General features: G+C 45.6%; 10 protein-coding genes and 1 long non-coding RNA gene across 19 annotated transcripts; 4 read left to right on the forward strand and 7 right to left on the reverse strand.

Annotated features, from left to right (window-relative positions):
* Positions 1-6019: 6019 nt before the first annotated feature.
* LOC108931909 (mitochondrial dicarboxylate carrier) lies at positions 6020-15883 on the reverse strand. The gene is made up of 11 exons (XM_029252638.1): positions 15399-15883; positions 12356-12475; positions 11606-11720; positions 11070-11118; positions 10088-10129; positions 9861-9904; positions 9199-9269; positions 9007-9099; positions 8570-8647; positions 8222-8278; positions 6020-7867 (listed from the first exon to the last, which is right to left on the reverse strand). Exons 1-11 carry the CDS (start codon positions 15486-15488, stop codon positions 7766-7768), a joined length of 861 nt encoding a protein of 286 aa, XP_029108471.1. The 5' UTR covers positions 15489-15883; the 3' UTR covers positions 6020-7765.
* A 1347-nt stretch (positions 15884-17230) lies between these two features.
* LOC108931900 (39S ribosomal protein L12, mitochondrial-like) lies at positions 17231-20113 on the reverse strand. The gene is given in 6 exon segments (XM_029254054.1): positions 17231-17625; positions 18099-18236; positions 18325-18396; positions 19012-19123; positions 19125-19196; positions 20055-20113. Coding segments are annotated over 6 exon segments (570 nt in total). The 3' UTR covers positions 17231-17508.
* A 1061-nt stretch (positions 20114-21174) lies between these two features.
* On the forward strand, positions 21175-23981 carry LOC108931903 (methyltransferase-like 26 B). Its single transcript, XM_018747990.2, has 6 exons — positions 21175-21374; positions 22074-22236; positions 22361-22420; positions 22819-22886; positions 23294-23372; positions 23746-23981. Exons 1-6 carry the CDS (start codon positions 21175-21177, stop codon positions 23791-23793), a joined length of 618 nt encoding a protein of 205 aa, XP_018603506.1. The 3' UTR covers positions 23794-23981.
* A 2442-nt stretch (positions 23982-26423) lies between these two features.
* Positions 26424-35884, reverse strand: LOC108931880 (hepatocyte growth factor-regulated tyrosine kinase substrate-like). 5 transcript variants are annotated; one of them, XM_018747945.2, is made up of 21 exons: positions 35776-35884; positions 35059-35143; positions 34802-34877; positions 34638-34730; positions 33529-33649; positions 33399-33451; positions 33239-33307; positions 33025-33149; positions 32057-32141; positions 31879-31977; positions 31668-31763; positions 31523-31564; positions 31230-31400; positions 29639-29852; positions 28795-28967; positions 28454-28594; positions 28158-28341; positions 27934-28067; positions 27340-27456; positions 26860-26946; positions 26424-26770 (listed from the first exon to the last, which is right to left on the reverse strand). In XM_018747945.2, exons 1-21 carry the CDS (start codon positions 35810-35812, stop codon positions 26684-26686), a joined length of 2289 nt encoding a protein of 762 aa, XP_018603461.2. In that variant the 5' UTR covers positions 35813-35884; the 3' UTR covers positions 26424-26683. The 5 variants fall into 5 exon arrangements, with proteins under 5 accessions (XP_018603461.2, XP_018603463.2, XP_018603459.2 ...); XM_018747947.2 differs by having other exon boundaries at positions 29639-29849; positions 31523-31561; positions 33529-33652; XM_018747943.2 differs by having other exon boundaries at positions 31523-31561; positions 33529-33652.
* A 1493-nt stretch (positions 35885-37377) lies between these two features.
* On the reverse strand, positions 37378-40072 carry LOC108931886 (claudin-6-like). The gene is made up of 2 exons (XM_029252741.1): positions 39920-40072; positions 37378-38747 (listed from the first exon to the last, which is right to left on the reverse strand). The coding sequence occupies exon 2, from the start codon at positions 38521-38523 to the stop codon at positions 37870-37872; it is 654 nt and encodes a 217-aa protein (XP_029108574.1). The 5' UTR covers positions 38524-38747; positions 39920-40072; the 3' UTR covers positions 37378-37869.
* A 7524-nt stretch (positions 40073-47596) lies between these two features.
* On the reverse strand, positions 47597-53729 carry LOC108931901 (beta-1,3-galactosyltransferase 2-like). The gene is made up of 3 exons (XM_018747988.1): positions 53689-53729; positions 49685-49744; positions 47597-48752 (listed from the first exon to the last, which is right to left on the reverse strand). The coding sequence occupies exons 2-3, from the start codon at positions 49720-49722 to the stop codon at positions 47699-47701; spliced, it is 1092 nt and encodes a 363-aa protein (XP_018603504.1). The 5' UTR covers positions 49723-49744; positions 53689-53729; the 3' UTR covers positions 47597-47698.
* A 1450-nt stretch (positions 53730-55179) lies between these two features.
* LOC108931890 (zinc finger protein 436-like) lies at positions 55180-58446 on the forward strand. Its single transcript, XM_018747958.2, has 2 exons — positions 55180-55461; positions 56417-58446. Exons 1-2 carry the CDS (start codon positions 55276-55278, stop codon positions 58163-58165), a joined length of 1935 nt encoding a protein of 644 aa, XP_018603474.2. The 5' UTR covers positions 55180-55275; the 3' UTR covers positions 58166-58446.
* Positions 58447-61949: 3503 nt separating this feature from the next.
* LOC108931899 (uncharacterized) lies at positions 61950-66886 on the reverse strand. 2 transcript variants are annotated; one of them, XR_001965953.2, is made up of 5 exons: positions 66849-66886; positions 66605-66666; positions 66356-66394; positions 66115-66153; positions 61950-63960 (listed from the first exon to the last, which is right to left on the reverse strand). It is a non-coding gene; the product is annotated as an uncharacterized LOC108931899 (long non-coding RNA). The 2 variants fall into 2 exon arrangements; XR_001965952.2 differs by having other exon boundaries at positions 66605-66878.
* Positions 66887-74835: 7949 nt separating this feature from the next.
* LOC108931896 (globoside alpha-1,3-N-acetylgalactosaminyltransferase 1-like) lies at positions 74836-78997 on the reverse strand. Of its 2 annotated transcripts, none has more exons than XM_018747982.2 (7): positions 78920-78997; positions 77880-77944; positions 76944-76997; positions 76793-76846; positions 76324-76356; positions 75830-75964; positions 74836-75719 (listed from the first exon to the last, which is right to left on the reverse strand). In XM_018747982.2, the coding sequence occupies exons 2-7, from the start codon at positions 77927-77929 to the stop codon at positions 75029-75031; spliced, it is 1017 nt and encodes a 338-aa protein (XP_018603498.1). In that variant the 5' UTR covers positions 77930-77944; positions 78920-78997; the 3' UTR covers positions 74836-75028. The 2 variants fall into 2 exon arrangements, with proteins under 2 accessions (XP_018603498.1, XP_018603499.1); XM_018747983.2 differs by having other exon boundaries at positions 77880-77909; positions 78920-78963.
* Positions 78998-81338: 2341 nt separating this feature from the next.
* Positions 81339-97106, forward strand: LOC114909053 (zinc finger protein 420-like). The gene is made up of 4 exons (XM_018747965.2): positions 81339-81566; positions 82356-82898; positions 83128-84449; positions 93863-97106. The coding sequence occupies exons 2-4, from the start codon at positions 82883-82885 to the stop codon at positions 95318-95320; spliced, it is 2796 nt and encodes a 931-aa protein (XP_018603481.2). The 5' UTR covers positions 81339-81566; positions 82356-82882; the 3' UTR covers positions 95321-97106.
* LOC108931892 (zinc finger protein 85-like) lies at positions 87948-93863 on the forward strand. 3 transcript variants are annotated; one of them, XM_029252421.1, is made up of 3 exons: positions 87973-88032; positions 88998-90104; positions 93808-93863. In XM_029252421.1, the coding sequence occupies exons 2-3, from the start codon at positions 89198-89200 to the stop codon at positions 93810-93812; spliced, it is 912 nt and encodes a 303-aa protein (XP_029108254.1). In that variant the 5' UTR covers positions 87973-88032; positions 88998-89197; the 3' UTR covers positions 93813-93863. The 3 variants fall into 3 exon arrangements, with proteins under 3 accessions (XP_029108251.1, XP_029108254.1, XP_029108253.1); XM_029252418.1 differs by lacking the exon at positions 93808-93863 and having other exon boundaries at positions 87948-88032; positions 88998-91060; XM_029252420.1 differs by lacking the exon at positions 93808-93863 and having other exon boundaries at positions 88012-88032; positions 89003-91060.
* Positions 97107-112358: the final 15252 nt, after the last annotated feature.

The following is a 112358-nucleotide window of genomic DNA, read 5'->3' on the forward strand; positions in this document are numbered from 1 at the left end:
GCTCCTGGGTGGTGCGAGAGGACGTGCGTTCGATCCTTACTCAGTCTGTGTGGAGTTCGCATGTTCTCCCCGTGCCTGCGTGGGCTTCCTCCGGTTGCTCTGGTTTCCTCCCACAGTCCAAAGACATGCTGTTCAGGTTCCCCATAGTGTGTGAGTGACACAGAGAGAGAGAGAGAGAGAGAGAGAGAGAGAGAGAGAGAGAGCGTGTGTTCCACTGATGTATGGATGAGTGAGCCAGTGTAAGTAGCGTATCTACCAGTGTAAGTCACCGTGGTGAATAAGGTGTGTGGGCTCATAACACTACATGGAGTTCACTGGAATTTGCTTTGGAGAAAAGCATCTGCTAAATAAATAAATGTAAACGTAATGTAATACGTAAAGCACCTCCACCTGGGATACTGCAGTAGGTGGTGGGGACTTGAAGAACCGAAAGTGACCTGTACCTTGTACCTTTCAACACGCTGCCCTCTTGTCCTCGCAGACGATGAGCTAAGATGTTCCTCCTTCTCATTGCGCTCACGGTCTTGGAAAGAGATGCACCGACGTCCATGTCATTTTCTTTTTAAAGCAGGTACGTTTTCTTTATGCAGGAAGATGTTTGCTGCCCCTGGGGGCATAAATCAGGAACCAAAGTAAATTAAATAATGGCCTCCTAATGTGTCTGAATACAAACAACAGACATTCAGTTTACTGCTTGAATAGACCTTCAAGAGCAGCCTCTGTGTGTGTGTGTGTGTGTGTGTGTGTGTGTGTGTGTGTTTACTCTTAGAAAATTTCCCAGGTAATGGATAGTGTCAGACATCATAAATTGCAATACACTGAAAATATTTTAAACATTTTTTTCATTTATTATACTTATGTCTGAGATTTTTTGCAATAAATGAAGAGACTGTGTCCGTATTTTACTGATTGTGACTTACTGGCTAAATTGACTTTGGATTTATGAACAAATCAAGTTACAAACAGACTTCCGGTGCTTAATGTGTTTGTAGGCTGAGCTGTACGTTTTATAAAATTAATGCTGCATAAAATAAAACTTTCTGTTGGTGTTTTGTGATGCAAATCCAAAACTGACAATTCAGAAGAGAAGAAGTTAAATCTACATCATCAGAACACACACATCTCTGTTGAAGGAGGATTCCTTCTCACATACGGAGTGACACGTATGTGTGTAGCGTGAATGGAACGTGTTGTCCCACACACACACACACACACACACACACACACACACACACACACACACACACACACATTTGGAGGGTACCTTCACGTGTCTCATTACAGAAAGGCATCCACCATCTAACTTGTTGTTTACCACGGTTCACCGCAGCCTTCATCTCACTTAACATTTCCATCGAATTCATTTTTTTACTGCTCACAAGGAGAAATTGGCATGTTTTTACGCATTGCGCCAGTCTTTCACAGCCCTCCGCTCATTTGAATGGACGTCGGCATCACCGGGGAAATGAAAAATCCATTTCCTGAAAGAATGGCATTGGAAATATGCAAATACAGTACAATGCACGGCGATGAGTCGGTGAGTGAGAACGGCGCGGCTCTTAAAGGAAGGTCGCTTTGGTCCAAGCAGCATTTAGTGTCGAGGGTCGTATCTAGGTGATTTCGAACATGACGTGACAACTTATTTTGAGGACTATTTTCAAGTAGGACTGTTTCCAGAAGAAATTGGACTACATGCATCAGAAGCATCATCTGAACATTCACCCTGATTCTGTATGGCGGTGGAAGAGTGAAGAGAACACCCACAATCCCTTTTTACTTCATTTCAACTTGACGCTGATGCAGGAGCTGTGTGGGGCCCCCGCCGCACTCCTGCCTTGACCACATTACAGGTGTCTTGGGAAACGGCTGTGGAGCAAAGCGCGAGCCAACGCAACAGATGAAGAAACGCCAGTAAGCGTCGAACACGTCATTCTCCATTCTGGGATTGGCCACCTGTGTCAACTGGACGTGAGGGTCACTGTTAGGGAGCCAAGGTCCCTCAGTCCACCTGGGGAAGAGTCGTTGACCAAAATGCAACATTAATCATGTCAGGATGTCGGGAGATAAAGGTTTTAAGAACGCAGACGTTCCTTTGTAACGTTGTGTATTAATTAAATATGCCGAGATAATTAACAGCAGGGGTGTGGTGGCGCAGTGGGTTTGGCCGGGTCCTGGTCTTTGGCGGGTCTGGGGTTCGAGGCCCGCTTGGGGTACCTTGTGACAGACTGGCATCCCATCCCGTCCTGGGTGTGTCCCCTTCCCCTCCAGCCTTGCGCCCTGTGTTGTGGGGTTCAGCTCCGGTTTGCCGCGACCCAGTTCGGGACAAGAGGCTTTAGCCAGTGTGTGCGTGAGATAATTAACTCAGTTTCCACGGTTGGTGCTCTTGTCCCTTTTCGTCAGTATTTGTCAGACGTGTCTTATCCTCTATTCAAACAAGTGCTCTTTGGGTAAGAAACCAAGAACCTACCCCCATGACCTTGGCGTCATGCGTCCAGCCAAGGAAAGCAGGAGATAACGCCAGAGTCTTCCAGCGTCGCGCTTATTGAGACGCTCCTGGAGGACATACATCTTTTCAAGGGTTCTGCGATTTAAACCGATTAAGGATAAAGGATGCTTCAGTCACAAGCAAAGAGAAGGGCCAAGAGAGCCTTTCATTATTTCTCAATTATGGAGCAGACCGTGGTGAAGCGCGGTGACGTCTGTGCTGCGAGGCCGAAAGGATCGATCCCAGGCACATACCGTGCCGATGCGTCCGAGCTCCAGAACGTGGTCTCAAAGCCATCGCGTCGTACGTTTCCTTCATCTGCTAGACGTTCCCGAGCGAAATGCAGGGTGGATGTGGAACAGAGCCAACATTCGGTGCAGCGGAATCTGAGAAATACCCTCACTGCTTCACTGAACGCCTTCTGCGTGAGTAAGTGCCGAGATGCCTAACCTACACCGAGGAGGTGCAAATTACGAACACAGCTGGTCAACGGTGGAGCATGAGATACGACCCAAAGCACGGAGTCTTGCAGCTCCGGTTAGTGCCGGCACCTCGTTCCACAGTTAAGAGCCAGTCGGATTGGATTAGCAAGAAAGCAAGGAGCTCCTGCTGAAATGTGGGCCCTTGTAGTTTTCCACAGGTACCAAGGTAATGAGCCCATGGTTTCATCGGTCTAAAGCCCGTGATCGAGAGGAGTGATGTATACTTAAGAAGGTAACATGGGGAACTGAGGAGCCCTCCCTCCCACACCTGCATCTACTTACCACGCCTCCCACCTCTATGTCTATTTTCTATGAAGGACGATGATGGAAGGTTCAGCTAAATCTGTTTCCTTGGCCAACAGAAAGACTTTGGGGAGCCTGTGGCTTCACTTCAAGGTTCCCATAAACACCCGAGACATTCCCAAGACCTGTTCTGCTGGTGACCGGTTCTGCTATTTGCAATTTGGAACCACGATACTTGCAACAGGAGTCCTGTTTCCAAGGATCTCTGCTTTCAATAGGCACTGAATGTACGCTGCCTGCTGGCTTTTTAAACCACTTCCAGGAGACAATGTGTTCTGTCCTCGCGTTGCGCCACCAACAACAAACGTCCACCCCATCGCCCAAGGCTGTTTACATGACCTCGATATTTCCCGCTGCCCTTTTGTCCTCGTATTTATTGAAATAATCCCGGCAATAGTGCTCCGAAACGATCGCTTCCGTGCGGTAGTCGACTGAGGAGCGAGCAAAGGATGGGCACAAACTTGACACTCGGAGAGTCACTGGGTACCCGAACAGGAGACTCCGCTCCGTTACTGATGCAACGTCGTCCACCGTCGTACTATAACACCCCCCGTTGTTATTATATCTCATATACCTGCATATTCATGAGCTGTTTTATTTTACTGTGTTCTCATTATACACTAAATTCTTCTTTCTGACAATGAACATTCCAGTTTAGTAAAAGGTCATTTAAAAAAGACAAATCAATGATATGGAAGGTAATTAGACAATAATATAAATGCTTGTAGAGCATGATATTACTGGGCACTACAGTAATATTTAGTGGCAGGAGAGTCTGGGAGGGAGAGATGCAGGAGAGTGATGATCAACACAGTTTCCTCAAATGAAAAGTGTTACAAAAGTCCTTTGAGGGACTCTAGCTTCAGGGGAAAGATCTAGAAGAACCTGTGGCTTGTACAGTAATTGGCTATTTCTGCTAAATCCTTCCGCTGAAGGCCATTGGCTGTCATGACTGCGTACATCACTGGCGCTGGTTAAAATACCGCACGGCTTTTTCAGGAAAAGAGCAGAAGTTCTGAATCCAAGAACATTTTAGGGACCTGGTCCACCGTCACAGCCCATAAATCTGGTGCACGTCCAGCTTCTCATGTCAGCAGTGACCTTTCAACCGGGCCATCCGTCTCCACGGCAACAATGATTGACATCTGTGGCAGGACGAGATGAAAGGCTGGGAAGACTAGGTGTGTGTGTGTGTGTGTGTGTGAGAGTGAGAGAGAGAGAGACAGATCACGCTCTGGTCTGCTTCTCACCCTTGTTCTCACCTCCCACATGAGTCCATGTGTCACGTTTGTTCACAGACTGTGTGAGTGGTGCTCAGGTGTGGTGGTGAACATGGGACAGCCCAGGTGCATCGTGGGTGAGAGGAGATGCTACAGAACATGCAATGGAATTCAGAAATACATCATCATAAAGAAGTCCAATAATGGCTAAATTTGCACAATAAAAGTAAAGGTGTGTCTACATCTATAAACAAGCTGTCTTGAATCACTTTATGAGGTTTGCGTTCAATAATCTCTGATCAGATGCCAATAAATCCCAGCAGCTGTTTGGCAGCGCTTGTGTTTACTGCAGAGATGCAAATCAGTACTTTCTAGAAGCAAAGTGACCGCTGTGGATTTCTCAAACTGCAGACGCCCAGAACTGTTTTTCACTCAGCCAGCAGGTGGTGCGGCGGTTAGAGCCTCACACAAACCCCATCCTCAGGGATTTCTAAGAGTGAGAAGCTACTCATGCAGGAGGAGGAGGGTTACTGCGGTGAACAAACACTGTTGACCACACTGCTCTCTGCCGGGGGTGAAGGAATAAATGAGCACCCTCTGCGCACAGGCCGTTCCTATTAGCGCTCGGGACCCATTAGCCGCACAAGGGCTGTGGGGTGGGGGCCTGGATGTGGAGATATCCCCAGGCGGGGATCAGATCCAGCTCCAGTAAATCCTCTGCAGGGATGGGCCGGGGGCTTGTGGTATAACTGCGCAGCCGCTGTGTGTGTGTGTGTGTCTGTGTGTATCACACATAGACACAAATAAAATGTGGGGGATTCTGGAGAACACCCTGGTCCCTCTTCTCTCCTTGAAGGACGACTGGGAGGAGTGACACTGGTCCAGATATACTGCTCCAAGACTTGTGATGGCACTTCTCCCTCCATGATTGAGAGTCCTAATAAAGCTTTAAGAGCCGGTGTAAAACTGCCTGCGTGTCGGACAGTAAATCGATGGGAGAGAGTTTGTGAAACCCAGGAGACACACACATACACACAGTCCAATGTTCACATTCAAACTGTGCACACACAGAAGTTGGGTTTTGAAAACTTTCCTGAATGCTGGGAGAGACACAGCAGCTCTGAGGGACAGAGGAGGCTCATTCTACGTACCCTGACCTAAAGAAGCGCAGTTCAAATAGGAAACACAGATAATCACGGAACGTAGTGTTGGATTAATTTATGAAGATGCTGAGAAGTGTCTCTGCAAGAGATAGGTTCAAGACCCTTTTCAATGTAGGAGGGATTCAGCAACGCTGCGGGACAGAGGGAGCTCATTCCAGCACCATGGAGAGAACCAAAAACAGCTGCGCTTGCAAATTTGAACCATTGTGAGTAGAACCAGCAAGCCGTTAAGGAGCACAGTGCCCCCGCTGGGGTGCAGGGAAGGATCAGGATTTGTAACCTGTAAAGTTACACAGAGCATGTCCCCACACACACACACACACACACACACACACACACACACAGGAACTGCACTGGCCACACACCTTTTCCATTAGAACTTTATTCACCAAAGAAAAGGCCAAAGAGCCAACTGGACATCATCACATGTCTCTTGTTCCAGTGTCTCTCCCAGAGCATCTGCACACCTCCACCAGGGTCACGGGGGTCACCAAGGTTCGAGTGGCAACCTCTAGAGTGGCACTGACTCGCACTCAATGACACAGCGGGCAGCAAAACACACACAGACGCAGGGTGCGTGCTCCTCCTTAGTGAACAGAATCAATAGCGAGTGCACCCCTGGCACAGGTATGCAGGAGCGCGAGGCAAACGGGACACCTTAATTAAAATTTTATATGCAGTAATGGGGGATAATTTACTCCCCAGCAGGAATATGAGGGAGACACAGTGTAATGTGCAAATTAATGGAGCAGAAAATCCATCAAACGAGAGGGGCTGAGAAGAGGTGCACCTTTAGGGCGATGGTCCTGAGAAGTGCGCGGCCAACGTTAAAAGCGAAACAAATTCCACGAGAGCAGGGTGACGGCATCCCTCCAGTCAACAATTCGCCCAAATTCCAGCTGCCCTTTGCAAGGAGCGCAAAACACAGGAGCTGTGATGTGACACAAGAGAGTTTACACCATAAACTACAATCTTGTCATGTGTACAACAGTGTGTGAATGGCACTGTGTGTGCACGCTCAGTGTTGTAGGTGTGATGGGGGTGATTTAAAAATAAAGTGTGTGCATAATGTCTACATTGCACTTTATTACTAACCTGCATTCTACTAAAACTAACATCACTTTATTAAAACGAGTGTGTGTCTGAAAGCACCGCCAAGTGACCAAAGCCTCCAGTAGTGTTTAGACGCCGCCGCCCTCGTCCCCTGGACCGAGCAGGGTGTTAGTGCAGGGTGAGAGAACGCCACCACAGCGCTACCTAAACACGCACGCACGCACGCACACTCCAGATACAGTGTAAGACTGCCCCCTGCAGGCTGCTGGGAGAGAAGGCCATTTGAAAGGCACTACAGGGAATGCTAGACAATTTACAGCACAATTTACTTTTATCTTTATAGTTATAAAGTAATATCGCTTTAGATTTATTACTGTTAAGTGCCCTTTTCTCTAAATCTGTGCAGCAGCTACAATTATGATTATCATCTTTATTCTCTCCCAGTCCTACTGCATTATCACTATATATCACATTGTTCTGGGTTGGGGGACAAGGGGGTGCTGGGTGGAGCAGCAAACAAACAGCAGCACCTTAACCATTTACTACAGCGAACCCTTTTGCAGTGCAGCTCTCTAAACACAGCGGGTGCTGTTGCTTTACTTTTCCAACCCCCACCCCCAATATGCGTACACTTTAAGGGGCGAAGGTGGTGGAGATGCTGGAAAGCATTGGAGACAGAGGTAGGGAACAACAGCCCCCTGCCCCATTTTCCTAGTTTCCTGTGATGTCATTTCCTGCCAAGCAACAAGGGTTTAAAGGGGACTAGTGGCTCAGGAGAGAGGGGTGTGCTTTTTAAACTGGCGCTAGGAAAAGAAAAGTGGGGCCTGTGCACCACGTGTCGCTGGCAGAGTACGGGTTCTATGTGGTCTCACGTGGTCTACGGAGGGGTGGGGGTGTCACGGCTCAGCCGAACCAACAGCCACCGAAAAGGACCCAGAGCGTCAAGTTGTGATCCTGTTATGTGCGGCTGGTCCCACTGTCCATCCTGGGGTCCCGGTGGGTGGGTGGAGCTTGATTGGAAGTTTGATGACTGGCGTGACCACGGTGGGGGGGAGGTGCTCAGCTGACCACCACGATGCCGAAGTACTTGCGCAGCTGCTCCAGGAAGACGAAGGTGAGCACGGTGTGAGGGATCAGGCGGATCCCAGCAGGAACGAGGCCCTGCGGCAGGAACGGACCAATGAGAAGGCAGAAAACGAGGCTTTCGGTGGAATTTATTGCAATTGATTCATTGGACTTCTGACGGCAGATCCTGTCAGGTCTGTCTCACGATCCAACCGTAAATACGTCTGCAGTCATTTCAACCCTGTGACCTCGAACACGGTACCAGTGTTCAACACTGTTCTGAAGGTCATGACATGGACCCTTGAGCTACTGACAGGTGTCGCAGTAGACATGTGGCATCAAAATGTACCACTGAGGGTTTAAAGACAGCAGCACAGCAACGTCCACTGGGCTCCAGCGGTTCCTGCTGCTAACACGTATGAGCAGAGGGTGACGAGACAGCAGCCCTACCTTGTAGAACGCCAGGGGTCCCAGCTTGGCCGTTTCCTTCAGGCAGTGCATGACTCCCTGGAAGGGGGAGGGTGGGGGGCATTTGGTGAGTGGAGAGGGAGCAAGCGATGAAGGAAACCTGCAGGTTCCAGTCCCATGAACGTTCGCACTCTTAATTCCTCCGAGGAGGAATGTGATGTGTAAAGGAGAAAAAAAAAAAAAAAAAAAAAAAAAAAACCCTCCTGCACTGAGACTTACCACCAATTTACCCGTCAAAAGGCAGACGAGTAGAAGCAGAACCAGCATTACTGCACTGTCCTCACAGCACCCAGGGCGCCCTGCCCCTCACCACATAGCTCCGCCCCTTACCGTGTATTCCCCTTTCGAGTTCATGAGGCGGGTCTTGAGCACGTCCAGCGGCTGGCACAGGAAAGTGGCACAGCCTCCCTGCAGAGAAACGCGAGGCAAAGGTCACGCGTCGGCTCCTCGTTTTACAAACATCTTCTGGTTTATGCATTTATTTTTATTTGCATTTTCTTCGCTAAGGCACTTCCTTAAACATATCTGTACAGATTGAACGCGATCAATACGGAACACTGGGATCAGTCAATAAACTGGCACTTAATTATAGCCATAGCTGAAATGCTTAGAACTTAGTGATCAAAGTAACTCGAGAGCCAATTTCCACGATGGCCAATCAGATGCTTCCGGGAACAGATCCATCCAATTAACGTGAAGGTCACACTCCTGTCCTGCCCACCCTGTCGCATGGAACAAAGTTGACCAATGAGGAAGCGGCGACTCACAGCGATGAAGCTGGCCAGGAAGTGGGTGAAGATGTTGTCAGACAGGAAGCCGGTGCTCAGGACAATCTGCTTGGCCTGGTCATAGCAGGAGAGCTGGAGAGATACAACGTGTCCCCATCAAGTCCTCTTCAACACAGACCCACTCAATGTGTATGATGTCCCCATCCCAGCATGCACTGCTGCCTCCCTCACCTGCCCCACTGTGACCAGCGCCCCCCTGCTGGAAGCCATGGTGGCTCCTGAGAACAGCCTCCTCACACCCTCTGGGGACACAGCAGGAAGTCCACGGTTAGAGAGAGACTCACAGGAGCACGGGCTCCTTAGAGTTAATGAAAATACTACAGTAAACAATTTCCATTTAATTTCTTAGCACTAAAACAGACTTTCACTGAGCCTAACAAAATACATTTACTGAAAAATGTTGCACAGGATTACGGGACGTCGACCTGCACTGATGTTTGTGGAGTCTTGTTTTCACTCCGATCCGTTTACAAATATTTGAAACTATTAAAACGTTTCAGTATTTTGTTTATTATCACTAATGACTTATCAGCTGCAAACTGTCTTCTGCTCCCGACTTCTGTTGAGAAACTGAGGAGACAGACAGACAGAGACAGACAGACAGAGACAGACAGACAGAGAAACCCACCCATGCGAGCGAGATAGCAGGTTCCGGCCATTACCAGGGTAAACACTTATCAGGGTACAACAATCTGCTGTTTCATGCTACTGAAGCAAAAATTAAACACACCCACACGAGCTCTTCCGGGTTGGGTCGCAGCCCACACTCACCCTCATCGCACAAGCCCCGCCCACAACATTCAGGACACTATGCTGCAGGCAGGCAGCCTTACCTTCTCTCCACACGCGAAACAAGCCGTCCAGCGCGTGGGTGTAGCTGCGAGCCAAACAGAGCGTCCGGTTAGTGCGGCTCAGGTTCGACAAGTGCAATCGCTGTTTTAGTGTAGGGGAGCGGGGCTGCGTTGTGTGTGCGTGCACGCGCATGTCAGTCACACTCATCGGTGGGTGACGCACGGCAGGCAGTTCGAACACCACACAGGCATTTCGAAGAGAAACTCACTTCCTCCTGAGCTCGGGGGGCAACTTCACGTCATTCTGCATCCTGAGAAAGGGGAAGGAAACAGCTCAGTTTGCGTACAAACATACAAGACAAACAAACAGCCTCCCATCAGTCTGTAACCGCGGCTTCGTCCGTTACCTATTTGCCAAAGCGCGCAGTTGTAGACGTGCGAGTGCTGGGCTGCATTTCGCTGCCCTCACAGCGGTGTGGGACCGCCTTCGTTCAACTCACCGCAACAGTGAGTACAGCTCCCGTCTGGCACTTATGAGCGTTGTGCCCAACAACAACGTGAGTGTGGGATCATTAAGTCAACGGTAAACCCTGCATGGGACTTCTTGGAGAGATTATATTTTTGTTTTCAATCATTAGAAATATTTCAATGTATCAAAGTAGAAAATTAAAGTGTTTAGAGTATTTGTATGCAATAGCTGCATTTGAGATATTTACAGAACGCAGAGCTAGTAAATGAAGGTTAATAAAAGTAGTGTCCTTCACCTTTATTTCATCAAGCTTGAGTTATGAACAAAGCGAGTTAAGGACAGACTGCTGATCCAGCTCTGATAAGTGAAGGAGACGGTGTATTCTGCACAGGGGTGATAAGGGTTCGAGTAGCTGTCATGGTTATTCAGCACTTGCACCAGCTGCTCGCAGTGCCGGCGGCGAAACTAGAGTGGAATGTCAACTAATTCAACCGTTTCTCATCGTTCCCGGGGCTTTTCGTTGGGGATTATCTCCTGCGGTCAGGCAGCACAGGAGCTTAAAGGCTCATTTCATCAAACTCAATTGTACGTGAAGTTTAGGGTAAGACCTGGGGCTGTGTGTGTGGGGGGGGGGGGAGACTGACCACACTGTATCTCAGCAGCACGGTCACTTTTTTTTACTCACTGCTGACTGACCTCCACTTATTAGTTGTCGACTGACAGTATCAACCGGTTGAGGAGGAGGGGTCTTAATCCTGCTTTCAGAACGTGGGCTGTCCTACCTGACATTGACCATGTCTGCTGGTGTCCCCACAAAGCCGCCCGTGAAACCTTCAGGGGAAGAACTCAAGTTATGATCAGCCAGTTGGGATAACTGGGCATATTGACATTTTCAGATGTTTTTCTCCAAAGTGATGTACAACAGAGTAAACAAAAGTGCTTCAGCAACAAAGAGCTTTAGATACAGCATTACTGATGCACAGCTTGTGTGTCTGAAACCACCATGTTGCTGGCTCACTTCTAAAGGATCTGCTAGTGGGGATGTGACATTCAAATAGAAAATACATAGATGATCACAGCAGATGGTGTTGCTATGAAGGATTCAGCAGCTCTGAGGGACAGGGGAGGCTAATGACATACAGGTTTCAGGATGTTGACAACTTGACAGCAGAAACATGGAGGACTGTCACCAGCTGCCAATCTCGCTGAGGGTCGTCACCCATCTCTCCGATATTTGAGCTAAAGGCCACTAGATGGTTCGAAATGTCAGCAAGTATCAAAAGAAGTACCATCACCACCTCACTGCCAGTGCTCATACCTCCAAAAGCACCCAGCAGAACCTTCTGGTAGAAGGGCATAGGCCCTTGGTTGGCCCCGCCCATCATATCCCGCACAGTTTCGTAGATGGCAAACCGCGTCAGGGAGTAGGACATCTGGACAGGAAATGGAACAGGGTGAACAAGCACTACTCTACAGGCCTGGAAGCATCCACTAACCCTGCTGAAGTGAAGATGTCATGGGCAGAGAGTTGATGACCTCGCTGTCATGAACAGATTGTTGTTTGTCGCTATGGCACCGCACTCTGGTCTCAACCTGTTTGAGCACCAGAGGGGGCATAGTCCCAAAAACACAAAACCGGTTTCCGGGGGGGATAATTGCATAAAAACCTAAACCTGTTTCCAAGTGGTTTGCTGCAGACAATGACACGATTCAGCAGGTTTCCAAAGAGAAACGCAGACGCCCGACCTCGGCGTTTCCTGACAATTCTCCGCAAATGCGACTACTGTGTAACCGAGCCTCCGCTGGACTCTCTACCTCTGACCTTTGAACCAGCAGCACCAGTACAGAGCAACAGAGAGCAGTGGGTGTGGGGTAAACTAACAGCTCACACAACAAGCACAGCGCAGCTTCATTAAAATTCATCATTTACCGCATTCAGTCTGATTTACTCATTCTACCAGAGCAAAGCACAATAAAATATAGCCTGACCATGATAAGAGCGTGTACGTATACACAAATATTTTTACATGCACACACGAACACGGTTTAACGGTGTAATTACACCAACCTGCCTGCAGAGGGAGGCACTGAGTCCATTGTACAGGGCCAGGAAGCCATCATTCCGCACCACGTGCAGCGCCATTCCCGTCATCCTCATCTTCACCTCCTGCTGCGTCTGGAGGTGGACCTGTGGGGGGGTGGTATCCTTATTAGCATATAAATGGGGTAGGTTCACCATCCAGCAAAGATAGTTTCAAAATGCCACCCCTTAAAGGGACCCATGGAAATGTGTCCGTCTCCCTGCCGTCTTTGACCCCCCCCCCCCCCCCCCACTTGCCATAACAAAATGCAGTCCTCCAACATGCTTCACGTACACTTTTTACTCAACCAGCAGGTGGCATAGTGGTTAGAGCCGCTGTCACCTTCCAATCAGAAGGTCTTGGGTTTGAACCTCACCTCCTGCTGCAATGCCCTGTAAATGACCTCACTTCACCTCATGTGGCCATTGCTGCACCTGGTACAATGAACCAGAACGTGTGCGCCCAGGGTGTCAAAGTCATCACGTGGGGGGTGGAGGATGGCAATTTTAGCAACCAAACATTAACCGGGAACGATTACTCCCTCGCTCCATAGCCTCCGCGTCGCTACTACGGGCAGCGGTAACATAACAATTACACTTCTGCCACCATTAGGCGTCCTGGCTGCCCACCTCCATACGGCACTTCCTTCAGCTGACTGAGTCAAAGGGCGCCCCGAACACTAATATTGACACACACACACACACACACACACACACACACACACACACACACACACACACGTCTCAGGGCAAACACTCTGCTGGCAAACAGAGGTTCGACTAATTGTACCTGGTAAACAAGACTAACGATGGACAAGGGACTATCTTTCAGTGAAGGCGGGAGCACGGTGCACGTGAAGAGTGTGCGGTCCTTCGGAGAGCTGCCACCGCTAGGCTTTTTGGTGTTGATAGGCTAGGATCACTGCAGCACCCGTTATGCGTCTGTCTGGAAATTAAGGTGTACACGCACACGTAGTCTGTGATAGACAAGTTACCGGGAATATTTCAGACATGGGGTGGCGATACCTCATACCACAGTTGTGTAACATAAGGCAGAGGATCTAATTAATATTTAATAAAAGGTTTTTATTCTTTTTTGTGGCAAGACCACAGTTTATTTTTCAAGCTGAGTAACAAAATTTGGCAAGCCTGAATTTCAACAACCCTAGGAGATTGAGTTCTCCAAATTGTAAAACCACAGTCCCTCCTGTGAGCCAACCACACACACACACACACACACACACACACACACACCTCCGAGAAGCTCAACACCAGATGAGGTGCCACAAAGCACACAATCACACGTTCCAAAAATTTGAACTTTTCCACGTTTTGCACTTATGCCAAGTTTGCGGTTCCGATACCCCTTTATGTTTTTGCAGCATTTGAGATTTGGACATTTTTTCCTAGAGACATCTGTGTGTGTGAAACCATACACCGCGGTGTCGGGTTGTCCCACGCCGAGCTCTGGCCGGTCGCTCAAGAAGACACCAACTGCTCATTATTTCTAAAACAGTCGCCGCGTCCTCCTTGCACAGCCCATTATACTGGCAGGATAAACAAACCCTCTTTGGGCGCCGTCACGATCCCCGGGGGGGTGACGTGGTACCTCTATCCGAGGGCACCACCACACCGAATTCGCACACTGAAGCGAGCACTGAAAAACATGGGGGGGGAGACACAAACACAGAAGAGACTGCAGACACACCAACTGGTTCTGCATTTACCACCCTGTTGACCTCCACTTGGACCGTGTCTGCAGGGTTACTGTGGGGTATGGTACCTGCTTCACCATGATCCCAGAGGGCCACTCCCCCACGGTACCAGTCTTACTACTTGAACCTAACCCAAGAGGACCATGGAACCTTTAGGGCTACTCGGTTCCAGTCTGAAAGGACCACGATACCTTTGGGTTTCTCGCTGCTGAACCGGCCCCCTAGTCGAGTCCCACCCCCCGGCGGAGCAGGGACGTCCCGTCGCTCACCACACGGCACGTGTCCTTCGGACCCTCTTCACACTGACCGCATCCAACTTCCAAGGGTTGAGGACATTTCCGACATATGACCAAGCCTCACGAGAAGGCCTTCCCGGCATTCCCTCAAAAAAAGGCCACATAACCTAACCTTCGGTAAGGAACCAGGTACGAGCCATGAGTCTAAAACAAAAAAAAGCCATCGTTTCAGACGCATTTTCACTGTTGGTATTTACCATGGTAATATGGTGTAAGTACCTTGCTTAAGCGCACCAAAGCAGAAGTGCAGCAGGCGCAGCTTGAACCAACACCCTTGAGGTCACAAGTTCTTGTCCTTAATTGCGATGTTAACTGTTGAGGGAGCTGAATTACCAAGCGTGACCGGTAACACGTATGCGCTCCTGCGGAGTCTCGGCACCGTGCCGACACTCCGGCCCGGGGTGCTGTCCTAGCTACCCCGGCACCCAGCGCCACAGGTGTTGGTGTGGCGTGCGGAGGAAGGACAAGGCTCACAGTGTGCGTACACCTCCCTCGGTCCCTCCACACGGCCACAGCCATGTTTCAGCAAAGTGTTTGGCAACATCCCGCCGACACTTCAATCCTCAAGATGCACAAACACAGCACATTCAGAGCAGTCAGTGTGTGTTTAAATGCTACATACGGTGTGGCGTTTCACGTTCATACATCGCACCTGCCTGCGCTTCAACGCCTCAGACAGAGCTGACGCACGACATTCCCTCCATTTTCACCTGAAAGGGCTTCTGGGAGCGGAAACTTTCTGAGAGAATCCTCCTCCCGGATACCACAGAGCACACAAACTCGCACTGTCTGTAGTGTCGCTACACACACTCGGTGTGTTTCGGTAACACACCGTGCAGCAGTGTGTCCCTGCGTCCCTCCGCGTGCGACCCACCGTGAGCGAACACACTTTACCAGCACGGACGCGCGCGACACGGCCGTTCGGAGGAGCGTCGCCCCGCGGTGCCCTGGGAGGCCGGGAGCCCGTATTATGTCACGCGCTCTGTCCACCTGCGCGCGCCCCCGCAACCCCCCGCTTACCTTGAGCAGGTCCAGTGGGTGCGTGCAGCACGCGGCGCCGCACGAGGCGAGGCCGCCGAAGTACCAGCGCGAAATCCTTTTCTCCGTCATGTCGCGGCGCGTGCCGACCTGTAACGTGGCCGCGTTGTCTCGCGCGCTCGATGCCTATGTCCGTCCGTCTCTGTCTCCCCCAGCGCGCTGCTCACGCGTCCCGCAGACCCGGCGCCTCCTGGTTCCTGCTTTCGTACGTCAGCATTTTTTGTTCATTTAGATTTGGGACGGGGGAGCGCGCAGCTGCGCAGCTACACTCACACACACACACCGCTGTGCGAGCAGCCAATGGCGATCGACGCGCAGATCCTCCCCGAGCCGAAGGCCACGGTCGAAAAGAACCGCTGAGCGCACACGAGCCTATGTGCGCGGGACCGCGCGCTCCTTAAAGGCACAGAGCGCTGTTTAAGGGCCGGGCGGTGCTGAGGTCTCGTGCCTTTAACAATCGGAGCGCGACGCCCTCTCTCCTGCACTGTTTCTGTACAGCATGTTCCTCTCAGTAGGTGATGTGTTCCAAGCCCCGCCCTTGCAGAGTGTAAATACTGTCACTGCAGTAAAAGCAGGGTACGAGCTCATCTTGGCAAATGAGCGCCTGGAGGTGAGCAGCACTTCCGACTTTTGTACTCTTCTTCGTTTCATGGAAGGTGATACTAGACCGCAGAATGGGGCTAAACCACTGGGGGCCTCACGGAGAGCAGCACACCGAGACCTTCGCCCTCTGAGCTGCAGTCGGGAGGAAGTCTACGTGTGACTGACGGCGCAGGGGCAGCAGGGGGCGCAGTGGTTAGAGCTGCTGCCTTTACCCCTGTAAGTCATGTAAGGATAACAGTAAGAGGTCAGCAGGGGTGCCGGGTGCAAGAACCGTGCAGCGCAGAGGGACGGGATATCCATCAGCAGCAACACCCCTGCCCCCCCCGGTGCAGAGTCACAGTGGAGCGCAGAGGCAGAGCACTCGAACCTGTTGCACGTGCCACCTGCTTTGTGCGATGTAACAAATGAGCCGGAAAAACTACACGGGTGTTTCGGTCCCCTTTGCACATTTCAGGGTAAAAGGGGCGCTGAGGACCTCTCGGATGTAAGAGTGAATCCGGCTGTTGCCTTGCGTCCACACTCCTCTGTGCTTTAACCGCCTGCTGCCGCAGGGAATTGTGGGTCCGAGAGAAAGAAGAGACCGTTTCCCACAAGTCAAGATTTCACCTCCGCTGGTCCTTTACCCTCGCATTTATATTCAGACATTTGCCTTATTTACCTTCGGCACGTGTTCCTATGGATGGCATGATCTCCCTCTGGCCCTCAGCACTGCTGAATCCCCCTCGCCTTCCAGTAACGGTTTTAAAGACATGTCCAAGCATCGCTTATCTCTGCTCTCCAGTCTGCTCTACAAATGTGCAGTGTGAGTAAAAGAAAAAAAAAAAAAAAAATTCTTAATTCCACAGCAGCCCCTTGCGTACTGTGTGTTGCCCGAGACGGCGGTATTGGACACACTGACTGCACTTTGACATCACATGTCAATCGCGGTCTCTGGTTCTTGGCAAAATGCAGTTTCCATTAGTTGGAGGTGTGGAGAAAAGAGTAATTAAAAGTGCGGATGTGTGTGTACAGTCACTGAGCTTCCAGCGAGTGCTGCCCCCACGGGTCCAAGTTTGGTACTGCAGCCGTGCAGACTAACGCAGAGCGACCATTGCAACCGCAGTTGCCACAGCTAATGCGCACTGTACCGCTGTGAACACAAAAGTGATGGAGCCTGAGAGAGATGAGCCACAAGTGCTCCCACCCCCCACAAACACACCACAACTCTGACGTGTAATAAATGACATTTATTTGGCCACGGGAGACCAAGACCGCTCCCCTCATCCGGGACAGAGCTCGACTGTGAAGGAGACGACCGGACGAGGGGGGCGCATCCTCGTGTCTCGCCCACCGGGGACCTGCGGAGGCACCACGAGGTGGGCGGAACCGGTAGCGCCGAGCGTCGAACCTCAGCTCCCCGTGCCTTTCATCGGCACCATAAGAAAAAGAAAATATACAAACGAAATGAAACAAAAGAGAGACACAGAACAAAGACGCAGAGCACAGGGGTCTATTCCAGCACCACGGTGCCCCCCGCTGCCTCGAGCGCCGCCTTCAGCTTCTCCGCCTCCTCCTTGGACACGTTCGCCCGGATCTCCTGGGGCAGCGTCTCCACCAGCTTCTTGGCCTGTGACCGTGCGAGACCGGTTAGAGGTCACGAGCGGAAGACCGCAGCTCGGGGGAGCGCACCGTCATTTTTAAACATACCGCACAACTGGTAAAGAACCAAATATTACACACAGTTATACATAAGTCACCCAGTAACTACTTTCAGTTATTAATTTTGCTATTCAGCTATTACACAGATACCTTTTCATTAAAATATCTGTTCTTTGTCATATTGGTATATTTTAAAGAAACAGCACATTTACACATCACAACATTACTGTCACATGAAGTGAATTTTAAAAACATTAAAAATATTAAAAATCACTGTTTCACACTGGAACGACTGCACAGTTGACTGCTTTCGACACGAAATGCTCTCCTCCCCTGTATAATATACTGTTACCGCAGTTTCCTCAGTAAATATTTCTGGACACCAGGTAACAGCACGGTAACGAAGCCAGTGCGTGCACACACACGGACACACACACTTACCTGCACCAGATTAAGTCCCTGCATGCAGTTCTTCACCTCCTTGATGAGCTTCACCTTATCGGCGGCCTTCAGCTCCGTGAGCTTCACCGTGAAGTGAGTCTTCTCCTTCCTTTGGGGTGCGGCCTCCTCCTCAGCTGCCTGCGGGGGGCGCGCGCATGCACGCATCAGTACAGGAAAAAGGACATCCACACACACATGCTCCAAGCAGCGCAGCAGCCCGTCTTACCTGAACGACAGGTGCAGCGGCGGCCATTGCCCCCATGGGCATCATCCCCACATCCTGAATGTTGAGTGTTTTCTGCAGTGGAGGAGAGGTGAGAGGTGGGGGGTGGGGGGTGGGGGGGGCACAAGTCAGACAGCACTTCATACCGTCTTACAGTAATTACTGCTTCTAGCCCAAGATCACTATGTAACTTCCATATTTGACAGAGAAAATGCTCACAGGAAAAGAGAGAAGGGGGCTGGGGCCACCTGGGATATGCTGTCCTGAATCATTAAGCCCCACCTCTGAGAATTCAGCTCTCCGACAACTTTGACCAAGGCTGCAACAGCGGGATGTGGGATTCGAACCTGCGACCCGAGTACAAAAGCAACAGCTTCGCACCCCCACTGCCACGGCAACCTGAGCACACCACCTGTATGGGAGAGGGACCCTTAAGGGCCTAGAACCCTCTGCCCACATTCAATCGAAACCCCGCAGGCCTCCCGAGGGCACCGTCCAGCTGGCGCCAGAGCGGCCACTTCTGATTGGCTGCGGGGGCCTCGCTCACCCCAAAGTGCCCTCCCGCCGAGGAACAAACGGGCATCGCGGGATACGCAGCTGCTCCCGTGGCCTTTGTGAGCCGAAGTAGAGTATCGTAGAGTACGACGGCTATATTGCCGGCCCCAGCGTCGACGGGTGCGCGGCCCCCACCTTGAGCAGCTCGTTGAGGTCGGACACCTCGAGCAGCGTGAGGCCGGCGATGTCCTTCACCAGCTGCTCGATCTTGGGCGAGTAGCTCTTGGGCGAGCCGTCGAGGGGGGGGGGCGGCGGCGACGGCGTCCGACCGCGTGGAGGAAGTGGTCTGCAGCGCCCTCACTCCGCACAGCGGGGGCCTCCTGATGGGGGACGGGGGGACATAGTTGATACTTTTCCCGCCGAACGTGTTCCACGTACAGGTCGATAGAGTCGCCCGCGAACCCAACGGCAGGCAAAGTACCACAGCGCACCGCGGTACTACTCCCGCTATACTGCGTTGAGCCTCCGATGACATCGCACCCCTCCGCATCACCAGCCTGGTCCTAGAGGTGTCGGAAAGGACCCCTCGGGGGGGTATCCGCTGGGACGGGTTGTCCGGCCACTCCGGTCAGTCTCCGACGCAGGAAGAGAGGACGGGCCTCCTGCCCTGTCCACATACCCCCCGCAGAGCCCTGCTGCTGCACATGTCATGAGCGTGCGTGTGTGCGTGAGAGAGAAAGAGGCCACAGGGACTGAGGAGCAGGAGGACTGAGCTCTGCAGCAGATCAGAGTCTGTCCTCTATAATAGTGGACAAGTACATTTGCCTCGGTCTTCGGTCGGGACCCGATCGGATTGATTTTCAACGAGAGTTCATCATGTCACGGCATCTGACTCCTCCGCAGCTCAGTGTCTGGTGTATCAATCATGAATCCCTGCAGCTGCAATCATGAATCAATGCATCATTGATTGATTCAGACAGATTCTTTCTCTCTGCGCGCGCACGATCAGAGTGATCACACTAGTCTGGACACCTGACCGCACCGTCCGCAGTTAGTCAGTCAGTCTTACGTAGCTGCTGCTGTCTCTGTGTTTTATAAGTAAGCGTTACTAGTCTAGGGGTTCCGCGGCCCTCCGCGCTCGGCTCGCTGCCCTTGACAGAGTGTTCCCGCCGTAACCCTCCGAACCCCGCCGCCGGTGTCCCCGCCGGCCGAGCAGAGCAGGAGCCCCGCGGACTCACCGGAGCGCCCGCAACGCGGCCCGCAGCGCGCAGCACAACCGACTCCCGCTCCGGTACATGAGTGCGGCCTCCCGGCGAGTCCGGTCTCTGCCTGCGCTGCTCTGCTCTGCTTCGCTTCGCCGCACCGGCGCGCCGCTCTAAAGGCACATGGCGACCTCCATTCCACTTCCGTGACGTGACCTACCCACGGTGCACCGCGGCGAGCCGTAAAGACGCACGCACGTACGTTCGTACGACGTCATCAACGCGTAACTTTATTGACAGCGCATCATGAGGAGGCGGAAGTGCGGAGAGGCTCAATAGGTCGCGTGTTGGACTTTTCAGTAACGTGTAATGAGTTTTTTTTCGTGATTTTTAGTACATTATTGGCTGTAAATGTTTTTTTTTGTTGTTCATTTAAGGCTGCGTCCATAAAGGATTCATCCATGTGCTCACATCCCCCTTGTGTAACCCAGTCACTAAGAAAGTATAAATACAGCATTCAGGCCCTCACTTGACTGTCATGATATTGAATGTATTATAAGAAACATTTATGTAGCTTTGACACTTAGCCGAGTGTTTCGCAACGCAGTAGCTTGCTTTCCCGGATAAAAGGATCTTTTTTTCAGGTTTACAGATCATTTGATCATGTCCTTCATGTGCACAGATGGATTCCACAGGTGGGACTGTGTTCAGAACAGTCATCAGAGCCCAGAGAAACAGAAAGGAGGTGAAACAAAAATTGCCCTGCTGTGTAAATGAGTAAATCAGCTGCACAAACCTAACACTGAAAGTGACTCTGGCAAAAAGTGTCACATATATTAACGTTTGAAATATTAGTCGCAGCTGAGTCCCGTGAGGCCGACAGGTGGGACGTCCACCTTGTTCCGGTGTCTTTTCAGGCCAGACTCTGTTCCGCATCCCGTTCCAGCGGGGGAGGGGAGGCTCTTCCTTCGGGAATCCTCTTAGAGGAGTAATCTCAGGTACCGTATGGCGAGCGCCATGCCAGCAGCTCCGGAGCACATCCCCAGAAGGGCCCCCCAGGGACAGGAGAGGGGAGGAGCTCCTGTCGCTAGCGCGGTCTCTCTGAGTCGAGGGACCCCGCTCGGACCCCCGTGCTGACAGTTGTCTCCCCGGCAAGATGCTGCTCTCTCCGGCCGCCGAGCGGAACCAGGACAGCCTGCTGTCGGTGCTGTGGGAGTTGCTGGAGGACCAGTCGCACCGCGAGCTCTTCGCCCTCGAGCTCGGCTCGGGCACCGGGCAGCACGTTGTGCGCTTCGCTCGCGACCTGCCCTTCGTCACCTGGCAGCCGTCCGACATCAAGGAGGAGTCGCGGGAAAGGTCCCTTTCTACCGTCCATTTTACCACTTAGGCACCAATGTCCATAGCTCAGAGTTTTAGGGTAAATCGGTGTAAGCAGCTTAACACTGCAAGTCTCGCTAGAGAAAAGTGTCAGGCAGCTGAGTTGATGTAAATGTACAGAAAATACATGTATTCATATGACTGAAATAATGTTATAATGTTAGGTTTTCTAAACCAAGCTACTGACACCTCTTTTCCCGTCACTTCTTTTTACTGTATCAATTCGGGGTCATTACCTTGATCAGCAGCAGGGTTCCAACACAGTTTCATCAAGGCCATGCAAAGTCAGTACACGGTAAAAATACCACACCAGCAGGTGGGTTGAGGTGGAAGAAAGGAGCTGTTGCAAGCGGTTTGGTAAAATACTCTGCTCGTTCAGCCAACGACACCAAGACTGCGTCACGATCACAGCTGCTGGGTGCGAAAGGGGCCCCGGTATCCAGTGCAATAGTAGGAGGGGGAAGGACGGGGCCCCCGGCCAGCAGGCGGCGTGGTGGTGAGCGCCATCACCTTCTAATCAAAAGTCCGTCATTCAAATCCCCATTCTTGCTGCAGCACCATTGATCGAGGTAGTGAAGTGATACAGTAAAAATTACCCTGCTGTCTTAGTGGGTCAATCAGTGTAAGCGCCTGAGTGTACAAACCTCCCACTCTTGTGTGTATTTACACTGAGAGCAGCATCAGCTCCTACATCGCCGCCACCAAGGCAAAGACGGTCCTGCAGCCCGTGCACCTCGATGCCGGAGAACCCTGGGACAAGTGGGCGGGGCTTCCCAGGAGCTCCTGCGACATCATCCTGTCGATCAACATGCTCCACTACTGCTCCTTCCGCACCATCGAGGTACCGTCTCACCCAGCCGCTCCTCTCGTTCCTCGGTAACCGCTGCGGTTCTCCTCAACGCCGACCATGTGGAACACAGGAGCAGAGCAGAAACGCAAGTGTGTGTGTGTGTGTTTGCGCACAGGGTGTCTTCAGAGGCTCCGCCGAGGTTCTGAGGACAAGTGGCTTCCTGATGACATATGGGGTAAGGCTGAGCGTCAACTGAAAGTACACGGTCGGTCTCCGCAGACTCCCAATCAATCGGACACAAGGTGTAAACACCGTGGAAGTGAATTGCACTGAACTGTTCCCACACTCCTGCTGTGCGGGGTTGTGCGTTACCAGGTAAACACAGGCAGCGTTTCCTCCAAAAAAGACAAACCTTTTAGGAAACGGATAAGCGAAGAGGAGGCATCTTTGCAACCGTTTGTAACCGTTCATAAAACGTGGCTCTCCCACATGCCCTGGGTCCATCTGAAGGTCCATCTCCAGAGGGAAAGCACAGAACTTAGGGTCCGAGAACCAGTTGGATTTGGTTTAATACAGTACATTTGGGCCGCGTTGGAGCTGCTCAGCACTCATTTGCTCTCCTTTCTCCATCAGCCCTACGCCATCAATGGGGTCATCACCCCCAGCAGCAACGAGGAGCTGGATAAGACCCTGCGAGAAAAGTAACCGTTTTACTCTATGATTTTAGTCCTTATGATGATTCATCGGGTCTTTTACTTAGAACCATGAACTGCATGCAGTAGAAAGTTCTAGAATACAGAGTGCGTCCGTAACCTGGCGATCTTCCACAGACCAGGGATAAGAGTGTAGAAGGCCTTTACTATAATCCTGTGTTAAGAACATATCGGGGGGACAGGACACGCACGAGCATCGGTGTTTGCACACACCCTTGGCCAGTGTGTGTCCCTCAACGGCTGTTTAAATTCTGCGGTAAATGGCAGCAAAACCCTTTCTGAACCTCATCACTCAGAGAATGTTGAACCGCTTGAAAAAGATTAGCTATGACGATGAGGACGAAACCCAGGGAACTGTGGGTAAAAACCACGGACTGTGACTCCCCGTCCCGCAGGAACCCGGACTGGGGCCTCCCGGACATCGACGTCCTGAGACAGCTGGCGTTCGGCAACGGGCTGCGGCTGGAGAGGATAGTGAGTGTCACTCGGCGTCACCATGGTAACACCACGGTGGACAATTTCCACTGCGACATGGCCTCTGCGAACACCTGTGAGCACTGTGGCACCGCTGGGTGGGAACGTACCTGTGCTACATGGGAACTTCACATTCATAGCGTCCTTTACTACATTTTACTAGCCAGGGGCCGAAAAGCGTCTCTTACGGTGGACCCGTACACAGCTCATCCTGACGAGATGAGATGGGTCTAATGGGGGCGGTGGCGGGGACCCGTTTCTCAGACCAGGAGCCGGGTGGGAACACTGCAGGGACAGACTCGAGGCGGGTCACCCATCCAGAGGTGCCTTCAGCCCGTGGACCTTGAGACCTTCCTCTTCCCTCGTACCGTAGATCGAGATGCCGGAGAGCAACAAATGCCTCGTCTTCAGGAAGCTCTGAAGAGGCAGCAGGAGGAGCTTCTTTAGCTCTCCTTCCTCATCCTGCGCATGGTGAACGGACGTCATGAAGGCAGAACAACAACCGAGTGGCCCGTCATCCATCATGAAACACTAGTGTTACCGGGGTACCTGCTGCTCACGACCTCATTATATTCGGTACTCGGCACATTACTGAACTGAGGCAGCAGGTGGCGCTGTGGTTAGAGCACCTGCTCTTCCTCTCAATCCTACTACCTGCTGCTGTGCCCTTGAGCAAGTGGAGCTTGGAAGTGATGCAGTGAAACACAGTAGAAATTACCCTGCTGTGTAAAGGGGTAGACAGTTTTACCAGTTTATCAGCGTCAGTCACGCTGCAGGGAAGTGCCAGATAAATGTCACTGCTGTTTGAATGTGGAGAATATGAGACATTATGGTGTCATGTATGAAGTGTACATGTAGCATGAATTACGTTGAATGTGTCTGTTCTGTGTTTTCCTCTCTGACTTTACTATTACGAGTCAAAGCGAATTAAAAGCAGACCTCCCTGCTGTGGTGGACTTTTCAAAACACACTTTAGCTCACACAGTCCAGCATCGAGCTCCTTCTCCCTTTGCGCGCTCGCTCACTCGCTTTCTCGCGCTCTCTCTCTCTCTCTCACACACACACACACACACACACACACACACACACACACACACACACACAGCGCGTGTTATGAAATGGTAGAACTTGTACAGAAGAGGTGCTGGGGCCTGGAGTCGGAGAGGGTAAGGTAGGTTGGTTCACACTCCTGCAGCAACAGCAGTTTCAGGCTCGAGGAGCAGAAACTCTCACGCGCACAAAGCTGATAACCTTGAAGTTCTTTCACACGTGGGGGAACAACATATTAAGGACATAAACAGGTTGAAACCGTATTAAAATGTGTTTTAAAGTATTTTATGGGTTTCAGACCCAAAGTCCAAGAGCAGCTCAAGTGAGTGCGAAGCCAGTGGCTGGGAGAACAAACCCTTGGACAACGTTGGGTTTGCCGCCAACCATTTCCACCAAGTTCAGGAACATGAGCAGGAAATGAAGGCACTGTAAGTGCACAGTGGTGTAGGATGAAGCAGCGAGGACCTCCCCAGCGTGGAGGCCACGCGAACCCCAGGCGTTACCCCGGCAGAGGGGCCTGCTTCCTCTGCGGACAGACTGGCCGCTGGAAAAATCAGTGTCTGAACACTGGTATTCTGTCAGTCCCTAGGGGACAAATCATCGCGGTCCCCTACGCACCTGGGGCTTCGGGTATCTCTAGTAACCTCATTCCCCTCAGCGCTGCTTCAGGTCTGCAGAGAATCACACTTTCACACCATCTCATCGCTCTTACCATTTTTAAACTTTAATAGCCATTAAAAGTCACAAATGACATTAAAAGTCCACAGAAATCACAGTGTGCGCAGATTACATACATGCCAAGCGTGTGAACGTCACCTCCTGTCACCTCCACCTCGCTCCTACATTGTGCCGCACACAGCGCAGACCAGGTCACACACCGCTGGTCTGTGTCCGATACACAAAAGGTGCGGTGCTGGGGAAACGGTCAGAACTTGAACGATGTTCCGCTGACAGGTCATCATGCCAACACAACCCCTCCCCTCAGCAGAAGACACCCCAGTCATGTCATCCCTTCAGCACCCTGCATCTATGCTTTCATTACAGTATGAAAAATTTAGAGGCAAAGAATCACAAATTGCCAACTTCAGATCTTATGCATTCAATATAGTACACTGATTTTTAAGGACCCTGCTGATTTTTATCTATTACATATTAATATACGCCGTGTTGCCCCGCATGGGACGAGAGAGAGAGAGAGAGAGAGAGAGAGAGAGAGAGAGAGAGAGAGAGAGAGAGAGAGAGAGAGAGAGAGAGAGAGAGAGAGAGAGAGAGAGAGAGAGACACAGAGACACACTTGGGTCAACAGGAGGGTGTGGTGGCAAAGTGGGTTTGGTCAGGGCCTGCTCTCCGGTGGGTTTGGGGTTCGAGCCCTCCTTGGGGTGCCTTGCGGCAGACTGGCGTCCTGTCCTGGGTGTGTTCCCTCCCGCCTTGCGCCCTGGGTTGCCGGGTTCGGCCCCGGCTCACCACGACCCCGCTCGGGACAAGCAGTTTCTGACTGTGGGTGTGACTTGGGTCACTTGAACACCTGCATCAACACATGGTGGTACTCAGAGGTACAGTGTGAAGACCTGTATCTTCTCTCTGCTCATCTGAGACTGACTGAAAGGGTGAAGCCACAGACGTGAATGACGGGAGGGTTATTGCAAACCAATACCCGAAACATATTTGTATGTCTGATTAGTCAATAAGAGACATTAAATCAGAACTGATGCCCAGGGTCTGGCCTCAGCCCTTCTTGGTCCACAACAATGTCCAACAGAAAGTACCTGTAAAGGGTCCAGGTTGTCAGCAGTATGACCGACCACAGCCAATGCAGTTAATATTCAGATCAGAAAATATTTACATTTATTCATTTAGCTGATGCTTTTCTCCAAAGCAACTTATAATGTTAAGGCTACAATTACTTAACCATTTACACAGCTGGGAATTTTATTGGAGCAATTTAGGGTAAGTACCTTGCTGAAGGGCTCTACAGCCAGAAGTGGGGATCAAACATGCAACCTTTGGATCCTAAGGCAGTACCTCTAACCACTATGCTACCAGTTGTCCCCATATGTAAATGTTAAATAATTATTTAGTATTAATTAGTGTGACCAGTCATGTGAATTTTCTCATCCACGGAGGGTCACGCCAATAGATGGAGATGGAGCGGCTTTCTGACTAGGAGCAGCAAAGCGCTGGGGGTGTATTGGGTGTGGGACTGCAAGATGGGGACGGGGTGGGAATGGAAGTGGGGGTGCCATGGGGAGAGCAGTTGGCCCTCAGTCGAACGAGATGAGCTGAGCCTCGCTAGTGACTGGTGGAGCTTGTGGAGGCTGCTGCTGCTGCTGGCCACCAGGGGGTGCCATCTGTGTGCGAGAAGAGCCACTCGTCAGGCTGACTGACAGCAGTACCTCAGACTAGAAAGGGAGGGAGGTAGGGAGGGCGGCTCACACACCTGCTGGTACATGGGCTGCTGGGGGGGCAGGTAAGGCTGCTGGGGAGGCAGGTTGGGGTCCTGCCCGGGGAGCGTCGCCATCATGTTCTGGGACGGATGGGGCAAAGAGGGACAGGTAGTGAGCAACGAACCCAATCCAGTGTGATCGCTCTGTGTGTGCATGTGCGTGCGTGCGTGTCTCTCTATATAAAGGCTTCTTTACCTATGACGCTCGTCCCATTAACCTTATGATATTACTTTCCAGTCCCGGCGCTACCGAGACTCAACACGCTCCACCTATTGTATGGTAAAGTCGGCACACCCATATTTGTAAATGTTTCTGTCTCAGTCCCATTATTCCATTCCATCAACCCTATTAAGTCAAGGACCTCCTCTATGTGTACCTATACATACACCGTACACACACACACACACACACAGAGCGCGCTGGCTACACTGCCGACACGTGTTTGAAGTGTCAATGCATGATGCAGCACTGACCTGCATGTTGTAGGGCTGGTAGCCCATGGGCACCCCCTGTGGGCCCAGGTAGCCCATGCCATTGGTGGGCGGTGCCTGGGACATGGGAGGCAGGCTCTGGGCTTGGGACACGGCACTCTGCAGGGGGAACAGAATGGGCGGGACCAGGATGGGGACAGAGAACAGGAAGACGTCAGAGCTGAGCTAACGCAGCGGGAGAGCAGTGAAAACCATAACACCGTACACTAATAATTTAATCAATATAATCATATTAACAATTTTTTTCTATACTTTATTCAATACCATAAGAACAAAATAAAACTTCCAATATTCCACATCACGAATCACAAACATAAAACATCCTCATATTTCATTATAAAACCATCTCTCAACATAAACATGACAGGGCTTACTCACTTCTCCAAACATCTTGGATCACTAATACAAAAAGTAATAAACATCAGAATTCAAAAGCAAATATAAATATCCATTATGACAAAAAGAACCTGGGACTTTAAAACCCTTCATCAAAATTTAATATTAACAATTCATTCAATTTCAAGATTTTACAGGAGATGGAACAATGTGATGGTCCCTCCCTTCGTTGACTGTTACCTGATAGCCCTGTGTGGCCGTGGCCTGGTAGCTGGAGTAGGCGGGGCTAGTGGTGGGTGGAGCCTGGGCAGGAGGGGCGGGCTGACTGCTGGAGCCAGGAGTCTGATACATGTAAGCGTTAACCATGCCGGGTTCTGGAGTGTGGAGAGAGACGTTAGAACCCGTTCGCAGCACCGTGTCCTTCTGAAAACAGGAAGATAAGTAGGAACAAGATGCGTCCTCACCAGCAGCAGACACCGGCATGGCCTGGTAGGGGGCGCCGCCTGCGTGACCAGCCTGGCTCATGTAGACCGTGTGCATGGGGGAGCCCTCAACCGACCCCGATGGGCTGAACGTGCCGGGGTAGCTGGGAGGGCCCGCGGGAGGGTAGACCACCCCACCCGCCACACTGGGGGGCAGCGACTGCATCTGCACACATCATGGAGTGCGGGGGGGTTTCAAAGTGAGACAAATTTCCAACGTTTTTACAAAAAGAGCCGTGAAGACCTGGCGTGACACGGCACGTGGAAGCAATGCCCACCTGTGCGTATGGCAGTGGGAAGGCGGGCATCTGGGCACGCATCTGGATCGTTTGTTTCTGCTGCTCCAGACGCAGCTGCCGCTCCTTCTCCTGCTCCTGCAGCCGCTGGATGGCCAGCTGCCGCTGCATCTCCAGGTACTCCTGCGCAATACAGAACATCAGCCAATTAGCATTAAACCCTCCCACAGCTGCTGCTGTCTCTCCAGGTGCGTCAAGTGTGAAACTTCAGGAGAAGGAGGGTCCTGCACACTTCACTCAGTCCTCGCCTGGGAAGTTTCATCACTGCTGAGAACATTGGGAACAGTTTTGGATCAGCTTTAGCTCGGCAGCCCTTGTTGTACCTGCTTCTTCTGTCGCATGATCTCCAGTTTCTGAGCCAGCTGGATCTGTCTCTGGCGCTCAGCCTCCTCAGCGGCACGGCGGAGTTTCTCGCGGTGCTCCTCCCGCAAAGCATTCAGGGCAGCGCGCGCATCTCGCACTTGGGCCAGCTTGTCCTGCAGGCCCTCATAGTAAACTGAAGAACAAAGAATGAAAGGGGTTTGGAGCACAGGGACGGGCCATCAGGAACAGTACACAGGTACTTCAGCTTACAGACACCGCTGGGGCCTCAAGTCTGTCTGTAACTCATTTTGTTCAAAGCCCACATTAAAAGCTTCATGACACAGATATCCCTCAGTTTATTCACAGGTTGGGTTCTGTAAAAAAAAAAAAAATCTTACACAGAGCTTTAATAAAAATACTGTTGGCATTTTTCAATACTTTCAATAACTTTGGCCAACTACTCGGTGCCAACTGTTGACCAAATCGTCCCATTATCACCAGCTCTGAGGAATGTTAGCCATAGAAAGTGTGTGTGAAAAAGAGCTGAAGGTGGACCCACAGTCCCTTTTTTGTTGCATGCTCTTTACTGCCACCTATTGACTTGGAGGGTAAACACAGGGTGTGTTCAATTGACGACAAACTGGAATTTGAGTAAATGCACGAGAAGAAAATGCAACAGAAAAGGAAATCAAGTGGGAAAACGGTAGTATCTATGACGACAACTCTGAACTCAACTGTCCGTAACGCAGGGAACCGATACACACGTACAGCTGTTGACCCCTCTCTTTGCGTGGGGGCTCAACAGAGGGAGAGGGGGATGTTAGGATTCCTGGGATTTGTGGGGGGGGGGGCTGTCGTACTCACGCCTCTTTTCGTCCAGCTGGTTGAGCAGCTCCAGGAGCTGCGGGTGCATGTTGTTGATGGACTGGAAGAGCGAGAGCACAGCGCTGTCGTTGGTTATGCTGCGCCCGCGCATGTGGTTGCTCTTCATGCGGTTGAGGAAGGTGGTGACGGCATTCTGCAGCGCCTTCAGGAACTGCTCGTGGTTCTCCTCCGACTCGCCATTCTGATACTGCTGCTGGGGGTCAAGGAGGGAAGCAGTCCATGATACACATGCTGTATTCAGAAGCATGTACACTGGCTCCTTGTGTCAAAGATATATTTTCCAGATTATTTTTTGCACATTTCTCCACAAAATTGGCTGAAGTGATCAGCTTTTCCGTGAAGAGCCAAGCACCCAAACAGGAGTCTGGATGGGAAAGTTTTAATTTAACTCTCTTCCACAGTGTGTCTTATGTTCAAGAGTGTTGGTGGTCAATAACAAGGATTAAATTAAATTTTATGTAGTTTGACAGTAAGAAAAATTCAGTGGAACCTCGGGTGGCGAACGTCTTTTTTTACGAATAATTTGGAGTACGAAGTTCAAATACGAAAAACAAATGTTTCTGTATACGGTGGTGGTGGCTCGGAATACGAACAGCATGCGAACAGCCTCAAGACCGTTGAATTCGGTATTCAAACATTCAGTGCGTATGATTCTGTTTATGAATAAATGTATTGGTAAACTTCTTCGGTTTTCGAAAGATTGCCTCCGAGCACGAACATCCTGTTTGAACCTGTACGCGTGGGTACGCTTCAGGAAGCATAGGGCAAGTAGGGAGACAACAAATACCCTCCGCCAAGCATCAGTTGTATACGTAACCTCACATTGTGAACGTCTCGTATCCAAAGCTCTCGCGCATGCGTTCGAGAAATTCTTTGTGATTTTCTTTAGTGTACGTACGTATTGTACATACCCTAAGCAACGATGTCACCCAAGAAGATAATAGCAGCATCTGGGAAGAAGGTTGTCCATATCCCGATAGAACCGAAGAAGGAAATCATTGGGAAGCATGAACGTGGTGTACGCGTGTCTGAGCTTGCCAGGATGTACAGCAAGTCAGCATCAATGATCTGTACCATCCCGGCAAATAAGGAAGAAATCACGAAGGCTGATGTTGCAAAAGGAGTGACAGTGTTAACAAAGGAACAGTCTCAGGCCATCGAGGACGTAGAGAAGTTGTTGCTTATCTGGATAAACGAGAGGAAGTTAGCGGGTGATCATAGCGTGTCCGAAGCTATCATTTGCGAGAAGGTAAGGCAGTTGCACACCGATCTCATAAAAAAAAGAAACGCCAGGATCAACGGATGCGGATCTCGAGTAATATTTTTGGGGGCGTAGTACCAATTATTCTGTTATACATTACTTCTTATGGGGAAATTCGTTTCGGTGTACGAAAATTTCAGAGGACGAATGAATACATGGAACGAATTAAATTCGTAAACCGAGGTTCCACTGTATTAATATTAAAACTGATGATAGCAATACCCATAACTTTTTACAGAAGCCAATTAATTGGAAAATACACTGGTAAAATTGATTTTGGAGATACAAACATATGGAGTGGCGCTGTACCTCCACAATGCTGATTGGCTGAGCTGGGGCGTGGCTCTCTATAGGCTGGCTCATCTGGCTCACGGGCATGGGCTCAGCCAGCGGCACGGGGGCCGGGGCCGAGGGGGTTGGGCTCTTTCGCACCTCCTCCTGCTTCTTCTCCCAGTATGTCCGGTTCAAGTAGCGGGCCAACTGGGAGGTCAAAGCAAACATTAGGACCACGATCATCTAAAAAAAACCTGTCTTTACCCTATACCTGCCAGGGACACCATGGTACACTTCTCAGGATCAGGACGGAGACCTTGCTCTCTTACCTCTGGGTCCACATCTTCAGCAGAGGGTGCTGACGAGTTCTGCTAGGCAAGAGGAAAGAGGAGAACCCATCCTAAAAAGGCTGTTCCTACAGCAATACCATGGCTTTTACTGTAACTACAGGGTAAATGGAGCGGCTGTCCTTACCAGGGGTGAGGAGTAAAGGGTGCTCACAGGAGGGGCTGAAGACGCGACCGGAGTAGGATCAGCTTTCGGGTACACAGAGTACGAGGTCTTCTGTCTCTGGGACAACAGGACCGCGGAGCAGCTCTGTGAGTCAACTTGTGTGTGTGTGTGTGTGTGTGTGTGTGTGTGTGTGTGTGTGTGTGTGTGAGAGAGAGTGTGTGCATGCGCTCACCATCCTCTCCTTCTCATCGGCCTCGCTCTGTGACAGCGCAATGGCCAGCTGCAGCTCCTCCTCCTCCTGCAGGGCCGCCTCATCCTTTTTAGGGGGCATCTGGGAGGACATGTTCATCAGTCACACAGGGACACGGACACACACGCACAGAGCAGGGCATTGGAGAGAGTGTGTATACCTGAGACTGCTGCGACAGGGGACTGGTCAGGTACTCAGGGGGCAGATCAGCTGATCCACCAGGGGGCGCTTTCCCTTCTCCTTTCCTGGGATGGACATGGGAGGAACAGGGTAGGTGCATCAGAGAACTGCATTATGGGAGACTTTCCATTCTCCTGGACTTTATGAGATATAGTAAGTCATAGTAACAATATGCAGTAATAATAATTGCACTTGATGGGTTAAACCACAACTGAAACGACTTCATTACACTTCCTCCTGACATGATGGAGAACTGAGTGATGAACATATTCCGGTGTATTTATATAGTCTGAGTTATATTTTCTGTACATGTACTTTTCTAAAATGACAGTTTGTACTGCGATGAACACTACCTGTGCTTACGCTCCGATCTGACTGATCAAAGAGAATAGTGGTGTAGGGCCACCTTAATTCAACTCACTGTCACAGTGTTTACAGCTCACGTGTGATGCTGCAGGGTGACAGCGAGAGATAAGATGAACACTACATTTTTGGGACGAATCAGTGGATAATCAGCACTGAAAAGGAGTTTTTGGTGATGCCACACTCATTTTCACAAATCGGTATGAATTTTATTGCAGCTGAAAGTTTTTGAAAATGGTTAAAATAAAAAGTTGTACAAAATGTTTATATAGTTAGTGTTTGAGATTTTTACAAAACCACAAAAGTCACTAAAAACTAGAACACTTGTATTATCAAAATTTTTGTAGTTGTTCAACTGTTTAAGTGGAGAAACAAGCTGACTTTGGAGTTAGGTAGAAAATGAGTTATGAACATACGTCGGTTCCAACTGCTTAAGTTGAGGAGGCATTTTTACATGTGTGACACGTACGAAATGGCAATCGTAATAAATAAAGTGCCGGTGTGTTTGAGACCAGAGCAGCATGTGTGGAAGCAGCACCGTTTCTGGTTGCTGTATGGAGCAATGGAGACGGGGACAAGACCCACTTGTTGAGGAGCTCGAAGCAGGGCTCGCAAACGCGCACCTCCCTTTCGATGCCGAACTTGGGTATGGTGGAGTTTTTGGAGGAGCACTTGCCGCAGAAGATCTGCCCGCAAGCACGGCAGTGGTGCTGCAAGGAGGCAGGGTCAACAGTCAGCTGACCCACTCCGGGACATGCGTGCGTGCGTTTGGATAGTGCAGGGCTACACACGGGCCTACCTTCCGGGTCACGACCCCGAACTGCACTCGGCACCGGTGACACTCCTCCGCGTCCACCCAGTCAGGAGCCTGGAGAGAGCAGGGAGAAGAGGACACTGAGGGATGGGGATAAGGGAGACATCGCAGGTAGACCGCAGAGCCGGCTCCGGAGGACGCTCACCCGCTCGGCCACAAACATGGCGTCACTTTCCTTGAACTCCGGGAAGCTGTGACCTGCGGGGGACAGGGCGAGAACTGCTGTGAGACCGGGGTCAACGCCACGTGGGCGGAGACTGCAACACCCCACTCACCCTCCATCTTCATGATCTGGTAGGTGTCCTGCACCACCTTGTACTTGGGCTCGTTGCGGAAGGCGTGCGCCCACGCCTGGATCAGGTACAGGAGTTTATCACGCACGCTCGTCTCCGTCTGCTTCTGGGGGAGAGGGTGGAGGACGTAGGACAGGCACAGTGGTTACTGAGCAGCACCCATTAAGCACTTTGTGCCCCTCTGGATGCGACAAAATACACTGGTAAACATGACACGTGGAGTACAGTCACCGCAAAGAGAAACACGTATGTTGTTCAGACAGCAGTGCTATGGAGCCATTTGTTCCCTCTCTATCACTCACTCGCACACTCACTCAGACACAGTTGCAACACCCCACAATAAGAGCTGTTATGTACACAACTACAGAAAGAACATCTCTTCCTTCACTTCCCCGAACGTGAGCACCCCATTCACAGTTAATGTAACCTTTTTACATATTTATTTATTCATTAATTCACTATTTATCTCTGCATACTTTGCTGTGTTTATATTTCAGTGCTTTGTGTACTAGATTTTTTTTTACTCCGTTACAAGTAGCCTGATTACTATAGTTATCTTGAGCCCTATTTGTTCATATTATTTCTGAATTTTCACATTCCTTTTGTTTACCTATAAAAAGGAGTATCATAAAATACCAGATTATAAATAGCTGCCCCTCCTCCAAGCTACAGCTGGGGGCCTGTCCCAGAATAATGGTGTAATAATGTGGGGCAACAAACTGCTTTGTCTTTATATTTCACTTTTAAAATGGCATGAAGTTCTGCTTTAACTGTCTGTATGGTACGTTATTATTTATTGACTGATTTATAATAACATTTATTAGTAACTAATTTTATTGAACATTTGTACTGACTAGTGTGATCTGAAATCTGTTTAGAGGTTTACATCAAGGCTGTAATTTGAACTGAGGTGGAATTTCAACCGATATGACTATGAACCATTTACTGATTCTCTTTCTATGTATTATAAAGTTATGTGTGGGGGGGGGGGGATCAGATTTTTTGAGTTTTACTAATTGAAAGCCAACAGAGACTCGAGATCTTTCAACGTGGTCTTCATACAAGGCAGCAGGTATCCTTGATGAGGTCACCTTGATGAGGTCCTTGAGCTCCTCCATCGTCTGCTTGTTGGCCACCTCGTCGTGGACCGTCTGTCCACAGTTCTTCACCACCGACTCCAGCACCTGGGGAAGCCGACACGGTCAGGCACAGCGTCGGCAGCGTGTCACGCAGCCACGGCGTGCAGGGCGCTCACCTCCAGCGCGTACAGCGCCACATGCGGGTTCTTGTCATTCACCTTCTTCTTGATGGCACTCACTGCGTACTTGGCCCTGTGGAAGGAACCGGAACATCCATAAGGAGGTGCTACACTCCTTGCAAACGCATAAAGACATTTTTGTATAAGTTTGGGAAAATTTCTGTTTCTTCATCCACCACTTGGGGGGGGGCAGTGTGGTCCCTGGTGAGGGTACAGTATTACTGCACTGTGGGGGGTCGGGTGTGCCCACTCACTGGGTGTCTCCCTGGCGGATGAGGTCACAGATCTGCAGGATGGACTCCCAGTCAGTCTCCAGCAGCAGCTGGCTGGTTGCCTTGTCTGTGGGCGGAGTCAGATCACACACACACACACACACACACACACACACACACACACACAGGTCAGTAATGACATATCATACTGCACCTCGGGGCCTTCATACAGAGAGCCAGAAGACCATACAACATTCTACACACACTCCACTGGAGACATGGAAACAGAGTGAGCACAGCAGGGCAGACAGACAGTCACCACAAGTGTGGGAATATCCATACCAGGTGCTGAATGCCTGACACACACTGCACATCATTACTTCAGATAACAATAATATACAGTGCAGCAGCAATCAAGTCAGGACAGAAGAAGAGTAATAGTAAAATACTGACGTCATTGCTACAAGAATATGAGGTCTAGGACGTGCAAAGAAACTTGTGAAGAGGAACATAAAATGAACGGACTGTGTGTGTAACAACAACGGATCAGAGCGATGCTGAGCAACGATCATAAACGTGAGTTTACAGTCACGACGTTAGTGTGTGTGTTTTTGACGTGGCTAGCGCACTGAGTGCTGACTTAGCCGCCCAGCTAACGACGTTACTGGAAACTCCATCTCCAAATTGTTGGCCCCAGGGCCTCGACTCGAACCGGAACCCCCGCAAACTCAGCGCGTCCCACTCGGACCCGCGTCTCACCCAGTAGCCGCTCGAAGGCTCCCGCTCCTTTGCCCATCGCTGCCGTTGATTTACGGGGGAAAACACGATAATTGCGTTTCACTCTACTCTGGCCGGAAGCCACTGCACTTCCGGTTTCCGGAAGGTCAAAGGTCATAGAGCTTCGAACGGAGCATGCGCAGTACCTATCGCCACCTGGTGAGGAACTGCGTATTTACACCTTTTCGCTTTCATAGGAGCACAGCAGCGAGTAGCGCAGCAAGAAGTCTGTGTTACACTTGGAGTTTTTATTACTATTATTATTATTATTATTATTATTATCATCATCATCATCATCATCTCTGGACGCACACTGACCTGTCACCGCTGTCACTCTACACGCTGCTCTCTAGTTGCTACCTTCTTGTTCTTACTCTGCTGTACTGTACTGTACTGTATACTGTATTGTACAGTAGGGCTTTGATCTGGAGCCTCACCACTGTCTCCAGAAAACTTTTTTTGGGCGAAAAAGACTCCTCATGGACATACCCCACACTAACAAACTGTATGCAGTAGATGGACAGAATAGTGGGGCATGAAGAGTAATGTAATACACTGTATACACTAATGCACTCATACACTAATATAAATACACACTAATACACTTATATACACTATGAAGTAAGAGACTGTTAGACTAAAGGACAAACACAGTATATGGACTATGGACCAATGGACTATAGTGAATAATGCAGTATTAATAGTGAATAATACAGTAATAGACTGTACACATGGTCAGACTAATAGAGCGAGTAGAGCCGGACTGTATCTTTTTTGAAAACTGAATGGAGCAACGTCATAAAACACACTTTGACATGGTGTTAGAAATTGTGCAAAAGTGGGAGGAGGTGATGAGGAGTTGGAGGGCTTGGCCCCCGCTGTGTGTTAATATAAAGATGTCAGAGTGATGTCCAGTTGTGATGCAGATGGGAGAAGATCACATGGAGTGGAAGTCTCTGCATTCATCCAAACCTGCTCCTGGGCACCAGGTGGCGTAGCGTTTAGAGTCATCACCTTGCAGCAGGATGGTCCTGGGTCTGAATCTCTGTTCAGTATTTACATGTGCCTTTATTTATTTATTTATTTATTTATTACCTGACACTTCTCTCCAAAGTCGCTCACAGTGTTACTCTACTTACACCAATTCACCAAAATTTATAAAGCAGGAGGAAGTTTTTACTGTATTAATTCAGGACTAACACCTTGAGATGGGATTCAAACCTGCAATTGAAGACCAGAGGAAGCAGCTTTGGCCAGCATGCTACCTGCTACTCCCACATCCCAGGCAGCAAGGTACTTACCATGAAATGATACAGTAAAAATGCCGCATCTGTGTCAACAGGTAAATCACAGTGAGTGTAGAGTACAGACGTTGCACTGTATCTCACCCTGTAGAAGAGTGTCAGTTGAATGAGGAAATAAGGTATTAATAATACAATAAACATGCACATGCAACACTTTTACTGTAATGATGTTGGACACTGGACCCCACATCTTCCGCCCTCAGACAGACACAGTGAAGAAAGAAAAACACCCGAGTCACAAAGAACTTTTATTTCCTCCAAGGTCCAATGGGTGCAGATACAATGGGGTTTGTTCACACATGCACGGGACACCCTGACAGCATTAAACACGCAATTAAAAAGACACAAAGTGGTTAAAGAGGGGCGCTCCTCGACCACATTCCGGGGACCAGCTGTAACTGGGCTTTAATGGAAATTAAGTGTGTTTGGGTTCGGGGATCGAAGCCTGAACAGACCCCCAATATCCCTCCTCTCCCCGGACAAAGGGCTCCACAGAGACACACTTCCGCACGAAGAACGTGCTTTTTGTTTCGCGGAGAGACGGGTGAAATCACACGAGTGAGGTCAGCGAGACATAAGCGCAACAGCGTTTCCCATGGTGACCGTGCGCCATCCGCGACCAACATCTCTGTCTGAAACTCATTAAAAGTGACAGCAGTGTATTAGGAGTGGGAACGGCGACAGTGGGACAAACTGACATCCTGTTCTGGGGTCCGAGACCGAAGGGGGCGTGTAAACTTCTGCAACATATCAACAGGCTGGGGGAGGGGAGTCAAACGTAGCCCTGGGCTGTGGCTCCAGCCGCTCCTCGTGGACTGCTCTGGCCGCTCGCGCCGCTGAACGACGGGGACCTGGGCTCGCCCTGGAGGCCGGAGCCCGCGTTGAGCAGCCCCCCGCCCACCACCAGCAGCCCGCCGGCCCCCCAGCCCAGGTAGAGGGCGGCACCGAGCTCGCGCTTGTGAGGCGCCGCCACGTAGGGGTCGTAGAAATCGCGCACGATGGCGTAGGCCGTCCAGCACACGGGCACGAGGTAGACGACGCCCGCCAGGACGAAGAGGGTGCCGGCGCCGCGGGCGAAGCGGGACTTGGCGTGCGCCCGGCCCAGAAACTTGGTGCACTTGACGCCGAGCACGGCCAGCGCCAGCGCCAGGCCGCACACGAGCACCGAGAGCAGCGTGAGTCCGCGGGCGAGCTGTAGGTCGCTGGGCAGCGCCAGCAGGCTGTCGTACACCTTGCACTGGATCTCGCCGGTGCGCTGCACGATGCAGCTCATCCAGAGGCCTTCCCACACAATCTGCGCCGTCACAATGTTGTTGCCGATAAAGGCGGTGACGCGCCACAAGGGGGCGGCACACACCAGCACCCCGCCCACCCAGCCCACGATGCACAGCACCAAGCCCAGGACCTGCATGCCTGTGGAAGCCATGAGCGAAGGAAGGGAAGGTTTCGCCTCCGCCTCTGAGGGACTTCCTTCGTTGAACCTCGTCTACGTCTTCCGGGTGGCCTCGGGTTCGAGTGCGGCACGGGGTGGAGAATCGGTGCCACACGGCTGGGAGCGGCTAGATCCCTTCCCCTTCCGGCAACTTCAGATCCTGCCTGTTGATGATCTGGACGTCAGTGAGGGTCGTTGTAGCGTCTGAAGTGGATGAACTGCAATGGGATATAATAGTAATTCTGATGAAAAGAGAAGGAAAACAGTCCACTGGTTCCTCAGCTTATGAGCGAAATTCAGACCGAAAGTTTCTTCGCAAATCCAGTTGAAAATCTAAAGTCGATGAAATGTTACCAATACAAACGTCCCTTGATATTTTATCAGTGTTTATAAATGTATTCACTTTGAGCTATGCTAAAATTAAAACTGATATAAAATGACTGATTCATTGATTCATCCCATAAACATGGACAACATCTTCATCTTGTTATTGATCACCGACACTCAGGAACAGCAGACTGGAGCTGAAAACACTGGACGACTGAGTTGAACTAAGGTGGTTCCGCACTCATATTTTCTCTGAGGGCTCTTTACTGCCACCTACTGGCTCGGAGGGTAAAACCAGGTCTGCTGCCAACTGCAGGCTGATAAAAAAAAATACATCAGTGACGAAAAAGACATTTAAATAAGTAAACTGGAAAATGTTCATGTCGTGAAAAATGCAAAACGTGACTTTTTGTAACAGGAGGAGGAACCAGTGTTCTGAGTCTGATGAGGTAACCACAGGTCAAATAAGCTAGAGGACAGCTTAAGATAAAAATGTTCCAAACTTCTTTAATCTCTTTTTTCAGTGTGTAGGCTTGCAAAAAAACACCTGTCATGAGGCTTATATCATATAGTATATACATGTACAGTAGATATGTAACTACACAAAATCACTGTATACCATACATTTTACTATACATATATACTGTATACACAGTACATATCTAACCATGTACAATACAATAAACCAAACTATACATTATATAATATCACCACATACCATACAGTATATACAGTGTATATATGTATATATGGTGTAATGTATGGTATATATAAAGTACACAATATCACTGTATACCATATATACACAATATACAATGTCACCGTATTCCATATGTTATACCATATTTATATATTACACAGTATCACTCTATACCTTCCTCTTTTGCATGACCCACACAGATTCCATACACACAAACCAGCAGTGAAAACCAGTGTTGAGTTACACATTCGCCTCCTGCACTCAGGAATCTTGTCTACTGCATGTCATGTACCTTCTATTCAGTGTACGGTACAAATCATAGTGCTGTGTGGTATGATCGATGTGCAATACCACTCACACTACCTTGCTCAATGAGCGGCCCACCCTCTGGACACGTGCTTTTCCACACTGTTCATCTAGAGGGACGACGAGAGCGTCGAGTGTCTCCTTCCCCAGGTCCGCAGGTGAGGGGTGGAGGGCGTGGAGATGGAGCTTGAGGTTCGAGGTGATGCTCACAGCAGCACTGGGTGGTGTGTGGGTGCATCGAGGTTCCTATGTGTGTGTGTGTGTGTGTGTGTGTGTGTGTGTGTGTGTCTGACAGTGCCTGGCTTCCACTCACAATGGCCTGTTGTCCTCCACCCGCCCTGTGTCTCCGGGGTTCAGTACTGTGTGTGTGTGTCTGGACCCCCTGAGGAGTCCTGTGTGCTCATTAACTCCTGTCTTCAGAGCTGCTCTCTGATGTCTGTGGACAAGGAGGACTTTGCTCCATCCCCTTCTTCACCATGTCTCTGCCATTTCCATCCCTCAGTCGAGACTTACACCACCCTGTCCGTCTTTTCCGCTTCCACAGAAAACAGTTAATTCTCAGCAGCGTACGAAATCTGTACGAAAAGTCAGACGTTCGCAAAACCGTAAATAATTTATGTTTAATACATCGACCACCTGCTGTGTGACCCAGTTAAACCCAAATAAAACATTCTGAGTCACACTTTCCGACAGCCTATGGACGAACTGCCTTCCCACAGTCCACAGGCATGTGTTTCAGGTGAACCCGTCACTCCGAAGTGTCCATAGTGTGTGTGTATGAGGGAATGCGTGTGTGGCTACTCACCCAAAGTTTACCCTGCCTCACATCAGTTTCAACACCATCAGCTGTGATCATCTATATATTTACTATTTGAATGTCACTCCTATAGGAGCTACAGGAGGGATGCGAACCAGCAACAGGGTGGTGTCAGACACGCAAACTCTGTGTCCAAATTCCCGTGTCTGCGTCTAAAGCTCTTCGTCTGCTGTCGATGCACTTTGTTCACTCTGAGTTGTACGTCAGTGTGGAGAAAGGTGTTGTACCATGGTGCCCCATCGTGCCCCAGTTCATTAGAAATGTATTTGTTACAATTTTCATGCAGTCATGTTGGCCAACCAAAGAAAGTGTTGATGTTTGTAAATGTGTGTAGATTTTATACGTGTTATATTAAATAACTTTAATTCAACAGTTTTGAAAGGAAGAAAGCAGGTGGGATAATTTAATTTGTGAACATGGAAATGTCCACTGTGAGACAAGCGAATGTTCGATATCTAACAGCTCCCACTGAGCTCCTCCACTGAACAGGGACCAGAATACTGGTGTGTTGAGATAAGGACGCAGAGAAGACTTGGTCTCGATGGGTGAAACGGCTGCCCTCCTGGATACAGGTGCCTTTTAGTTGTCGAGAATTTGCATCTGTTTTTCTAGGGAACCTGCATTATTAGCTCTTGTGAGCTGAACAGGGTAAAGTTGGAGGTCTGTGAAAGACACCCCCGCCACATACTCTATGTATGTTAGATGTGATTCATGAACACCACCTTCACACCATTGAGCTCAACTGCTGTCCACAGGGAGCCAAATACATTCGCTCATGTAAACGATGCTCTTCTTCAAACGTAGTAACTCACAGCTCTTCACTCATTTGCACAGCAGGCTGAGTTTTCTACCAGAGTAATTTGGAATAAGTACCATGCTCCAGGGTACAACAGCAGTAGGTGGGATTTGAACCTGGGATTTTGAATCCAGAAGCAGCAGCTTTAACTGCTGTGCTGATAACTGAGCTGAAACCTACAGCACTACATTCATATATTTATTTAGGACTACATTTATGTAAACAGCAGGTGTCTGTACATCGATTAGTTCTTGATCGTCCGCTACACCCCAACCAGACTGCTACGCTCTTCCACATCTGCCTGCTCAGTGGTCCCACACACGAAAGGTAAAGCACGAAGGTTCTCGGTTCAGGCTCTGCTGTTGTGGAACGATTTCCCCCTGTCACTCAGAACTGCTGAATCTCTCTCCACATTTAAAAAGGGTCTTAAAACTCACCTTTTCCAGACTCACTTTACCCATCATCTCTTAAGTTCATGTAAGATGTAAATGTTCATGCACCATATCATGCAATTTAAGATGATGCCCAAATAAACCTTTGCGCAGCTACTCCTGTAATGTCATGTAAATATTTATATGTATCTTTAAAAAAATACTAGAAAGGTCATCAGGAAGCATTGATATTCTGATAAAGTTTTATGCAGCTACTCGTGTGATGAACACAGATTCATATGGTGGAAAGAAACCAACTAATTGTACTTAGGAATCACACATCTGTATCTAAGTGTGTCTTTCTGCTAATGTAATGAACACATTGTATTTTCCATGAGATGTTCGTCACTTTGGAGAAAAGTGTCTGATAAATCAATACATGTACATGTGAAATGATATATTTAAATGAAATGCATTTTATAGGAAACACTGAGCACAAGTCAGTCCAGCCGTTATACTCACACAGGACTGTGACTGTTACCACGTATTACCGCAGTGAGCCCACGCCCATAGCGCTGTACCCTTGAGATGCTGATCTATAGGTAAAGCAGGCGAGCGGCTCCTGTTAAAAAGGCGCTCTGGACCGCAGGCGACACCCAGAACGTCAAGCTGCGCCAAGATGTCGTTCCTGCGGCGCTTTGCCGGCTGCTTCGTCCTCCTTTCCCTGCTGCAGTTGCAAGCTGTTCTTCTGCAGAACGTCGATGGACTCTCAGGCCTCAGTCCTGTGGACCGGCAGGTGAAGCAAACCAAGAGAGATTGGAGAGATGAGATTGAGAATTTTTGCTCTCGCTTTTGCTGTGCTTGTTACTCTACTGATGCAGAAGAAAACTGCGAGGTTTTGGCACCAGACCCCCAAGCTCCAGGGACGAGTTCTTTCATGGTACAACCTTCAACTTCACAAAGTAACTCCGGGAAACCAATAAGCAAAAAAGACTATCAAAAGGAATTAATGAATTATCAACTCTCTTTCTTACGACTCAAACTGAAAAACAAAGATTTGGACTGGGAAGGCATATATAATAAGTACAAAAGTCATGTTCACACCGATCTTTTAATACATCTCCGAAATTCCAACAAAATGACCGACAATAACAATGTAAAGGATGCTTTTATCAGAATGCAAAGGGCGATAAAAGAAAATAATAAAATTAATAGCCAGCATTCTTTCATCTACACGATGAAGGAACATGCCATGCAATTCAGAGGATATTGTAATCTCAAGACAGTGGAAAATGAAGTGAAGGGAATCAAACCATGGAGTCAAACTCAGAAACACACAGAATTACACCTGTCCGAAAGCGATATACAACCACTGGAAGGCGAAGATGTGTACTGGTTCACGAAAAACTCCCCATGTATGACACCGTCATCTATAGGTGGAGTGTCGTGCTTTGAGGCAATTGTTAGAAAGTGCAAAGAATGGTTTGATCCAAAAAAAAAATGTGAAAAATTTAAAAATACATCGAAAAATGTTTTTTCGTGTCCAGTACATAAGTGCTATGTTGGATTTGAGGAATACTGGGGCTTCAATGGGGACAAACTAGAAAAAAAAACTGAAATTCACACTGACAGGTGATGAGAGAAACACATTAAGAGAAAACATCTTCCTGTCAACTCTCAATGACAGCCAATTCCTTGGTGATCTTAAAGAATATTTGGGATTGTATGTGACATTTGTCAAACTTGATCCACTTGAACCTGCCAACGTCGCAAAGCAACCCCCTGATGTGGCCACTGGCTGAGAAGAAAGTGGAATAACAACGCTGTAAAGGAAAACTATGTTTTACCACACTAATATTCTTAGCTTTACCTGGGGAAATGGGTGCTTCATTTTCATTTACCATTATTTTAATGTGTATTCAGCGCTTAGCCTCGGCTGGCTGACAAATTCAAGCATATATAAAGAAATGCTTTGGTCAATGTATGACGAATGAATGCATGTCCACTGTATTGTTACAAAATGCACACGAATGCTGTACCTCTATTGATCTCTCTTCACTAAACTGCTCTTTCAAGCCTGTTTGACTCAGAATGATAACAATCACATTGAATCATCCAATAAAATGCTACTATTTGCACATCAGTGAACTGTCCTGGTCTTTCTTGGGTGCACAATAAATACCTCTATTTTGGCAATGTTTAAAATGCTGTTGGGTTTTGAAAATATTAATTATTTTTGAAAATATCCAGCAATTATTATAAAAACTGTCTACATGAACCTCAATTTCATATATTTTAATTTAAATTCCTGCAGACCTTTTCACTTTGGACACTTCAGAGATCTTTCCTTGGCTTTCGTCAGCATACCAGGGTTTGAGATGTGCATTTGAAGAATCGTAATGTGAGGTGGAGCCAAGACTCGGGGTGAAGATGAACCTAATAAACAGCAGTCCGCTGTTCGCTGTTCGCTGTCCACTGTCCACTGTCTACTGGCCACCCCATGGAACTTCAAGGTAATGATGACCACCTGCGGACGACTCAATGCCAGTCACCAGACTACAAGCCACTGGTGTGACTGAAGAGAAACAAGGGGAGCAGGAGGACCCCCTGTGACAGAACCGTAGCTGGTGTCTCCTTTATTTGTGATTTTATTGTTCTTTTCCTCTTGTTACCTGTTTTATTGAGTGACATTTGGGATTTGTCTTAAAGGGGTCACATCCCCATTTTCTATTTTCCCTTAAAGGGGCCACATCCCCATTTACTATTTTGTCTTAAAGGGACCGCAGACGCATTTCATCTGTTTCTTATTTTTACCTGTGCCCACAACAGGTCACAATACAATCAACATCTGCGCTGTTAAAAACAAGGAACATGGCACAACAATACACACCCCCCCTCAACTGCGAATAGACCCAATCTACCTCTGCAGGACTTTGCACTTGTATGACTTCCATGTTTACATTGCGCACTGCACACTTTATATACATATATAACCTTGTTTCTTGGATTTTGCACTAATAGTAATTCTTGTAATTTGTGACCCTGCACTAATAGTACACACACACACACACACACTTTCAGAACCGCTTGTCCCATACAGGGTCACAGGGAACCGGAGCCTAACCCAGTAACACAGGGCGTAAGGCCAGAGGGGGAGGGGACACACCCAGGACAGGACGCCAGTCCATCGCAAGGCGCCCCAAGCGGGACTCGAACCCCAGACCCACCAGAGAGCAGGACCCGGTCTAACCCACTGCACCACCACACCCCCACACTAATAGTATATATACACACACACACACACACACACACACACACACACACACACACACACACACACACACACACACACACACACACACACACACACACACTTTTGGAACCGCTTGTCCCATACGGGGTCACGGGGAACCAGAGCCTACCCGGCAACAGAGGGCATAAGGCCGGAGGGGGAGGGGACACACCCAGGACGGGACGCCAGTCCAGCACAAGGCACCCCAAGCGGGACTCGAACCCCATACCCACTGGAGAGCAGGACCCAGTCCAACCCACTGCGCCACTGCCTCACCGCGCCCCTGCACTAATAGTAATTTTTGTAAATTTGTGATTTATGCCCTTTGTTCTCCTTGTGTTTTTCTTGTCTTTTTCTTTCCTTATGTCCTTATAATTTATGTCATAGGCTGCTGAGAGGATTCACAGAGTAAGACTCTCATTGTACGGTGTAACAAACTGTTTACTATACACATGACAATAAACTCTTGAATTTTGAATGATTTTTCAAAATCCAATTAATTCAAAAGGATGTTTATTTGGAGAAACTCAGATTTCCCCAGTGAGCTGGCGTCCCATCCAGGGTGTGCCCTGTCTCAACCTGGATGTTTCCAGGATAGGCTCTGGGCCACAACAGCCCTGGACTGGACAAGTTTTTAATTAAGACCAATGAATTGACAAACTTTTTTTTTTAATTTCAGTTCCTCCAAAAATTATTAGTCTGGTATTTTTCTCCATATGTGTCACAGTTATGGATCTTACTGTACTTTTTCATTCCAATGCGGATGATATAAATGTTGTTATTGAAAAGTTGTCTCCAGCTTAATTTCCACAGAGCCACCTGGTCTGAGCCCAACCTGTTCAGTCGGTGACCTTACACGGGACCTGTGGACAACTCCAAAAGACACATTGAGAGGAGTGCATCTGATGTGGTAAAAGGGAGGTAAAAGGGAGCTCGCAATGACGGAAGCTGGCTGAAGATCAAGTTGCTTTTAATCTCCCCGAGGTATGATGTCCCAGTGGGGTACATAACTTCGCTGGACAGTTAACAACCCAGTCCCTGCTTCCGGCAGAGCCCACAGCCACAAGCAACATCAGGTGTCTCCTACTGGACATTTGTGCTCATCCAGAAATCTCATTAAATGTCTCTGTCGAGGAGGTTAAACTTTGACACGCTCTCTTCTGTACACTTTGGGTGCAGACTGCAAACGTGACTGGAAGGACGGTTTTCGACCGTGTGTTTATAGCACCCCTTGTTGCTGCTGGCGGAATGCACAGTCCCAGGTGGGAGGACCAACTGACCGAGACATCTTTCCCACAGGTTCTCCAGTGGGACTCACAGCGGTAACTGAAAGTGAATGGAAATAATTTCTCATCCCTAGTCGGTGCATGAATTTTTTAATTTTTCACGTCTGAGAGGAACTTGGACTTGAACTTGAACTTCCAACTGGACAATCTGAGTGCGTGGCTGGAGCCACTGGGCATTTAAGTGAGATGCCTTTAAAAAAAATAAAACATAATATAATGCATTGGAGAAGGAGGTAAAGTATAGTGTCAGCTTGCGCAAATCTCCACATGTTGGGAAAGAATGTGTCGCTCTTTCTTAATATGACTTATACATAATAATTAAGTCCAGAGAAATTTAAAGGCAAATCTTTTCCTACGTCAAGTTCTTTGACACAGCTTCCTTATAAGGTCCAGCTCCAGGTCCACTGGATGTGAATTGTTGCTCTATCCCAAAGTGCATGAAAACTAATTTTGTAAACATATTTTTCCAAACTTTATTAAATTCAGTGATTCAAAACACATCAAATGCAACAAACCCTCAAAAATGAAACAGTTTGGATACATTGCAAAGAAAATTAAATTAATAAATTACTAAAAGTTAAACTGACCATGGTACAACCTTAAAAACTTCATGGTCACACTGAAAATGACACATAACTGAAATATAACAGTAAAAACTACACTCAACTGACAGTTTACAAAACCACAGCACATCAGACCATTGAAGCAATAATCACAATAGATCAGTGTGTAAAACTGCTAGGCTGTGGTAAATCTGTCAAAATCTCTGCAAATTTACATTTCTTAATTTTTCTCAGTACCTTTATCCTTAAAATTAAAACGTCCAACCACTCATACTGAAAAAAATAATGGAAACACCAGGTTTTAAACTATTTCATATCAAGGACAAAGCACTGGAGGTTGCCATGGCAGTTGCTCCATGGTGAGAATTCCCAGGAGAAAATATCACTGTATGCTATAATCTACACTGTTCGAGGTTGCTGGTTCGAATCCCACCTGCTGCAGTAGTACCCTTAAGCAAGACACACACACACACATTGTTTGAAACTGCTTGTTCCAAGCAGGGTCACGGTGAGCCAGAGCCTAACCTGGCAACATAGGGTGCAAGGCCAAAGGGGAAGGGCACACCCAGGATGGGATGCCAGTCTGTTGCAAGACAACCCAAGCAGGGCTTGAATGCCAGACCCACACTACATGAACAAATGTTCAGAAGTGTTTTGGGTTCCTGTTTGTGAACAGATGCAAGTTTTCCAGTCATTCCCTAAAGTCGCCCACTAGCAGTGTGTGTGGGGCTTTTGGAAGTCCCTCCAGTACCTGTCAATTTCATCAGCGTTAAGTTTTGTGGTGGAAATAAGGCGAACAAACCTGCATCGATTGTAAGGGATTCTCCGGTAGTAGAAGAGGTTGGACCGGGGTGGGAATGTAGGCGGGATCCCTAAGTGCTTCAAGCACATGCCCAGGTACACATCCTCCAGATGAAAGGCTCTCACATGTCGAGATGCCTTCAGGATTTTTACGGGAAGATCCATGGAGAAGATGTAAACATTCCCCAAGACGTAGCTGGGATACGTGTCCCGGCGGTACACGCTCCTAGGCACATAAAATTTGCTGCTCTTTTTCCGCCGCACCCGCGCTTTACGCATGACTGCACCTGTGATGTAGTTCTGCTTGGGCTGTACAGTGTGGGGGTCCAACAGTGTGTTAACCAGAAAATCTACATTGAGAAACATGTCTGTGTCCACCTTGGCAGCGTAGGAGGCATTGGGGCAGCGGGTGACCAGCCACTCCATCATCACCATGGTCTTGATGGTCAGATTGAGATAACTGTCCAAAAAGTTGGCCTGCAGCAGGTCATGGTGCTCTTTGCTCTCAGCGTGCAGCTCTTTCTGTAGGCCACGTTTCTGGTCCTCTAGTCCCAGCAGAAAGAGTCGACGGATAGTCACCCCCGGCACCAGGCTCTCGTTACCCCAGGTCCTACGGATGGTGTCCCGAACTGCCCGGTTGCGCGGTGCAACTGGTACCACAAGCACCAGGAAAGGACTCTGGCTCCTGCACTTTTCAGGCTCATCAAGGATGAAGTGGTACTTATAGGGGTAGAGAACATCAAAGGGCCTTAGTGGCTTCCAGGGTGCACGATGGATGGTGGTCTTAAAAGTGGTGGGGGGCATGATCACCTGCCTCCACTGCAGGGTTCTGACCTTCACAATCAATGACCATGATCCTACGGTGAGGTAGTTCAGGACCAGAGTGGCACCACACAGGACCAAGAAGGTTACCAGCAAGCAGGCTTGACTCCATTTAAAACAGGCAGTCCTCTGACATTTGTTGCTGAAAAAGAAGGAGGCCAGAGGAGAAAAATAAAGCATAGCATAGAATTTAACTGCGAGGCGCCCACGTTTCTCAGCTTCGCTTCCAGTTTTCCTTATTTTACCATCACATGTCAATCCGACCGCCCCAGGTGCTGCAGTACTCACTTCAGTCACTGTTTTATATCTACGCACAGTTTTCAACAGTTCCCTGAGTTGGTTTGAAAAGCACTAAAAACAATTCAGATTATTGCTTTTCATATTTTTATATTTCAGCAGCAACAGTTTGTACAGCTGGGTAATTTTACCAGAGCAATTAAGGGTTAGTACCTTAGTCTTTAATTAACTCATTAAGGAGCGATTCACATTCCAGATTTCTCTGTTTGTTGGGAATGTGAGAGTGTTGCATTATGGGAAGTGCAGAAAATTACACAGCAGTGTCTGTCAGCCAAAGTGTGTACAGTATTATTAGCATTTATTCATTTTTTATAGAATGTTTTAAAACTTTTTAAACACTTAATACGGTCATAAATTGCATCTGTTTTGGATGGATGTGCATTCATCCACTTTCATTAACCACTTGTCCTCATCAGGCCCGTGGCTTTATCCACTAAGCCCATGCAGATGAGACACGCACGTTCCCATGATCCCTTAGTGTCCTCACCAAGGGGAAGAGTTAATCTATGAATCAGTATGGAAGAGTCTCATGAGCTCCAACAATTTTCAGCACTTTCTCTTTTTAAGAATTTCTGGACAAACTTGATCCACTCCTGTAGTCCTGTGGACATTGTCTTCCACACCATTGGTCACAAACCCTTGTCCTGGCAGGGGGCAGTAAGTTGAGGACAAGATTCCATGGGGGTAATGACTGTATTCTGTGTTTCACATGAGAGGCTGTTGCCAGTCTTTGCATTTACTTCAACACCCCTCACGTCCTCCTTCAGCCGCACTCACCTTTTGTTTTTGCTCCTTACAACGCCTTGAGAGTCCATCTGGTGGACACTTGGATATGGCCTAAACAACATAAGACAGGAGGAGAGAGGTGGCGAGAGGGTGGTGAGTACTGACATTCTGAGCAGTGTACAGATTCCAAGTGCTCAACCGCTATTGCTTATTTTCAAAGGACTGTCCACAATACGGTGTGGAGAAAGCTACATGTAGGCCGCTTCATACACAGCCTATACATAAATCAGTTCTGACATAATTTTTTGTATTTTATCCTGTTCAACTGAATGGTGTGGTTCAGGAAACTATGTCTGATTAGAAACAAGTTCATAAGTAGTTATGAAAAGAACTCGGATGCTTCCTTTCATCCATCCGTTTCCCTTAACTGCTCATCCAGTGCAGGGTCACGATGGTCCGAAGCCTGTTCTGAAAACATGGGGCCATTCAGGAAGTATGTAGGCGCCTCCTACTGACATGTCTGAGTCACCAAAATCTGATTTATTTGGTTAATTCTATAAACATCTCATTAAACCATCAAAGCTTAGATGTATGGTCGTTCATCCATGTCAGATCTAGTTGTACTTTCTCCGTCCCGCCCTCCACAAGGAATTTTTTTTTTCTCCAAATTTTATTTAATAAAGTTATCAATAATACACACAACCAAAACAATACATTAAAAATCCACAATCAAACAAACCCAACACCATTTTCCTACAGTTGGTCAACAAAATTACTAAACAACCATTACATAAAATACATTGTCAAGACAAAGTCTTTCCCATAACAATCCCCTTTCTGGCTTCAAAAAATATAACTGACCCATGTCTTCCCCACACCAACATACCCACAAAAGGACTGTCCCCCAATAGCAGCTCAACCAAAGTCATTGTATCATAATACATGCTTCCTTCAAAACACATGAAATACTTCTAAATTACAGTATAAAACTTGATCATACCCCTAAAAACAGACAAATAAATACAAAACAGACATAAACATGAATAGTCATCAATATAAAAAACTCAAAGTGCACAGAAGCACCTGATAAAACAAGGCCATTAAAATCTGTAGATAAAATGCTATACAAATAAAACCCACACAAGTTAAAAGAATGTTAGTTAAAAGTGCACAAACCCAACAACACAAAACTACTAAAATCTGTGAATAAATATTGTACAAATAAAAGCCACACAAACAAATATAAAAAAGGTTAAATATACAAAGGGGTAAGATACAAGAAAGTACAATATGTTTTAAAAGAATGCAGTTCCATAAAGCAGACGTCCATCCTCAGAGCTTCAGACACATTAATCCATGGGGCCTTTCCATCTGTCCTTTGCCTCGTGGTAGCCCCAGGCAATCAGATCCCGCTTTATTCTGAACTTCAGTTCAGCTCGGATTTTCAAAAAGGCACCATAAGATCTCATTTTCAACCCCTTTCGGACAAGGTTAATGCGTGCATTCCACAATTCTCTCTTTGTCAAACTCACATTCAACCAAATCCTACCCGAGATTGCTTTGTTCACCTTGGGGGACACTCCCTTCATGATATTATCAAAAGTCAATGCCATCTCGCCATCTAACTCGCCGCACAAGGGCTCAACCAATGACTGTCCCGGCATAACCGCAATCCCAAAAAACGTGCTTAATCGTTCCCGCACCCAAATACTGGGGTCGTGGGCAGTCGGGATGTCCGGTCAACCCGTACCCGTAAAGTTTCTCCATTACAGGTAGTCTTTCGTGGAGGCACTGCCAGTTTAAATCCTGCAGCCTATTGTCAAGCCTCTTTGGCTGAATTCAGGCCCAAATGTCTTCTCCAAGGCCTAATATCACTCGCGTTCCCCTCTTCTCCAACAAGGCATTATATAACACTTTGTGCTTGAGGAGGGTATTTGCGTCAGTGTCTCTCGGAATGATCTTGCTCCATTTCACCATCTGTTTATAGTGAACTGGCAGAGACTCGGCCTTTGGTCCAGCATTGGACCACGAATTCACCAAATGCCGCAACGGGAAAGACAACCAGAGGGGAATAAAATGTTGGTGTGGGTGTTCTAGGGGAGCTGCCAGACGGAAACAGTGCTGCGCGAAAAAGAGGCAATCAAATTTTAGGGGGAAATCAGGAACCCCCCTTCCACCCCTGTCCTTCCCTAGGTACATCGCCTCCCTCCTCACGAACTCATGCTTCCCACCCCATACCAAGCCAAACACGTCTTTCACAAACCCTTTCCTTAAATTGCAAGGCATGGGGTAGACATGAGCCAAATAAAGTAAGGTCGGGAGGACGTCAACTTTCAAGATCAGTGTTTTACCCAGGAAAGACAGGGACCTTGCCTTCCACAGCCCCATCTTCTGCCTAGCTATTGCAAGATGCTCCTCCCAGTTGACCCAGGCTGCTCCTTTTGAAAGAAAACTCACACCCAGCACTCTGAGGGGACCGCTACAAAGCGAGAGACCACCAAAGGTGTCTTTTTGCGCTCCCCAGAATCCAAAGTACTTCACCTCTGTCTTCCCGAGGTTGAGCGCCGAACCCGAGGCCCTACCGAACGTCTGAGTCAGGCGCAGCGCCTGGGCGAGTGAGCGGTCGGAACATACAAACAGGACTGTATCATCTGCATATTGGGCCAACTTAACAGTCTTGCCCCCGCCTCCTGGAATGAGCAACCCATCTATTCCCGGGTGGGCCCGAATTGCTGCCGCCAACGGCTCCACATACAAAACGTAGAGGGGAGACAGCGGACACCCCTGTCTGACCCCACTCGTCTGGGGCAACCACTCCCAGAGAGAGCCGTTAATAAGAACCCGGCTACCAACCTCATTATAAAGTGTTCGGACCCACCTGAGAAAGGTGGGGCCCAATCCCAATCTGCCCAAAACATTGAACATGAAAGTATGGTCCAGACGGTCAAACAAACCCTCCACAAGGAATGAGGCTTTCATGCTGGCGAAGAAAAAAGTCAGCATCAACCAAAGAAAGCCCCACCATCTGGAGATGAAGTTCCGTTAGGACCACCCATGGTAGGAAGGCCCAAGCTGCAGAGATGCAAGACCAAGCCCAGCAGGTGTGGAAAAAGTGCAATATTCTTCTCCAACTACATCAAGCAGTGGTGCTGCTGAAGGATGATCGCTTTTGGTTTCCACAGCAAAAACATGCGCTGACATTATGCAGAAGAAGGTCACGCGGACACTTGTTTAAAAAAGCACATTTTTCAGACCTTAAAAATGATATCGTGTTAGTTAACTGTAAAATCTCTGAAATGAATATTTCTGCACGCTGAAAAAGATGAATAAATCATTTACCCTCATCATGCTGATTTCTTACTGACAAGTAGCTAAAAACGTCAATAAAATAATAACGTGGTATGTGGAGGTGTGAAACAAGGTACTTTAGATGTGATGTGTGACATAACTCAATGCATGTGCTATAATCCGAAGTTATTACAGTTGTGATGAGAGTGGAAACCAACAAAGCGCCAAGAACCTTCCCAGTGTAAAGCAATTCTTTAAACAGACCAGAGCCCTGTGTGTTACCTGGAGAACGTATGTTTGTAGAATTGTAGTAAATATTAAACATTCTTGGACTCGCCAGCTGTGCTGAGTGTCCGTTCATGTGAACACATAGGTAACACAGGTGGCACAGGTTTTCAGGGACAGGTAACAACACACCCCACTCCACTGCTCTCTACCCTTCTTTTGCACAGCTTGCTTTAAAGGATGTAGTGCGGCAGTGTGGTGTAGCACTGGTGCCCCAGCTCCTGGGCTGTGGGTTCAAGTCGCACTCAGACCAGGTGGAATTTGAATCTTCTCACCATGTTTGCCTGCACTTTCTCCCACAGTCCAAAGATGTGTTTTTCAGGCAGACTGGTGACTGTGTGCGATTGCCCTACCTTGCAATGAACCTGCCCATGCTGTATCCTGCACTTCCAGGATGGGCTTAAAGTTATGAATTTTTATGAGTTTTAAAACTGACCCATAGAAATTAATTAGGGTTAAATTTAAAAAAAGAAAGAACTCACCTGGAAATCAGTCTGCTGTGATTTAAATGCTCTTCTGTCCAAAAATCAGATGTGTACAATGTGTCAAAACTGGTTTCAAGTGCAAGAGAGGGATCCACCTTCACCCGAAGGCCTACCCCCTCCTCCCCCACAACTCATACCTTTCATCTGTTCTGCGCTTTTATGATACGCCGATTTTTTTTAACTCTACAATCTGGGAGGCTTTTCTTTAAGAAAGAGAAAGTATCTGGAATGCGGGCAAAAAATGTGGTAGGGAATGAGCTCCACTAGTTCTCGCACGGACGCGTACAAAGAATGTTTGGGGAAACATTCCTGAGATGAACACCGATCCATTTCAGAAACGTGACCCTGACGCACCTCTAACTCACATTATGGTTCCAGAGGACATACGTCCGCTCGCAGTTGATGCGATTTTTGAAACTGTAAAAGTTCTATAAAATAGTCAAACTGTACATTTTGCCGGACGCACGACACATTTTTTCGCGGAGGGTTTCGGCAGATGGCCCCGTCATGTCATATCTCCGGCATCTCCATTTCGATCTCATGCCCAGCCAAGCCAAGTACAGTCTTCGCATGGATGGGAAGCAGGTGAAAGACCGGTTTAGCAAGATGACAGGTGAAGGTGGCCTCAAGGTAAACCAGTTATTCAACTAGACGTGCTGGAAAAACCTGAACTGTGACTGAAGAGCTGAATAACTGAAGGTTATTACCACAGCTGGTGAGCTGCCACGCTTACTGGGGTTACGAAGTGACATTTGTGTGGTAGATACCGTGCCTTAGCTAGACTGTCTCTCTCGGATCCAGGGTCTGGACCGCTGCGCTGAAGCTGTCGCGTGTTCGTCCAGCGCCAGAGAACTGCGATACACCTCCATCCTAATAGAAACCCGGAGCATCTCCAGTTTGTCAAGTTATCATCAAACATGAAGAAAACTCCTTATAACGCACAAGTAACTTGATCAAGCTGGGACACGAAGAGAAACAGCTCCACATTTACACACAATCACGTCTGCTTCCCCCGGCCCCACAATGGGAATGTGAGCGACTGCGTCATGTTCCCGGCGAATCCATCAGAGAAGATCATCTTCACTAGACAGGCTGCAAGCGGGAGGAGCAAAGGCATCAGGATGTAACATTACTTTTTTTTTTTTTAATCCTTCATGGAGATGTCAAGTTTATGCAACTTACACTGATTTCATGTTGTTTTCTAAGTTGACTTACTCCAATTACTCACCCATTCACATGGTCGAGTAACTTCACTGGAGCAACTTACCGTAGGTACCTTGCTCAAGGGTACAGGTGGGATTCAAACCTGTGACCTTTGGGTCCAGAGGGTGTACACCCACACCCACACACACACACCAACACACACACATTGACTGAAGCTGCTTGTCCCAAGCAGGGTCGTGGTGAGCTGGAGCCTAACCCGGTAGTGCTGGGCAGAGGGCTGGAGGGAGAGAGGACACACCCAGGATGGGACGCCAATCCATCGCAAGGCACCCCAAGCAGGACTCGAACCCCAGACCCACGGGAGAGCCCCCCACGAAGGCAGCAGTTAACCACTGTTCTACCAGCTGTCCCAACTTCCAGATGTTCATTGTCTTCTTCTGTGCATATTTATTACTTTATTTCTGTTTATTGGGCTGCAAACGCAGTGAAAACATGCGAAGCGCACACGACCTGGCTGAGCGGGACCAAGCGGCTGGAGGCACTGACATCATGATCATCACCTCCTGCTCCATCATGTCCCAATCTCAGCATGAAGACGGCCAACAGGTAAACCACAGAAACAAGTGTATCGTTTAAAACGAGTTGAAAATTTTATACATGTTAAAACAATGACTCAGTTAACATTTATAAATTGAAGAACAGGTCCAACGATATTCTGCTGAGATCGCAATCTGAAACGGCTGTAGTCCAGTCAAGAACGTAATGACGTCCGACGATATTTCTAACGCGTAAGGACCTTTCCCCCTTCCGTAGTTTTCTTTTCGACTCGCGTTTTGAGCCTTTCCTCCTTCCGTACTTCCCCCGCGAGCCCCATTTATTGGTGCTTCACCGTTACAACATGGCGGACAGCTGCTTGTTGGCTAGCGGTACTTTTCTGCTCCAGTTCGCCGCTTTAAGTTGTTCTCCTCACCTCTTTCTGTAAGTAGTAGACATGAAAGCCGTCCGGTTTGTTCGTGTCAGTTGAGCGCTGCAGCTGTCAATACATGTACCACTAGGAGGAGCTGCGAAACTGCAGCTTCAGCTTGACTTGAGCTTCTCTTCAAGTTCATCATCATGATCATGACATGATGATGATGTCCGCACTCGTCCTCCTCTCTACGTGACACAGCACGTCAACACTCCGCCACACGCGCAGGGGACACTGCTGCGCTCCTTGACTTCTCAGTGTGAAATTAATTACAAATGGCCTTAGCCTAAGACAAGTCAGGAGCAACCAACCGTGTGTGTGCTGTTCACGTGACGTGTCACACACCTGTGTGTCAAATGATTGTGAGATCATACACACACAGGTTTCTGTAGCATTTCTGTGTTCAGGCCCGTACACAAGTTATGCAGCTCCTTAGTTAATGGGAAACTGGTGCTTTTGTCCTCGACTCCCTTCAGTAACTTCTGTCTCAGTGTCACTGAACTTGCTTGGTGTCACATACAATACATACATACCCCACTTTGTGTGCCAGGTACTGATGGTAATTCCTGCTCCTTTTCCTCATCTCTCCCCCAGTGTGTGTTAATCCTGGAACAGAGACGACGACTCCTTTCCTTCCCCCCATCTGAACACCCTTCAGTGTCACTGCACAGCCTCCCATGTGAATCACAGTGCTTTGGGGACACGGTGACCTCTTACTCTGAGGACTCAGCAGCACTCATGGATATGTGTGTAAAAAGTGAGCCTGAAGATGAGCACATTTCCCACCCTAGATATTGTGCTGATGTCCACAGCTTCGGTGCTGAAGAGATGGGCTCAGGGCTGCACCTGGATACCGAGCACATTAAATCTGAGATTTTCACGGTCAAAATAAAGGAGGACAATACAGATCTACAGCTGTGCAGCACCACTGAGAAGCTCAGTCTTCCCTCAGAGCCGTTAAACTGTTTTACTGGTTGTTTAGCCAAACAGTATAAATCGGATAGAGGTGAACTCAAGGTAGAGCAGCATTCTCAGTTACAAGAACCTTCCCGTATAGAGGAGAAAGTTGATGAAGCTTCTCATAATGGGATAAAAGAAGAGTATGCAGATTTACTGGTGAATAAATTAAGCATTTTTCCTTGCTCTTTGTCAAGACTTTGTAAGGTAGAGATAGTTGAAAGTAACATTGACCTGCATTCTCAGTTACAGAGTCACTGTACTACAGAGCCAGCAGTTATGGAAGCTGCAGTCTACAGTATTAAGGAGGAGTCTCCGGATCTACAGGTGAATGCAATAAGATCAGTCCCTTGTTCATTATCTGTACAATATAAATCTGAGACGCATGAAGTTAAGGTAGAACCGTATTCTCCACTTCAGGAACCCACTAGTGCAGTGTCGACAGCTGATAATAGTGGTACCAGTAAATGGCAATGTTTTCAGTGTAGAAAGGTTCTTAAGAGCCAGTCAGGTTTGAAAGTCCATTTGCAGACTCATTCTGGTGACAAATATTGTTGCATGCAGTGTGGAGCAACTTTTTCTCGCGTTTGTCACTTAAAACGACACCAGCTTCTTCATTCTGGAGCAAAACCGTATAAATGTAGTCAGTGTGGAAAGACTTTTTCCCGAAGAGATGCATTAAAACAGCACCAGTTCATTCATTCACCTGAGAAGCAGTGTACACATAGTCAGTGTGGGAAGAATTTATCACTGCTGGAACAGTTAAACCAGCACCAGCCATTTCAGTGCAAGAAAAAATATAAATGTACTTACTGTGGAAAGAATTTTTCTAGTCAGAATTATTTAAAAAGACATGAGTTCTTTCACTCTGGTCTTAAACCATATAAATGTAATGAGTGTGGAAAGAATTTTTCTCAGTCTTGTAACTTAAAACAGCATCAGATTATTCATTCTGGTGAAAAACCATATAAATGTAGTGAATGTGGCAAAAGTTTTTCCCTTAGAGGTCACTTGAAACAGCACCAGCGTATTCATTTCGGTGATAAACCATTTCTGTGTAATCATTGTGGGAAGTGTTTTTCCAGAGGAGATAACTTAAAGCTCCATCAGCGTGTTCATTCTGGTGAGAAACCATATGAGTGTAATGAATGTGGGAAAAGTTTTCTCAGAGAAGATCGCTTAAAGCAGCACCGTCGTGTTCATTCTGGTGAGAAACCATACATATGTAGCGAATGTGGAAAGAGTTTTTCCCGAGAAGATCGATTAAAACAGCACCAGCGTGTTCATTCTGGTGAGAAACCATATAAGTGTAGTGAATGTGGGAAAAGTTTCTCTCGAGCAGATCGCTTAAAGCAGCACCAGCTTGTCCATTCTGGTAAAAAATGATATACACTGAGCTTGTTTGGAAAGAGCTCTTCCCAGTTTGGCAGGTTAGAAGCATTAGCTTGTTCATTCTAGAGAAAAACTATATAAATGTAGTAAAATGTGAGATCGTTGAAGGGCTCCTGGTGTTTCAAAGTGTTGAACCTTCATCCAGAAGAAGCTGTAACTGTGTAAGATTGTCATGATCTCTTAAAAATTGCTTTATGTTACACTACGTGACTCAAAATGTAGCAAGCATAATTTTGTAATATATTACTTTTTTGGTTACATTTATTAAAACATGAATTCACTAGGTATAATCACTGTTTTCTTCTATACTGTAAAAAAATGCTGTAAGGTGGTATACCTCAGAATTACTTTATCAGGTGCCTGTTCCCTGGCAGTTGAACTTTCATAGCTGTGTGTGCCATACATACCCAGATGAATCTTTATGGGCTAATCTCACCGTGTAAATATTATTGATCAGGTGGCAGGATTGGCCAGTTTAAATCATGCCGATTTCTCGTCATTACTGCTTTTTTCTTCCCCCAATTAATTTTTCATCAATTCTTAGGTTTATTTGGTAACATATCTAGAAGCACTTGAAAACTGCTTGAAATTACACTAAACTATCAACACAAAGTACTTGAATAAAGGGAATGAATTAAATGGTATTTATGAATTAAACAACAAGCACTTTAGGATGTAGCACATCAAAAAACAGAAGTCAAATTAAATTACACCACAACTTTTGGATTAATGATGATATTATTTATGGTCCTTCATTCACAGACACCAACAGTTTTATTAGAGGTACAGGTTACTTTTGGCTCGCTCAGCTCAATATTTTTTAGGCCCTTGAAGAGAAAGTTTCACCGCATTTTCTGTGCTAAACCTCTCAGATAACACTCTCGTATGTATTACTTAATTTAGCGGACACTTTTTTCAAAAGTGAATTACACTATTAAGCTATTTATCTATTTACACAGCTGGATAATTTTCACTTCTGCTGTTTTATGGTAAGTACCTTTCTCCATTTTGCTTAAGGGTATTACAGCAGGAGATCACACTTGAACCTGTGACCTTCTATGAGTTCTGCAATCGACATCAGGTTCTCCAAGTGATTATGTGTCGAATATGTCTGACATCAAATTTGTCTATGGCAACCCATCTGTGTGACGTTGCTGTTATCAGAGACCCAGACATTGCTGCTGCTAGAGAAGCCTTGTTAATCCTCATTTATCAATCCCTCCATCCTATTTCAGCCTACCTATGGGACTCTGGAACTGGAAGTCTGCTGTGATAAAGGCTGACTTCATATCAGCCTACATCTTCCACCTCTCACTGGACCTCCTGGCCCTAACTGAAACCTGGATCACCTAGACAACACAGTTGCACCTGCAGCCCTCTCCACTAACTACTCATCTCTCCCACACCCCCTGTCCCTCCAGCAGAGGTTGAGGCACAAACCTGCTCCTCTCTCTCCAGTGGGAATATTCTGTTCTCCCTCTCCACCTGCCTGATCTATCCTCCTTTGAACTCTATGCTGTCTCCATCATTGCCCCGATCATACTCATTGTGATCATTCTCTGTCACCCTCCTGGCCACTTCCTCAATGACTTGGACATCTTGTTGAGTTCTCTTCCGAGGTCAGCAATCCGTTGATTCTCCTGGGTGACTTCAACCTGCATGTTGGGGATAGTCATGCAAGTGGCCTCCTGCAGTCCTTTGACTTCTGTGTCCCAGTCCTCTGGAATCACCTGGACCTTGTTTTCTCCTGAAACTGTCCTCTCTGTTACTCCACTACATGTCTCTGATAATTTCAAGCCTACATCATCAGTATTAACCCCTCAACACCCTCTATCACCTTCTGCTGCAACATAAAATCTCTCTCGTCCTTCTCTATAGACTTTCTCTGTCTTCTAATGTGCAGACCAGCAGCTCTAGGTCCACCCCATGGCTATCAGATATACTACGTGCCAACAGGGCCAAACTCTAGGCTGTAGAGCAACGATGGTGTAATCAAAGATTCTCATCATGGACCTGGAAGTTTACAAGGATCTCTTAGCAACCTTCCAGTCTGCTGTCTCTTCAGCTAAATGCACCTCAGAAAACCACCACAACAAACTGCAGTCTGCAATCAACAAACTACACAGACTCCTTGCCACCTTCTCATCCCTACTTTGTCCTCCTCCCTCCTCTTTCACTGCTGACAACTTTGCTTTGTTTTTCAGAGACAAGGTCAACTCATTCATGGGCAAGTTCTCAGCATCTACCTGCCCTGATCCTACTGGACCTTTCTGCAAAGTCACATTCTCTGCATTCAATCCCATCAAAAACTGAAATCTCCCACTTCCTGCTGTTACACAGAGCCACTCTTATAACCCATTTCCCTGCAACTTACCTCCTTCCCTTCCCAGACATGAACTTCTCACTTTCTTCTGGCTGCTTCCTATCTGCCTTTGAAACTGCCCTCATTTCACCTCTGTTGAAAAGAAACCCTCTCTGAACCCAGACTCAGTCCAGAACTACAGACCAGTGTCCCTCCTCCCTTTTCTTTCAAAACTCTGGAATGGCCAAACTGTGATCAATCATCTGCATTGCTAAACCAGAATGATCTCCTTGATGGGTAGCATTTTCAAGATTCAGAGCTGCCAGTTCCTTCACTGTATACCCCTAGCAGTTTGTCCTGGGCTTCTGCTAGTCAGTCCAGTACTTCTCAATTTCATATGATTTCAGTTGAAAGATGCGGATGATGAGTGCAAACTGACATCTGTTGTAAGGGATTTTCTGGTAATCAGAGGCTGGGCTTGGGTGGGAGTGTCGGTAGGATACCTAAGCGCTCCAGGCACAACCCCCAGATGTACGTCCTCAAAAGAAAAGGTTCTTGTGTCGAGAGGCTGCCAGCATTTTTTGAGGAAGGTCTATGGAGAACGGCTGAGTGGGTCCGGGGGCAGCACCCGCTGCATTCAAGTCCGATTTTCAGGGGTCGTGAGAGTCAAAGGCCATCCTCTCAGTTCTAAATGCTATTGATATAATTCAGTTCATTTCACTTCATTTTCACACAGGATGGTAGGGAGTTTTTTTGCACCCACCCCAGCTGTAGAACAACACAATGCAATATAATACAAAACTGCATGGGCCACATTACAGTAAGTAACAAAAAGTAGGATTCGGGCTACGATAGTGACACAAAGAGCATACTGGCGCCACATTTTTATTTATTTTTAATGTCCCTTTCCCACTTGTCATAGTCATCATCTGAACCGCTTGTCCCACACGGGGTCGCGGGGAGCCGGAGCCTAACTCGGCAACACAGGGCGTAAGGCTGGAGGGGAGGGGGACACACCCAGAACGGGACGCCAGTCTGTCACAAGGCACCCCAAGCAGGACTCGAACCCCCGACCCACCGGAGAGCAGGACAGGGGTCAACCCACTGCGCCCCCCCCCCCTTTCCCACTTATTTATTTTGTAAATTTATTGCTTGTAACAGAGCGAATGCAACTTGTGTGGAACAGGCCAGCTGACAGCAAAAAACATGATATGAATGTGGGTCCGGATTAATTCAACTCACTGCCACAGTGTTTACAGGTAAAGTCTGATGTTCCCGAGTGTCGGCGATCAATAAGATGAAGAAGAATGCATCTGTCCACGGTTTGTGTTTAATATATGTGTTTGTGAAACAAGATATTCTATTTTGCTCATTTTCAGTTACTTTGTTCATTTTTGGTCATTTTTAATTACTTTTAAATTGTTCTTTTTATGTAACTTAATGATTTAGTTAATTTTACTTTTTAGTTTAGTTTTGGGATTACTTAATTTTAATGCAGCTCAAAATTAATAAGGATATTTAAATATAAAGAGTCACGACCCTTACCAGGACAATTGGAAGGAAACTGACTAACTGAGCTATGTTAGATAATAGCTCCATCTGAGATTTTTCCAGAACCTAAACTGCATATCTCAGTTATATCTGTATTACTAATTGTGGCATAGTAGCAAAAATGACTTTGGAACTACAAACAAATGCATTTATGAACAGATTTCTGGGCTCAGTAATCATACATTTTCACAGTTATGAATGTGTGCAGAGAATAAAAGCCACAAGGCAACAGAGGAAACAAAACTTCTGCCCAGAACAGGAGGGGAAGAAAAAAAAACCTCTGGGGGAACCAAGGTCATCTGGCTGCCTGCCCCTCCTGGGAGTGCTAACACTATACAGTTCAGAAAAAAAGCTGTAGTTCTCTAGTGGACTCGTCATCTGGACATCCTCCATCTTCAGTGGTTCATGGTGGTCAAATGATGAGGATTTGAAGGTCTCAGTACAGCGGAGGTCATCCCAGGCATGTTGGACATGGGAAGAAAATAACATGCAATCAGAGAGTTATGCAAAGCACTTCATGGAGAGTATGCTGGGTGACAGTAGTGACTGATCTTCAAGTATAAATTTGACTGCAGTGACTATTTGGTGTTCCAAATATTAACTGATACACCCTTTCACAGCCCATGGGCCATATAACTGGATTCTTTAATGAGCATATTGGAATTACCAAGAAACACATGACAAAATTGAAATGTGCGCTACCATCTCACATCTAAATGAAAAATCCCTTGTTTCAATCACATGCTCTTACGACATTTCAGTTCAAAGCAAAGGTAGAGAATTCCATTGTTTCAGCAGCATATAGTGAGGGAACTTTTTGTGTAGGGTTCGGTTAATGAGTAAGAAGCTGAACGACTCAAAGAAATGAATATTAGTTCAAAATGTGTCCTTAGCAGTCACTTTTCACACTGAAATATGAATGTGTGAGTGAGGCATGTGATTTCATTTTCACTGGGCTGTGACACAATAGGTGGCACTACTAGTCAAGGCCCATTTTCAAAACTTTACTGCAGGTGTTTCTTGGTAATTCCAAAATACTCATTATTTTCAGTATGACAACCATGCAACAGAATGTGGGGCTAAAAAGTGTTTAGTTTTTTTACTCACCTTTGGCATACAGCTCTGATCACTCATGTGGGTCACTTCCATACTTACCACTCAAAACATGATATTTCACTCTTACGTTGACATGGATAAATGTTTAGTGTTATTGTTGGTAATGATAATATCAGGATTATCCTGCTGTATCTTCATATTTGGATAATACTGGGTGCCTTAATGTACAGTGTCTGTGCTACTGGGGCTTCCTCTGTAGCAGGGAAGGGGTGAGGGGGTAAAACTATTGCAAGGCGTAAATGCTGGTCCTTGAGAGTTGCCATGTAACCTGGTTTCAGCTGCAGATCACTTCTCAGTTGGTGTGTTTAGTTTTTTCTCTATACTGTGTCATTATGTTATCACACCTGGATTTTGAGGTGTCAATGGATATCGAATTGTAGCCCAACTCCCTCCCCGATTTGTCCATCACTGATCTGCTCTGGGATTGGAGGCTTTCATACTTAACTTCTTGGCCTTTTCTCATAAAGATGTGTTTCACGTTAGTATGACTGTATCTGTCTAAGTCTGAGTGTTAAAAAAGCTTTCAGGGTTTATCTTAAAATTTTCCTGTTTTTTTTTTTTTTAACAACTCAACTTTGATACTACTGTAGCTGCCTTTCTTTGTCCAGGTACTACTGCTTTCACCACTTACCCTCTTGTTGCTGTCACACACAATCCTGCTCCTCTACATACCCATACTATAGTAAAACACTTCACTACACTGTAAAGCTGACTGCCCCCTTGTCCATCGTCTCCTTTCTAGCATCCTCCGTGTTCTGTTGAACCTCTTTGCACGTCTCCCTGGTGTGATTGAGCTCGTTCATCAGATCAGGAACAGACCCTGAAAAACAGCAGGGTTACAATGCATCTTACCTTATTCTGTACTGTATAATAATAGTTATGACAGTTATATGGATCCCCCTGAGCAGTCTTGCAACAGGTCTAGCAGTGTCACTGTGACAGTTTCAGAGATTAATATTTTATCTGGTTGAAGCATCCGTGACTCAGCAGGAGCCAGGTCCGGAGAAGTTAGTCACTTTATGTGACAAAGAATAGAATAGCTGTACGACTGTTGTGTTGGCAGCTGAATAACGTTATGGAGACTAGTGTGTCTCAGTGCGAAATGGAGCATGCTAGTTTACTTTTTTACCTGTATACTTTGCGTTAATAAATTTAATTTGCTGCCAGCACTGACAAGTTCAGTCAATTCATTTAATCAACAAAATACAACATTCACTTCTGTACGGATCTGATTTGCTTTATTTGCCAGTTAGGTTAATTTTTATTCATTGGATTGATGCTGTTCTTCGAAGTGATTACAATAATGGACAAGTATTTATATGGCACCCTTATCCAAGGTGTCTTACAGTGATAGACATACTACACTGAACTCCCTGCAGTCATTCACCTACCTAACAGTATAACACACACACACACACTACAGGCAATTTAGAGTTACCAGCTCACCTGAAACACATGCCTATGGACTATGAGAGGAAACCCACACAAACACATGGGAAATATGCAAAGTTCACAAAGACTAAGCAGATTCGAACCCATGTCTGAACCCACAGCCCAGCTGCTGCGAGATGCTTGTGCTGTTCCCTGCACACATTTACTGTGTGGTTCTGTAAAAATCTCAGATCTGATAGCAACAAATAAAAATAGATATAGTTTATTCACTTCAAGGGGGCACAGTGGTGCAGTGGGTTGGACCGGATCCTGCTCTCCAGTTGGTCTGGGGTTTGAGTCCTGCTTGGGGTGCCTTGCGACAGACTGACGTCCCATCCTGGGTGTATCCCCTCCCCCTCCAGCCCTTCGCCCTGTGTTGCCGGGTTAGGTTCCGGCTCCCGCGACCCCGTATGGGACAAGCGGTTTCAGACGACGTGTGTGCGTATTCACTTCAAAATAAATGAAAAGGAGTTTAAAATAACAGCAACGTGTCTGCAAACTCCTATTCAACCCTGGTTTCTGACTAGTTTGTCCCACAACTATGTGCAACTTTAATATTTTTCCGGTTTCAGTTTCATTATTATGCCTCTAATTACTGGCTATATTGGAGTCATGATCACTGAGCAGACCAACCAGCATACTTAAGAGGAAAAGCAAGTAAAAATTTAGGAGCATGGGATCCAATAGAAATGTTGTGGTAACACTTTCTCAGTTTTGCAGGAAAGAGGTCTTTGATGCAAGTCCTTCTAAGAAAAATGTGATTTATTTTTTTTAAAGAAAGCTTTATTTTAAAATTGTATTTTGAATATAAACAATTTTCAGTTGTTTATATAATCCAAACTGATTTAAAAGTACAGATATTTTTTACTTTAAATACAATTAAAAACATTAAACAATTCCAGACATGAAATGTATCTAAATGTGCTATTTGGTTAAAAAAAAAAAAACAAAAAAAAAGGGTAAATGTCAATATCTATAAAAGCTAAAACTAGACAGTTAATATAAGTGGAGCAGTTATGGTCTATTAATGTAGAATTGCTGTTTGTCACACTGAGTCCTCGAGCCACTTACTTTAATCTGATTATTCCACACACGGTGGGGGGTGGAAGTTTATATACAGCCAGAAACTGTCAATTTACTGAACAACACTCTGTTTAGTCTGTTTCTGTTACCAAGTAGGTGAGTAGAATCAGGTGTGTAAATCATAATCATTTATTTATTTTATAGGTTAATTTTATGCAAGTGTAAAGACCATCCCTATAAGGTTCATATACTTTCCAGCAGCACTGTACAGTACATGTGACTTTTATATGAACACATCTCCATGTTGAAGAGCAGCACACTGTGGCCACTTTGTTTACACATACTTTACATCCCATATGAAAGAAACCCTTATACTACTGACTACACTGTTATATTTTACCCTTTTTATTCTATTTGCAAGCTATCGAACTGTAAGTTATGCTGAATAAAAGCATCTACTGAGTAATAGTTGTTTAAATTTATATTTTAAAGATCCACACGGAATTCTTTTTAGTTTTACCTGTATGAGTAGAAGAGCTTTTCTCACCAGCAGATCTAACTGTAAGAGAATGAATTATTTTAGTTACTACATCTTAGAAATATCAGTAAAGATCATAATAATCATACTCCAAAGTATAACCAATACGTTTTCATAAAATTACATGAAGCTGTCAGCAGTGCCTCAGTAATAACTTTAAAATTTTGTATGTTTGTGTATTTTCGTGTATTTCCTGTAGTGTTGAAAGTGATTTCATACTTACAATCAACATGAATCTCTAAGCTCCTCCTTCGCTTGTGTCCTGAAGGTGAGAAATGCAAACAGGTCAATAGATGTGAATGGACACAACATTTCACACCAGTATGAGCTCTACCAGTATGAACCTATAGTTGTGGGTTCGAAACCCATTCGGACAGAGTTCGCTTAAAGTCTCAGTTAAAATTGCTTTGGTACAGTAGTAACACACCGTGAGGCACAGCCAAAACAAACACACACTGTGTGTAATACTTACTGAGCATTTTTGGTTGGATTCCTTTTTTAGATCCAGGATGAAAACACACACACACACACGGGCTGGAAAGGACAGTAACATGACCTCTCAGTACAGTACACACTCAGTCATTCAATCGATTACACTTCAACACTTAACAAAAATGATAGCAAACGATGCAAAATATTGGGATATTAAAAACATTTTGTCCAAAATTCAAGAATGCAACCAAAACTGTACTGAGTGTAGATCCTGAGCACCTTACCGTCACCCTTCAACACAAGTGTTTTTATTCAAAAATCCCGCACTACACTGATGGACCAATACCGTTTCTTGACGTCATCTGATATGTCACAAAAGCGAAAGTGAAAGTTGTCTGTCTGTCTGCCCTTCAGACTCTTTGTGATTCTGTAGAATGTGATGCGATTTTATTCTTGGGAGATGTTTCACAGATACAGGCTGCTGTTGAGTTAATTGAAGTGTTTTCCAAAGTTTGAGGTCTGTGTCTTAACCTTAAAAAATGTGAGCTGCTTGCTTCAAAGTATTGTCCTGTAACGTCAATTAATGGCATCCCAGTCAAAGAGAAAATAAATTATTTAGGGATTCAGATAAGTAAGGATCCAGTGGACAGAATCGCTCTAAACTTTAACCCAATAATTGATAAGACAAAAACAAATTTAATCTTTGTTTGCAAAAGGATCTGTCTTTAAAAGTGCGGGCACTTCTCTCCAAAGCAGAAGGTATCTCCAGGCTCACATCTAGACAACAAAACTGACAGACCAGATGCTCTTCAATTCTCTGTGGAAAAACCAAGTGCACTATATCAGGAAATCTGTGGTTAAGAACTCATATAAGAATGGTGGGCTTCATTTCTTAGACTTTTCAACCTTGAATTTGACTCTTAAAATTAACTGGATAAAACAATTCCTGAGAAATAATGCCTCCATCTGGGATTTGGGGTCCAAATTTGCCAATAAGAAACCTGTTTTCCTTAAAGAATTTAAATAGTATAGTATAATACTGTAGCTCAATAAAAAAACTTTCTCTTTGAATCTGATCAAAAGTGATCTTCATCTCCGACAGAAAAGTGCATTTACTGTACATGCACTGCACCTGGATCATGAGAAGGTTTTATTGCTGCTTGGATGAGCCTCACTGTTACTGACTCTTGTCACTTTACACTTTTTCTCAAATACTGAAATGCCGCCGTTAAAACATAGTTCACATTTTCAAAGCAACTAATGCAACCAACAGAGCATCTCATCCCATGAGCAAAACAACACATGTCGAAAGAGCAAGTGAACCCTGCATCCACTGCAGCAATGTAAAGCTATTGTGAACAATTATTACATTTCTTTATTCTACAGGAAGCAGTAATGGCAACCAAAATACTAAATGTATCTGAAAGGATGACATTGGCTCTTTAGTTAATTTCTGAATTATTTAGAATGACTAAATTCTACACTCGATGATTCTGGAGAAGGGAACTGTTGTGTATGATGGTAACATAGATTTCACACAAAATACAGTAATTACTGTAAATTAAATAAGTTTTCATGAGTTCCATTTGTTTTATCGTGCTGTTTGCACAGAAGCTGAAATCAGGTCAATCCAGTTGCAAAACAAAAGAAAAATACGGGTGAAAAGTGCTGATAGAAGTTTATGCACCTGAAGTGTCTCACTCAAAATGTGTTTTGTGCTTTGTGCTTCTGATCTCGGTCTGGTGACGTGTTCCCATCAACATCACAGTTTATGTCATTTTTTTCAATGTGGCTTCGGAAGAAATATCTTCTACTGAGTACAACCCCTCCCCCCCAGTCTTCTGCACTGATGTTGTACTGCAGTGTTTGTGCAACATGTGGCCGCCTTCACTGTAACCCCCTTTGCCGTACCTCCCCCCACGGGAAAAGCCCCTTTTTTGTCCACTTGCAAGAGTTTATCCAGCAGAGAGGAAAGTCATAACTTTTTCAAACGCCATCATTCAGAGGAATCATCACTTTCATTGTCTTCCTCCCTACTGCCACTGCTCTCCTACTCTTTCTCGCGCTGTTCATCCTATGACTGTTAACACGTATCTCTGAGAGGGACAGCACCCGGTCTTGTAAATCCAAGCACAATTCCGGCACTTTCCATGGTTAGGGTTTCCTCCAGGCGTATTGTTTAGGTGCGGCACGTATTTTACTGTTTGCATGGCTGTCATCTGAGTCCCTCTGGCACACTACAGTGGCTCATGTAGGTGTGGCGCATTTCTCTCTGTTCGTAATCACACACTGAAAATGGACTTAGACAAAGGCGTCGGCTAAAGGAAGAGTAATGATAATTGTACACCACCCTGCGCGCTGTTTTTCTGCCTCTACTCGCCACGTTGCTCTGCAGATGCAGGTGAAAGGAACTGGCAGCCAGATTCTGTATGAGAATCCGGTACCTTTAGTCCTTCGCCAAACAAAGAGCACACAAAACCCAGCATCACCAGAGCAAAACGTGTCCCTGGTTTCTTACAGGCGGAAAGCAACACGGACACAAAAGCAAGCGGTAGAAACACAGGCTCACGCTGAGCTGAGCAGTGTTTTTGTTAATTTAGTGAATCATGTCCATCCAACAAGCAGGAGAGTTGAAGCCTGCAGAAGAGTCAGAGCATTAAAGAAGGAAGTGAATCACACTGAACGTGTTTTACTGAATCCAATCACTCATGTTTTTGCTTTCCACTGAGATCCTTCTCAAGGAGACGTCTTGTATTCTCCCTTCCGAAGTAACCCGGCGATGGATTTTTTTTTAATCTGCTTTCTGCGTCAATCACATTTTGGGAAACGGAGACAATGAGTTCTTTGCCTGCTGTTGATGCGTTCAAAGTATTTCTAGTGAAGGATTAGGAACAATGCAGGTGGAACACATGATACTGAAATTGGTCATTTCATTTCAGACACAGTTTTGTTGCCACAAATCAAAAGAGAGTTTACATTTCCTGGCTGTCATCCTGGTTCCTCTGCAGCTTCCTGGTCACTGCTCCAGGTGCGAGGTTCTGCTCAAACACGTCTCTCCCTAAGATGGTGTTTCCTGTGCTGCTCTTCCCCGAGACCCTCCTCTCTCTCACTCCTACGGAACACGATGGACACTTACTAAGCTTTTTCAAAGTTATGTTTCTGTGGAATTTGTAAGCACTACTGATTAAAATTTGTCTTGTTTAGATTATTCTGGAAAGCAAAGCACCTCTTGCTCACGTTTCATGATGTTTTTAGTCTCACCTTTACAAGATCTTCCATCATCTTCTGATTCACCTGTTAAAAAGAGGCTTCATTAGAACTTTTTTCCATTGCATTTAAGTGCATTATATTGTTTACAATCAAAAATAAAAACACTGAAGTGACACTGACCCACTGAGACTACACACAGCTGCATTGAGCGTCCATCGTGGTCCTTGAAGGAGGCTGCCTGTAGGGGTTCCTCTTTTTCCACAAGTCCTGTAGCCAGGGTGTGATCCTCGAATTCTGCCTGGAAATTTGCCAGATCACATTCACATCTCCTGGGAGATTCATCACTTCAGCCATTGTTCACGAGGGCACAAGAAAGTAGCTGAATACTCAGTGCCACAGGTAAACAGGAGTCACAAAGCCCTTTAGCGCAAAAAGCTGGTGCGCTCACTAGCTACAGTGCAGGATCCCACCTCTAACACCATCTTTCAGCGCGCAGAGTAAAGACACGGAGAGTGGCTGGCGGAACGACTCTGTTTGGGAAGCTCACATGGGAGGTCCAAAGAACCCCAACACTGATCAATGAATAAAAGATGGTTCTGAGTCCTAAAGAAGCCCGAAGGTGGTGCTACACAGACTACTTCCCTAACACCCACCCCCAGTCTCCAAGTTTTCATTGGAGGGATGTTTGGAATTCAGCAGTGCAAGAGTTAAAAGGGCCTTTATTTGTTTCTACCCTGCCTCCACCCGTACCTGTATGGTGCAGGTACACAGGTGTTTCCATGTACCTGCATGGATTCTTGCGCTGCTGAATCTCTGTTCATTTATTTATTTATTATTTTTTTCTATACTTAATTCAATACCAGAAGAACAAAATAAAACATCCAACATTCCACATCACAAGTCACAAACATAAAACATCCTCACATTTCATTACAAAACCATCTCTCAATATTAACAAGACAGAGCTTACTCACTTCTCCAAACACCTAGGATCACTAATCCAAAAAGAATAAACATCAGAATTTAAAAGCAAATATAAATATCCATTATGACAAAAAGAACCTGGGACTTTAAAACCCTTTACCGAAAAGTGGTTTAAATACAAAGTTTAAAACACATGTGTACCACACCCACAAGAAAAGCCCCTAGGCACCCATGCCAGAACTGCCACATCCTGATTTAGCTCCGTCATTAAAAACCACAAACATTAAACATTCATACAAAACACATATAAAAATAAAACATTTTAAAATCTAAAATACTATAAAATCTACAAATTAAAATCAATTATTCGAACATTTTTTCTAAACAAAAATCTCCATCCTCAGCTGTTGGGTGGGACTCTTCCCCAGGCCCTGAAAAACTGAATCTAGGGAGAGACCCCACCTGAGACAAGTCAATAACTAATAAGCCCGAGTGATCGGGTACCACTATGGAGGAGGGAGCATCTTCTTGGCCCTTTTGAGGGGTTGCAGTCAAGACCGGCACCACCAGTGTAGTACCGGAGATCAACCCAGCCTCCCTCTTGCGCCTTTTCTTCTTCCTGGTCACTCCCACAAGGTCCCGTAAAATGTCTGAGGGACCAGGTGTGTCCCTCTTCTCCTCGGCCCAGGACCCCTCAGAAGTGCCTAGCGAAGAAGGAGACCGTGCCACACTGGCCCCGGACAACCGCTCTCTTACCTCAGCACCCGCCACTGGTCCTAGCTGCTCTGCAGTGTCGCCAGACAAAGGCTGGGCTTCCACACCGTTCCCCCGTCGGCACTGTCTCTGCCCGCACTACCCCGCCACAGGTCGGCTTGTGCTGAGGGTAGCTGTGGGAGAGATGATCTTCCCCCCGGCATTGGGTACAGCGGTAGGGGCCTACGCAGTCCTTGGCCAGGTGGCCGATCTCCAAACATCGCTGGCACGTCATAGTCTTACAGCTTCTTCCGGTATGCCCCTGCCCAAGACACAAATAGCAGGAGGGAGGCTGACGGTGATAAAATAGTTAGCGTCTTGCCTTGACTAAGGTGAAATATGCCGGCGGGTGCCTATAACCGTCCATCCCTACAGGGTCGGGATGCAGGCGAACTGAAAAGTGTCTCCGTCCAGTCCAGATGCCCAGAAGGTCCTGGTCTTCCTCATGTCCGGGGAAGACGTCAGCAAAATCCCCCAGGAAGGCCGTCGCGACGTCCGCCGACACGAAGGGGTCGAAGACGTGGACAGTCACAATTCTTCTATCTGTCCTCCAGAGTGGCTCGATGGAGGAGGGGAGCAGCTTGGAATGCATTGCACTCACCCCTCACGTCTCCAACACTCTCCGATAACGTTCGTCGGTCGCCAGCGTGACGTTGAAAAAGGACAACGGCCCATTTCTCCGGATGCAGACAATGTCCTCCGCCGGAAGTCCCGGGAGTCCGAAGACGAATGGACGGACGAATGGGTTGCGCTCGTGAAATCTGACGACGTCTTACAATTCAGCAGTGCAAGAGTTAAAAGCGCCTTCATTTCTTTGTACCCTGCCTCTACCTGTATCTGTATGGTGCAGGTACACAGGTGTTTCCATGTAGCTGCATGGATTTTTATGCTGCTGAATCTCTGTTTATTACTGTGTTTTTTCACAGCAACATGTCAACCTCCTGCTGGACCATTTGGGACAAGTTCTGGATCTGAAACACATGCAGGCAGTTCCAGAGTCACCTGCATCCAGAGCCCCTGGTGGAGTCCACCATACCCCAAAGTGCCAGCAACTGGTGGCAAAGTGTCATTCCTATCGGTTTCTTTTGTATGGAAAACATTACATAAAAAATTTGAAAAATATTTTTTAAATGTTTGAGAGCAAGTGACACTACTCTGAGGCCAGTCGACACAGAAGGCCAAGGGACGCCAGGCACCATGAGGTCATTCTGTATTTCACGCACTCCACCACAAGGGACAGCGCTGTTCATGTACACAGCGACACGAACTTTCAGTTTCTCTGAGCTTCTGTCGGTGAGCCGTGAGTATTTTTTTTACATGAGTCTTACATGAGTCGCGTAAAACATCACCCAAAAGTGCCGTCAAACTGTCGAAAGAGCACAGGACTTCACAGTTCCTGACGCACATTTTCTCCGCCGCAGCTGGATCGTGTTTACAATCGGTTTCTTAGCCAATCACAGCAGAGCTGAAATTAAATTATAAATAATGAAATTATATTATCGTTGGAGCGTTCGAAAATGTTGTTTTACACCTTCGTCTGAACACTGTGGCGGGCAACACCGTGGGTTTGGATGAGGCAAAGAAGGATGCAGAGGCAGCGTTCGTTGGAGCGATTTACTTGAACACCAGCACTAGGGAAATAATGCTCTCACGCCGAAGGATCCATTTTCACTAGGACCTGCACCTACAGCCAGTCTTCCTAGCCTGCTTAGCATCCGCAGGCTCCCTCCAACACACTCGCAGACACAGTCACCCCATCGTGTCCCCAGTGGATGCACACCCACATTTAGCGTTATCACCCACAATGCAACTATTTACATTCCAAAGGCTTTCCTCCTAAAACAGTAACGCAGGTCATTACAATATGTTTATGCACATGTGCATTGTACTTTAGAGATATTGTTATTGCATCTAATGTTCACATTTAGGTTCTGGGGCCAACAGCTTGTGGGTGTTAATTAGGGTAATTGAAATATACCTCATAATTAATCCACCGTACTTAAAATGCTCCTTTGTTTAAGGTCAGGTATTAGAAAGGAGCAAAACGCTGTAACCGTTTCACTTTTCTGTGTGTCCTGTTTGGGGTGCCATGCGATGGACTGGTGTCCCGTCCTGGGTGTGTCCTCTCCCCCTCCAGCCTCGCGCCCTGTGTTTCCAGGTTAGGCTCCGGCTCGCCACGACCCCGCTCGGGACAAGCAGTTTCACCCAGTGTTTGTGTTTACGCTTATTATTTCAGCAGGTACTTTCCCCGAGAATGAAGTTCATCCCACAGTAAACAGAAGTGTATTTCGCCAACACAGTGGTTATAGATGCAGACACACAGTTGTCAAAGCGCAGTCCAATACCACAATGGTATCTCCTGAGGAAATGCTGTAGGAAGGTAATTGTGACACAAAGTCAACGGAGCAGTTTGGAGATCAGAAGAGAAGTGAGTCCTGAAGAGATGTGTTTTGAGACCCGTTTTCAATATGTAACACTACGGATATGGGAGAAAAAAAAGATTTCCTACCGAATGTGGCTAAGCTCCTAGTATTAAAGGCCACACAATGGAATTCCCACAGCTGCAGTGGAACAAGTACAACTTTGCTTCTCGCTGTACCCTCTTTACTCATGTGCCACATGCCAGAGTGTGTTGTGTACCTTTCTACAAATGGGCAGTTTGCTTCAGGGGGCTCTTTCGCAGGGAGGTACACAGGTCTTTACAGGAACCCTTGTTACCGGTGTGAGCAGTTCCAGTATAAACCCTGGGGCTGAAGAAAGCAGAGACGTAGAAGGAAACCCAAGCGAAAAGAAATGGAGCTCAGTCACAGACCGAGAGATCTGAGGGAAAGAAAAGTCTTCACTCCGTCTTGGAAACTGACAGCAGAACCAGTTTATTACGAACAGTGGGGTGAACACGGTTCTTCTGTTTCACTCCTCAATCGCTGAGTATAAGGAGAGTGCCCTGAGAACATTCCGGAAGCCAGAATGTATGTGCAATTCAAAGGGTTCAGTTCTCATCCAGTATCTACACACAGGCATCAATTTCAGAATAAATGTATATCTTGAAAAAACAATGCAGTTGATGGGGTAAAACATGAAATACACAGTTTTTCTACTGTTTTTGTTTGAATACAATTCAAAGTAAATTTACAAATCACTCATTTGTGTTTTTTTTAGCATTTTGCGGAATGTCCCAGTTTTTGTGGAATTGGGGTTGTAAAGCAAAACCAGTTGACAACCACTCCAGCACATCGAAACCAACAAGAGTAACGAAATTACTCTGGTGAAATTACTCTACTCTGGAAATTAACAAAATTTTAAAAATATATATTTTTTTTTTTTGCATAGGGGGGCACAGTGGCACAGTGGGTTTGACCGGGTCCTGCTCTGTGGTGGGTCCGGGATTTGAATCCCACTTGGAGTAGCGTTCCATCCTGGGTGCGTGTGTTTGTTTGTTTGTTTGTCTTATGCATATACACTAGCGTTTAGTGTTACAAACATTTAAGTTCCAATTTTTTTCAAGATACCTACAGTACGTTTTCCCACTTGTTTGATTTTAAATAAAAACGTATTCACTTGGTGTCCGTTTCAACCCCTATGCATTTTCCCTCACTTCCTTGTAGTTCTTCGGGACCTGCGAAAAGCGAATAACCTTTATTTCACCAGGTTGTCCTTTTTTATTGTCCCACATGTACTCTGGGGAAAGAACTTTGGAGGGTTTGTTGTGCAAGAGGTACCAGTTCAGGTGGCTTTCTTCCTGCCACAGCGCCTCGATACCGTTGGCACGGTCTATTTCTAGATGACTGTGGCACATCTTGGCCAGTTTGTATACTTCCCCAACACTGCCACCAAACAAGGCTCCTGCATAATAGAAGTCTCCCTCTCCATTGGGAATGTAGGCTTTAGATGCTGGGTTCCGCTCGTACGTGAAGCCATGGCGCTGCTCCCGATAGAACCAAGAGTGCATTTGGGCCACAAGTAACTCCAGCGCCTCAGCACCCCAACGGGAATAGAACTTTGCGTCCACATCGAGGCAGAACATGTAAATGGCCTCTCGGTGAACCCGATCCTCAATAACTTTCTGGATTAACTGCATTCTAGAAGCTGAGATGTCCTGCCAGCGGTTTAACTTGTGCACTTTGTGTACTATGATTTGTCTCCCAGCAGCCAGGGTCAGCGGCGGCACTTTCTCTGGCTCGTCGGTGAAAATGTGGTAATGCACTCTAAACCCAACCAGGAAGTGTCGCTCTGCCGATTCTAGAAAGCCTTGAAGGAACATGATATACCTGCAGAAAATACACACGTGCGTCAAGACAGACAGTCCATTGCCATTTTTTTAACTCAATATTAAGTACAAATATTTGTAAGAAATGAAAATAGCGTAAATGCAGCTCACTTTCCCACAGCAAATACGGTCGCTGCGACGGTGAGATTCATCGGCTTGTATATGGCGTCAATAAGCATCGGGTCAAAGGTACCTTCCCAGACAACGGGTGCCAACCACGGTGTGACTGTCAGCACATCAGTGCGCCTAGGGGACAGTTGAAAAATACAGCTCATGTAACTCATCTGTGTAAAGCCTGCTTATTGACTATTTACCCAAATTTTGCATGTCTCCATTTTTATTTTTGTGATGTTCAGTTGTATCACAATATTTTAAACGGGAATAAACGGAACCGCTCAGAATGCTGTGCTATACAGTCAGTAACGGCAACGACACATGAACTCCTGAAACTCTTATCTCATTATTTTCCCCCTGTTCTTCCCGCTGGGAGCTGCGAGAGGCAGAGCCATAGCAGGGCAAGTGGTGAACAAGACAGGGGCAGGGCAGTCAATATTAATAAATGATTGATGAATGTTTTAATAATGTAGCACATATCTCATACTTACTCCCCTGATATGCTGGGCTGCTTGTAAAGAAACCTGGAATGTAAAAAGCATTTATTTATCATCTATAATATCATCAATTTATCATTTTTCACGGATACTACTATCAAGATAAACATTTCAATCCATTTTTACTTCTATGATCCGGATAAAATCTGGAGAATTTGAAACTGATGGAAAACTACCTGTACAGTGTTAACTGCCACATTACCTCCTGTCCACACCTCCAAAGTCATTATCATTGCTTTTCTTTTCTCTACTTGGTAACGAGGAATGTGTGCGAACGGCACTGTTTTATATCAGACTAGAACCTGTTCTGCTGGAAACCACTCTTCTCAACGACAGAAGTTGAGACAAACTGATAAACGGAACAGATCATCTCCCATCCTGTCTCAAATGTATTTTCTTCATCGAAAGTTGTATTTACTAAGTATGGTGGTAAACGGAATTTCATTGACGGACCGGTACGTACCCCTGTGGAGAAATTACATCATGGATCCTTTTCCCAGGGATGACCATCTCCAGGCTTAAGGAAAAGGGCGTTATTCATAGAAAAAATTAGAGCATTTTCTGCAGGAGTCACTTGACACTTTACATTTAAAAGGATAAAGAGTAAAACTTACCTGTCTTGGGGGGAAGTGTTTGTTCCTTGAGGAGCAGTGTGTGAGGTGAAACAGCTAGAGATTAAACAAACCGTTACACTGCAGTGTTGTACAGCGAAAACAGGAGCATATTTCTCACACACACCTTATCAGAGACAACCTCGTATCTTTTCTCATCCATACGTACATGTCGGAAATTCTGTAGAAACGTGACAGTGAGAAAGCAGAACTCCATACTGTCACTGCCACTATTGCCATGTACTGCTGGTAGTCACACACACACACATTTTCAGAACCGCTTGTCCCATACAGGGTCACGGGGAACCGGAGCCTAACCCGGCAACACAGGGCGTAAGGCCAGAGGGGGAGGGGACACACCCAGGACGGGACGCCAGTCCGTCGCAAGGCACCCCAAGCGGGACTCGAACCCCAGACCCACCGGAGAGCAGGACCCGGTCCAACCCACTGCGCCACCGCGCCCCCCTATGCTGGTAGTTACTTTAAAAAAAAAATATTAAGTGTTAAAAATTTTTTGGGCGCTAATGAAAATATTATACAAGTTTTGTACCATAACACTTTGTCCAATGTAATATATTGTAACTGATTACAGGTTAAAGGGGGGGCGGTGGTGCAGTAGTGCAGTGGCACGGTGGTACAGTGGGTTGGACCGGGTCCTGCTCTGCAGTGGGTCTGGGGTTCGAGTCCCGCTTTGGGTGCCTTGCGGCGGACCGGCATCCCGTCCTGGGTGTGTCCCCTCCCCCTCCGGCCTTACGCCCTGTGTTGCCGGGTTAGGCTCTGTTTCCCTGCGACCCCATATGGGACAAGCGGCTCAGAAAGTGTGCGTGTGAGAGATTATAGGTTATTTCCAGGGTATTTTTCTGGCACCTTGAACTGGATTTAATAGAATGAAAAGAAAAGTTATTAAATAAAGCCACATATTGAAGCCATTCTTCTTACCTCATCTTGAAAAAGTAATAGCCAAATGTCCTTTGGAAGAGAAGAGACATCTAATGCAGTAAATGCTGCCATGAATAAACAAAAGTGCACCTTTTAAATTCATACATCTGTCTGTAGCCTCTATATACTGTTGCACAGTTAAATGGAACTCATTTGATGGGTTTAAAAAACATTAATACCCATTTTAACTTTTCTAAATACAAACATCCCTTTTTATGCTTGAAGTACTGGATGGTTTCATGCGAACAAAGAAGGCGTCTCCTCAGCGCCTCAATCACCCGACACCGTACATGCCATTTTCATACTTCAGAGGGTATTTGTCTCCTAAACATAGTAAATTCACCAATCATATCACACACTTGGTCGTATGTACACATTTCAGAAACACTAATTGTTCTGCCCGCAGAATTCACTCGCATTTTCACATTTGGAGACAATAAAGGAGCAAGACGCTCATAATCCTGCTGGCTCGTGAGAATCGAGTTTGGCTTGCTGTTAAACTGCGTTAACGTACTGGATGTGCACAACACGCAGGGAGAACAGTACACTGATTTCTTAATTAATACATTTCTTTGTCCACATTTGTCTTGCTACCAATTAACTACAAAGAAAAGGTTGGAGTAAATTGTAAAATTAAGTTTTGATGTGAAATTTTTTATTACAAATTCAATATTTATGCACCCCTCCTGTCTCACATATTTCTTTCAAGAACTGGTTGTTCAGTCCGGTTTAAAGCAGTCAGTTTGAAATATTGCCATCAGTTAACTGTCCATTCACAACACATGGACATTTTTAAATGTATCAATGGATAACCAATATTCAGATTTGTTATGTTTATTAAAATAATTAAGTTATAACAATGTGTTGAAACATATGAACAATTAAAGTCTGTGTGCTTTCTGTATAATCTGTTCATAAGCAAAAAAATAGTACAAAATGTATGAATTAATTATAAATGATATAAAAATAGTTTAATTAAAATTACATGATATATTATTAAATATTTGTATGTACTTGCATATATTTATACCTGTACTCACCCAAAGAAGGTCATGGCTATGCAGACCACCAAGATCTGTGATTGAATTTGGTAAATAAATTGCATATTTGCTTTAAAAATATAAAAAGAAAAAAAAAACAAAAAACTTTAATAAAGTATTTATGGAAAATGGATTTTTTTTCAGAAAATCTGAAAACAGTTGATGTATTCACATATGTCAGACAGGCAGGCTAGAGACAGAAGATAAGGTAAATAAAGCTGACACAAGGGTGGGTCCGTTTTATTTCAGGAAGGGAACGCTGGGTGCCACACCCCTGGGAAAAAGCTGAGCGGCAACACCTGTGGCTAACTGATGAGACTGTGCCACGACGAAAATTCTTGCCAACGCATTCTTGCATCCTAGCTGCTGGGCACGCGCATAGTTGAAAACACACGGTGCCATTGCGGATCTGGGTCGGGGCGTGCCACAAGGAGGACCTCGCGTTCTATCTCATCCGGTCCCCGGAGATGCCGGTAATATTGGAGGTCACTTGGCTGACCTCAGCCCTGATCTTGCCACACCCTGATCCCTCGCTCCCATTTGCGGTGGAGGGTGGACGCCTTGGAGGTCAGGGTCAGTGCAATCCTGTCCCAAAGACAGGGCACCCCCCGAGACTCCACCCTTGCACATACTTCTCGCAGAAGCTGACGCCGGACGAACAAAATTACGACATTGGGAATTGAGAACTATGGCGATCAAGTTAGCCTTGGAGGAATAGCGACATTGGCTCGAGGGGGCTACGCACCCTTTCCTGGTTTTGACTGATCATCGAAATCTTGAGTATCTGCAGAAAGCACAACATCTTCACCCGCTTCAGATTCACCGTGACCTACCAGCCAGGGTCAAAGAACACCAAGGCCGCCCGGACTGGATCTTGCCGGAACAATGGACAGGGGCTCCGATCAAATGGTGCTTGCAACAGGAGCTCCAGGCAGCCCTTTGTTTGTCTTGTCAGTTGAATTTGTTTTCTTCTTTAGTAGCTGATGTTTGCTTCAAGGTACCTCAGATTCAACTGAACACCGTCTTCGCCCTGTCATCTCCTCAGTACCTTCTCTCCCAGAACCGACTATCATTTGCCATGTGAACCCACTAGTTCCAGACTGCTGTACATCCCGTTCCAACATGTCTACATTTACATGCACATTTATTCATTAGCAGACACTTTTCTCCAAAGTGACGTACATCTCAATACAATGAGTGCATTACATCAACAGAAGGAGAGACTTGGATGCAGACACATGATTCCTGAGTACAGTTACAATGTCACATACCACCGGATGAACCACCATACATCACAATAGTAGCTGCAGAAAGGTTTATCCATTTCTATTCACTAAGTTAATAAACGGTGCATTTGTATCCCGCCAGCAATGTTGCGCAATATCATGCACACACCAATGTTTACCATACTGGTTTCGTGCCACTCACACATACATCTAGATGTTATGATCAAACACTCAGTTCCCACTGTTCAAATTCCAGCTTGACAATAAGAAAGGACTTGACCTGGAGTGAGAGATAGGAACCAAGACTGTCCTCATTCTCTTCTGCCTGAATTTTGTTCTTATACTTATGTTATGATAATAAAGGTGAACTGAACTGAAAATTAAACAACAGAAAATCTTGATAATCTGTTAATTCTGTCCTTTGCAACTGCATTGTTTGCCTGCTATGAGGGTCTTTCTCAACACTGTGAACACTTCTTCCTTTGAAAACCCCATACCACTGTTGTCCCAATTTCCCCAAAGAGGGGCAATACACACACACACACACACATTTTCAGAACCGCTTGTCCCATACGGGGTGGCGGGGAACCGGAGCCTAACCCGGCAACACAGGGCATAAGGCCGGAGGGGGAGGGGACACACCCAGGACAGGACAACAGTCCGTCGCAAGTACACTACAAACTGCCTACAGTTCACAGTCCATGTCCACGTCTACGTCCTGTCCCGTGTACTTATTTACTGTCTTGTACTCCGTTCCGTGTTGCCCCACCGCGGTCTCCGGAGAAACGACATTTCGTTCCACTCTATACAAGCTATACAGAGGAATGACAATAAGAATAACTTGAACTTGAACTCAGACTTGAAAAGAAAGGACTTAAATGATGATGTTACATGAAATAATGTTGCACTGATGGGCTGCGGATTCCGGGCCTTCACTGGAACGGTTTAGGACAATAAAGCCATTTCACCGCCAATACAAGTGAAAATGTACAGCACAGTATGGTACAGTAGAGCGCAGCACAGTACATTACAGTACAGTGGCGCTGCGACAATTTCGAGCGTCTTTTTCTCCACTTGGTGTTTATTGACGGCCGTGCAGTAGAGCACCGATGGTAGGAAGTCGCGAGGGGGCGCTGTGAGCGACTGTGGACAGCACTTCCGCCTCAACTTCCGCCTCTACTTCCGGCGGCTGCCCCTCGCTCGAGCAGAACGATTCTGTACGGGATGTTGATTGTTTCTCTTCATAATGTTTTCCTTGTTTTATTTTCTATCCTAATAGTTTAAGTTATTTAACAGTTTTACACTCTTCCGCTCGTTATTACTACGTGTTTGTGCGGAGAACTGAAGCGAAGGGATTGAGTGTGTTTCGAAGCGATTATAACTGCCTGAGCCTGAGGCACTTGACTTGGTCCCCGTACCGCGTACGTACGCCGGTGTCGTTTGTTCGCTGAAATAAACATTTTTACTGAACTAATAAACACATCTGCACTGTTTTCGAAAGCGAACACGAGGAATTATAAATGGAAAACTGCATTTTAGCGCGCCCAAGTTTAATTTTCCGTGAACGGTAAAGCTGAGATTCAAGTGCTGTCAGGTGTTGTGTGCAGCTGTTGCTACTGGAATGGATAAAACCCAGAGCAGAGGAGCAGTGAAACATTTTTCGGTTTTTCTTTGTGCCTCATAGTTCATAGTTGAGTCACCAGGATTATTCTGAAAAAGGCATTGTTGTTTTCAACTAGTTATTATTGCCGTTTGAGCTGCTCAGTCCTGTGACATGTCCTTTACTCCATTTTTTTATATGAATGTAAAAGCAGCCACTGTTTGCATGTTGCACATGACCCCCGAAGCACAGATTAGACTGAAACCGTCTTGTTTGTGCAGATTGTGCTTATTTGTCACTTTTAAATTAGAATAAAAGAGCAAAATAAACAATGTCATTGTAAAGTTGTTACAATGGTAAGATGTATTTTGAGCAAAAAGGGGATATAGGAAGGTGGGAATTTGTAAAAGCAGTTTTGAATTTTTGCTTAAATGTACATTTCCTTAGAAGCCCAACAAGCACTTTTGACTTGATCGTCCACATTATTAGAAGTAGTTACTGATTAATCGTCTTGAGTGTCTGCGTTAAACGTGTTTGGGGTCACACACTCGAACCTGTATGCTCAGTGTTAGAGTTAATTTTTGCTCCCTCTCCTCATCTGTCCTTCAAGGTATTAATCCCTGAACAGAGGAGGTGACACATGGACAGAAGAAGTGGACATTGACAGGATCTCACTGGGCGGTGTAACGGCACAAGGAGAGAAGATTGAAGAGGATCATCGTGGCAGGAGCTGAAAACCCTTCAGTGTCACTCCACAGCCTCCCATGTGAATCAGACTGTTTTGGGGACAGTGACCTCTTACTCTGAGGACTCAGTAGCACTCATGGATATGTGTGTAAAAAGTGAGCCTGAAGATGAGCACATTAAGGTGGGCTCAGGGCTGCACCTGGATACTCACCACATTAAATCTGAGATTGTCAGAGTCAAAATAGTGGAGGACAATACTCATCTACAACTGTACAGAACTACTGAGGGGTTCTGCCCTCCATCAGAGCAGTTAAACTCTTTTTCTTGCCCTTTAACCAAACAACATAAATCAGAAACAGGTGAAGTGAAGGTAGAACAGCATTCTCAGTTACAGGAACCTTCTAGTACAGAGAATATTAATGAATCTGCACATGGTCACATAAAAGAAGAATGGACAGATTTGAAGGTACATGAATTATGCATGTTTCCTCCTTGTTTATCCAAGCAATTCAAATTAGAGAGAAGTGCAATGAAGATAGCGCAGCATTCTCAGTTACAGGGATTCTCTTGTACGGAGCTGGATATTAATAATTCTATAAATCATAGTTTAATGGAAAGGTGCCCTGATGTACAGGTTGCACATGAACTTTTACTGAATAATTCTGAGAAGCTGAAAAACTGTGCAATTATTGCAGGAGCTGATGTCCAAACAAAGGGTGCTCTGGAACAATCTGGGGGATGCGTCACCAGTACTGTGATTCATAAGGCCACCGAACAGCCACGTCATGATGGTGTTGCCTGTAGTGCTCAGAAGTGGCAATTCCTTCAAGGCAAAGAGGTCTTTGACAGTCAGTCAAACCTGAAAATGTGTTCGCAGAATGACCCAGAATACAAACATTATGTGCGAAGTGAAACAAGTTTTTCCAAAGTTGTTCACTTAAAAGAGCACCAGCTTTTTCATTCTGGTGAAACGCCATATAGATGTAGCAAATGCAGTAAGTGTTTTGCCCGAAAAAATGATTTTAAAAAGCACCAGGTTGTTCATTCTGGTGAGAAACCATTTAAATGCAGTGATTGTGGAAAGGGTTTTTTCCAGGGAAGTCACTTAAAAGAGCATCATCGTGTTCATACTGGGGAGAAACCATATAAATGTAGTGAATGTGGAAAGAGTTTTTCCCGTGGAGGTAACTTAAAGCAGCACCAGCTTGTTCACTCTGGTGAGAAACTATATGAATGTAATGAATGTGGAAAGAGGTTTTCCCATGGAAGTACTTTTAAACAACATCAGGTTACTCATTCTGGGGAGAGACGGTATAAATGTTATCAGTGTGGAAAGAGTTTTACTCAAGGAAGTACTTTAAAAGAGCATCTGCGTATTCATTCTGGTGAGAAGCCATATAAGTGTGATGAGTGCGGAAAGAGTTTTTCTCATGGAGGTCACTTAAAACTCCATCAGTTCCTTCATTCTGGTGAGAAACCCTTTAAGTGTAGCGAATGTGGAAAGAGTTTTTTACAAGGAAGTACCTTAAAACAGCACCAGCTTATTCATTCTGGCAAGAAACCATATCAATGTACTGAATGTGGGAAGAGTTTTTTACAAGGAAGTACCTTAAAACAGCACCAGCTTATTCATTCTGGTGAGAAACCATATCAATGCAGTGAATGTGGGAAGAGGTTTTCCCGAGGAGCTCATTTAAAAGAGCACCAGGTTGTTCATTCTGGTGAGAAACCATATACATGTGCTCAGTGTGGAAAGCGTTTCTCCCATGGAGGTTACTTAAAACAGCACCAGCGTATTCATTCTGGTGATAAACCATATAAATGCGAAGAATGCGGAAAGATTTTTAACCAAGGAGGTCACTTGAAAGAGCACCAGCTTGTTCATTCTGGTGAGAAGCCACATAAATGTAGTGAGTGTGGTAAACATTTTTCCTATTTACGTACCTTGAAAAAGCACCAATTTCTTCATTCTGGTGAGAAACCAATTAATGTATTGAATGCAGAAAAAGTTGTGCGCTGAGGCAGTATTTCAAAATCTGTGTGAAAATGCACTGGAAGTTTTAATGTATGTTGCCAAAGTGTAAAGAGGACAAATTGACCCACAAACCCAAGTTGGTGACATGCATGTGAAACAGTTATATGCCATGATCATCTGGGACAGGAAACACATGCTCATTTTCTGCTTATGAAAGCAACAAACTTTTCTGTTTTAGAGACTCTTTTCCATGGGACAATGTTCTTTTTTTAGTGGGTCAAAGAACAGTTCTCCACACACTTACAGCCTTTTCTGTTATGTTCCCTTTACAAATAACTAAACTCACAGTACATTAGTTGGGTGTACCGTGGACCCAAAGGAAATGTTTAACCCTGGTATTTCAGCTGAACCACCTTTTGAAAGGGGGTCATTGAACATAAAAGACTGAATGTAACAGTATTTTGTGCTCTTGGCTATTGAAAGCTGAATTTTCTGGACATCTGTTATTACATTTTCCTTTACTGTGCAAAAACCAGGAAAAAAAAAAAAAACCCAACATGTAAGGTTTTGTACCTCGGAATAATTGTCCAAGTCTTAAACTTTTCATCACTTTTCTGCGTGAGGCATTTGGCCAAGGATAGTGCAGTAGAAAATGCCATTGCCTCACAGTTCCTGGGATGTGGGTTTGAATCCAACACACTCTATGCATGGTGTGGCCAGTTGTGGGATGGAGGTGCCCACTGACTGGAACTAAGAAGCACACTCACAATGATCTAGGCTGAACAAGGTTCCACGGTTGAACGTGCTCCGAACTGCCCTTTTATGCGGTCGCTCCCCGATCAGCCGCAGGTGATCCTCGTTGCACGGAGGAAGGCATGACAGACACTTTCTCTTCACTATTAACTGCCAGCGTATCACATCAGCTTGTACTCGCTGGGTTTGTCCGAGTCGTACTTAGACATAGAAACATTGTCTTCCCTCATGGATTCTCAAACGCTGCCGCTTTGACTGCATTTGCACGGTTTCCCACCAAAATGAAAAACCTGATGCTCTTCTCAGGTGAGGGAGTGCAGTGGCGCAGCGGGTTTGACCCAGGCCTGCTCTCTGGTCAGCCTGGGGTTCAAGTCCTGCTTGGGGTGCCTTGTGATGGACTGGTGTCTTATCCTGGGTGTGTCCCCTCTCCCTCCAGCCTTGCGCCCTGTGTTGCCGGGTTAGGCTCCGATTTGCTGCGACCCCGCTTAGGACAAGTGGTTTCAGACAGTGTCTGTGTCTCCTCAGCTGGAGGAAAATGTGTTTGACACCACATGTTGCAAAAAAGGTCATGTGCATCATTGTTAACTGTTCTCCCTGTACAGACGGGTGAGGGAGGAAGAACTATCTGGCAAATGGACTTGGGCTATGTCACATGAAACATATCCAATGGTTCCTGCTCATGTTTATCACACATGGAAACACGGTGCTTCAAGCAGACTGGCAATTTGCCTTTGCTGCAGCAACATTTACGGTCTTTTCCCCGAGGACACGAGTGACACTTCCTTCATTTTCACTCTTGCTCCAGTCTGGCCCTCCTCACCCGTGGCTCTGGTCTCCTTACCCCACTCCAGGACACTACGTGGAAGCCTCGTATTGCTCTCCATCCTTCTCCTCGTGTGTGAGCTGACAATCTGTTCGTCGAGCTCTGCCAGGAAGAGCCGCCGTGAGCGAAGGGCACTTCTGTACCAGTCGGCACGCCGGGGGGGTCAACAAGGCCTAGGCGTTGAGGGCGGCGACCTGGTGTGTGGTGTGAAAATATGTTCCAGTAGTTAATATTCTCAAGTGATTAATATGTTCCGGTGTGGTGTCAAAGCAAACATGCCCAGAAAGTGTATGCAGTCTGTTTAACCCAATGGAGAAATGTTGGTAGGGAAACGAAGCGCAAAGAAAGTTTGTTGTTGGCCGCTGCCGCCCCGACGCACTTTTGTCCGCGGTAAAGATCACTTAGTCGCGCGCAAGGGAAGTTTCGAGAGTGTTGTCGCGCCTTATGATGACCGATGTATGAGCTTGCAAATAAAAGGAGGCAAAGCAAACCGATCGGAGAGACACCCAGCCGTGCGGGCCTCTCCATCGGCCGATGTTGTCGTGAAAAGTCTTCGAGTCTCCGCGTCTCTGAGTGTTTTGTGCGGAACTCCTGCGGCTCATTTTGCGGGTGTGCTCGCGAACCATCTGCATCTCCTTAGCTTTTCTGGAAAAATAAAGTGTTCTTCTCTCGGCTCTTTTCATTTACAGATGTGTTGCGGTGCGCTTTTCACTTCTTGGGTCACAGCGCCACACAGTGGAGGACCGATGACAAGACGTCGGAAGGTGGCGCTGTGACCCAGTCTGAGCAGCACTTTTGCCTCCGCTTCCGGCGGATGCGCTGCGCTCGTGCAGGATGGCGAACTTTCTTTTTTTTTTTTTTTTTATTATTATGAAACAAATCACACACAATACCAAAACATTAATTCAGAACAGTCAACCTAGTCAGGGAGAATTTAAAAAAAAAAACAAAAAAAGGAAATTATAAAACACTCCAATAACCAAATATTACATCAAGACCTTAAAAATATCACAAGAAACAGTCTTAATAGCCTTCTTATTATCACATTCCTTGATAGTGTCAATGTACTGCTTAACTTCAAGAAAAACAGAAAATATAGGCTTTTTATTAGCAAATTTTGACCAGTGTATATGATATTTAGCCAAAATGATTAATAAATTAATGATATAAGCCTGTTTCTCTGTGTGCTTATCAAAACGGAAGAACCCAAACAGTACACATTTATAATACAAAGCAAAATCCTTACACAATTTATCAATAATAAATTTTGAGACATCTCTCCATAGCTGTTTGGTATAACGGCGGTGCCAAAAGAGGTGAGGCGCCGTCTCTGGGCGAAGGCTACAAAAAGAACAATTTACATCAATCCCATCCTTGAATTTTCTAAGAAAATGCTTGACGGGATAGAATTTGTGTATAATCCTGAAAGAGATTTCCCTAACCTTGTTGGTTAAGAAATATTTGTGAGTCAACAGCCAAACTTTCTCCCATGGGACCTCGTCAACAAAGGAGTTCCAATAAGCAGTGACATAAGGTAAGGTGGCAACTTGATTCCGAAACAAAGATCGAACCGCTCTGTTATTATTTCTGAGAGACTGCGGAAAACAGATCCTTCCACATGGAGTATCAACTGGGTTCACTACAGAAACAACAGCAGGGTAAGAGACTCCTCCAAGCAGAGTCACAGAACCATTAGGAATAGCCTGCATAACCAGGCCAAACTCTTCCCTTGTGACATGAAATCCAAAACATGATATAAAGTCAGTGTAACTCATGAGAACTCCTCCTGAGGTCCGCTAAGTGTATGTCTGTACTCTGTTCTTGAGATGGATCTTAATACTTTTTCCCGAGTCCGGCTTGTCAGCGTGTGTTTTACGTCACGTGTCGGTGCGCGGTGGAGGACCGACTAGTGCGAGTCGCCAGGGGGCGCTGTGACCGATCGAGGACCGACCGAGGAGCGATGGCGCGAGCGAGGGAGCGAGCGCAGCGCTTGTGTGCGTGTGGCGCTTGCGCGGCGCTCGAGCTCAACGGCGCTCTTCTTCCCTGCAGGTGAGGTTTAGGCTTAGTTATGTCTCTTGGTATTGTGCATTAATTCACACTTTTACTACATTCGCTTTTAAATATTATTAATATTTTGCGCGTTGGCGTTTCGTTTGTGCGCAGAACTGAAGCGACTGACTGACTGAGTGAGTGAGTGACTGAGAGCGGGTCAGCGCCGCTCCTTTTTGTTTTGTTTTTGTGTTTGTTGTTCAGTTCTGACTGAACTTGTTCCGGAATGATGATGATGATGGTGAGTGAAATATTCACACAAAACGTCTAGAAGCCAGTTCCTCCTACTGGGGTAACGTGTGTAATAATTATCATGGTGCAATAGAACACAGTTCGTGCGGTCTTATCGAAGAAGGAAGCCGTTGAACAACAAGGAAACACATGTCATCTGCGCTGTTTGCCAAGTGACAGCAGGAAAATATAAGTAATGGTAACCACTTATTATTTAAAGTGTGGAGCAAAATGAGTTGAGTGTGCGAATACACCACTTTAAATGCAGCGTATTGCGGTGCGACGCTCTGGGTTCGGAGGGCCGGAGAAGGACACACAGACACCGCTCCTTATCAGTGATTATGAACGTTTATGGAAGAGCGGCGCAACTTGAACCGGTGCTCTTGGTCCGAGGGCCCCTTTTCCTCAAGGACCTGCACCTCAGCCCAGCCCCTAGAGCTTTTCTTGCTTTTTCACACCGATACTAAATGAAAAGGTAAAGTACTTTGGTCATGAATTTCGGAGGTACCATATTACATCACCGCTTTCGTTGTCAGCCTTGGAGCTGTGAGACAGCAGTACTACCTGTGGTGCCAGTTGCTTGAAAGTACCTATCCGTGTTCGGCAGCTGTTATCGTTCTAATGGTCACGTGTTTGGCGTCATACAGCACGACCTGCATGCCTCCTGTTGATGCTACTTGCTCTCCCTTTTCCTCGTCTTTCTTCATCTGTCCTCCAATGTGTATTAATCCCAGAGCAGAGGAGGCAGCACGTGGGCAGCAGAGGAAATGAACACTGACTAGAGATAAACAAGACCTTATTGAACATCGTTCAGAGTACAAGGAGAGAAGATTGGAGAGGATCATGATGGCAGAAGCAGGAGCTGAACAGCCTCCCATGTGAATCGGACCGTTTTGGGAAAACGGTGACCCCTTTCTCTGAGAGGTCAGCAGTCATGGATGTGTGTGTAAAAAGCGAGCCTGAAGATGAGCACATTTCCCACCCCGAATATTGTCCTGAGGTTCAGGGCTTCAGTGCTGAAGAGATGGGCTCAAGGCTGCACCTGGATATTGACCGCATTAAAACAGAGATTGTCACGGTCAAAATAATGGAGGACAATACTCATCTACAGCTGTGCAGTACTACTAAGGTGCTCTGTACTCCCTTAGAGCAGTTAAACTCACCTGTTTCTCTTTCTTCCAAACAATACAAATCAGAAACAGAAGAAGTGAAGGTAGAGCAACATTCTAAGTTTCAGAAAACTTCTTGGGCAGTGAAGGACATTACTGAAGCTGCTCATTGTATAAAAGATGAGTGGAAAGAATTGAAGGTGAATGAAGGAAGCTCTGTTCCTTGTCCTTTATCCAAACAGTGTAAATCAGAGACTGATGAAGTTAAAGTAGAGCGGCATTCTCAGTTGCAGGGATCTTCTAGTCCAGACTCACAAATTAATAACTTTGCTATACATAGTGTAAAAGAAGAATGTATGAATCTACATGTGAATGAGTTTAGATCAGTTCCTTGCTCATTATCAGTACAGTGTAAATTAGAGAGAAGTGCAGTGAAGAAAGAACAGCATTCTCAGTTACAGGCATTCTCTTGTACAGAGTTAGAAATTAATAATTCTGCAAATCATAGTTTAATGGAAAGGTGCCCTGATGTACAGGTTGCACATGAACTTTCTCAGAATAATTCTGAGAAGCTGGAAAACTGTGCAATTATTGCAGGAGCTGATGTCCAAACAAAGGGTGCTGTGGAACAATCTGGGGGATGCGTCACCAGTACTGTGATTCACAAGGCCACCGAACAGCCACGTCATGATGGTGTTACCTGTAGTGCTCAGAAGTGGCAATTCCTCGAAGGTAAAGAGGTCTTTGAAAGTCAGTCACACCTGAAAATGTGTTTGCAGAATGACCTAGGATACAAACATTATGTGCAAAGTGGAACAAGTTCTACATCTGTTCACTTAAAACTGCACCGGTTTGTTCATGCTGGTGAAACACCATATAGATGTAGCGAATGTGGAAAGACTTTTTCCTGTTTAAGTACCTTCCAACAGCACCAGCTTGCTAATTCTTCAAAGTTTAAATGTATTCACTGTGGAAAGAGTTTTTCTCGAGGAAGTCACTTAAAACAGCACCAACTTGTCCACTCTGGGGAGAAACCGTATAAATGTAGCGAATGTGGAAAGACTTTTTCCAGAGAATATAATTTACAGCTTCATCAGCTGGTTCATTCTGGTGAGAAACCACATGAATGTAGTGTATGTGGAAAGAGTTTTTCCCATGGTAGTACCTTAAAACGACACCAGGTTATTCATACTGGTGAGAAACCATATAAATGTGAATGTGGAAAAGGTTTTGCTTCAAAGCAATATTTTAAAAAACATGCAGCAACACATGGAATATTTTATGCTGATGATAATCCATGATGCTAATAAGAGTAAATATAAAACTAAATAAAAGGTGAATACACAAACTAAAACATTGGGGCCAGAAGTCTTTCTGTTACTCCAAAGTTCCTTTTTTCACTAAGTTGCAGTCGGTACAAGAGTACAAGCCGGTAGATGTGCTGATGTAATGCACACATTGTATTTTCTATGAGATGTATGGCGCTTTGGAGAAAGGGGTCTGCTAAATGAATAAATGTAAATATAAAAGGTGAATAATAATGTACATCCTACCACTTACCAGTTAATGTTCTTTAAAAACCTCAAGACAAAGCCGATGTATAAAAATGACCTGTAACGCTTTCATCCACCTATTATCGGTAAGTGCATGTCCAGTTCATGTAAAATCACTGAAAACAAACTACACAATCTTGCCAACATGCCATTCAATGTCACTGACTGGTTTTCAGTTTTAAATATGAATAATGAAATTTAAGCTAGAAGCTTATATTATTTATGTGGTGGTTTCCAGTAGAAGATGTGTTTCCATGACTACCAGTAAGAGAAAGTCATAGTGCTTTCATTTACAATTATTCATTTACAGTAGCTGATGCCTTTTTCCAAAGCAACTTACAAGGTTAAGCCGCTTATAATTATTTACTCATTTATACAGTCGGGTAATTCTACAGGAGCAATTTAAGGTAAGTACATCGCTTGAGGGTACTACAGCTGGAACTGGAACTAGAACTTTTGACCTTTGGGTCCAAAGGGAGCAGCTCCAACACCCATGCTACCAGCTGAACCATTTTTTGGCGGCCCATAAATTTTTGCAGGAAATCAAATGGAATGAGCCATTCTTTTGAATTCTGTAATGTATCACTTGAAATGGTGGTTTATTAGGAACCACCAAGAAAACACATTGGTTAGAACCGTTGGTTCACTTGGGAAGTTCACAGATGCTGTATTACAAGTCAAATAAACTCTGTAGGTTTCCGCCATGCACGGTTTCTATTGCCACTGACTGGAGTGATACATCATTTTATGCTTACAATTATGCATTTGGCAGATGCTTCTCTCCAAAGTGATACAAAAATGGCGAATTTAACAACAGACGAAGAGCTTTACATGCATAAAAATCAAAGCACGGTTTGTCCAACAGATAATAACAGTTGTTTTTGGATTGCTTTGTTTCTCAAGTTATAGTTACTGATTTGGCACTTTTTGTTTTCAACTGATCAGTTCACCGCAGGATAATTAATAAACAAAGCAAGGATCCGCTGAGCAAGTCCTGTGTTTATTGCGAATAACTTCCTAAAACTGCACGCTGCTGCTAAATGCCTGCACTGTTACTGTACATAACTGATAACATACCTGAAAAACCATCCGCTTTATTGATATGACTGAATGAATACGTGTTGAAGTCGTGACAAGTTTTCTTTACTTACTCATTCACGGACACTTTAAATGTCGTAAATGGTGCCTTGTCTTCTTGCGTTCCCTGGCCGCTAAGTCTATATCAGTACTCTGTTCTTGAGACGGATCTTAATGCTTTTTCCCGAGTCCGGCTTGTCAGCGTGTGTTTTACGTCACGTGTCGGTGCGCGGTGGAGGACCGACTAGTGCGAGTCGCCAGGGGGCGCTGTGACCGATCGAGGACCGACCGAGGAGCGATGGAGCGATGGAGCGAGCGCAGCACTTGCGTGCGTGTGGCGCCTGCGCGGCGCTCGAGCTCAACGGCGCTCTTCTTCCCTGCAGGTGAGGTTTAGGCTTAGTTATGTATCTCGTTGTTTTGCATTAATTCACACTTTTACACTCTTCCGCTCGTCGTCGTTGTTGTTAAGAATTATATTTTGCACGTTCGTGGCGTTTCGTTTCGTTTGTGCGCAGAACTGAAGGGACTAAGCAAGCGGGTTTCAGCGCCGCTCCTTTGTTTTGTTTTTGTTTGTTCGGCTCTCACTGAACTTATTGTTCACACAGAACGTCTAGAAGCCAGTTCCTCCTACTGGGGCAACGTGTGTAATAATATAATAATATAATAATGGTGCAAGTAGGACACAGTTCGCGCGGTGTGTTTGATCGAAGGAAAAGTAAACACATGTGTCACATGATCATGATGATGATGATCTGCGCTTTTTTCGCACGCAGTAAGTAAATCACAGTTACTTAGGTCAGGTGTATTTCACTTTCAGACAGCACACCAGGCTCCCACCATAACCACTTGTTTTCACTGTACATAATATGAAAAAAAAATACACTGCACTGCTGTACTTCAGCAGGAGAGTGTAAGCTGCCAGCAGTGTCACACAGATTTGCAGTGTCTTTGTACGTTTTTCTTTATAAATGTTAATATCTGTAGTATTAGCTTATTTATAAATACATGCACGAATTCTATATATTACACAACTGTTGTGTAGTGGTTGTAGGTTCAAGTCCCACCTCCAGTTCAAGCAGTTGTACTCTTGAGCAAGGTACTTACCCTAAATTGCTGCAGTAAAATTTCCCATCTTAGATGGGTAAATAATTGTAAGTAGCTTAACATTGTGAGTCACTATGGATAAAAGTGTCAGCTATATGAATAAATGTAAATGTCTATATTATATATAATTTTAGTATATGCGTTCTTATACTTGTGTAACAATGCGTGCCATGAGGAATGTAAAGAAGTAGATATGAGTTCACTCAGTTCGCTGTATGGCATTTCAGTACAGCGAAGGCCTGTTATGTGGAGGAGGTGTTGCTTTTGCCCATCACTCCAGGTTGGGACATTTAATTCCACATGTGGTCCAGGTTAATTGTCACATTCAAGGTGACATCACCAGATCTTCTTTGGCCAGTCCTTCCTCCTCTTACTCTGGGGCTCCATGTGAGTGGCTGCTTGGCGATGTTCCATGTTGACTTTGAGTGTACCTTAATTCCGACCCCATTTCCTTCTCATCATCTCTTCTATACGGTGCTGGTAGGTTTTCTGCCACAAACTCACACCGCTGAAGGTATCTGGTCAGTAGTCATCATCTCCTCAACAGTGAAAAAGTCTCCTGCTGACACGAGCATCCAAATTATGCAGAATTGCTTAATGTCTTGAGTGTCACTGTTAAACGCGTTTGGGGTCATGTGACCCAACCTGTATGCCAGTTATGGATGGTAATTCCTGTTCCCTTCGTCTGTCCTCCAATGTAGATTAGTCCCAGAGCAGAGAAGACAGCACATGGGCAGAAGAGGAAGTGAACGCTGACAGGAGACGAAGAGGGTCTCGCTGAACTGCATGACAAAGGACAAGGAGAGAAGACTGGAGAGGACCGTCATGGCAGAATCGGCACATGAACAGGCTTTAATGTCATTTGACGACCTCCCATCCGAATCAGACTGTTTGGGGAGCACGTTGAGCCCTTTCTCAGACACGACAGCAGTCATGGATATGTGTATAAAAACTGAGCCTGATGATCAGGACATTTCCCACCCTGAAGAGATGGAGTCAGGGCTGCATCTGGACACTGAGCAAATTAATACAGAGATTGTAATGGTCAAGATAAAGGAGGACCATTCTGACTTGCAGCTGTGTAGCACCACTGAGGAGTTCTGCTGTCCCTTGGAGCAGTTGAACTCTTCCGCTTGTCTTTTATCCAGGCAGCGTAAATCAAAGACAGGTGCAATCAAAGTACTGCAGCGTAATCAGTTCCAGGGTCCCTCCAGTACCAAGTTGCCAGTTAATGAAGCTGCGTGTGACCTTTTGCAAAATACTTCAGTGAAGCTGGAGGACAGTTTAATAGCTGCGGGGGATTATGTCCAAAAAAAGGGTGCTATGAAACAGTCTGTAGTACCTGTCGTGAGTGATACAAGTCACAAGGCCAGGAAACAGCTCTGTCGTGATGGCGCTACCCAAAAATCCCAGAAGTGGCAATGTCCTCAGTGCAGAAAGGTTCTCAAAAGTCAGTCACAACTGAAAATACACTTGCAGATTCACTCAGGGGTCAAGTATTGTTGCATAGAGTGTGGAAGAAGTTTTTCTCAGCCTTTTCGCTTGAAGCAGCACCAACTTATGCATTGTGGAAAACAAACATATTCAGGTCAAGGTGGAAAGACGTCTTCTACAGGAGATGAATCAAAGCATGATCAGCTTGTTCATTCTGGTGAGAAACCATATGTGTGTAGTGAATGTGGAAAGAGCTTTTCCAGAGGAGATCACTTGAAAGAGCACCAGCGTGTTCACTCTGGCGAGAAACCATATAAATGCAGTGAGTGCGGGAAGAGTTTTTCCAGAGGATATAACTTAAAACAGCACAAGCTTATTCATTCTGGTGAGAAATCATTTCAGTGTGCTGAATGTGGAAAGAGTTTTTCCCGAGGAGGTATCTTAAAACGGCACCAGCTCGTTCATTCCGATGAGAAACCACATAAATGCGGTGAATGTGGGAAGAGTTTTTCTAGAGGAAATCAATTAAAGCAGCACAAGCTTGTCCATTCTGGTGAAAAACCATATAAATGTGCTCAGTGTGGAAAGGGCTTTTTCCATGCAGGTAACTTAAAACAGCACCAGCTTGTTCATACCGGTGAGAAACCATATGAATGTAGTCAGTGTGGGAAGAACTTTTCCCAAGGAGGTACTTTAAAACGACACCAGCTTATCCATTCTGGTGAGAAACTGTATAAAGGTCGAGAGTGTGGGAAAAGTTCTGCTTTGAGGTTGTATTGAAAACATGCAACAAAACACTGAATGTTTGTCTCCTTCTGGCCAATGAACCAAAGTTTGCAGTTTAGTGCAGAAAGAAATGGTCAAGTCTCTACTGCTTCAGTACATCAGATTTACAAAGGGAATAAACTCGTGTGGGTTTGAATTGAAATGAATTAATTCTTGGTGCTTGTGGGAGAGTTTGCACTCGAGTGTGAACTTGCACACTGTTCTTCTGGATCATCTCTAGAGCCCACATGTTGGGTTTGGGTCCATCCTGACTCTGTTCTCCATCTGAACCCTGGACTCCCCCACAAGGCCGCTCCAAAATGACCACAGCAGCCATCGATCATTCATGGTCATCTGGGGCCAAGGAGCACGCATATTTCCTCCGTGTGACATCTGGAGTCTTTCTTGAATTTTACTGGTTTTTTTTTTATACTTGTTTGGGGGTTCACTTTATTTTATTTACAGTGTCTGATGGAACAGCTGGGGATGATTGGGGCAGAAGCTTGTTGGTTTCCACCAAGTGCCCATGAATAGTGTAGCGACTGATAGTTCTTCAGGGGCACATGGCTGTTTTCGCTTTTGTTTATAGCTTAACCATCATTGTTTGGATTTTTTTGGTTTTGATCTGTATCTCTCCGCATTTTACTTCACTGGGCCTGTTAATGTTGTTTTTGATATGATTAACACTAATACTAGGTTTCCATCATTGTTTTGCGGCAAAACTGCTTCATTTTCCATTTGACTTATCTCCTGGAATGTTAATATTCATTAAGAGAACATGAGATTAAATATGCTCATATATTCTTAATGAAGTGGAAAAATAGCCCACTCAGTGGTGTAATCAAAAATGAAAAGGAGTTTACCTTTTTTTGTATTATTATTATTGCTTTTCATAATGCAGTAGTGGCACTGTTACTATAATAGCCTTTGTGTTCATTTGGAGAGTCTGCCTTACTCCACTATACTGCATGTTTATACGATATTTCCAGGAACTTCTTAGCTGTGGTTCAAGTGAAAAGTTACTCCAATCACCCTGATGGATTTATTCTCAGAACGTGACAGGTTGAAAGTTTCCTGGAGTGACATTTATTAAAGAACTCAAAAAAGACCGTTAATGTACAGAAACATTTTTGTTCCTTTTTGTCTATCCTATGATACTCCTCTCGTGGCATTTTGATACATTTATTCCTGTAATGCTTACTGGAATCACATTCAATCAATTACTGAAAAAGTGTTTGACACCCGAAGTGCCCTCGGTCAACACGGTATACGGTATGGATGACCAAAGGGCTTAGAAAGATCATGCACACACAGTGTGGATCGGCTGCACTCCTTGTCGGATTGCGTACCTCTTGATCACACCTTTGAAATACCGTCGTCTTGCGCCCTCACGTGTGTGGATGTGTTTGCATTTCTCGGGGTTCTGTTTCTGCTCATTTTGCATCACCCAGCGCTGCTGCTAATAAACAAAAAAGAAATGCACACACTAGTATGTTTCTACAGACTTATGTTGCCGTATTCGGTCTCCTCCTTCTAGAGGGTCTGAGGTCATTTCTTCACAGACTGTCAGCCTCTTCTGAAACGTTTTCATTGTGAATAACTAAGCTCTGAGATTAGTGGTGTGTGCTGTGGACCCAAAGAAAATTCTTGTACATACCTTAAACCTTTTGCATAAGTTATACATTCATCCAGGACAGCATCCTTAATTCTGAAACATCTGTAGGAAGATCACTAAATATGGAAGACTGAATTGTGTTACACTGAGCGAGTCAAAATATAATGAGCGTAATTGTGTCATTTATGTATTATTTCATTTGATGTATTGAAACCTACATTTATTAGACATTTGCTATGTGAGGTTTTTCTCTACAGCGTAAAAACTGTTGGTTAACTACTGAACTACATGTTCAGAATCACAAATAACACTTATTTTGCTGTCAGTTTTTTTTTTTTGTTTTATTGTAACTTTGAGTTGTTCCAGTATTGTATCCTATGTCTTTCTTTTACTATATAACACTTTGAAAAGCTTTTAAAAGCAATACGTAAAGCTTAATTTCTACTCTGTTCTAAAGAACATAGGCTTGCTCCAAGGTTGTGTTTTTGAACTTCGTAGGAGACTGAATGAAATGTTAACGTGAGTTTTATGCCATGTTCATTCTCTGTCAGAAGAGAACTGTTGTTGGTAAAACAGGCTTTACAAAGTAATGGAAAGGATTAAAACAAGTGCGAGTAAAATGTACCAGTGTAACAACTGGAAACTGAGAAGTAAAAGTATGTGATCCTTTGGGGGTGTATTTTTTTGTAACCAATGCTGTTGATTTAACTTACAGAAATACCATGTATGTATGCTGAGTACCATGTAAAAAGCAGATGTGTAATCATTGATCATTAAACATCTGAAAAGGAAAAACTGTCACAATGCATCAAACATTGTAACAGTGCAGAAAAGTCAATAAATTAGAAATAAATGTAAAATGCAAATTAAGACTTGATTAAATGTTTCATCTGCATTTGTTTATTTTTCCCCCATATTTCTACTTTGTCTCTTGCAGTACTGCTTTACATGTTGTGTTTCCACTCTAAGCAAGACTTTTGCTAGTCACTATCCAAATGTTCTGAACTTTGTTTCGCTGGTCATTCATCGTCTTCCATAGATCTAAGGGCTACTGTCAGTGGTCATTGACCGAACACTTGAAGTCTCCCCCATGAGAGTCCTCGCCTTCACAGGTGTAATATACATATCCGTTGGTCATTACCCAACATTTGGACACACCCTGCCACACTACTCATCCTCTAGCTTCTCTTTAATGCTCAGTCTGTTCTCATAAAGCTGTCTTTTGAGATGAAAGGCTACAATGTCATCCAGGTGAACTAGCATGAACTGATTCATCATATTCATGAGTGCTTCATTCAGCAAGGCTTGCAAGAGCAAAAGGATTGACCAGATATTTAGGTGCAGTGGCTGGAGATGTTCACAGCCAACTGATGGCCAGCTTTGAATTTTCAGACACATAAGCGTCCATAGCTTCTTGTTCAGACAAGGAGGGAGGATACACTAGCACCAGATACAAGACTGATAGCGCAGTGCCATGGGCAATGCGGTGTGTCTCCAGGAGCATGTACCTTACTGAAAACATTGCTAAATTCTGATCTTCTGTGGTGTAACTCTCCATTTGGGCTTCCTGTGGAAGTTGCCTTACATGGGATTGATGGACAGGTTTGTGCACATAATCTTCCCCAAGTAAGCAATTTGCCAGAACCCCATGACAACACCAGCTCGTGGAAAACAACCACGGGTAACAGCACCACCTGGAGAGAGACTGCCACACTCCACAGTTCCACAACAGTTGACCCAGCAGGTGATCGTGACACCCGTTTTTTTGGAAATGAGTGATGTATCTGGTGATGGAGAGTTCCGGAGAGGCGGTGGCCCTGCAGGGAGGTGCAATATCTAGGTCTACTGGAAAAATTGTGCTATGGAAAGAAACACCGCTGCACTGGATGTGAGAGGGAAGAGGGTCGAGAGATGATGAGGTTGATGAAAGGAGGACACACAGCAAGCGGCATCATCTGCACAAAGGGCAACATTTTGCTGGAAGTATGTTAAGTTCTGCTGAAATGTAATGGATGCTGAGTGCAGAGGCTGGAAGATGGTCAGAAACATGGAATAACAGAGATTACTGGAAAGCCACAACTTTCCAGAACTTGATGAGGAATGGACATGATGTTAAAGACTTTCAAAGGGACTTTTACAGGTCCCAGGTCCCACCTCAGTGCCCTAAGGCTTAGATAGAATCAGTGTCAACAACAAATTCAAAAGGCTCTTTTAGACAGTTTACCTGTTTCTCTAAGATGAAACACCAATGAATCTTAGGGCTTCGTCGCAAGTGTGCCTTCGACTCAAACGACACACTCTTGTTGATGACCGTTCGCGTAACATTTAATGAGTTCAACGGGCAGGTGATTTTTCGAACGCGTTCAGGGCCTTTCCGCTTTCCGTACTTCTCTACTCGTCGCGAATTTTGAGCCTTTCCCCTTTCCGTAGTTCCCCCACGAGTCCAATTTGTTGGTGCTTTACGTCACAACATGGCGGACAGCGGAGGGAGTCGCTCGTTGAACAGCTTTCCTTTTTGCTCGAATTCGTGGATTTAAAATGCTTTTTGACCTTCTGAGTACTTTTACATTAAGTATTTCAGATGTGTTTCCGTCGGCTCTGCACTGGACGTAGGCGAAATGCAGTGAACGGTAAGTAATAAATTAAGGAACCGCGTAAATTAAGACTTAGTGATGGGAAATACTACGTCTACTAGCGGTGAAAGACGAGGGCTCCGCTCCGGTGAGAGAAGGGGGCTGTGTGGCGGCGCTGTTGCAGTCCGGCTCTTTTTCCTTCTGTCCACATTCGCTCTCTGCTCACAGCAGACAGAAATCATGAAGACTCCGCTACGCGAACGCAGTAGCCGCGGGTGGTACTCCAGAGTTGGCCGCTAGGGGCGCCAGTGTCGCGATGTACATGTGCACTGACTGTGTCGGAGAAGGAAGGCGGACAGTTACGAGGAACAGCTTCCTCTGATTTTCATGGTTTAATAAAAAGCAAAAAAAGAGACTGTCTGCTGTGCACAGTTTCGGTAGAACGAATATCAGGTAGAAAGGAGATAGTGGCAATTGCTCAATAATCTTCAGAAGTGGCCAAACTTGTCAGCAGCATCATGATCATGCCACAACATTCATTCAATTGTTTTATCGCTGTGTTAAATTCAGTAAATAAACAGTTATTGTGCATTGAAATGTGCACGTGAGTATGCCATGTTTAAGTTTGTACTCTGCAAAGACTGGGATGACATATTTTAATGCAGTATCCCTTTTCAGCAGATGCCAGCATGGATTCATGTTTTCACTCACTGTCAGTGTTAAACATGTTTGTCACATACTCAACCTGTATGCCACTTAATAATTGTAATTCCTCTCCCCTTCCATGATTTGGGCTTCAGTGTTTGTTAGTCCTGCAGCACAGTACATGGTACATGGGCAGAAGAGGAAGTGAACAAGAGAAAAAAGGATCTCCCTGAGCATCATAAGAGCACAAGGAGAGAAGATTGTAGAGGATCCTCATGGCAGAAGCAGGACCTGAACACCTTTCACTGTCTCTCCACAGCCCCCCCTGTCTAAATCAATGTTTCGGGAACACAGTGACCTCTTCCTCGGAGGATTCAGCAGTCATGGATATGTCCATAAAAACTGAGCCTGATGATCAGGACATTTCCCACCCTGAATATTGTACTGAGGTGTTGGGCTCAATGCTGCATCTGGACTCTGACCAAATTAAAACTGAGATTTTAATGGTCAGAATAAAGGAGGACAATGTGGACTTACAGCCAAATGTTATCGCTGAGGAGTTCTGCCTTCCTTCAAAACAGTCAAACTCTTCTACATGCCTTTTGTCAAAAAAAGAGACAGATAAAGTGAAGGTAGAGCAGCATTCTCACTTACAGGAACCTTCATGTACACAAACAGAAATTAATGAAGCTGCTCATTGTGGCATAAAGGAAGAGTATGTTGATTCACAGGTGGATAAATTAAGTGCTTTCCCTTGTTATTTATCCACTCTGTGTAAATCAAAGACAGACAAAGATAAAGTAGAGCAGCACTCCCAGTTACAGGGACCCTCCAGTACGGAGTCAAGTTTTCCTCAAGCTTGTCGCTTAAAAGAGCACCATCTTGTAGACTCGGATGAAAAACCATATAAATGTAGTGAATGTGGAAAGAGTTTTTCCAGAGTCGATAACTTAAAGCAGCACCAGCGTTTTCATTCTGGTGAGAAATCATACAAATGTAATCAGTGTGGAAAATGTTTTTCTCAAGCAGGTACCTTAAAACACCACCAGCTTGTTCACTCTGGTGAAAAACCACATAAGTGTACTCAGTGTGGGAAGAATTTTTCTCGATCTAATCACTTAAAAGTCCACCAGCGTGTTCATTCTGGTGAGAAACCATATAAGTGTACTGAATGTGGGAAGAGTTTTTCCCGAGGAAGTACTTTAAAACAGCACCAACTTGTTCATTCTGGTGAGAAACCATATACATGTAGTGAATGTGGGAAGAGTTTTTCTAGAGGAGATAATTTAAAAGTGCACCAGCTTATTCATTCTGGTGACAAACCATATAAATGTACTGAGTGTGGAAAGAATTTCTCCCATGGAGGAAATCTGAAAAAGCACCAGCTTACTCATTCTGCTGAGAAACCTTATAAATGTAGTGAATGTGGTAAGAATTTTGCTCTGAGAAAGTATTTAAAAATTCATGAGCGAACACACAATGTTTTAATGTATATATCATTAGTATAAATAGTGCAAATCCAGTGAACCCAAATAATACAGCTGTGTGAAAAACTAACATGATACTAAAGCAGTTAAGTGTGAAAGGAAATTGTCAGATTTACAGAGGAAAGTGTTAGTTATTTAGTGTCCAGGGAAAAGTTTATTTGTAAATTGTTCTCGATCACTTGTGGAACCCAGGTGCTGGGTTTAAGCCCAATTCAGTGTTCTTCATATGGGTCACAGACCTCTCACCTTTTGTAAGACAGTTTGTGAGTAATTGTTAGCTGAGATTAGCTGTGTGCAGAGTGGACCCAAAGATAATGTTTTTACATCCCTGATTTTTTCAGACAGAATCTCTACCGAAGACAGTATCAGAATCCCTGAACGTTGTGCAAGTTCACAGTGTACAGAACGTTGAATTCTAATAAACAAAGTGACTCAAAATTAAATGAGTAAGGATGTATTAAGTGTTAATTTTTTGGTTTTATAAATGTAAGTACAGGCATCTCTTAAAACTTTCTTTTTCCAAAATTTTGGTATCATGCAAACTTGGCTTTTAATATCCAATTCCTAAGGGAGAAAAAGGATCAATATGGAGAAATTTATCCAAAGATGTCTGTCTAAATAAATAAAATTCAAGTGTTGCACAAGTAAAGCAGAAGTTGCTTCCAGATCTCTCTATTTGTTGGTGTTATTTACACAGGAGAAATGTGTTCCCAGTTATGTTGGTACCAATAACAAAATAAACTTGCATGACCATGGTGAACTACAGCGGCAGCTGTCCAACATGATGTAAAACACAGTACAGACATCCCTTGATTTATGAAATACATTCCTGAAAACAATGTAGATATCAAAATTGTGGATACTTAAAGTCAATTTCCCATTATTTTGAAAGGGGAAAATGCATTTTCAGCCCATCCAAAAACCCCAAACAAATTTTCCCAGATATCACTACAACACTGTAAAATACCTATACAACTATAAACCCATTACTTCAGCACAATGGGAAACACTGAAATTTACACTTTATCCTACAGGATAATTCCCACTATTCTTTTTAAATGATCAGTTCTCTGCAGTAGACCAAGCAGGGATCCACTACACATGTAAGATTATTGCAAACAACTTTCTAAAACTGCTCACTGTTGCCAAAATGCACATACGTGGTTGAACAACCACTGGCTAAACTTTCTGCTAATTGCTCTCCTGCCTCTGCAATCGTTAAATTAAATAACACACCCGATTTGGCTGACAGAAACACCTGTGGACTTTCATACACTTCCCATAATGCCCCATTCTCAAAGCAACACATGTCCTCATCCGTTAACACCGCCCTCTGGGATATTTTGGCCTGGATGTTTGATTTCCACCTACAAGTGAACCTTTCTAAAACTGAGATCCTTCACCTTCTACTAGTCTGTCCTGCTATTGAGAATTCGCCATTAAACTGAACAACTTGTTTGTTTAACCTGCTTTATCAGCTAAGAGCCCGAGAATAATGACCGACTTAAATCTGCCCTTCTCTCAACATATTGAAGCCACAGTCAAGTTGTACACACACACACACACACACACAGAGTCTGAAACTGCTTGTCCCAACTGGGGTCACAGCAAACCAGAGCCTAACCTGGCAACACGAGGCCCAAGGCTGGAGGGGGAGGGGACACACCCAGGATGGGACGCTAGTCCATCACAAGACACCCCAAGCAGGACTCGAACCCCAGACCCACCAGAGAGCAGGACCCAGTCAAACCCGCTGCGCCACCACGCCCCTTCCAGGTTGTGTAGACATGGCCTAAATAATATGCAAGATCTATACTTACCTCAACACACTTTCTATACAGCTTCTAGTCCAGGCTGTGGTGGTATCCCACCTGGACCAGAACAAATCCCTCTTGCCTGGTCTGCCAGCATCTCCCATCTTTCCAGCTGGTCCAGAATGCTGCAGCGCGAGCTGTGTTTCACCTATCGAACTGTTTCCGTGTGTCCATCGGCTTCCCGTACCTGCCTGGAGTAAATTCAAGACTCCGGTTACAGCCTACAGAACCACCAGTGGACCTGCTCCCTGATCTCTACAAGAGCTGAGAACTCGCCACACCCCAATTAGACCGCTACACTCCCCCACCTCTGCCCCCTCGGTGGTCCCACGCACAAAAGGTCTAAAATCAGAAGCAAGAACGTTTTTGGTTCTGACTCCGCTGTGTACAGTCAGAGGCATAAAAGCCCGAATGCTCGAAGTTAGATAGCTGTGCAGCACTACAGAGTAATTAACGAAGGATAACAGCAGTTTTATGTTGTTGTGAGAACTATTGTTAACTACTGACACAATCTGTCCATTTTAATGTCATTTAGTGAAATATTCACGTAAATATTTCACTTTTGTCATGAACACTGAAGGGCAGCCGGCTCCTTTAAGGCCCAGGAAGAGAACGGTGGCGCTCGGAGCAGCACTTCCGGTCTGCTGCGTTTCCGGTTGGTACAGGACGTTTATTTTCTTTCTCTATACTTTTTTTTGTTATTATTTTAAAATATTTAGGTTTTACACGCTTCCGCTTCAGAATATTAAGCTTTTGTGTCCTTTTGTTTGTGCGCAGAACTGAAGAGACTGTGAGACTGAGCGGGTTTCAGCGCCGCTCCTCCTTCTCTTTTCTTTTTTGTTTTCGTTTGTGTTTGTTCGGCTCTGAACTTATTCATTCATTGTTCCTGATGGTGAGTGAAATATTCACACACAGCGTGTAGAAGCCAGTTCTTTCTCCTGGGGCAACGTGTGTAATGGTGCAAATACGACACAGTTCGCTCGGTATTTATTTAGATCAAACTGAGGCACATGATCATGATGAGGGGGTCCCGTTCGCCCTCCTGGATGGAACCAAAGGGTTTATTAAACAAATAAACACACGCTGCGCTGTTTTCGAAATATAGAATTCGGTAAATGAAGGTAAAAAAAAAAGGAAGCTGCAGACATGGATTCCAAGATTTTTTAATAGAGCATTAAAACAGATGTTCCATTGGTTGAGTGAGGCACCGGTGTGTTTCTTTGCTGTCTTGTGGATTCAAAGAGTCATCCTTTTATGTAAATAAACTTGTTAACCAGCCTGATTAGATTTGCACAACAGCTCTCATTGCTTAGGCTCATACAACAGCTGTAAACACTTCAGTTAGCAGAAAGCCATGTGAATGTGCTTTTCCCCTTAGTGGTGTCACAACTGATCTTTTTCAGATGATCTCGAGTCATCTGGACACTCAATGATGAGGCTTGGTGAAGCTTTAAAGTGTGTTATGTGTGTAAAGTTGGGCTCCAGTTGTTACCCATCAGCATGATGTTCAGTCCACGCTCACCCCTGTACCTGCCCTTCTTGGATGCTAACCCTTAGTTCCTCTAACAAATCACATTCCAACTTGCAAAAACATCCTGATTAAATCTTGTTTTTCCCAGTCAAGGTTGTTTGTTACACTTCCATTTACTCAGTTAACTGATCCTTTTCTTCAAAGCAACTTACACTGTTAAGAGTGCAGTTTTTTTTTTTTTTTTTTTTGTCACACAGCTGTATAATTTTACTGGCACAATTGAGGGTATTACGGCCAAGGGGGGGGGGGGGATCGAACCTGCAACTTTTGTATCTAACGGCAGCCGCTCTAACCGCTATGGTGCCAGCTGTCTCTACAGCGCACCTCATCACTCTCACCTGTGTCTGGTGGAAAATTTCAGTTAACAAATGACCAGTTATTCACCTGTTAGTCTTCTAAGGTGTGGTCCTCAGTCACAGAACATTAGTGCATAAGCAGGCAGTTTCAATGAAAAATAATAAAAAAGTAGGGAAAAGTCATTTATGGTCAATTAGTACTTATGCCAAAGTGTCAGTCCTTTGGCCACAGTATTAGGATTGACCTGCTGTCCTTAAATGTAACTGTCATTATGCCATTCTGCTGTCATTGTCTTGTATTACTGTGCATGTGAAATGTACACTAACTTGGTCTTGTTCACTTTCCTTATCTGTCCTCCGGTATACATTCATCTCGGAGCACAGGAGATGGCTCTTGGGCAGGAGGTCAACGGTTGCAGGAAACCAACAGGTCCTCACTGAGCATCATAACAAAGAAGATTGTTGAGGATCATCATGATGGCAGAAGCAGGAGCTGAACACCCTTCAGTGTCACTGCACAGCTTCCCATGTGAATCACACTGTTTTGGGGACACAGTGACCTCTTACTCTGAGGACTCAGCAGCACTCATGGATATGTCTGTAAAAAGTGAGCCTGAAGATGAGCACATTTCCCAGCCTGAATATTGTACTGAGGTTCAGGGCTTCGGTGCTGAAGAGATGGGCTCAGGGCTGCACCTGGATACTGAGCACATTAAATCTGAGATTTTCACGGTCAAAATAATGGAGGACAATACTCATCTACAGCTGTACAGAACTACTGAGGGGTTCTGCCCTCCATTAGAGCACTTAAACTCTTGTACTTGTTTATCCAAACATTATAAATCAGAAACAAGTAATATGAAGGTTCAGCAGCATTCTCACTTACATGAACTTTCTTGTAAAGAGAATCAAATTAATAGCACAGGCTTACAGGTGCATGATTTAAGTACTTGTCCTTTTGTGGAACAGTGTAAATCAGAGACAGATGAAGTTAAGACAGAGCAGTGTTCTCAGTCAGAAGGATCATCTGGTACAACAACAACAGTTCATGAAGCTGTAGATGACCTTTTACAGAGTAATTCAGTGAAAGTGGAAAACGGTTTAAATATTGCAGGAGATGATGTCCCGAGAGAAAGTTTTTCAGAACAATCTGTGGTACCAGTCACCAGCGTGATAACTGATAAGGTCAGTAGAAAGTCATGCCATGATGGTGTTACCTATGAAGCTGAGAAATGGCAATGTCCTCAATGCAGACATGTCCTCAGAAGTCAGTCACAACTGAAAGTACATTTACAGATTCACTCTGAAGACAAATATTGTTGCATCCAGTGTGACTCAACTTTTTCTCAAGCTTGTCAATTAAAACAGCACCAGCTTGTTCATTCTGGTAAAGCACCATACAAATGTAGTCTGTGTGGAAAGTGTTTTGCCCGAAGAAGTGGCTTCAAAAAGCACTTGCTTCTTCATTCTGGTGAAGAACCATATACATGCAGCGAATGTGGGAAAAGTTTCTCCAGAGGATATACTTTAAAACTCCACCAGCGTATTCATTCTGGTGAGAAACCGTTTCAATGTAGTCAGTGTGGGAAGAGTTTTTCTCAGGGCGGTCACCTAAAAGTGCACCAGTTTATTCATTCTGGTAAGAAACCATATCAATGCAGTCAGTGTGGAAAGAGTTTTTCCCAAGGGCATCACTTAAAAGAACACCAGCGTATTCATTCTGGTGAGAAACCATATAAATGTAGTCAGTGTGGAAAGAGTTTCTCCTATTTGGGTAACTTAAAACAGCACCAGCTTGTTCACTCTGGTGAAAAACCTTATAAATGTAGTGAATGTGGACAGAGTTTTTCCCACGGCGGTACCTTAAAAGAGCACCAGTTTCTTCATTCTGGCGAGAAACCATATAAATGTAGTGAATGTGGGAAACATTTTTCTTACTTACGTACCTTGAAAAAGCATCAGTTCCTTCATTCTGAGGGGAAACTATATTAATGTGGTGAATGCAGATGAATCTGTGTGAAAATGCTTTTAATGTATGTTGCCAAATGTACGAAGAGGACAAACTGACCCGCAAACTGAAGTTGATGACATACATGTGAAACACACCCACTCCGGAATTGACCGCAACAGCCATGATCATCTGTGAGAGGAGACAACGTGCTCATTTTTTATTTCTGAAAGCAACAGATTAATATGTTTTAATAGACTCTTTTCCAAGGGTCTTGTTCATCAGTCTCTTTGAGTCATTCTAGGAACTGTTGTCCATAGATTGAGCTTCTGATGAGAAATTTCATTTTTAATAACCGCAAAGAAAATATTTGTACATCCATTATCCAGGGTGGAAACTTGTGGTTGGTGTTCATAAAATATGGAACTTTGAATCCTGTAATATTGGATATTGTTGAAGACTATAAAAAAATAAAATTTATGCTTATATTGGTGAAATGTCATTTTTTAAATATATATATATTTAGCAATGTGGAGCAACATTTAGTCAAGACATATTTCATTACTTTTATGAAATTTGAACATCATTAAATTCAGAACTAATTTAAAATGACAAAAAGCCATTTCTACAAACTCCTGATCGGTCCTGACAGTTGACTGAGTTGTGTTATAAACATGCAATATTTCTCAGCTTTTGGCCACTCTCATCTTTCTTTGTTGCGTACAAAGTCCCAAGTCTACAAAGCGGACACTCTCAAAGTCATAATACATATAAAATATGCAGTGAGACTTGTTGCTTTAACATTTCATTTTAGCTTCAAACTATTCTGAAATCAAAACTAATGCAAAAATTAAAGTAATACCTTCTTTTCAACAAACTGACTTATTCCAGGAGCACATCAGACACTTTGAGTGATTTGGATTTGGGACCTCGTGTGTGGGACCACCAAGTGGGCAGAGGGGCAGGAGTATAGCAGTCTGGTTGGGGCGCAGCAAGCGATGAGGCCGTATAGGTATGAGGGAGCAGGTCCACTGGTGGTTTTGTAGGCCATAACCAGAGCGTTGAACTCGATGCGGGGAGCCCCAGGAAGCCAACAAATAGAGACGAGGAGGGAGCTACATGGGATGGCTTTGGTAGGTCAAACACAACTCATACTGTGATATCCTGTTTGAGCTCGATGAGCCCGGTTGATGGCAGTGGCTGGAAGACCAGACAGGAGAGAGCTGCAGTCGCCCAGGCGGGATATCACGTTGGCCTGGACCCAGAATTGCGTAGAGTTTGTTGTGAGGTCAGGGTGTATCTTCAGGTCCTGGTTATGGCATCAGTGTGTTGAGAGAAGGGCAGACTGGAGCTGATGTTACTCTCAGCCTCTTACTCTTGAGGAAGAAGGCTCAGAAACGCTAGACATGGAGGTGAGGTGAATTAAGGCATTCCGCTGGCACCTTTGTGCAGTTTGACTGCTTTTTGCTTCCTAACAATGACAGGGAGTGAAAATACAGTTTTAAGAAATGAGTACAGAAAATCAATGCAACTAAAAATAAAATCTGGAAAAAACATTGGCCAGAGAAAAAAAATCATCGTGTCGATCCTGTGGTTCAGGACGCATGAGCATATCTCCTACTGGAGCTAATGGTCATTACGTATTACAGTTATGAGAATCCTTCTTACGAAGGGTTTTTTTTTTGTTAAAAAAAAAATACTTTCGTAAAGCAGAGGAAAAGCACTCCCACACCCTCAAAAAAATCGAGAATATTTTATAACGCGTTTTGAGCCCTTTGACTTTCCGTACTTCTCCCGTGAGCCCGATTTGCTCGCGCTTCAGTGATACGGCAGTCCGTTATCCTTCGCCGCTTTCTGTAAGTACTTTTATGCTGAATATTCCGGTCGTGTTTCAGTGTGTTGTGCGCTCGAACTGGGCGATGTAGAGAGAGATACTTAATGTCATTGTTTGTATGAATGCAAAAAGTAGTCTACTAGAGATACGAACGAAATTTTGTGTGTCAGAGTGAGTGACACACAGACTCAGTCAGAGCCCGGCGGACTCACTCACAGCCGCAGGCAGCAGAAAAAAAAGCACTTAATTAGTAAATAAATAAACAAATAAGAATTTATTGAAACTTTGAAGCGAAAGATGTGAAGATGTACAGTCAGTGTTATATATAGTATTAGCCTCCTGCACCAACTCCGACCAGTGAATGAGTCCTTCTCGTTGGTAATGGACCTGGACTGGAGGAAGTGCCGGAAGTTAGCCTTTAGACGAGCACGTCACGTGGCCCGGCTCGCGTCCCCGCTTCTGTTACCTGTGTCTCCGTCTCCAAGGGGGTGAAAAGTAACTGAGCTCAGTGATACCTTGGGGTGTCGCTATCGGTGTGCGCTGAAAGCCAGGTGCTGCTGTACTGAAAGAGCCGCGCTGCCATCTTGCCCTCGGCTGCAGTTTCCCCTGTTTACTGCAGTTTCCCTTCATGCACACTCACTGTATGTATCCAACTCACACACACACACACACACGCACATTTTCAGAACCGCTTGTCCCATTCGATTCGGGGTCACGGGGAACCGGAGCCTAACCCGGCAACACAGGGCGTAAGGCCGGAGGGGGAGGGGACACACCCAGGATGGGACGCCAGTCCGTCGCAAGGTACCCCAAGCGGGACTCGAACCCCAGACCCACCGGACAGCAGGACTGTGGGCCAACCCACTGTGCCACCGGCACCCCCTTGTATCCAACTCATTCCGGTTAAGTTTAGTTGAGGCTGTATATTATTGTCCTCGGGGGATTGTTTTATGGCAAAATGCATCCTCAGGACAAGCCTTATAGTAATGGATGGCTCCATTTCTCCTTATTCAACAGTTTTGTTACTTTGTTCATTGTTGTGGCCAGCAGGTGGCGTAGTGGTTACAGATGTCGACTCACACTCAGTGGCTACAGGAAACACTTGACTGCAGTTATTTTGATCTAGAGCTGTGCTCCTAGATATTGAGGTGGGGGGGGTGTCTGTATTTTGCCACTGTTTTTCCTTCATATTTTTGTAAATCAGAAACAGAACCTGTGCAGTGGAGCAATGGAAAACATGCTTGTTCTTGCAGGTGCTTCATGGATGACATCTGGAGAAATTCTGAGCAGGAACAGTAAAAATAAAAAACCTCTTCTGAAGCTTTATTGTGGTGCATCTGTGAGTCTCCAAAGAACTGAGAATTGTCACAAAAGATCAGGGTGAACAAGTGCCAGAGCTGTGCATTTGGATGTGGGTTTGAATCTGGAGTTTATATGTCTTCCACGTTTGTGTGTTTCTCAGTTGTTCCAGTGAAAATGATCCAGCTGTATAAATGGGTACGCAGTTGTACTTTTCTGTGAACAAAAAACCTATCATTGTAAGGTGCTTTGAAGAAAAGATTGAGCCAGATGAATGAATGTAAAAGTGACTCCAGAAGAAAGGCACAGCTCCAGACAATACCTGTACCTGTCAGGGTTCCTGACGTGCTCAGGCCCCTCGATCACTGCAAGGTTGCAATCAGCAAAGGAGATTTTGTAACTAAATTAATGTCTTAAATTCAACAAAATAATAGGAAAATTCCCAGATTTTGAATGTGTAAGTGACATCCAAGACGTACTACGATCCCTTTAAAAGGTTTTTCACAGTTGTAAAGAACATTTTTGAGTGTCACTTGGTATTTTAATATGGAAAGACCATCACTACAATCTGAGACTGCAAAGGTGACACAGCAGTGCATCTCCACCTTAATTTCTCATTAAAACCAAATTTTCTGCATTGCTTAAATGTAACTTTTCGAAGAAGGAGGTTGCTTTTTTAAAATCTTTGACTTGAGCACCAACTGTAACCAGTACCATCTATATAAATCATTTTGTGTCACTATCAAACATACCAGAGGTCACACAGCACAGCCTGTATGCTATATATTGATGGTAATTCCTGTTCCCCTTCCTTCTGTGTCTTCCAGTACATTTAATCCCAGAGCAGAAGACAGGACAGGACAGGAAAGGAAAGGAGAGGGCACATGGTCAGAAGAAAAAATGAACACTTAGAGGAGACTGGAAACTGGATCTCACTGAAAAGAGTAACAAAGCAGAAGAAGAGAAGATCGGAAAAGATCATCATGGCAGAAGCAGGACCTGAACAGGTTTCGCTGTCACTCCATGGTCCTCCATCTGAATCAGACTGTTTTGGGATCACAGTGACTCCCTAATCAGAGCAATCAGTAGTCATGGATATGTGTGTAAAAAGTGAGCCTGAAGATGAGCACATTTCCCACACTGAATATTGTACTGAGGTTCAGGGTTTTGGTGCTGAAGAGATGGGCTCAGGGCTGCACCTGGATACCGAGCACATTAAATCTGAGATTGTCATGGTCAAAATAATGGAGGACAATGCAGATCTACATTACAGAACCACGGAGACACTCTGCCCTCTGTCACAGCAGCCAGACGCTTCTGCTTGCCTATTATTCAAACAGTATAAATCACAAACAGGTGACGTGAAGGTAGAGCAGCATTCTCAGTTACAGGAACCTTGTTCTTCAAACAAGGAAATTAGTAAAACTGATCGTAATGGAGTAAAAGAAGAGTATACAGATTTACAGGTACATGAACTAAAATTAAGCTCTGTTCCCTGTCCTTTATCCCAACAATATAAATCAGAGACAGAGGAAGTAAAGCTTGAGCTGCACTCTCAGTTACAGAAATCTTCTTGTACAGAGAAGGAAAGTAATGAAGTTGTTCATTATTGCATAAAAGAAGAGTATGCAGATTTATATATTCATAAATTTACCACTTTCCCTTGTCCTTTACTCAAACAGTGTAAGTCAGAGATAGGTGCAGCTAACAAACAGATACACTCTGAGGTACAGAGATCCTGCAGTACAGTGCCAGTTTTTTCTCAAGCTTTTCACTTAAAGCAGAATCAGATCAGTAATGGCAGGAAAGAACGTAAATATTGTCAAGATAAAAAGACGACTTCTAGTGGAAATGAGTCAAAAAAGGGCAAAATTGTTAATTCTATTGGAAAACCATATGCATGTAGTGAATGTGGAAAGAGTTTTTCCAGAGGCGATCATTTAAAGGAGCATCAGCGTGTTCACTCTGGTGAGAAGCCATATAAGTGTAGTGAGTGCGGGAAGAGTTTTTC

This window comes from Scleropages formosus, chromosome 1 (genome assembly GCF_900964775.1).
Source record: "Scleropages formosus chromosome 1, fSclFor1.1, whole genome shotgun sequence".
NCBI lineage: Eukaryota > Metazoa > Chordata > Actinopteri > Osteoglossiformes > Osteoglossidae > Scleropages > Scleropages formosus.

Coding starts and splice junctions, on each gene's coding strand:
- LOC108931909 (XM_029252638.1), bottom strand. CDS start 15,488: ATGACGGAGAAAAGGATTTCGCGCTGGTACTTCGGCGGCCTCGCCTCG. Junction 10,130..11,069: donor GCAGACATGGTCAATGTCAG/GTAGGACAGCCC, acceptor CCCCTTTCTCAG/GATGCAGAATGACGTGAAGT. Junction 8,279..8,569: donor ACTCGAAAGGGGAATACACG/GTAAGGGGCGGA, acceptor TCCCCCTTCCAG/GGAGTCATGCACTGCCTGAA.
- LOC108931903 (XM_018747990.2), top strand. CDS start 21,175: ATGCTGCTCTCTCCGGCCGCCGAGCGGAACCAGGACAGCCTGCTGTCG. Junction 21,375..22,073: donor AAGGAGGAGTCGCGGGAAAG/GTCCCTTTCTAC, acceptor CACTGAGAGCAG/CATCAGCTCCTACATCGCCG. Junction 22,421..22,818: donor GCTTCCTGATGACATATGGG/GTAAGGCTGAGC, acceptor TTTCTCCATCAG/CCCTACGCCATCAATGGGGT.
- LOC108931880 (XM_018747942.2), bottom strand. CDS start 35,812: ATGGGCAAAGGAGCGGGAGCCTTCGAGCGGCTACTGG. Junction 33,653..34,637: donor AGCTCAAGGACCTCATCAAG/GTGACCTCATCA, acceptor CCTCTCCCCCAG/AAGCAGACGGAGACGAGCGT. Junction 31,978..32,056: donor CCCTGTCGCAGCAGTCTCAG/GTATACACACTC, acceptor ATGTCCTCCCAG/ATGCCCCCTAAAAAGGATGA.
- LOC108931886 (XM_029252741.1), bottom strand. CDS start 38,523: ATGGCTTCCACAGGCATGCAGGTCCTGGGCTTGGTGCTGTGCATCGTG.
- LOC108931901 (XM_018747988.1), bottom strand. CDS start 49,722: ATGGACTCTCAAGGCGTTGTAAGGAGCAAAAACAAAAG. Junction 48,753..49,684: donor GTAAGGAGCAAAAACAAAAG/GTGAGTGCGGCT, acceptor CTTCTTTTTCAG/CAACAAATGTCAGAGGACTG.
- LOC108931890 (XM_018747958.2), top strand. CDS start 55,276: ATGTTCATTGTCTTCTTCTGTGCATATTTATTACTTTATTTCTGTTTA. Junction 55,462..56,416: donor AGCATGAAGACGGCCAACAG/GTAAACCACAGA, acceptor TCTCTCCCCCAG/TGTGTGTTAATCCTGGAACA.
- LOC108931896 (XM_018747982.2), bottom strand. CDS start 77,929: ATGTCTCTTCTCTTCCAAAGGACATTTGGCTATTACTTTTTCAAGATG. Junction 76,357..76,792: donor GATGTAATTTCTCCACAGGG/GTACGTACCGGT, acceptor TTTACATTCCAG/GTTTCTTTACAAGCAGCCCA. Junction 75,720..75,829: donor ACCGTATTTGCTGTGGGAAA/GTGAGCTGCATT, acceptor TATTTTCTGCAG/GTATATCATGTTCCTTCAAG.
- LOC114909053 (XM_018747965.2), top strand. Junction 84,450..93,862: donor ATGCAGAAAAAGTTGTGCGC/TGAGGCAGTATT, acceptor AGTGAACGCTGA/CAGGAGACGAAGAGGGTCTC.
- LOC108931892 (XM_029252418.1), top strand. CDS start 89,198: ATGGATGTGTGTGTAAAAAGCGAGCCTGAAGATGAGCACATTTCCCAC.